Source organism: Mugil cephalus, chromosome 20, assembly GCF_022458985.1.
Source record: "Mugil cephalus isolate CIBA_MC_2020 chromosome 20, CIBA_Mcephalus_1.1, whole genome shotgun sequence".
NCBI lineage: Eukaryota > Metazoa > Chordata > Actinopteri > Mugiliformes > Mugilidae > Mugil > Mugil cephalus.
The window spans coordinates 10,802,661-10,924,792 of record NC_061789.1 but is presented as its reverse complement, the minus strand read 5'-3'; the positions used below and the strand labels follow the sequence as shown (position 1 = coordinate 10,924,792).

The following is a 122,132-nucleotide window of genomic DNA, read 5'->3' as shown; positions in this document are numbered from 1 at the left end:
CAGAGAGACCACACTTGGGGCCAATTTTTATGTTTTTGGAAAGTAGGAGGAAGCTTGAAAAAAAAACAAGCACATGTTGAACATGCCTGTTATTATAGTATAAAAATACTATAAGGGCTACTGATGGCCTTCCACTGGATTAGCTGAGGGCTACACCGTTAGCATGAGCTTGGTGTCCTGAGGAGGCTGAGACCTCCACCTGCAGCCACAGTGGGCTGATCATGTGGCTGTTGGGTTGAACAGACCAGAGTCAGCGGAGGAGGTTGGACCTTTCAGCCCGACCTCTAAACTGTTGGTGACAATGACAAACGGGTCCTATATAAAAGCTCTCACTGGTAACCTGATGATGTCACGATGACATCATCAACAACAACAAAGGCCACGCCTCGTATGGAGAACAGAGTAGTAAATTAGGCCACACCTCCATTTGGGTGAAAACGAACCACTGGCGGTAAATACAAATCCACACATAATCTATGGCAAGCCGATTTAACATTTAAATAGCAAAGTTTGACTATCCGGAATTAACATTGTAGATGTCAACAACGTCTTTCTGACGACTCGTCACTTCCCCTCCACGCCGTAATCAAGGACGAAGAAGTCAGTTCAGAAAGAAGTAGGACGGCGTTGGCTGTAATTGCGAAAACCACAAGGAAATGAGGAGGCCAGTAATGCGTTCTTTGCATTCCTCCCTGCAGCTCCTGCCTTGCACGGACTGCGACTTTGAATACTCGAGTAGCTCTGGCTGCTCCGCCATCTTGCTCACCACAAGTGCAATGTTTATCAACAACCCGCTCCCGCTTGAAGTGGTTGGCGGGGTCTTCTGCAACACCATTTCGCCAAGTCAAAACTCTAATTCAAGATATCTGTAATTCTGACTAGGCGAAATGAAAGTTACAATACACATTGCGGATATCTGCAACTCAATTGTAGATATCTGTCGAACCTCATACACATGAATGGCAAAATTGACGTCATTTGTCCTAGGAAGAATGTAGTTGCGGATATTTGAAATGTTCTTTTCGACTGGGCAAAATAGGACAAACAATAATGTTGCCAAGTGTAAAAAACTTGACATTTGAAATAATACGGGCCGTTTTGAACATTAAAAACATTAACATTATAAACAACTCTGACGACTGATATTAGCTAATGTTAGCATCCTGATTGAGTGTCTGCCGCACACGTACACATAGACAGGGTCCCACGGCTTTCCATCTTTGTCCACCAATTTTATGGCCTGAAGTCATACATTTATTCTATTTTTGTCCCTCTCGCTTGAGGGGAGCAGAGAAAATCTCTAAGTTTTATCTTTTAAGTTGTTAGAGGAACAATACACAGCACAACAAAGTCTACTTTGTTTTCACCCGTGAGGGGGCGTGGCCTTACTAGCGACGTAAGGTTACGCTCTTCCGTGGCCAGGTGTTTGGATTTTATGAATCTGTATATGAGCATAGCATGGCCTCTTGAAAATGAGTTCCTAGTATTAGAGTACTAAAAAATAAACAGTTATGCCATTCTTAGTGGAAACGAAGGCTTTAAAACATCCCAATGAAAAGCCTCTTGTCCTCTTCCTGACGTGGCATGTGTTTGCAGAAAGTGGATATGAGTGTAAAGAAAACATAGACCAGCACTTATAGTATTTACCACATGTAACATTTAAAATTTGATTTATATTCAGTACACTGATAAGAACATATAAACAAATTCTCAAAACACAGATATATTTTTTCTAAATGTTTTTATCCTTCATCACACAGAATGACTTTTACAGAATAACGTTCAGTGCTCGAATTAACCCACTTAACTGTTGCTATAGGAGATATGTGACATTGGTTAGACAGAAGCTGTAAATATGAATATGCTTCTTTGCCCAGGTTTCTTTCACTTGGGAAAATGTGGGATTTTCTGAGTGTTTTTTTTCTCTCTCTTTAATTAAATAAATAAAAAGTGATAATTATCTTTCCTTGACTTCAAATTTTAACTCAAATCAGTAAGAAGCTTTCTCATTATTATGACACTTCACTTTTATCATGACAGAAAAGTGCTTCCACAGACAGATTTAGTACTATTTTTAGCAGTTGTTCAGAATTGATTAAATACGTTTTAACAGATAGCTGCATTAAAAAATGTCATTAGACATGTGCCCCTCTCCCTTCTAAGTCTTGAAGCTGTTGTGTATTTGAATAAACTGCATTGTTTGGCCCTTCATTCCAGACTGGGGATTCCACTAGCGCGTGCGACACCTGCGATAAAGGACTCAGGATTAAGGCGTCTTGTGTGTGTTCCTGTAGAGTTGCTGGAACTCCCGTTAAGTCTTCCTCTTACCCTAATCCCTCAGTGCCTGCAAATAACATTTTACTTGAAGTGTGTGGAGATAACCCGCTGGTGTGTTTACAGCTTGAAAGCAGCTTTGTTGATGTCAGGATTACGTACCGAGAGCACCTCTCTTTCTCAGAACACGAGTTAAGAGTGACAAAAGCAAAATAACTTGTCGCACACGCATCATGCTAGGAAACAAATAAATAAGATGACCTCACAGCTAATCTCTCACAGGTGGATTATAATAGTGCAACAGATGGACAATCTTTCAGTCTCATACTGTAGCTCCTCTATTATACTGCATTACATTTAAAAAATTACATTTTGTACTCTACTAAACATCATCTCATGTTGAACTTTGAAGGACAGGCACATGGAGATAATATCCACTGACATTCTCTTCTAAACCTGTGTCTTTGAATACCTCTTCTCAGATTGTCGGCTTTGACTTTTCTCTATGTGGTTTGTAATTGAAACCACAGTCTTAAGTCCTCTCACATTATAAAGACAAATCCCTTAACATGTCAAGAGACACAGCATAGTCAATGGAGATGTTTTCCAGTATCTGCTGGCAGTAAAGGAGAACAGGAGAGGAGGATTCAATTGATCTCCTTGTAGCCACATCTCCCAAGCATTTGAGCTCACAGACGGTCTATGTTGCTAGCTACCAAAGCTGTTCATGATCACAGTAAAAAAAAAAACAACAGAAACAAATCAGAAATCCCGGGGGATATCGAGCTCTCTGCTTGAATCTGGGTTGCTGGAGAAAGGCATGGAGCTGTGGCTCGTTGGGCTGTGTGAGTGTGGGAAGAAGGAGGGGATGTAGGGGATGGCGGCCAGTAGCATTGGGCTGGTCTGGGGGCTTTCGTCGTGAGTTAGAGGAATGACCACATCATCCTGGTCCCACACGTGGAAGGCATTGTGGGCGAACGGATGCGCTGAAGGAGGATGGCTAGAAGCCACGTTTTGCTTGTTCTTTTCCTTTTCCTTTTCTTCGTCGCCAGGTGGACCCAACATACAATCTAAACAAGGATAACAAGGGTCAGCAGTTAGCTTACAGTTATAGATAATTGTTGAGAAAGTATTGGATAAATGGTAGAATAAAGCCTGTCATTGATGTTAGAAGTTTAAAGTAGGTTGGTGTAGCTAGGCCAAATGTAGCAACTGGTGCAATAAGTTTACCTAAAATAATTAAATATAATAGCTAAAAGTAATAAACAAATGACAAGCTGGATTAGTCACGAAGATTCCTAAATGTTGGTGTTAAAAGTATGCTAATGGGTAGCTGAAATTGGTAAGTTAAATGGGAAAATAACATTAGCTTAAATCATGAATAAATAATGAGTTTGTTTGGCTAATGGTGCAGCTAAATGTATCTGAAGCAGTTGAAATAGTTAATTTTACTAGGGTGAGTGGTGGACATTAGCTAAAACAACATTAATATTTTTTTTAAATAGCTAAAACTTAATACTAAACAATTCAGTTGGTTAGCCGTTGCTAACTCATAAAATTTAAAGCAGGTTAACAGACAAACGGTGCAACTAGGCTAAATGTAGCTAACACATAAACAGCTAAAGCCAAATGCGTGAAATAGTTGGATAAAAGTGACAAATAAGCAACTGAGACAGCTTGTGTGCACAGAGAAAATGGTGAAATAACATTAGGTTAAAAAAAATAGCAGAGCTAAAGTAATGTGTGAATTAATTGCTATGTTGCTAATGGCTATGCTTAGCTGTCTATATGTAAAGGCAGCCAAATATGGCCAATGGATAAATTGTTAAAGTAGATAGCTGGAAGTTATTGTAAAATACTGGATAAACAGCAGGGAAAAAAATTACTACATGAACAAATTAAAAAATTCTGTGAAGAACTATATGGATGAGCCACTAGTGAAGTTGAATGTAGCAGCTAACAGCTAAAATGGGTGAAATAGCTTGTACGTAAATGGTGAAATAACATGAGATTAAATTATTAAAAGAAGAACTTGAAAAACGTTAAAGTACACCAAAGGATAAATAGTGTAACAGGATTATTATATGTAGTTAATAGATGAACAGCTAACATAGTTAACCAAATGCGTGATTTAGTCGTCTAAACGTAAAGGATACACAGTTGTTACAGTAAAATTTGGTGGTTAAATAACCAAATAACATCTGGTGGAAAATAAAAACAAAACAAAACAAAAACAAATGGAAAGATTAGTTAAAACTAATCAGTAAATAGTATGAGCCATTGGTAATTCACGGAGGTTAGATCCAGCTAGTGGATAAAGTGTGCAGCTAAATGAGATAAACTGCTCAGATAAAAGTAATCAGAGAAAAGTGGTGGATAAACAGTTAAATGTACTAGCTAATGGTGCACAATTTTAAAGCTTGGCTAAAAGTAAAGAAAATGGTTTGTTTAAAAAGTGGACGGTCAAATTAGCCAAAGATAGTTCCCAAATGGGTGAAACTAACAACTAACTGTTGACAAATCTATTTATTTATTTATTTTTTTTTAAAAAAAAAAAACACCGTTTTAAACACCTTCAACAAAATTGTAATCCACAGGCTTCATATCACTTTTAATAAGACGTGTTTGTTAAATAGTGACTGATTGACATTTAATTACACATTAAATGTACCTGCTATGTCAATGGCCAGGTCCTTGATGAGATGTCCAATGATGGCGTAGGCAACTCCAACTACTACCAGTGCGGCCATGAGCAGGTAGATCACTGCCTTTGGTAAAGGGATGAGCTCCTTCACTGCAGGTTTGTACTGTTTGTACAGAGGGTCGTCTGTTGTTATTGCCAACGGGTGAGCGTGTCCATCACCAGTGGAGTTCCACCCGGGGATGTTATACCCATTCATGTTTCAAAGCCGATGATGATAGTGATGATGATGATGCTGATGATCACTTATAACTGCACCATTCTCCAGAAAAATGTCTGCAAAGAAAGCAAAACAAATGTGTGAAAATAAATGACTTGGGAACCTCCTAGACTACTTTCTACGGAGACCATGATTTCTTTACCTTGTTTCCAACCTTTAAATCCATCAGCGTGATTCTCGGCGCAGCGGTGTTGATCTGTTGGGTCCTTAACGAGCTGGAAGGAGTTTGTAGGTCGCTGCCTCCCCCTGCTCACACCTTTATGCTCGAGTGAAGCGTGCGTCCTGCCAGCAGTTGTAAAATACCATCAGGTCCGCCCACTGAGACCGTCCTGCCCCAGCTATGTCCACTCGGCTCAGCGCAGATTGACTTTACGCACGTCTTCGCAGCCCCTTAAGTCCTCCAGTTTACAGAGAAGTCGCCTCGTTGGAGATCAGTCAAGTCGCGGCTATTTTTACTGATCCAAACAGTTCCCCAGACCTTTTGTCGGGCAGTGAGGGACGGCGCCAAACTGAATGACTCGGATTTTTGATCCGCAAGAGTCCTGGTAAATAAACACTAAGCAGCTGAAAGTCTTAGTTTTGCTGATCCCGCTTTGGTGCAGGAGGACTGGTGGTTAAGTATCTGGGTGTGTGCCAAAATTTCATTTGAAGTGAACAAACTGAAGTGAACTGTGTGAGAGGGCCTGATCCCCAGCAGGACACAGCGAACGCTTCTTAACCTTTCTTGGCAGCTGACCTATTATTAGGCCTTCTGTACACATAAATGCTTTTGTGACCAAAACCTTGTGCAGGTCAACATTTACGATGCTAAAAAATCTGAATCAGTCAAACAGCCCTCTGGTCAATTTAAGTTTCTGTGAATAGGAAAGTAAAGAACTGATTGACTGGGTGACTGTAGGTCAGATTGGTGTCTGACCTACATTGTGATTGTGTTTGGACTTGAAGGAGGAACACGGCAGCAGGACTGAGACAACTTGGACAAACCAAAGCCTTTTAAGGCCTCATTCGAAACCGAAGCTGCCCCACCAGTGAAAATCCTGAATCCTTATCCTTTTTTGTATTTTTGGTTTACAGTCGTATAATTACCATGTTTGTCAAAGGCATTTTGGAGTCTGATCATGACTCATTTGTAACCTGCTGGTGTTACAATCCAGGCGATGACTTGAGATGAAAAGCCTCCTAATAATCCAAGTATTAAACCAACAAAGCTGCTGCTGCTACGTCTGCATCTGCCATCTTTCTCTCAGTTAATTTCACATAAGAAGTGAGCCATCATTTCAGCTTCTGTCCAAATGTTGATGACAGAACGGACCGTTAGTACCCAGAACACGAAAAGCGCATTGGTTTAACACACACACGCACTGAAAGAAGAGGAAAAGCAGCTTCCTTATGTAACAGCATGTAGAACGCGATGTGAGGATTTAACAGTTCTTTAATTCCTTCCTCTTCAAAGAAATGAAGCTGGAGGTCTTTTATCTGTTCACCCTCACATCAGACGAGGGATTATAAACACAGCGGTGAAATCATTTTGTAGGGTTCCTCAGCTGTCCCGGAAAAGAAGATTCAAGGGAAATCATGCACCTTGGTTATTTGATGTATTGAAATACATTTCATAAACAGGAAGAACTTGGTTTCAGTGACTAAGACTACAAATCTAAATTAATTCTGGCAGGGGTCTTCAGCATTTAGAGACATATATGTTCTATGTTAAACTCAGTCTATTTATACATATACATTACTATTATCATTTTGCATTTAATATTGAGCTATCTCTTATCCGTTCACTAAAATATGTTATATGTAATTAAAGAAATTTAAATTTGTGAGGGGGAATTTAAAAAAATATATATATAAAAAATGTCTAATCAACCAAAGATTTTGAAGACCCATGAATTCTGGTGTTTTCTTTGTAACTGAGCACGTATCAGTGTTTCTTACTTTGTGTCACTGGTTGAACTGATAATAATCAGCTTCTTCAGCAATCAGTGTTTTTCCTGTTTCCTGTTATAACAATATAAATGAACTAGTCAGTAAACTCAACGTCATTCTCCTGCAGACATTTCAAAACACTTTTATTTATTTATTTGTTTGTTTGAGGCTCCGATTGGCATCTTTCATAAAACCATGCAACATTATTACGGATTAATGCTGGAGCTTTTAAAGTGCACCTACACCTCACAGTAGTAAGATTACATCTTACACAGAACACACAGTTAAAACTAGTGTTACAGGAAATTACAAGCACACAGTGGACGTTGATGCGTAGCTTTATAACTGTTCTGCATTCACTTTGACCTCCAAACTGTTACTACAGTGAAAGGGGTAACGGCTTACTGCTGTGACCGGGAATAGAAAAATAGCCCTCTTGAAAAATGTTTCTTTTCAACCGTCCACAAGTTTGTTTGTCCTCTCTAGATGAAGCACTCAAATATATTTTCTATAAACCTGAGAGGAAACATTCATTACACAGATGAGTTTGTAGATATTATCCGTGAACCTTGCGTGGATTTTAAACAAGCGTCTCTGTCCGTCTATTTGTCCACAGTGAAGGACTGCAACCCTGTGATGGCTCTGCCCAGGATGAGAGCGTGGATGTCATGAGTACCTGCAAGAGGAGGACACAAACGTTCATGAATTCATCCTTCCTGTCCTGGAACAACAGTGCAGGGCGGCTTTCCTTTGTCCTCTCCTCACCTTCATACGTGTTGACGGCCTCCAGGTTCATGACGTGGCGGATGATGTGGTACTCATCCGCGATGCCATTTCCTCCCAGCATGTCTCTGGCCTGCCTGGCGATGTCCAGGGCTTTACCGCAGCTGTTCCTCTTCAGCATGGAGATCATCTCTGGGGCGGCTCTGTTGAGAAGTAACGGCTCAGTGAGGCGTCATGAGAAGTATTCCTATACGCAAAGACTTTTTCTGTCAATTGTCACATTTATCGTCTAATACCCGTCGCTTACTTCTTCGAATCGATGAGTCGGCCCAGCTGCAGACAGGACTGTAAACCGATAGTGATCTCCGTCAACATGTCGGCCATTTTCTTCTGCATCAGCTGATTCCTCGCCAGCGGCACCCCAAACTGAATTCTGATTTTAAAAGACAACATTATGTTCATCAAGAAGTAATCAAATGCAGCTTAAGGTAATCGAGACAACTGTCATTTGCCCCATCTGACCTGTCCAGAGTGTACTGACGGGCTGCGTGGAAGCAGAACTCTGCGGCGCCCAGAGCGCCCCACGCAATACCGTAACGAGCGTTGTTCAAGCAGCCGAACGGACCCTGGAAGCAACAAGACAGGACTGATGAGCTTTAGTGTGTAGTGTAGGAGTGGGTTCATGCAATCGTCGCTTCTCACGCACCCCCAGACCGGACACTTTAGGCAGCAGGTTCTCCTCAGGAACCTCCACCTCGTCCATGAGGATCATCCCGGTGGCCGACGCCCTCAGGGAGAACTTCCCTTCGATCTTAGGCGTGGAGAGGCCTTTCATGCCACGCTCCAAGATGAAGCCGCGGACCTTCCCGTCGTCACATTTGGCCCAGACCACAGCGATGTCCGCCACTGGGGAGTTGGTGATCCTGAAGGGGCAAGCGGAGGAGACGTCAGCGAGATGCGTGAGCCAGATTTGTGCAAGGCAGGGCAGGGAGTGGTTGATCTGAAGTGCGATTTTCCTCGTTCTCGTCTTTCAGTGGCCGGAAAAGATCAGACAACTCTCCGTCCTTCTGCCTCCTACAAACCACCCACTCACACGCATTCTCTCTTTGCTGTGTCGCAGTGATACCAGTAGTTTCAACTCCGACCGAAACAACTTTACAAAGTGCAGAGAGAAACTCAACACGGCTGGGTAGCATTTTTACAAAAAAAAAAAAGTGTGGGTCCCTTGCAGGAGTATAAACTAAGCGTCAGTGAATCAGAACAAAATGTTCTGAAACATCTTTAAAAATTTAGTTTAGATGTCATTTTATGACAGTTTTTGTCTGAGATCAACAGCATACTTGGTTATTTTTTGAAGTAAGTTCATCCTAGGCTCCTGTTTATTTATAGGCAAGTTTCAAAAACTGCTTTAGCTGTGAATAGCTCCCCCAAGTGGACAATTAATGACACTGAATCCTTTCCTGAGAAAAAAACTAATACAAAACAAAATTAAGTTTATTCAAAAAAGATGTCGTGTGTTTCATTTCTACTATTGCACTGAAAAAGAAAAAAATAAAGGAATGAGTGTTAATGTGTTCATACTCTATATTTATGTGGGGGCTGAAAGGGGCTTACAAGGCACATGAAATCGATCCTCCCGATACATATTAGATATTAAAGCCTTTTTCAGAATATTTTTCACTACTCACCAAGTCTTTGAGCCAGTGAGGGAGTAGGTGCGACTGGATGGATTGTACTTGGCTCTGGTTTCCATGCTGCCGGGGTCACTGCCGTGGTTCGGTTCTGTTAAGCCAAAGCAACCCAGGATCTCTCCACGAGCTGCGAGTGACAGGGAAGATAACGTCGGTGTTATTTCATGGTTTAAGTATTAAAATATAAAAACAGATTCCAGCCAATCTCTTGGTGAATGTTGTCGTTTACTCTTCTCACCCAGCTTGGGGAGGAACTTCTGCTTCTGCTCCTCTGTGCCGTAGGCGTTGATGGGGTGCATGACCAGTGACGACTGCACGCTCATAACTGAGCGATAGCCGCTGTCCACTCTCTCCACTTCTCTGGCAATCAAACCATAAGCCACGTAGCTCGTCCCGGCGCAGCCATAACCTTCACGCCCAACACAGGATTATTAAAGTACAGAATAAAGGGGGGGGAAAGACACAGATCAAGATTTTAGTGGACTTGAACTTTTGCAATCATGTCACAGACAAACATACACATTTCTCAAAAGCAAACAACACACACACAGGTCCAGTGACCATGAGGACAAAGTCTGGTTTGTGTCGCTTATGTGAAAGAATTTCAGCTGTTCCACAAGTGCTGTTAAACCCTGTGGCTTTGAATCAAAATCGAACATGTTGTAGCCTTGTCGTGTGCGTGCTGACCTTTAATAGTTGGGCCCAGGACTCCCATCTCACCCATCTCTGACACAATTTCTCTGTGGAACACTGAAAATAAAAAAATAACACTGTCATATAAGTTTAAGTTACAGGAGCTTCTTCATTTTATACGTACGTCTGAAAACGAAAACAGCGCGCTTACCTTCATTTCTGTTTGCCAGCAGGATACGAGGCATGAGTTTCTCCTGGCAGTACGTCCGGAAAGAATCCCTGATCATGATCTCATCCTCGGTCAGCTGGCCCTCCAGGTCCAAGGCGTCGTGCCAGTTGAACTGGACCTTAGCTGTAAGAATAATTAGGTTAAGAACTAATTTAATATTTACCACTGGAAATAAACTTATGTTCTGGCAAAAAGACCAATTTCAAAATGTTATATAGGACGTCAAAAGTGCATAATTGTCTCCACCTACATGCTTTAACTTTCTGATCGGTATTCTCTGCATCTGCGGATAGAATAGGATAGATTATCATCATTGTACATGAAATGCAAGGAAATCAAACTTAATATAGTTAATGGGAACACATTTTGAGGCACTAATACATATCTGGAGGTATAATCCATGTTGAAACGCTAATAAATAGTTCAAGTGAAATCATTTAACGTCACAAGTCCTTTTCACGTACAGTGATTTGACCCTCAGTCCAATTAGTAGTTTTAGAAATCAGCAGAAACTACCTTGAGCATAAATTGATCTATGTATGGAGAATCAAATGATAAACTGTAAAAATTAAGCTAATATTACAGTCTAACATTTCTCCCCCGTGGATGCCAGACGATTCACAAACACCTGCTGTGCTTCCTCCACTAAATAGTTTGGTGTGCAGTTCGTTTTTGGTGCTCGAAACACTTAAACTAACACTGTTTACGTGTACGTTCTGAACAACATACACCTGTTCTGTAATGTTGTGGCCACCGACAGCTAATCCTAACCACCTGGGTTGCAAGATGCCCATGTGGGTTGTGCGACTTCCCCCTTTATAACCATAATATCACTCTGGCTGCTGGTTACAGTACTCACCACGTCTGGCAGGTGCTGCGGTTCCCTGCGCCCTGGAGGCTGAGACGATGGCACATCTGTGAGGGTTGACCAAGAGACGGCACACTGCGCTTCTCAATGCCATGATGGAAGTTAAAGTCTACAAATATAAAGACACCGTCATGATCTAAGCTCATTTACATTATGACTTCCAATTTACAGTCAAGTAAAAAGTTTACAGTGGAGGGCAGTAACTATGTCCTTATAAATTATAGAAGTATGTTGAGTATAACCTTTAGTATATTGTGTTATTTGATGTTACTGAGGCGGGTTCCTTCTCTCAAAACGGAGCCAAACTGCCTAAAATTGTGAAATCATGCGTCCCAGTGTCAACAGACCTTTGTCCAGGCGGTGTCGCATGTAGCCAAGCTAGGCTAACTCAGGTAACTAGAGTTAGGTGACTTGTAGCAACAGGCTAACAACGCTAGCTCGAATGTACATACTGTCGCTATACAGTGCGTTAAGAATATAATTTAAAACCACTGTTACTGCTTTGTGAGGGGTTTTACCTGAGTAATGTAGGACAGCTAACCCAGCTCTTGGCTCGTCTTTCTGCTTCTCAGGTTCACGGCGTCGCCACCCCCAACGTCACAACAAACAACCTACGTCATCACGTAAAGTAACCCGGAGGAGCCACGTTCAGTGTGAAAAATTAAAAGCGCTGTTAAAATTTAAACAAACTATCCCAACGATAAGTACCTACAAGGCTTTAAAAAATCAATTTTAATTTTAAACATATATCTACCCCATATATATATATATATATATATATATATTTATATATATTTTTTGTGGTATAACAATTGCCTTATGTGCCTTACAATATAATCTATTATTCCTGTGTAAAAATCCATTTGTTTTGACCTTGTAAAGGTTTCACACATATAATCAGAGACCTGAAATAGATTATTTATCTCTTTGTTTGTGCCCAGTCATCACCACTAAAGTCGGCGACGTTTGGAGGACACTTCAGCCACGACTCTGATTGGCTGATAAGGGGGAGTGAACCTCGTCTTTTTTTGTTTCTGCTTTTAAAACAAACTTTATTGTACATAACAGAAACATAACAATAACAGAAAAAACATGCAGTTACTAAATATCCTAGAAAGATTTTTTTAAAGAAACATGTATGTTCACTCCTAATAATAGTTTGTTTTCAAAAAAATATATTCCAATTAAACGCAATAGAGAAAAACGATTAAAAAAGTAATTCAATAAACCAAATGGATAATTAAATACATTTTAAGGAATACCGTTAATTGCAGCTGAGGGGACTACAGCAAGTCATGATGTATTTATCAACATTTGTGTGTAAAATGATGATGATAACCTTGTATATTAAAAATTTAAGGTTACATGTTTTATGTTTTTAATTATTATTATTTCAGGTAGTTATATTGAACCTTTAAACTACATATATATGTGTGTGTGTGTGTGTGTATATGTATAGTATCTTAAACTATTATGTTACATAAATGGTAATTCTCTAAATCAAATTCAGATTTTTTTTTTTTTTAATAAATGAATTTGAAGGATAAACACCAATATTAAAGTGTCTGAAATGTAGTTCCTGCTATTAAAGGACGATGTAGGTATTTAAGGAATTATTTTACAACTGCTTATATTTAATTACGTCTGCTTTTGTTTCAGGTTTCTGTGCCAACTTTACTTTCCCACGGTTGATAGTATTTATCAGGTGTTGCTTGAGGAATTTATCTAAGAAGTCAGTGTCACTGACGATGGTGTTTTGCATCGACCTCGGAGTATTTTGTTACTTTGAAGGTTGAAGTCCTAACACTGGTGTAAAACTACAGCGGCAGCGTCCCGTCTCTTCCTGGAGATGGCAGCAGATTCACATTTAATAACTTGATCCTGCTCTGGTTGACAGCCAGTTAATATTGATGTTGCTTTTCATAAAGACATGCAAATATTAGCTTTTATTAAAGAATCTGACCAATAACATCTTGTTAGACTAACTCAGTTACTTGCACATTTCTGTTGTTATTTAAACATTTTATTTAGTTTTTTAATCTCCTAATATGATTTTTTAACATATTCTGTTGGTTCTGCATGAATCATTCCACAATATGTAATCGTTTTTTAAGTGTGACGCATGATTCTCTTAGATTTTGTGGATATGAATTTTGTGTAACATTTTGTGGTGGCGAGGTAGGACCAAAACACACAAAACACACAAGGAGACGAGGCAGGATGAAACAAGAATATTGACTTTAATGTAACTTACTTTGATTAAAAAATAAATAAATAAATAATAAATAAAAAAGGAAGGGCTGCAGTCAAGGCAGGTAAACCTAACAGAGATCATCAAGAAGTAATTTAAAAATTCAAAACGATGACAAAACACAAGGAAATAACTAGAAACTGGAGGAAGCACAAGCGTTCAACCATGAGAGAAATACCATCAAATCACATGATCACATATATGAACAACGTGTCAATATGCCAAGCACAGTCTCAGAGTGGAGACAACAATTACTTTCTGATCTTAGCTGCTCTTGGACCTTATGACCCAAATGTTGAGTCCAATTGACTTTGTGCCCTCTTACAAAACAAGAACAAGAAAACTGTCTTTTAGTCCCCTTGCCTTGAAGGAAATATCTGTTTTAACTGAAATACTCAACACATAACACAACAATGTCATTTTTGTTCTTCTTAAGGAACTATAGGAGATGGAGAAGAGAAACGTTGTGAGTCTCATATTCAGAACTCTTTGACTGGTTAAACTGGAGCCGTCATCTGTTTGCCCCTGTAACCTGCCTTCTTACCCTCTTTTCTTGCCTGCCCAGCATTTGCCCATATGGTCTGCCTGGATCACCAATCCTCCCGCGTCAGGTCTTCGGCAAAGTGTATTCCTTCTTCGTTACAGGTCGATGAATCTTTTGTACACTTCCATATGGCATCTCTCATCGTGTATTTGCTAAAGTTTTTTTCTGTCTTCCTTCCAACTCTGTGAACAGAGTTCCCTCCTCCTCTCCTTGTTTTCTATCTGTTATGGTAAAGACACCATCTTTTTCTGTATCCTGCATGGTTTCCAGTTATTTTTGTAAGTTTGAGATTCCCATCTGACATTCACTCAGCTACTCAGTTCACCTGCACTGTTTTATCTACTGAAGTTAGCATAGTACTATGCTAACTCCATCCATGTAGTGTACGTTTGCAGCTTTTATTATACTCTCCACGGATGCATCCGTTGGTTCTGCAGACATATTCTTTCTTCATGTGGACTTTTTCAGGAATATTTGTTGGTGCCTCAGTTTCTTTGTCCAGTTGGTGCTAGCTACCTCCACTGGAGCAGCTGTCTTCTTCCTCTTTCTTCAGAGTCTTTGAATGAAAGAGATCTCACTCTTGGTGATTTTCGTCTCATCTCTTTCATCTTTCATCAAAGTTTTGTCGGGACTTCCAACCAACACCTCTTAGAGAGATTGTGCACATCTAGACAAGATAATACTCTTACTTTGCAAAAGCAAACATTCAAGTAGAAATAAAAGTATGGAGATAAGTCAAAGTCAGTCAAAAGTTCTCATTCAATGGTTTACCTTAATTTTCTACACTGTAGATTAATACTGTAGACATCAAAGCTACGAAGGAACACATATGGAATTGTCAAATGGTGATTGTCCAATTTTACATCCGTTACTATGTAAACAAGGTACGACAAGCACAATGGGGAAGTGGTGTAGGTACCCCAAGAGTTTGGCTCAGTGAGTTGTGTTATTCCCAAAGCTGAAAACACAACAGGAAGTGATGCCTTAAGTGGATCAAACTGTGTGGATTGCCCCACTCCCAACTAAATCTCAAGAAAACAAACAAGCATACGTACATCTGCTCCGTGGTAAGGCTAAAATGAGCTGAAGTCATAGTGATAGCTAGCTAGTTAACTTTAAGCTAGCAAGACTGTATGAGAGAGGCGTTAAGGTTACTATTTGCGAATATTAGTAATATTACTGCCTAACTAATGTCAGTTAACTTATTGTTAGCTAACTTAATGTTAGCTAACTTTAGCTGTTGCGCTGGGTCTCCATGCTGGGAGTGCTTTCTAACATTATGTTCAGTCAGTTTACATGAAAGTTGAACATAGCGCCCCAACAGGCAATTTAAACTTATGTTGTTTCCATCTTTCTTGTGGCATTTTGTGAATGGACAGACTACTCTTGAGGTTGTGTTTGAGATAGAGGACACAGCTTTCTCAGATTTTGCTTGATAACCTTGATAATCATGTTTTCCCCTTAGTTGCATATTTTAATATTTTGGATTTATCCCTAAACTGCATACCCCTTTTGCCTCGATTTGGAGGACATCGCATAGCTATTGCTCCAAAAAGAATAACTGACACACACCGGTGCACTTCTCCCCACTATGACACTGTGTTGAGACTCCGTCGGCATGAAGAAGCTTGACTGGCTAGCAACAGTAACTAAGGGGGACGGGGCTTTTGCAAAAAGCGTTAAACCAGAACATGTTTTAGATTAGATTTGACAACATCTTTTTGAGCATTTGGTGGAGGCTTTATGATCCAACTCATCCCAGACCATCTCAGTTGCGTTTCTGACAGGTAATTCTGGAGGTCAGGTCGTCTGACGCAGCACTCCAGGTAGGATGTCATGTCGCTGCACAGTGCTGTGGTAGCCATGCTGGTTTAAATGTGCCTTGAATACTGAATAAATCATCAACAGTGTCGCCGGCAAAGCGCCCCCACATCATCACACCTCTTCCTTCACGATGAAAACACATGTCCAGTCACCTTTTCTGCATCTCATAAAGACACGGATGGTGGAACCAAAAAATGAGAGAGACTTCATGAGAGCCAGTTTCACTCAGATGACTCAGTCCGGCTCGTGGGGAGATAATCAAAGATATCTGCAGCACATGTGGATACTCACACCAGTTTGAAAAATTTATCTCTGCTTGGAAAACAGTCTTTGAAGAGGAATCCGGCTAGCATTTGTTCTTAGTCTAGCCCAGACCCCAGCCTTCTCTGCTGCACCTCCACCTCATTGCACACTGCTTACAACATCCCCTCCCCTGACCACCAGCATTGGGCCTGCTGCGGAGATCACACATAGCTTATCCGGCTGATCAAGTTATTGGGTGATTTTTATGCTGGAGCAGAGACTAGGATGGAAGACATAGACCAGTTGCTCTGATGTCGATACGGGAAATCAAGACAGTCGGTATTTGCTAGTTTTCCTTATAATTGTTCCTCTTCCCGAGTCAGTACTTCAACGCAGATAGGTGTGCATCATGGCACATCGCCTTGTGAAATTGCCGTCAGTACCTCAGGACTATTTGACAAAAACAACAGGAGCTCTGTCTGAGGAAAACCATTTTACAAATTGCTTCTTTAAGCTGCAAATATACCAGGCTGCTGGGATGGTGGTTGCATGTATTCATCACTCTGCTGCGCAAGTTTGCTCTGCTGGGAGCGATGAGGTCAGAGCCTATGCCGACTGCTGGTGTGTGTATTTACATGTGATAAACTCTTCAGCTTATTCTAGTCTCTAAATGAGACTGAAATTAGTTATTTTTAATTGTACTGCCACTATGACCCTGAAGAGGACTTTTGTTAATGTCCAGATATGCACATTTAAACCGAATCTACATTTAAAAATACCATCTGTTTTGTCATCTGATCATTAATGCCCGAAAGCGACTGTGTCTGAGTCAGGACTGCTCAACATAAATATATATATAACTCCAGGGAGGCCTACCTTGACATTTTATGTCTTAGTCTGTTCTGTGTCTTCACCAGAGACCTGTCGTACAGCATACCAATTAGAAAAACTATACTTGTAGCAGAAGGAGTCCAATCCACGTTTAAACAGAAAGTAAAATAAAAAAAACATTGAGGCATCCTTTCAGTTTGAGTCATATTGCTCAAGTCTGATTTTTGTGATGATAACTTGTTTTGGCTGAATGTTTTTTTTTTTTTTTTTGTAATTGTCATCTTCCTGTAAATTGCCTCATCCATGCCTGAATCTTGTCTGCAACCCTGTTATTTGTGCTGCCGCCTGCCTCGGCCTGGACGCTTTTGTAATAAAGACAGAATAAAAATAATATTAGTAATAGTTTGTGTCGGTCTGCATATTAGCTAGCTCCGGGCAATGAGGTTCCCGCGGCCTCGGAGCAGTCACAGTTTCCTGTAAGTTGATAATACAATAACAATAGTGAGTCAGGGCTTTTGTTGATGCGGTTTTGTTTCGTGGTTCTCTGGCCTCTAGTTGCCTGAAATCAATTAGTGTAGCTTTGAAGAAGTAGTTTGACATTTTCAGATGTTTATTTGCCTCCTTGCTTGGCAAAATGTAATACTCCAACTGAAACCTGTTAGCGTAGCAGTGTGGCCGTTCGGTTCAGATTTTCTTCTCCTCGGATCATTCTTTCTATCATTGACCTTCGTGTGCACCCATTTCCCAGGCTCAATGGAGAATTCATTACCCGCATGAACTCTGCTGTCCTCTGCCCCCTCCTTGAACCTGTGCAACGAATCATCTTGTGTACAACTTGTAAACCTTTAGCTGTGGAGAAGGTAAATGGTCGACCAGTGAGCATTTCATTCAGAGCTGCCATCTCGAGAATGGAGCCGATTCTCATGTGGTGATAAAGATATTTATGTAACTGGACACACAGACGAGATGAAGCAACAACAGTAAGGAAGTTCAGCTCAGATGCAATCTTAAAATTCGCTCCAGGGCTGCAGCTAGTCGGGAGGTTTCTGAGGGCCCCAGAGACGTGGGAGGACCACCAGCCCCTGGAGTTTCCACCGAAACCACCGAGAAGTCAAAGTGTATGGAAAACTTTATGTGACTGTTTTCTTGTTGTTTTTTTACGACAGGTGCCTGTCAAGGAGTCTGGGGAACACTTTCTAAATTTAGAGAAATTTACCCTATGTATGGTGGAACTTCCCAGCGTTTCCAGAAACACCCAGTCTTGCAACTTTCCCTTACTTCTGATGAGATCTCCAGTTTATTTTTAAGAGTACCAGACTATATTAACTATCTCAGATCACTTGCTACATCACCTTGTCTTATTTCCAGGAGGAAAAAAAAAAAAAAAAAAAAAAAGCTTCAGCTGCTGGTTACATTTCTTCCAATTAGCAGAGCAGTGGTCACAACGTGATAAACAACCCATGTGCTGTACAATTCCCACCTGGACATGGAAAAAAAAAACTTTGGCCAGCAGACATTCAGGCGTGGGTGTATTTTCCATAAGATGGGAATGTGTGTATGTAACTGAATTACGCATGCAAATCACACACACATTTTTTCTTCACATTCTTCCCAGATCATTTTCTGTCCTTGCGGTGAACCTCATCTAGTTCCTGTTTTTTTTTAGTCTCTGGATCTTTTGTTTTACTCAAAAGATATTGGACATATTGCCATGACATTTCAACAGGATATTCAAGACCCACAAAATAACCTGGCAGTAAATTTGAGGGTTTGAGGAAAAATGTGCTGATATCCTAGATGAGAGATCTTTGCTGAACTCCCAACTTTTCATTTAATGCTGCAGCGAAGTTAAACTTTAAATTGAACACGGTGAAGATTACGGATAGCGATGCAATCTTAGCATTTAGCTCAAAGTACAACTGTTCTTAAATGCGTTTTTAAATATGGTAAGTAAGTCAACTATGACGTTAAATAAGTAGTTTTCTAACTTCTTTCTGGCACTACATATTGCCCTCAGCTTTACTAACACGTATTTAAACAGTACATAATTTTAGCATTTCACAAATTAAAAATGTAATTCCTGGAATAAATCCTCCTTGTGCATATTCTCACTGATTTGCTACGTCAGGAACAGGTGTTCGGCCATCATACTGCTTTACTAAGTTTAAGAAAATACATTTTCTAATTTTTAATTAACAATTTAAAGCTGAAAAAAACTTTCCGTCGACAAAAACTGTGAAAGATAAAAATGACTAAAAATGCGACTAAGACTATGAAGCTTTTTCGTCCGATAATGAAGATCAAGATTAAATCAAAACTGTGTCAAAATGAACAGAATCACTCATTGACTACCTTTGATTAACCAACTTAAATCACTGGCTCTGAGATTTGCCACTTAAAATAATTGATATAAAATTACACGAGCCTCTCCCCTGGAAACATCCCAGGAAATTATCAGTATCAGTTTTATGGACTCATAAAAAGCTCCCTGAATTATGAATCTATTTGGCCCAGAAGTAGTGAAAGTGGTCTAAAAAGTACTAAAATCAGGCTAAACAACATGAAGCATGTTGGGTAATTTTAATAAACTGAGCATATATAATTAAAGAGGACATGAACCTTTTTTAAAGGTATCTATAGCCGTGAACAAAAGTTCTGTAACAGGGTCTTAAGGGTGAGACACGACAGTTTGCAATGGTGTGTTAAGATCATGTCCAGGCATAAATGTACTTATATATTTATATATACTATATATGTGTAGGGCTGGCCCTGAGGTTCTTTTTTGAAAGTGTCCTTGTGTTGTGAACACTACGCAGATGAAATGCTGCAGGACGTTATTCAATTATTCACATCCAAAGTCCTTCCTCTGCACGGTGTCTTTTCTGCTCTCATTAAAGCTGGTGGGGACATGGGTTGTCTTGCTGCATTTGCTGTTCGTCTGACGGGCGCTCAGCGGGGTTGACAGTGCGCAACATGTTTATACGACCTCCGGCCTGTGACCTTTGTCAAAATACTCAACTTTTCTCCCCTTGGCTATGTACTCTTTCGTCAAAAGAAGAAGAGATTTTTGCCTTTTACATTCTGCTTCTTCATTTTTGAGTTACTTTAATCTCAACTCTATTGGGAGGATCGTCAAGATGTTGGGTTGTTTACTTATTTAATTAAATATCTCACAGTGTACTTCATGGATTGACATAGTGGTTTATATGGATATTCATGGCACAATGAGGATGAATGGTGATCCCTTAATTTTATCTGGTGCCATCAAAATAATCTCATCTTATCTCAACTTCTACTACCACTCATCCTCACCAGGGTCGCGGGGGTTGATGGCGCCTATCCCAGCTGGCGCCATCAAGAAAATGCCATTTTTAACTTGATTTAATGTTGAAATTGAATGATATAACCTGGGCGATCTTCTTTCCTGTACTTCAATGTCAATGTACAGGGATGCTAACTAAATTTCTACTAGCCTACTTCCACAATGAGCTCACCGTGAATGTTGATTTTACTCGTCTCAGTTGTGTTGGATGCATTTTCAATATGTTTGGTTCACACATTCATGGTTTCCAGAGAACAAACCCCAAATACTTTGGTGATCTGCTGACTCAATTTTCTTTCTTTCTTTTTCAAGACAACTTAGCATAAATGATATAACCTGTGCAGCTGACAATCAGACAAAATTGACATTCCTCTTAATTTTCTCCTTTCACCACCATGATGTCGACATTATTAACAGAGACTAGAAGAGATAGAACACTTATTTAAGCCACCATTAGCATAAATGGTATAACGTGGGCATTTCCCCCTTTTCCTTAACTCTACAAGTAGTCAGAATTTGACTTTGCACAGTAGTTTTATCTCTGACCAAAATATCTGCAGAGCTAATCACTCAATCAATCTCACCTTTTGACTTTGTCTTCAATACTAGGTACACATAACATTTAGCTTAAATAGCCACTGTGCCAAGGTACAATCCTATGTATCATCTAGCATGGTGGGTTCAAATCCTTCAGCCGACTGAGGCCATTCTGTGTGGAGTTTGCATGTTCTTCCTTAAATTCACTGGTGATTCTAAATTGGCCGAAATGAAAATGGAAAATGAATGAATGAATGAATGAATGAAACAGCATGGCACATGGACTTTCAGTCTCATTTTAATTCTCCCAAATCTAAATGCGGCTCCAGTCTAGCACTCGTGTTGTGAGGATTAAAAGCAGTCAGGTAGAAGAAATTCAGGGACGCAGAAATGCAGTGACCAACATCAAACCCTGAACCTTGTTAAGAGAAAGAGACGCTACAGTCTCAAGGCTGAAAGCCCAATTCATCTTCATCTTAATGAACTCAATTGATATTGATTGTCTGCGGTTAAAAAGAGTTTGTTCTGTTGCTTCTTCATGGCTGTATTTTCTCAGGTATCCATCTGTCTATCCTTCTACATTTAAATACCCAAATCTGGTTCAAAAGAAGCCCCCCTCCCCGCCCTCAAAAAAAAAAAATAAAAACCTTGGATATTCTTGGCCTGATGCTCATTATTTACCTGTCATCACAGCAACGGTGCATTCCCATCATAGACATGTCCAGCTGACAGAGTGGGATGTTGTAATGAGAGCGGTGTTCGGCCTGCAGACAGTTCCTGGTAGTAACAGGTGAGTGCTCTAATTTCTACGGGAAAAACCAGCAGATGGTGCATATGTGGCATGTATCATCTATCTCCCCTTCCTGTCTCTTCTTCCACTGTAGAAGCAGGTAAAAAAAAAAAGAAAAGAAAAAGCTGATTTTATTTTCTCCATCGTTAAGAGTTTCTGGGGGAAAAGATATCATTAGTAACGGAGGTCTCTAGTTCCTTTTTTTCATGGCTTTGGTCGAAATATGCAGTGAAGAAAGTGTTCCACCAAAGACATGTTGACAGACATTGTAGATGACTTGTGAAGTGCTGGTATTTCTTTCAGCTAGTAGTGAAGACATTAATCCATAGGGCCACCCCATGTCCATTCACTGACTCAACTGTTTTGGAGGCACAAGGGAGACCTACGCAATATTACAGAGGTGGTCATAATGTTTTGTCTGATTGGTCTATATACAATGATGTTTTAGGATGTTTTGCACAGGATTCCTGTATAAGCACATTTAATATTTTCTGTAAGATTCAGATCAGATGAGTTTCTTGAAGTGGTTCATGGTTAATTTGAAAGTCTCCTTTCGGGGGTTAGAGGTTAAGGCTCATTTATATCAGGATTGTGCTGTTGTTTAATGAAACCCTTCCTGTTAATATCCCAGAGCACAAGTATGAATTCTACTCAATTTGTTAAGGTGTCTGTTTCAGCAAATCCCACTTTAATTTTTTCCTCCAAACACAGGTTTGGGGTTTGTGGGCAAAGGCTTCAATTCGAACTTCATCTTTCCACAGCACTCCTGAAGCCACTTAAAGTGCCAGGTAAGGTTTCTTTCTGATGACCCATTTGTGAGCGGTGGATCGGAGCTCCACCACTCCTGTCACAGTTAAACCCGTCTTCGGCTCAGCTGTCTTGACTTCAACGTCGTCGTTTCTCAATGATACCTCAGACAATGGAAACCTGGATTCACTCTGATATAATTTCATACCCTTCCACTGCTTTGTTTTAATGCATTAATCTGTCAGATTTCTGGGTGGCTATGGTTAGTGAACATTCCCACAATGTTTGAAGAGTTAAAGCATCAGGCGTCAGTTTAGGCTTAATAGACCCCTTCATGGCCTACATCACGGTGACGTCACGACTTTAGCTGGAGGCAAAACAGAAGGAGGCTTGAGGCGAACACTGTCACTGTCAATCCTGAAAATGTCGCCTTGCTGTATTTTTGGCTTCCAAAATCAAGAAAATCAAAAACACTAACTTCGAGTTTTATCACATACCAGCCACTGCCAGTCGAAGACAACTTTGGTTTGGCTTTAAAAAATTGTGACTGAAATTGCGTTAGGCCAATCATTATTTGGGGGATTCTTGTTACATGTTAATGCTAATGCTAACAGCTAGCTAACGCAATGTGTTTCAGGGGTGTCCAAGCTAAAATTGCTTTACTAAGTTACCCTTTCACAGTGGTTCCACTTACTTCTAACATCTTTGTTGGAGAGGCTTTACTTGATAAAGACAGACCAGTCTTCGTCCCCTCTGTGTCCTCCTTTGGTTAAATCGTCTGTCCAGTGAATGAGAGTGTAGGGGTCAGTGAATATAGTCCCATCAGTCAGAGTCATCTTTTTAAACGGTCTCAGGGAGTGAGTGTATTAGTATATTCTCTGTTTTCCTAACAAAACAGTTCACTGAAATATGCAAACCGCTGTTTACAAGCTATAGTGTTTGAGATGTTTTGCCTCCAGCTAAGCCCCGCCCCTCAAAAAAACATCCCACTGTTTACAAACTGTGAAGGTTTCTATAAGTTGGAGACAGAGCATCTTAACAAAACTTAAATGTTTTTCTCTCAGTTAAATGAGATTAATTTGCAAATGAATGTGACATTTTCATACACAATAACATGAGTTTATTTGGTTTCTGAGGCACAAAAACAACAAATCTTACTCCAAAAACCACCTCAAACGATCCTAAACACACTGAGAGCGCGATGATGCAGCGGTGATGCATCTTCACACACCCACCGCGCGCTCACTGAATTACTGTTCTTCTCAGTCGGAAGCCATTTACGGTAATTAGACCTCAACATTTCTTTTTGCACACACAGAATCCACAGATATTATTTTGTGGCATGCTGGAGGCGGGATTAGGTGTTCTAAATCTGTTAGCACCGTTTGGCCTAGTTGAGGCGCCGTAATTCAAGGGAACATACCGCTGTGTGGATCATTCATAGTCGATGTGTTTGCACGTAAATAATTAATAGATGCTATGATTTAAAAAATAAATAAATAAAAAATACTTACAAGCAAAGCAGATAATCTTGAGAGCGGAACAGATATTTATTGACTCACAAAGAAATCCAGGGTGCAGATTATTCATGTGTGCTCAGAAGGAGATGCCGGGGATTTTTACTACTGCTAGTAAAGTTAGGTTGCTAGGATACAATGGCAGGCTGGAGTGAGATGGAGATGGAGGGGGAGGTGGGTGACGGGCGCATGTGTGTGTGTGTTGGAAGGGGTGAGGCTGTAGAATCAGATAGTACTGCCACTGAATTCTTATTAGAGAGGAGAGAGAGTGTGTGAAAGGAGGAGGCAGGGGAAAGAAAAAAAAGATTAACGAGATGAAAGAGGGAAAGATAGAAGGCTGGAACGAAGAGGGAGAAGGGGGTTGTGACGATCAGGTGTGTGTGTTGGGGGTCGGGTGGGGGGGGACTCTAGGGAGCGAGTGAGGAAGAGGAATGTAGGTGGAGGAGAGATGAGGAAGCAACTCAGAGAGAGGAAGATGTGTGGATGCCACGATGTCAGTGGGACCGCTGAACATCATGTCCCACGAGAGAATTGAAGACATCAGTCTCTGATGTTGCTGCCCCATCATCAGGCAAGAGATTAGATGAGTCCCACGTTACTCAGCTAAGTTTTTCCCATCCGAGGAATTTTAGTTTAGTTTCGAGCTCTCCGTGCCCCCTGACCCCCTGGCTGTACCACTATAGCGCCATACCTTGAGATACCTTGAGGGCCGGAGGTCCACTGGCTGTTGCAGGGGCCTGACTCAAAACAAATCAGGGCCCCACGGGTGTGGATCGATCTGCTCGAGGACTTTTGAAAATCCCTCCGAACTACTGCCACAAAAGTTGGAAACAAGCGGTGTTGGAAACCGCAGCAGCACGCGGTCTTTAATTAGAACAAAGGGAGCGAGAACTTGAAGAAGATCGGAGCAAAGGCACGAGGAAGCAGACATGACCGCGCAAGTTTAGCTTCACTGTGAAAAGATGAGAGCGGCATTTACACTGTTGCTCGTCGCATTGTGTCGAGAGGATGAAAGATGCAGGCGGAGGGAACGGGTGCCAGAAAGCGAGTGTGACAGAGAGACAGAGGCAGAGAGCGGGGTGAACTAAATGGAGGAGCAGCATGCTCCTAACCTGAGGGCAGAGCAGGGTATGATATTCCCATGGCTACTGCCGTGACAGACACTGAAACCAAACCAGACAGCAGGCTGCTTAACACTCAGCATCAGACCCTCTTTAATCTGACAAAACACAGCCCAGTCGAGAGCTGGATGGATGGATGTGTACGCACGCACACACACGCACGCACACTCACACACACACACACACACGCGTAGGAAAACAGGATGGCGCACAGACTCTGCTTCGCTCTTACAGCTCTGAATCCAAAATGAGGATAAATATTTGATAAGGAACGCCTTGTGAGTTGAATTTGCAGACAAATCACGTTGCTCCGTGTCTGTGAAAAAAAAGAAAAAAAGAAACAACAGCACGCTCTTCACGAGAGGATCTGGGTCAAATACAGTGTCGCTTCTCCAGGACAATCGCGCAGAACAACAGAACTCAATTATTAATAACTACATGTAGATCAGTGTTCATCCGGCGTATCGCTCAGTGGTCAGTTTGCTTATGTGCAGTGATTTGAATACATTGTCATCTATGTGGGAACCTTTGAAGGATGTTTCCGGTTTCCCTGGTGGTTAATTTCTGCGTTTAAACTGAGGCAGAGTGAAAAACAAACTCTCCGAATGATTCATTTAGAAATGATTTAATTGTAAAGCTGTAGGGACGCCATTTTGTTGGACTTCTCATTCACCCAAATGTCTACAGAATTACTGGTATGGATTGTAGCCTGGCCTTAAAATAAATAAATAAACCTCAGGTAACATTCAGCGCCATATTTTACCACCCATTAAATAGAGGCGTTGAAGTGATGGATATATCTAGAAAGTTCTGAAGCTTATCTGTACTATCGTGGTTGGTTTTCTTGTTAAAGGGGGTTAAACAGATCCTGCGTTAAAACAGAACGTCTGAGCACTATATGTGAATGTAAGGCCGGCAGTCGGACAAGAAGAGAACAAAGACAGGAAGACTGGCTGTGGTGTAAGTGTCAAAATCCACACAATAGAAGTTTGGTACTTAGTGCTTGTGAGTAGTGTTATTCTGCCTTTGTTTTTATTATCCCCATTTAAATCTGTAACAGGAATTCAACATATTAGCTTTTCTGACATCTGGTATGTTTGCAGGACTCTCCATTAACACCTTCAATTCTTTATCTGTGGAAATGTTTAAATTACTCTATAGACAAGCTAATGGTGTTTTAATTTTGCTTTTCCTGCCTAGAAAACAACCTGGCTTTTACCGCATAGAATATGGTAATGATTGCACAGTTTTCACACTCCTGTGACTCAGATTTCTGGATTATTTCAATATATTTTTTAACCATTCAATGATATTTTTTCAGTTGTTATTCCATTCTTCTAATGCAGGGGTCCTTCAATGTTTTTCAGGCCAAGGACCCCCCAAACTCATGAGAGACTAAGTAGGTACCCCCCTAACTACCTACTATATGTGTTCTATATTAAACTCAACCCAGGGCTGTTTATAAATATAAGGTATTATTATCATTTTGCATTCGGTATCGAGTTATTCCAATAATATACAGGTTCAAATATTCACTTTTATATTTCAAACACAAAGCGACAGTAGGGTGGTGCTAACGTACCCCCCAAATATGTTGGATTCATGTTAATGTGTATTTAAAGAAAAAAAAAAAAATATATATATATATATATATATATATGTGAGAAATGCCTAATCAATCACAGATTTTGCGACCCCTAGCAGTACCTCCGCAGTCCCTCTAGGGGTCGCGGACCCCCCTACTTTAAGACCTATGTCTTAAAGCAGATTTAATTAATTTAATTGTGTATATAACTGTCTTTTAATTTGTATCTATTTTATTTACATTTTCTAAATCACCTTGTTTTAATTATTTTTTTATTTTATATACATATATTTTTAACTTGCATCCTGGTGTTCATTCATTTCCAATTCAATTAATTAATTAATAATTACCATCTTAATTAAAAATTGTGGCAGCGTTGACTCAGTCCACAGATGGGGTAACTTAGATATTTTAAACCTCTTCTAAACCTAACCATGTTATTTAGTTATAAATCAAACATAAATTAACACACACACACACACATAAAGAGGAAAGGTTAAGTCAACTATGTGACTATGTGAAAATAAATGAATGGTCTGAGGAAGGACACAAACTCCGGTCTCCTAGCAAAGAGTCTTAGATTAAGTTTAAGGAACAACACCGGATGATGGATTGAACCCTTAGAGTTTGTTCCTCAGCCTTTACGACGCCCATTGATGCGATTCTGTGGTATCAGATATAATATGATTGTCTGGAACAGTCAGCCTGCTCCAGACAGCGGACAAATTACATCTGATCTGATCTTAAGTTGTAAAGATGATTGATTTCACTTATCTTGTCAACTAACTAGCTTTTACAAGAGTTGTGCCGGCACTTTAGTAAGTTAAAGGTGGTTGAAATGTCCCACTAGATAAAAAAAAAAAAAAAAAAAAATTATGTTTCTGTAAATCTCAAAGTGTCCTTTAATTGCTTTCCACCAAATAATACAAGAATCATCACTAGGGAACGCGAATGGTGCCACTCGACATCTTCTGTATCCACGTCAATCAAGAGCGACAGCGAAGACGACGTGCTCCTTTTATATCATCGTAGTCTCCAGCCCTCTGACAGAGAGAAATGTCTCCGACTGAACTTGAAAGCTGAACTTGGATGCATTATTTACTTTGGTGGAAGTTTGAACCAGCACATCCTGACAACCCATCAGCATCTCTCGACAGCGTAATAAGGAACAGCTCGGGCCTGAGAAATGTCCCCGCGTCGAGGTTTTACAGCGACTCACTTCAGCGGTGATGGGATATTATGTTCTTAAGCTGCTGCGTATTTCCTTTTTACATCAGATAGCGCTTTGGTCCATTTTGTCACACGCGTCAAAGTTATTGTGATCATCCACAGATTCTGTGCTGGAACCAAACTGACTGTGACTCAAGATTCAAGAGTCATATATTGTCATTATATGTGTATATATATATAATGAAATTTGGGGTGGTAGCACCTGGCTGACATAACTCAAACATATAAAATGTGTATAATAAGCACTATAAAATTATATAAAATAAATAATAATAGAGCTGTACAGATATACAGTATGTAAGTAATGTGAGTTTTCCGTTGGGTTTATGCATTTTTCACCGGATGCGATGGAACATTGTTATGTAAAATGGACAAAAGTTGCTGCTGCTTTTATATACAAGAGCAGATGTGGCCTTGAGCTACCAACAACAGTGTTTCAGGCATCTTTTCTTTTTTTTTTTTTTAACTTTTTTATTTTACGTGGAATAAGTTTTGTAGCCCCAGCTCTTTCAAAATTACCCATTTTTAGGTCAAAGGGGGTGCGTGATCTCAACCGACCTACACAGGCCCCCCCACACAACCTCCTTTGACCAATTAACACACACTAATCGGGCATTAGTGGGGGGGCTTTTGAGGGGAGGGGCTTCTGTAGATCATCCCATCCCAGAGACTTGATCAGTTTGGGATCTAGTGAATTTAAATTTCTTTTAAATTTAAAAGCCAGGGGACGGCTGCTGCCATTAAGGGTGGGGTTGCCAGGTCTAAGTAACATCCACATGAATGCCAGGTCCGAAAGTTTCCCAGCAGAACATTGAATCGCCACAAGATGCTCAATGTTTTAATGTTGTGGCTGATCGAGGTTACTGTTTAGCTCCACTTTCAGGACTGTAACTCCGGAGAAGCCAGAAAGGCCAAGCTTCACTGCCCTTCGACTGGACGCCCATGACTGTGGTACAAAGAAGTACAAAGAAGTACACCCCACTGATTCACTGTGGGTCTGAGGACTGATGCACTGAGTCAGCATACAGAGAAGAGGGGGTGCTCAGGACACAGCCTGACTCAAAAAAAAAAAAAAAAAAGAAGAAGAAAGAAACAGCTATTGATCCAGTCTTAGAAGAGCCACAGCTGTAAGTTTATATAAACGGTGTTGGAGAAGCCCAACTTTCTGGGCATGTGCCTCTCAGAAGACCAGATATAGACTGAAGACATTCTAACAAAATTGTAAAGGCCAGAGAGTTCTTACATACTCTTACATCGTCTCCATCACTAAATAGGTTAATTTGGTCTGTTTGGTCACTGCCAGTAAAATGTATGAGCAGCTGATACATGAAGTCTTCTTGTTTGTATTTCCGACACAGCTTACATCCATGACACTCTTTAGCTTCCATTTGTGGTAGATTTAAGTTCCGCCATTTTTAAAAATACAATATAATTTTTTTCCCCCAAAAGGGAATGATTTTCACTGGAATCTGTTAAAAAATATATAAATATTTACAGTACCTCTCAACTAGAGATGTCCGATATTGCCTTTTTGCCGATATCTGATATTGTCCAAATTCTTAATTTCCGATTCCGATATCAACCGATATGGTCTACCAATATATGCAGGCGTTTTTTTTTTTTTTTTTTTGGCCAGACTAATTTTATGTAGCAAGCAACCTGTTAGCCACACTAGCTACACTCTGTTGTTGTTTCGGCTCCGGGTGCGGTTTGATAAGATCATCAATCGCACGCCGGTTAATGTGGACCAAGCCATTATGTTATCTGTTTTCATTACCAGTGGTAAAACCGATAACGATATGAACAGATGTTACAAAAATAGGCTAATATCGGCCGATATTATCGGTTCGGCGATATTATTGGACATCCCTACTCTCAACGTATACCTCATATTCAGTTCAGGTGGATTCAAAATAGATATAAGTTTTATAACTGTGAGTTTCTTCTGAGGTGAATGTGGTAACACCAGTCTCCATTGTTGTTGCAGATCCTTCGTTTATTACAGTTACATTTTGAAAATGAAATGGACAGATGGACCCGACTTTGTTTTCCTTCATGAGATACAACATCACAGCAAACAGGAAAAACTATTCAACAAGCTACCGACCACTTGTGTTGGTATTAATTCAGTGTTCCAACCGTAATACAAGCTTCAGTTGTCACTTTTTCCGCACACGCGCTGCAGATCAGCCGCCATTACGGGTCTCGATGAAGAGTCAAAGCTGAGCTGGCTTCAGGTCACATCGCAGGGAAGAATTTGAAATTTCAACTCATTTGCAGATGACTTACGAGGACTCAAAACATTTGAGAACAAGAAAACTCTACAGAGCATCTTTAACATTTCAGACACTAACATTTGTATCTTAATGTAATATTTATTTCCATCTATGGCACAAATTTTCTCTTCAAATGACACCTGGAGGACATTTTACTACTTTGATGCCGCTGACTACCTAGAACACAATCTTGTAACATCTCTCAGTATAACTCTTGTCAAATCTAAACCAACAATTTCTTCCCAAAAACTTCTTGGAAACTTGCTTCGGCATCTGTCGAGATTTAACTTACAAGTAGCATATGTGCAGATTCTTCAGTGGTTTTTCAGACAGTAGACTTTTTAAAATTTAATTTCAGTCCCTTTATTGCGTTTCCATTACAGTTTTTCACAAATTAAACACGAACTACAATTGTGTCTCGTATGTGTTACCATTGACTCTCGTAAAGTCTCGTCCTGCGATATCCCATATCACACAGGACTTCAAATTCCAAACTTTCATATCGATACGTCTGAAAAGCCACCTTGTGAGAGCGTAAAAGTGTTTCAGCGACATTTGATTTTGTTGGTTTTGTTTCCATTACCAGTTTTTTATTACGATTTTTGTGTTTTTCGCACATTTCTACGGGTAATGGAAACTGACAGCAACTTAAGTCTTAACTTAAGATTTCTTAGCCGAAACAACAGTAGCCAGCAATACGCTAAAGCTACCTAGCTGCCACAGCAGTTCACTATTAATGCGGAAACTCAAAAGCGTTTTCTTCATTGATTTTCCAGGAAAAAATAGGATGTTTTTAGCAAACAATTTCCTTCCTAGGTAGCATGATGATCAACAAATAAATTTAACTAATATCTTTCCGTTTTGATTTGCATTTAATGACAGTGATAAAAGAAGCAGCAGCACGATATGACTGCCATCTTGTCTTGTCCAATGACACAAATACTCCTAAAAATGCGAATCTTTAACTCAATTACCTTCACTCCTACAATGTTTTATCAACCCATCCATCCGCCCCGCCGTCTCCCTTGCACAGACTTTGTGGAGCTTCGCAGTATTCAGCCTTTTTCAGCATTACAGAAATCCAAAGGTTGAGAGATGTGCCATGTCTTGTTCCAGTCGGTCTTCAGGGTAACAATTTACCAAGTGGACAGTTTGCCTGTAACCGTTTTTGTAAAATTGGGCTTTTAGTACAGGTACACCAAAAAACTACTACTACGGAGCCATAAATTAGAGCTCCGAGCTCCATGTTGCTGTGAAAAGGGACCCGATCCGAGGTGAACTGTGTCGCCACGTTTTAATTAAATACCACGAAGACGAGTGAAATATTCAAAAATCATGCAAAGTGAGAGACCCCTCTGATTCGGATCTGCAGGGATTCCATCTGTTGAAATCTACAAAATGTCAAAGTTACAGTCTCTCCCTCTGTTTCTCACCCTTGAGCTATGCAGCCTGAAATTCACAAAATAAAATGTCCTTTTTTTAGTTATGATTCCATATCGGGACAAACAGATTTTTATCGCTCGCGCCATCGTACCACCGCTGAGTGTTTCCTTGCTCCGGATCATCAGCGGATGCATAATAAATCCTCCAGCGAGTGGATGACGGCGTGATGACAGTATGTCGACGAGTGATGATCGAAGATAAACATCACGTACTTTAGTCTTTAGATAACATCCATTCTTTTTTTTTTTTTAAAGCCACACATAAAATGAATTAATCGTTACATCTCCAGTCTTTGTGAGTTCAAACAACAAATAGAAACACAAGAAATTGTAGACATCAGAGTCCGTGTGGTCTGTTTCACACTTTGGACCAATCTGTGTGCAGGCTCTGATGAGTTGTGTTACATTGTGGATGGATAGGCCCGCACGTCGGTTAGTTTGGAGTTCGGGTCGGTGGAGCTTAGCTGTTTAGTTAAGCTGTCCGTGGTGAAGTGCAACTCTTGTGCTTTCCATTCAGTTCATTTCCTGCTGGTTCAGGCCTGCATGGTTCGGCAGTGGGAAATAGGCTCGAACGATTCCTGCCTTCCTTCTTCTCGTAGTGCAGCAGCTTCACTCCTTTTTTTTGTTTGTTTCCTGTCTTTTACTTCAGGAGCCACTGATTAACTGAGAGAAGAGAAGAGAAGAGAAGAGAAGAGAAGAGAAGAGAAGAGAAGAGAAGAGAAGAGAAGAGAAGAGAAGAGAAGAGAAGAGAAGAGAAGGGGATAATTAGTACAGAAAGTAGAAATAGTGTGGAATAAAAACAGGACAAAGGGGTGCCTCAGGTTTCGCAAGTTGTGAGGCGAAAGACAAGCAAGAAACCGAATGTTTGCACGGGAAAGGATAATGAGAGACGAGAAAGATAGAGGAGCAATAACTCCACAAGTCTGTCCCAGTTCCGTGCTGTTTACCGACTCTTAGAGGTTATGAGTATGCGATGCATTCACGGCAGAGAGGTGATGAAATTATGTATACGCAGAGCTGTCAGCGCGCAGACTAAACCAGATCAATGTCTGAGTGTGCTGTCGGACATTAAATTCCCACAATGCACTGCACAAAGGAAATGGAAGCACCACACTGAGCTGTAAAAAAAGAAAACAAACAAAACAAAAAACAAAACTTAAATAAAGCGAGATCTTGGGGGCACACACACAAAATGTAAAAGGTTTTTTATCATCAGAGAAGCACGATCCTGTTTTAGTGGTGTTTAATTTGCAGTTAGTCGCCACTAAACTGCTAAAATGATGTACTATCACTATTAGTGTGTGATGCATAATGCAAAATAGGAGCTCGTACACAAAAAGTTTGTCCGTATATTTGAGTCTTGTTAGAATCAGCTGTTAGTACTTTTTATTTCTTGCGTACTTTCTGCAAAAACAATATTATCCATCAAGGCACTAGCAGAGTTAATAGAACGTACTTTATAGTCATATAAATTGATACATCCTCCCAACAGCGTTTTAAGTGGTAAGAAATAAGTTCTGGTACAGACCCTTTGTCACTTGTTGGTTTGTGTAGCAAACAATTGGTTTAGTGTATACACTAATGGGGGACATGAATCAACAGGAGCGGACACAGGACTGATGGTGAGAACCTCTGGTACGACCCAAAAAAAGTCCTGGTACCCCATAACATGAACATCTTCCAAATCTAGCCAATGGGAAATGTGACAGAACAGCACACTTTGTCAAAGTTCGGTCCGAAAACATTTCAGCCAGAGAAATATGATTTGATCAAACTGCATTTACGCTTCAGTCACGACTGGAATCTTGAACAGACTGGAAAACAAAAATACATCGAAGACACATTAAAGGGAGATTAAAGACCTGACTGAGATCCATTCTTGCTGCATTGAACTTGACGAAATGATCCGGAGAGCCATGACAACTCTAAGCTGCTGCAATGCTTCCCTTTCTCAGCTAAAAGGTGTGACACATTTGCATTCAAACCGCTGGCTAAGATTCCCACACAGTGACACGGCAGCTGATTAGCCATGTCCTCATTTCGAATGTTATTGTAGACTTGAAGAACACCACGGATTCATTTGACTAGATAAAAGAGAATAACGTGATAACACTTTAAATGGGCTTGTCTGGCTTAATATAGCATGTTTGAGCACTTTTTGTAAACTGCCAATGGAAAATTGTGGTTTCATCGCAGCCATCCCACGATTAAACGCCACTAGCCTGAATGTATGTCCACACACACACACACACACACACACACACACACACACACACACACACACACATTATAATTATTATTTTGCATTCAATATCAAGCTATCCCTTAGCCCCGTTACTAAAAAATGTTGGATTCATGTTAATATTTGTTTAAAGAAATTTAAATATATACGTATACATAAAAAATGTCTAATCAACCAAAAATTTTGCGACCCCCTGCCATGAAGACCTATGGCGTACAACATTTTTGGACTACTATAGCCTAACTTTAATCCTCTATAGGGGGCACACAATCTGTTTCCGACAGTTGTTTTTGACACTCCGTCTGGCTGTATGTTTGGAGTGGCTGCTCTGCCGTAAAATGACTTTTAGGATCAATCAGAAGCTCCACTGATTTTATTGCACGATTAAAACCTACATAACGTAAGTTCCAGCACTGTATTATGCATAAGTGCATTAAATCAGTCTGGATGTTCTTTGCTCTGCCCTTCAAAGGACCTCTCAATAAAACAAAGCGTGCCCCAATGAGCAATGAGTGTGCCAGGAGAACTAATCCTCCCTCTAGTCTCCACAAAAGCATAGTCAGGTATTAGGTTTTTAGAAATATTACCCACAAAGGGAAGGAGGAGGAGGAGGAAAACATATGTAGAAGGTTACTCTTTGAAAAATGACTGGGTATTATTTGATTTTGAAGAATAATGTGATTTTTTTTCTTTTATTCTAGGCTCATTTATAATATAGGAGTGGTAGGCTATGGAAACGTTTTTTGTATATTCATGCTGCCAATGAACATTATGCGCCGGTCGACTGGTCATTGGCTATAGACTGAGGTCAGCTTGACACATCCAGGTCCAAAGACCCTGATCCTAGCAGCAAAACCAATGAAACAAAACTGAGCGTGGACTGGAAACACATCTTGGGAGTCACAGGGTGTGAGTATGACAAGAATAAACTCCGAGAGCCAAGAAAAAAAGAATCGTGAATAAACTTCAGATGAAGAAAGCGATAACTACAGCCAAAAGATAAATCCATTCTTTTTTCCACTGTGATTTATTATTGCCCCGCAAGTGTGTTTTGAGTCTTTTTGAAGCAGCAGGCTTTAAGAGGAGAGTCTAGCCGGTTATTACACTCTCCCATGTTTTGGCTGTATATCAGTCTATCAGATTTTATTCCAAAACTTATCGTGATAATGCTTTCGCTTGATGCTGGATATTCATCATTTTCATACCACACAATGAAATGGCCTCAATATTGCTTGCAGCCAAGAGAAAAAAAAAATCTGTCCTGAGTCTACAGGTGTACAACCCTGCTCAAGAACCTTCAATAGTCCATCCACGCCTTGATGGAACGGAAGACAGGGGGCGTAACACCTGACCCCGGTGCGACAACATGACGCACAAGGAGAACATGACAAAGGTGAGGAATGATTCCACTGTGAATCTAAGGCTCTAATATAGATGCTCCACAGGGAAAGGGTTTAGATTGTCTCTATAGACACCTGCCTCCGCAAGTTGACCTACACCTCAACACTGTCTCATGGTAGTTCATGAAACGGTCACAATTTAATCAAGTGGTTTACGGCAAAGGACAGAGAGGAAAACATTGTCCCTGCACAATATATTTTAAAAAGCAGCCCAGTGTCAAGGCAGTGGAGGAAATGGTCTCAAATTTGTACATTCCAGGCACTGACCATGACTTATATGCAGACTCAAATGCCCTGGTCAATGATCAGGCAGGCAGCAGGAGTTTGTTTTTTTTTGGGCAAGCCTTAAGCAAGATTTATCTAATATTTACAAGAACCCTCAAGCATGTCCTTTTGCATTTGTTTTATGCTTGTTTTATATTCACCATGAACCTGAACTACAGGGTCTTCGCAGGAAAAGAACCCACGTCTTCTGAACTTAACAACTGTGTGAATATTTAATGCATGGTGGTTTACATTTGCACAAACAGACAACACATGCAAGCACACGCATATCTTTATTTTGTGTGTCACTTTTTATTTTTCCCTCTCTGTTCTCAAGTCAGCGCTGACAAAGGAACACGTGTCGGCATCTCTAATGATCAGGTGCGTCTCTGTACTTAATAAGCAGCTTCCTGCTTACTTCCTGCATTTGCTCAAAACAAACTAACCTAAACATGTTTCAGATTCAACCTTGAAGTGCTGCGCAATAACATCTCTCCTTGGTGCACCCGGAGCTGAAGGAAATCAATGTAGATTTTATGTATACAGCACTGTTTTGTGTGCTGTGAGCTCATCTGAGGCTAAGGTTATGAAATGCAGAATGCAGATTCTCTGTTGTATTATCTATTGCACAAAAGTGCAAAACATTTTGACATTTTGTGATAGGAAAAATACTCCTACACGATGTTTCAGCCTTCAGATGGAGAGAATATCACCTTAATATTTTCAGTTACAATGGTTAACTGTTATGTTTTGAAGACAGGAAAGTCATGACAGACAACTTGAAAACATTTAGGAAATTTAGTCTGATCTTATTTAATAATGTTCCCTTCTGTACAAGCAATAGTTTAGCAAATTAAAGTCAAATCTTGCATTCTTGCATCTTGCAGTGATGAAATGATGACTCCCAATATGTTCACAGATAAGAAGTCCTGCTAGTCATGATCGTTGTCAAATGCTGAGCATCCACTGCAGCCCGTCTGACAGACAAATAGATATATTAAGGACTGTATGTGCTATAATTAAACATACATCTGACAAATATTTCTCAATCATCAGTATTCACTAGTGTGTCACTGACATCCATTTAGTAGGTTCTTTAACAACAAATGACAATCTGAACTAACTTGTAATTTTAACAAAGCTACAACAGTACTGTTTTTTCAAGTGAGTGGCTGTAGCTGAGGAGGAAACATCCTAGCTGGGGAGCATGCTAAAGGTAAGGCCGAGTGGTTTTAGTAGTTGGTAGTAGGGCTAAGCTAATCTCTCAGTTGAAAGTCACATGGTTGTGTGGTGGCAGCATTGAGAAGGGTTGACACCAGGAAGCTAGATCTCACTGTTCAGCATTCTTGAGCTGGCATGGGCCTAACTTAAACATCGGCGAAGGAAGGTGCCCACTTGAAAACCCAAATGATGTGCCACATACTACCTACTGCTGTTGGCTAGGCTAGTTAACTGGTGTACTCTTGTTGGTAGCTGCCTGTTAGCCTGCTGGTCGATTTTTCAGTTGGATTCGGGTTCTACCTGTGTTTTGCCTCAGATCTTGGCACAAGGGACAAGTGTTGGTTGAAATGTAGTCACATATCCCATCACTCCTTACCGAAAACACCCCCTACTGTCAGGGTGGTTGAAATGCTGGCATTTCCCATTCACACTCCACTGGTGGATAGGATTATATGGGCCCACTGCTGTTGGCTAGGCTAGTTAGCTGGTGTCTTGTAGTTAGTAGCTGACTGCCAGCCTGCTAGTCGGTTTTTCACTTAGACTGGACTTTTAAATGTGTTTTACCTCGGATCTTGGCACAAGTTTTTTGGATTATCCGAGTGGGGGCAGAGCAAAGCACAACTCGGAGAACATGGCGACTGGCTTCGTTAACTTCTGACTTTAAACTCTCTCTTCAGAAAGCCAGTGGGTGACATCACAGTCTGTTTGTCCATTTTATATACAGTTAGTGGAGGGTTAGGTGGGTGGGTATAACTCTAACAAACTTCATTCCACCCACCCCAACATGACCTCCTATTTTTGGAGTAAATAGCAACTGCAGACTTCGCCCACTTCAGGCTTCAAATTCTTCAGAAATCCAACAGGTAATTTCACAGCAGTCCATTCAGTGGTGGAATTATGGTGCCTATAATGGGATCCAAACAACTTTTCTCTTGTCAACAATATACCAGTTACCACAACAACAGCTCTGTGCTGCCTTCTGAAGGATTCTACGGTGGTCCTTACAAATGTGTCTGCAATCTGCAAAGGACCGCGATTTGTCAAATGCTGCAAAGTGAATCATTATAACACTGCCACAGCTGTCATCTGTGTCTAAATGATTCACCGTGACCATTGTCCTAGTCACACCTGAAGCAGCACGCTGTACTAACCCGGCTGACACAGCTGCTTGCATTTATTAAAGCAGAAATTTCTGAAGTCTAGAGGTCGTCAGATTGTAATGAAAATGTTAAAGCATCTGTTGAAAAGCGTTATTTAACTGACTGTTACTAACAGTGATGCACTGGACTTGACAGAAAGTTTCCTGGATATTTATAAATGAATAAGTGGGACCCATGAGCCTGACAGTTTTGGCAAAAGGAACATGCAAAAGCTGCCCTAATTAGCTTTAAAAGGATGGAAAGAGTAAAAAGGAAAAGGAGAAATCACACTTGGCATTCATTTCTGCTGCAGCTGAATATTTCATGATTGTCTTAATTTATTAATATAAAAAATAAGAGCACCACTCTCCCTCCGCTGCTACCACTCATCTTACCTCTGTACTGTGGGCGCAGGGCGCGGTTGTTGGGGCAGTCGCGGCCCTGCTTGCTGAAGTTGATGTTGGTTCGGATGCAGCGCTGCAGCAGAGGCTGAGTGGGCCGGGTGTTGTCGCTCATGCTCATGAAGATCTTGTAGGGCTCGTTCTGGCTGAGGAGGCGCAAGGAGTGCATCTGCGGGAACACAGCTGGGTTTAGTTCAATGGGAAGCTACGATTTTATGACTTCATCTGTACTTTCTCAACTGAGTATTACGTTGAAAAAGACAAATTTGCCCCCTCTGTGATACTGAGACCAAGCGAGGCAGTTTTTCCATCGTGGCTAAAATTTAATAATGCAGGATTATGTGATGCACACTAACCCAAAATATTTTTTTGCCCATGCATTCCCCATGAGACAGTGCTTGAGAGTTATAAGTGCATGACTTTCTTTGCAATTCTTAGAAACACTTAATGATGAATCAGCGGTGGGGTTTGTGTCTCTCCAATTAAGAAAATTGTCGCAGCATGCTAAGAACCATGTCAGATCACACACGAGTAACCTCTGGGACGACATGTCTCGCAACCAGGAGCGCACAAACAACAAAAAATTTAAAATGCTAAACACCTGTGTGAATTGACAAAAGGCACAAACAGGTAATTTGACTGAAAAGCAAATGTTTCTTTCTTGCTTCTTTCAAAAATGTTAAAAATGACTACCGACATCTGTTACGAGTAATCTTCTATACAATTATGAAAGAGTGTTGGTTCCAGTGATCAGCGACGATGAAAGCCGTGTGAAGTGCTGAGGGGATATGACTATAGGTATGATTGGAGATAGGAGTGGAAAAGTGGATAAAGAGAAAGGATTGACAGAGAAATTAAAATAAAAGATCCGACAGGCAAGCGAGAAGAGGAGACAGGGGAGTGAGAGTCTGTAATAATGCAGTGAAAGTAAATGGCAGATGGTGTGTGGTGTTCATCACATTAATACAGGTGAGTGCCGCACTTGGATGTTGAGCTTTCTAGTCTGAAGAGGTTAAATCTGATCTTTGTAGCTGCTCTTCAGAGACGCAAAAGACACACTACAACTCGAGTGGATTTATAGCAGTGGCTCTTCGACTACACGGACATGTTACTAAATGTGCTATCACCTACATCAGTGATTCCCAACCTTTTTTAGTTGGAGCCCACCTGCTTCTAAGAACAGTACCGCCTGAAGTTTTTTCCGGAGGGAGATAACTAACTCTAACTTGCAAAATTTACATCCAAACGTTTAATATTAGTCATTGTTATTATCTTTCAGTCCTTTTTACTTTGTGGTTCCCAAGTTGGGAACATTCATAGGTTTGACATTAGTGTGTAACAATGGGAGTGGAACCAAATCATGGTCTTTTTCTAGATCTAATCAAACAGTGAATAAGAGTCAAAATAACGGTTTGGCTAACCAATAACCTTCGCGGGCGAAATATTGCAAAACTGCTATTCCTTCAATGGCCACTTGAGGGTGGCGACACAAGGCAGTCATTCCCCATAGACCCACATGTTAATAAGTTGGTACAAAAAATATCCCCAGTCTTGAAAACCGTTCCATTGGTTGAAATGTTATCGAGGTCACTTGTTTAACATTTTTAAAGGATGACATGTATGAAAAAACAAATAAACGGCTGCTCTGGGTGACGGGTTAACCCTAACCCTAACCCTAACCCCCCCCCCTCCCTCAGCTCCACCTCTTTGTGTTGTCAGGCACTGCAAAGATGACCATAGACAGCCACACTGAGCTTCAAAAGTTAACGGCCATATATCATGTTTGCGCAAAAAAAAGCAATTTTTTTCTGGGAATGTATGGTAGTCGGCGTGTGCTGTTATTTATGTACGAGTACATGCTGAAAAAGAGACATGCGGAGGAAGAAAGTTATTTTTTTTAGACTTTGATACCACTGGGAGGTTAAATGTGGCTTTCATTTAACACTTGGATGGGTTTGGGGAGCTTTACTTACACTAACTCACTTAGGAAAATATAGATGCTTTCAGTTGCACATCATGAAGTAATTTGCAATTCCAAGATGTGCGCCTCAAACCGACAAGGAAATTTAAAATTACATTAAGCGCTCTGTTTTTACTGCAGGCTGCACTCACGTACCTGCATCTGTGTGACATAGATCGGCTTGTTGATGAGTATCCACGTAGATGTTTCGTAGCAGGGAGGGATGGTGATGGAGCCCTCGTAGGTGATGTAGCGCGTGGTGTCAGGGTACAGGTCCGCGATATTCAGGCCCATCAATAAGAACGCGTCATCTGGAAAAAGAGAAGGCGAAGAAGTGAGAGTGCTGTGCCGGCTGACAGCCTGTTATGTTCAGATACATCGAGGGGAGTGAGCTGTCAGGAGATTAAAGAGAAGGGATGAATACATTATTCATGCTGTGGAGACACAGACTTTGGAGTTAACGTACATAAGGTTGGGAAAGTAGTGGCTCAGATGAGTCTTTCAGCATAAACATGAGTAACTACCTGTTCTCGAAAATGATGGAAAGTTTTGTGTTGGCAAAGTCCGCATCACAACCCTCACAGTGAGGACAAGCCTGCATAGTGAGGACCTTCTGAACTGGGATTTCAGATTACTTTTTGAGTGTCCTCGTAAACACAGGAGGACATTGGTGTGTGTGTGTTTGTTGTTGAGCACTGCGTCGGGGTGTAAATCTACCATTTCCGGGACCAATTAAAAAGGAAAGATTTGCTTTAGAAGCAAACGTGAACGTGTTGGCGTGGGGGGGCATTTATGTGTTTTTGCATCAATGAAGGACGAAACCTGCTCACACGGAGACATTATCAGGGCTCAGTTGTAATTTAGGCGCTATCTACTCTTTCCCAGAGGCTACCCTATAAAAATTTTAAGGTTAAACCTGGCATCTGCAGAAAAAATCCATATGTCCAAGTTATGTCTTATGTGGTGGCATAAACAAGGTTGCGACTGCGAGGCAGGACCAGTGGAGCAGGTAAAGGCCTTCGAGCTAGGCACGAGGGTGGAAGACAAATGCTCCTCAGGGTGGAGGTCAGCGGCGAAAGCCAAATATGGATCCGACAGCAGGTCAGCAAGGGGTCTGCCTCTTGGTGCTTAATAGGCGTTGGCTGGTGACATCGACAAATGTGTTGACCAACTCTGTAACATGGGAACTCCTAATTAGGGACCAACTACTGAGTCCCATTGACTAAAACCCTAAATCTAAAGGTCAGACCTTGCATTTTACTTGTGGGTAAGTGTACATCTATGCAGAGAGCATGCATCAGCATAAGTGACTCTCTAAATGACACAAACAAGTTAAAGTGTGTGTGTGCGCGTGGTTGCACAGCTCTGCTATGCTTAGCCCCATTAACAGGGAGGGAACTCTCCAGAGGGCTGTTCATCTTCACAGCAGAGGTAGGAAAACAGATTTTTGGCAATGTAGCACTGATTTGTGTGCAATTAAGAATGCGTTCTCGCTGAAGGAAAAGAACCAGAACCACCTATGAGTCGGAATTATCATGTTACAGTGAACGGCGTGGACAATATCTCCCAGCGTTCATGAATTAGCTGTTGTTCAGCAAGCTTCGAAAGTGAGTGGTTGGCTCATGAGTCATTTAGACCTGTGCATGTTCATGATGTGCCGCAGGTGAAATGCTGATATAATAATGAGTGGAGAAAAGGGAACAAAGATTGGCACAAAAGCAGGATATATGGAGCTGGCTGCAGATATGAAGGGCAAGCTTCGCTTAAAGCTGGTGGAAATACAAAAAGAGGACAAAAGGTTAAAAAGAATTCAAATTAAACACAACACAAGTCAGGAAACCAAAGTACACCGGGGAACAAGAACAAAAGGAAAACGCATCGATTCGAGACACAAGAGAGGTGAGGGGAGCAAGGGCAGGGAAACAAAGAACGGCCGGAGGCAAGATGAGCAGAGACAAAAAAGATGAGGGATTCTTTCAAAATAAAACAGGAAACAACACAAATAAGATTATTCAAATTGATAACCGTTTCAGATTGAAAGATTTCATTAAGACCAAGATTGAGCCCTGTAGATCTGGGGTCTTAGTGTTTTTCAGGCCAAGGACCCCAAAGTAATGGAGAGATTAAGTAGGGAACCCCCTACCTACTATATGTATATTATTATTATTTTGCACTCAATATTAAGCTAATAAAATAATACACAGGTTCAAATTATTTATTTTTTTTATTTCAAACATGTGCAACAGTTGGGTGGCCATCCACCTGCTTTTTCAACAAATTTAAATTTGTGGGGGGAAAACTGTCTAATCAACCAAACGATTTTGTGACCCCCACCACAGTACCTCTGCAGACCCCCTAGGGGTCGCGGACCTCCTGTTGAAGACCTACGCTGCAGATGTTCAGAGCAGGATTAGCTAATCTGGGGAGAGAGATGTGCAAAAAGAAAAAGTGTGCGTCTTACGTTTGTAGTTAATTCTGGTGATGGTGTCTCTGTTGAGCATACGGTTGAGAAAGGCGTTGGAGTTTTCCGAGAGCTGAGAGACAAAGAAAAGGAGGATGAAATATTCTTCACGAACACTGCAATAAAACACACGTCGCAAGTGCAAGTTCTGCCCTTCCATTTAGATAATGACCGTCTATAATCCACAGACGTTTTAAATGCACCATATGCTGTGGAGTAAGTGAGCTAACTGAAACATGAGATCAACTCTTGCTGCGCTGGGTCCGGACGAAACAATGCATTTGTCTGATGAGTCTGTCTGACGGTCGTTCCTGTTTCACTAGGAGATAATAGAGTCATCCGTTCTTGCTGTGGTTTGGCCCGAGACACTCGACAGAATACACCGAAAGGTTTTCCGCTTGAGGTCTTTTCATGACCTGTGAGATCATCACAAGAGAAGCGGTTCTGGAAATAACAACTAGTAGTGATAAAACAATTCGTTTATGGCCCTGATTGCTTCCAGATTGTGTTGTTTTCATTCAGATAGTGGGTAACTCCTTCCCAAATGGACACACGGACCTTTATGAAGATGGAAACCACGGCAATGCCATGAGGGCTCTTAGCTGCCTCGCTGTAGTTGGCGTAGAGATCCTGGTTATAATGGATCAGCTGGACCTGGAAGAAAGAGAAAGAGATTTCATCCAGCACTGCAACTGATGAACACTTATGAGTATAATGTGGTTCTGATGTTTGAGAGACGTACGTCTTTAGGCCTAACTGCAACCATCTCGTGTCATTTTATCGAAAAATACCACATGGTGTGACACCTCCATTAGCTCCTTCCCTTTCACCCATCCTTCCTTCCCCATCAGTTATCTGGTAAATTTATCCAGTGTAATTCTTCCAGGGTGTCCAGGGTCTACCCAACCGTCTTCACAGGTGGTTCTCCTCTGAGGACCTTTCAGATGTCTGAACGACAACGCCTCAATAATAAGAGGAAGATTCTGAACCCCTGCGTTTGCGATGCTGAGTCGGAATTTAAAGCGACATGTTAATCAAGAGCTACTACCACTAGGCTGAGCTCCCCTTCAACATAAAAGGCTACTGCAGCCCCTGAATTACTGTCGCATCTATAACTAATCTCTCTCTCGGCCTCAATAGTGAACAAGACACAGAGATAACTCTTTAAGTCACTTTTATGTGGGACACGACTTCCAACAGTAAGTCGGCAAACCAGTGTAAAGGTCTTTACGTATCCACTGGGATATGAGATTAAAGGATAACACCAACGAGTTGGACCAGGTTCAAAACATACTCAGTCTAATTGGGTCATTATTCTGTCGCGGTATCAGTGTTCTCTTCCTGTTCCATGGTCTGGATTGGCTAAAAGTAAAAGTATTTCTGGGATCATTCATCTTGCGGCTGCTTTGAAAACTAAACAGTGTGTACACACCTTTGTGTTCTAACCCGGCTCATCCACTAGACGCTACATTTGTTTTTCCTGCAAGTTGCGTTTCTCTTACTCTGTCCAATCCGTTTTGACTCAGTCAGTGGGATTACTTCTTTCTCCACAACATCTCTGGTAGAAGTGCAATCACAAACCCAATTTGCATAACAAAACTGAGAAGCATCTCAAAGGTTTACAGTTTCCTTTTAAAACATGTGCACGTCTCTCTGGATAAACTGGATTTACAAAACAAATACAGTATGGCGATTACTGTCTGGTTAAAGCATGGGGGCTCTCCACGGTGCACCAAAACTGCACAGAGACAGATAACATTGGATTTGCCACTTTTTGCAAACAAATGTTGGAGCTCGAGTAGACTTTATAATCCATAGTCAATGGGATACAACTGCAGTGTGTCTCCTTAAGACTGATAACTGAGTGTTTTACATGCGAGAGTCTTTAACCTGATGTAATTTTATCTGTCTCAAACATGCATGGAGACCTGCTTTTGTTTCCATCTAAGATATTGAATAAGGCCTAACATTATGACCACTAACATTATGACACAGACTTTCTGAGGGTGTCCTGTGGTGTCTGGTAATACAATGTTGTTAGGGGTGGGCTTCGGGTCCTATGGTTCCCGGCAATTGACCCAGGATTTCATCGGCTCGGCTTCAGTGTCAACAGGAATGCCGCGTCGACCTACTAATTTACATGATGAGACTGATGTACTTGCCTGTCACATTCTGATTTTATCAATGGGCGGCCTGTCAGACTGTATCATTGTAGAAGCTCCAGGGCTTGGAGCAGCTTAAAGACAGAGCAAAGTTTTGGTCTACTCCCATAAGAGACCAATAGGCCATTTTTCCAATCAAACAAATCAAATGTGTTGTTACACGATTGTTAATCGAAGCGCATAGGTGAGTTAGCCCTACGTCATGTTTAAGGAAATCGCACCGCGGAATCTTGATGTGAACTGTGCATGCGCAGCCGTGTTTATATACAGTTTGTATAGCTATACCCCACACTTTTTTATCGATCATGGCAGTGCACTGGCAAGACTGTAAGATCCGCGAGCTGCTCTGCACCCGTGGAGAAGAGGAGATTCAGTGCACTTAAATGTGTAATGATGATGCTGTCGACGCAATTACAGGCACAGGCATGCAGCCCTCACAGCGGGAGGTCAGACCCCGTATCAACCCGGTATTTTTGATGTGAAAGGGGTATAAGTCTGCTGACAACAATTATCTTACTGACCTGCCAGTTTTCGCTACACTCACCTCTCCAGGAAAGCCCTGGCCGTTGAGGGTGTGCTCTGAACCCTGAGAGTCTTCGCTCCCAAAGTGTAGACGGACTTCTTCCAGACGGTAGCTGTATCCTAATGGGCCTCCCGAAATATTCACCAGGTGCGCTTTATCCGGCCTCAGGGACACATGCTTGCCTGTGTTGTACATGGTGCCTCCCATCTACAGAGAAACAGACACAGAAACATGGCCGTTAATGATATGATTAGCTATATGCGTCATGCTGTGATGTGAGAGGACACCAGGGTAGAAATGAAAATGACAAAGAACGTATGAGGAAATAAAGTTTTTATATCTTAAAATGCATCAGTTACAGTGTTCATTATCTTGGTAAGGTTTCCCTCCTGAGATATAGCGACTTAGACTTGGGCTCGGGATTCTGGTGGTGGATATCCAAAAGGCAAATGGACTTTCTTGAAAGTTTCTTGAAAACGTTTTGCTGCTCATCCAAGTAGCTTCTTCGTATGAACAAATGAAAACAGGATACTGCAAGCAGTTAACCTCAGTAAGTAGATCCACTAAGCTGCACATTAGTTGTGCTCACTGTTGTGACCAGAATTCAATGAATAATGGAAAATGTATCACGTTGTTAACACTAATAATACATAAGCAAGAACTGTGTCTTGCCCAAGGACACTTCTGCATGTTGAGGGGTACTCTTTTACCCTAAGTGTCTTAATGAGACATTTTTTTTCCTTATTTTTAACATGGGTAATCCCATCGCCCCAAGGCCTAGCAGCACCATGGCCCAGTTTCAGGGCTATACCGGCTTTGCCTGCTGATTAAAAGCAGAATGAAGAAGCAACACGTTCTGTGATGTGTGACGGGGTTTGCTGCAACCTATTTTTTCCCCCAAGCTTTTATGGAAGCTCCAGTGAGTTGACTTTCTCGGCTTAATTATGGAACAAGAGGACATTTCTGCTTCACTTGTTCTCTCTGGATATCAATGGTGTGTTATGCTAAGTTATGTAACCGGAACAAGAAGCAACGTATGCTGTGAGAAGGGCAAAATATCTACAGCACCATGTTTGCTGGTAGTAGCAGGTTTGTATCAATCTCTGCAACATTAATTGAAGTAACTGGTACAAGCAGTCAAAGCAAAACTGAAGTGTTTCCCCTTCTCCATTTCTCAACCATGTAATCAGAGTAAGAATCTGAGCTAAATAATGCAATGATACAAACAACACTCAGTTTATTTTATTCTCGTTGTCTTCTGCCCACTTGTTTTGTGCATAAATCCCATACAGGAGAGAAGAGAAACGTTAATTCAAAAAGCCAGGGACGTCACTTTAGATGCAAATCGTACATTCTGTACTGGACTGAGTCTGTCTGCAGACGGATGCCTCTTTAACCGTGTCTTCGTCAGAAATGTTTTGGATTCGGTGCAGGGTGTTTGTCCTTGGTGGCTGGGAGAGAAATAACGTGATTCTGTTTGTGTGGATTAAAACAGCTTTTCCTGTTGCTCCTGTGTCCCCAGAGCTGTATGCTGTCAGTTCCCCTCCTGGCAACACATAAACCATTAATGCTCTTTATGCACTCCTCCCATATTCATCACACATATGATATGACATCACATCGCATTCAGATACTCATTACTGCTGTTTGTATTTAATAAAAGGTGGTGAACGCACTGAGAATCAGTTTAATTGTGACATGCCGCTGCATGTTACCGGGGTGGTATGAAATTAAACAATTACTCACCAGCCTGAAATCTGTTCACAGCATAATCCTTGAGGAAAAACACATTATTTTAAAAGAGGCCAAGGATTTAGATCTAAAAATGGCTGGATGATTCAACAAGTTGAGCACACAGTCAAAGCCTTCATCACATATACGCTGTATAGGCATATCTGGGACTTACGCAAGAACATTTGGATATTCTTATCCTAAAGTGTTGATTTGAAAGTTCATAGAATTCTGTTTTCAGCAAAACAAAACGCTGTCTCCATTTATAAAGAAGTCGGACAATAATTGGACTTCAAGTTGGACTTTTATGCTGGACGCAGCTTGAACATGTGAACAACATTGGAAACGTGTCGCCGGTTGCCTGCAGCTCCTCATGTAACAGCTCACTGTAGCTGCAGCTACTTGTTCCATTATTTCTGCAGTCACCGGATTAGTCACCACTGTGTTAAGCCATTTGCCCACAGATAATCACATTTACTTCACTTTTGAGTCACCCAATTTGAATTTAGCAAACTGAGTTCTCTGGTTATTTCTAATTAAAGAATGGTACCACCGACCTCACGAGGAAAACAGTGTTGATTGTTGGTTACAAAGTATGTAACCTATTGGAGCAGGGTGAACAAGTGCCAAGTTGCCAGAAAGGGGCTGTATTCACCCATTGCAAAGACACATGTCATCACTTAGTGTGGAGGAGGAGGACGTGTTCTCGTCAGTTGCATGTAAACTGGGACGAGGAATACATTCAGAAAATCGAATTTCAAGCATAGCTCGTATAAGCGAGGCAGTGCCTTCGTCTATAATGTAAAGCACTTATTAACATATTGCCTTGTTGTTGGAAGTGGTAAAATGAATAAACCAAGAGGAACCTAGTGAATGGAAAGGATTGTCTTGTTGTTGTACATAAAATTCATTGTACGAACATCCATTGTTTTCCACTTTAAAGTGTAAAAGGCTTTGGAGTTACAGTGAAGGAACGGCTGTTTACACAGAGGAGCATGGAACAGGCGCTAAGAACCTCTCAAGTGCTTTCTCATCTTTTTAACAAAACTCCATACGATGGGGGTGTTGTTGCACAGCAGGTGGGATTAGGCAATTGCACGAGGGAGCCTCCTGCGCCTGGATTCATGAAAACAAATCAAAAGTACTCCAAGTAATTGAGTACAAACAGGTTAACGCTGTTTGATGTGTGGTCTCAGAAAACTAAACCAGCTTGAGGCAAATCTTCAAAGGCCCTCCCCTGTTTTTCGTCAAGCGTGTGATGAAATCCAACGCGCGGGAAGAGAGGTGAGACGGGGGGGTAGGGGTAGAGTGGGGGACTAGAAAGAGACTAGAGAGAAGAGAGAAGAGAATTTTATATAAAAAAAGGACCATAGAAAAGACACAATCAGAATGTGTGAAAAATAAAAAGTAAGATGAGAGACAGGGATAGTAGTACACGTACATGCAGAGATCTGGACCAAAAGAAGCAGAGGTTTTAGATGGAAAATCTAATGGAGAATGGCAGAAAGGATGGGGGAACTGTGGCAAAGATAACACTGACGAAAAGCAGAGTTGTGAAGGGTGAGTGGTTCCGACAGTGAACACGAAATCTAATGAGGACGCCGGAGCAAACGCAGCTGACAACGAAGTGGAATGTAGAACGTTTCCACACCTTTACTTATTGACACGCAGCATCACATCCATGGATCTAATTAAGGTCTAGTGAAGGTGGTATAGTATTGTGTTGAATAAAGTTAGAGAAATTGCATGAAGTAGAGCTGACGAAGAACCCGAGCGGAATATCCCATTTTGCCCAAGTTTAAATGACATCAGTCAGCCTCAAACTGCTGAAATCTCCAGGCAACAGATATTATATTTCCCAATTTAAGATGGGATCAGATCACAAGAGTTTTGAAATGTGATTTTGAAATCTGGTTACATCACAGTAATTTGTGGACTGTGGTTCCTAAAGCATGAACTGAAGTGGGAAAGATGGCTTTTAGGTTTCTGCTCTTGCAGCATGGAACAACCTACAGTCTGATCTCAAACTTCAAAACTTAATATCTCTGGGGTAGCTTAAAAAGATGGTGGAATCTGTTGAGTCATATTTAGATGTTTTACCCTCCATGTTATGCGACTCTGACTTTGTTATGTTTTTATGTTAATTCTTGTTGAAACTGTGTTACTGCAACGCTTGGCCATAGACTGTATATAAATATGGACAACACGCCTCCACTCCCTTCCATAAGCCAAACTGACGCTATTTTCCCAGGGATAGGGGTGGATAATACCAGTTTCAAAGAAATGCTGGATAATACATTGCACTTAATTTTTTTTTTTTATTTTATCCAACTCTGATGGTTCAACGGACTGCTTCACAGAGTGGTTGGCATAGCGACTTGTAGACATGTTTCTGTAGCGTCAAATAATCAACTAAAATGAAATTGATCAGACACTTGAGTTTGCATTATATTCACTACGTAAAATAAAAGAAATCATCCTTTTGTGTTTTAATATAACCAAAGTACCACCCACTAACATGGAGGGGGTGGAGCTTATGACTTACATTGCAGCTAGACACCAGGGGGAGCTCTACTTTAGCGTCACTTTAGAGGAGCTTTATCATGTCTATGGTCTTGGCCAGTAACTCTTGGTAATAGGAAATATAAACAAAAAAGAAAAAATCTCACATTACAGAGAGTAAAAAAAACAAACAAAAAAAGGCAGGGATTCAAAAATCCTGGCACTGGTACTGGAGGTAAGATTTTAGTCAGTCTGTTGCTTGACAACACCATCAGCTGCTCTCTGGCCTTACAGACTCATCTCTGCAATTGGTTATTCTTAATGTACTGACAAATTTTAGACCCTAATTACCAAACATGTTTGATATTAAGTGGGACCAATGAGTCTGCAAGTGTTTTAGGATCTGTACATTGTCACACAGTGGTGCCTTCTCTACTGGCCTAAACTTTATCAAAATCACTGACTTACATTTTAATATTTTCCCATTAATCTTATTTAACTATTCCCAATAGCCTATTCTTTTCATTTTTATGGCCGGCTCTCAGTTGCAGTGCTTCTGGCAGTGTAACTTTGCATTGGAGCTTTTATCAAATAATATTTTAGCCGACATTTAGCCAAAATCTGCCTGGGCTTCCACAATTTAAACTGCAGGCGGCTTAAGCTTGAGACACATCATAATGACACTCTTCACTTAACCAATCACATTTCAAGTTTGTATTCTTAGGCTTTCTGTGTGGTCCATGGTTTTGGCGTCCTCTGAGTGGACGGTCAGAGAGACGCTCTGTTTAAACCAAGCTAGCCTGACCCAGCTGGGGAAAGGGTGTGTGCTATGAGGAGAACTGTAAGTTCTGGTCAGTAAAATGAAATATATATACTGAATATCGGTATATTTTTCCATCATGATATGAATTTTTAATATACTGGGATACCGGTGTATTTGATTACACAGCATATGGAGCACAGCACCGCGAGGCACTGTTTAAGACCGGACCATTTTCAATGTAGCGCTTCTAATGGTGCGACTGCGTCACTGCTGGTGTGGTGAAGGTGGAAAGGCCCAAAAAATGTTTTTTTTTAGCTTTTTACGAATGAGAAAAAAAATGTTGTACGCACATTACAGTTATTACGTTAGCCAGTCATGCTATTTTACAGTTATAAATATCTTTCAATACGAATAAATATGTCAAAATAAATAAAACTGATTTTCCCTGTTTCTTCATTTCATCTTGATAATATATATTTTATTATTATTTTTTAACTCTGAGTTGTAAATGTCATCAGATTTCCACATCAGCAGAAAGTGCTAACACAGGGTCATGCAAACCAGTTTTACTACTAGTGCGGAATTATTCTACAATATTCACTCATCCTCACAATAAAATAATGTATCTTTAGTCAATCTACTGCATTAATTCCTGTCTCTCAGTAGAAAATGCTGTGAACATGTGATTATGGGGGGAAAAAAATACCGTAATATACCGTGATATTGTCAGAATTTTGAAAAATATTGTGACATACATTTTTGGTAATACTGGCCAGCCCTAGTCTGAGCCCAATTTTACATAAAACCCTTAAATACAATTGGTAAATTACATTCTGGCATATAGATATGTAGTATATGACACTAAATGCTCAATCCCTGACGGATCCAACAGAAATGACGGATAATATTGGGGTTATTTTTTAAAAGAAACCATTTAATCACATGAGGCGTGTTGAGAACGTGCTCTGTTCAAAGGCTGTAAGTTCGGCTGCTAGCATTGTTCCAGATGTCCATGAGATTTTAAATGAGCCTTCTTTTCTTTTTAACTGCTCTAACAAAAACTCACTTTGGCTTTCCGCAGAGAGAAGAAAGAGAGAATCAAGGTCGAATCGTGATTCCCAGAAAACCGATTAGTCAAAAACACACACACACAATCTGCCCGCTTCACACTGTGCTGCATCTTTCAGGGACTGGATTTAGCAATTAGTTAACATGTAAAACTTGAGCGTGAGTCAGTGGGAAACGTGCCTGATAGAAAAGCAGGAGGAGCTGGACAGAGAGACATTATCATTAACATATAGTCACACATATTTATACAGTTACTGATCCATAACATGAAGAGGTAGTGGAGAAAACTGATAGGATAGAGTCTATTTTAATTAAAATACTCTAGAAAGCATGAGCATACTTGAAAACCATTAACCAGTCTCACCACAACACCTCACACCAGGAAATAATTGAAAGAGCAACAGACATGGGACAAAGAGAGATTCAGGAATCAGTCAGTCAAACACATCCAGCAGGAAACGGACAAAAGGAAGATAAAATTAGCAGAGCTGACACACAGGAAGGATGAATAATAATGAAGAAAAGTACGATTAACAGAATCGGGCACAAATTAGATAAACTGATGATTGACAGGCCGACATAGGTTGGAGGGAGTTTGAGATATGCATGAAGCACTTTTGGGTGGATAGAGAAATGGATTAGGACAATCTTCAGCTCCTCAGAGCAACACTAAGGGAAATGAAATGCTAATATTTAAAAGAGGGAAAGTGATCAGTCCCACCTGGGCTCGGGCTGTAATAGGCCACTGCATAATGCATATAACCCAATGAGCACACGGCGAGGGCCGAAGGTTTTAATTTGCGTCCTCTGCTCTATCAGTATCCATTAGACGAGCTCCCTGACTGTCCCTCTGTTGACACTACGGGCTTAATTATCGCACTGAAGGACGGCGAGTTGAAAGCTCTTCTTTGCAGCATTATTTTGGAGCCCGGAGGTTTTCCAGCCATTCTCCCCTTCCTTCGGGGACATCTGCAGCGCACACGCGATAAAAGAGACACAGCACCGCAGGGCTGAGCGCCTCTTCCGACGCTAATGCACACTTTCAAACAGCTGTTTACTTCTTCATCTCTGGAGCACCTTCTATGTACCCAAGTTCCAGCGTCGAACGCGTCCGCTTCAAAGTTCATTTTAATCAGAACACGTCTGAAGATTCTGATTTGCTGGCGAGATTGCATCGGGTCTAATAAAGCTGGGAGTCCCAAAACCAGATGTGGAAATGCTACGTTATGCTTTTGGAAGTCCCCCATTTGAAGTTAAACACTGGAGGCACACCGTGGGAATCTGTCAGGTACGCCGGATTGGAGAGATAACCCAGTTATAAAAAGTTAGGATATTTGAAAGTTCAGCTGCAAAATCAACCACTCTTCAAATATACACCGATCAGCCACAAAATTAAAACCACTGACAGGAGAAGTGAACAAAGTGAATTCATTTGCATGTTACTTAGAGATGTACCACCCACCTAGACCAGACCAGACCAGACACCCCCACCATATAGTGACACTCCTTGGTGACAGCCACTGGAGGCACAAGTGAGACCTGCACAATATTAGGGGACTACAAACATACGTGCTTCTTCTGCTATTCTGCTACGTGCTGGGAATTACCTGGAATAGTTTCAAACTGTTTTCTTTTTTTCAAATCTGAAATTGCCTCAAGAGTTTTCATCTTAAAGTTTATATCTTGGTAGAGTTTTAGTCTTAGTCCTATAGTCTCAAAAGGTGTTTTGTCTTATTTCCAGTTCACATTTGTCCAAGAAGACGTTTCAGATTAAAGACAAAGTTAAACATGTTGTTAAACACGTACCACTTCTGAGACTAATTTAGACTGAAAGTTGATCACTGTCCACTGGCTAATTTGACCATGAACATGACATTAAGAAGCAAATATCACGCCCCTTTATCCCATCTATTATTTAATTGTATGCACACTTACCACAGAGCCAAATTTGTGAAAGACATCCACGTGGAAACCTTGCAGCCCAGCCACATTTAAAAATATGATTTTATTTTTAAACTGCTCCAGTGTCTCCCGCACCCTGCCGCAATTATCAGTTTGTCACATCTAGCGGGCTGAACCGTTAATTTGAGAAAGAGCCACAGAGAAAGAGAACATGGCGGGGAGGCTGAAAGAGTTCTCTCACACCTGTAGTCATAGCTTACTTTTTGGTGTCACACTGCAATTATAAGAGCTTTACAGGACACGACAACCATGCCGCCGCCGCCGTCACCTCCGGGGCTACGTCTCTCCCTTTGGGCTGACGCGCATGTTGTCTGAAGGTTCTGACAAGAGTGCACGTCTCTACGGTCTCCACTCGGTGCTAATTTGTGTTCAAAAGCTTGCGCAAAAGTGTAAGTGAGGGATAGTCACTTGATTTATGTAACTGCCGTGGCCTCTCTAGTTCATGGAGCAAAAACTTTAGATTTTTTCGCCTTATCTTTGTACGTAAGTGTGTTAAGATCACAAGACCAAACTATCTCAGACTGCAGGTTTTTTTTTTTTGGCGGTAACTCCTTATGCTAAGAAGTGCTTAAGTGGTTGAAGTGTGCGTGTGTGCGTGTGAACAGGGTGACAGATAAGCTGTCAAAATGATTAATTCCCTCTTTATATGACCCCACGCTCACCTCTGTCTACTTCCATCTACTCCCCTCCTTCATCTCATCTCATTCTCTTTACACCCCCCCACCCCCCGTCTCCTCCGACCTCCTTACTTACTCTTTCTACTCCTGTTCTCCACTTCACTCTGTTCCCCTCCCTTAATCACTACCTCCTTTCAGTCAATTTTTCTCTCTTTTTTCCTCATCTCACTTGTTCCCCTCTTGACATTTCTCTTGTCACTCACTCAGTCTGATCTTTTGCCCGAATCCCCCCCCCCCCCCCCCCCCCCCCCCAATGCGATCTCCCTCCTCTTCCATCTCATTTATAAAGCGAAGAAAGTCTTTCTCCTGCAGATTTCATCAGTGCCGGTCTTTTATTTTATTAAGCAGATTCATTTCTTCCAATGTCAATCTACCTTCTTAAAGGTGGTTTAAAACTTTGCAGTTTTGTCCATAGTGCTGTCATGTGGTGACTATGGCTGCATTGACCCAGTGGAGGGCCATGGGGCGCCTGCCAGCGATCAACCTATGGGATTAAGACCATGCCATAGTTTCAAACTATGTGCAAATTTGAAACTCTGAAAATGTGTTGGAGAAACTCTGTAAAGAGTTTTCTTTTTACTTATTTAAGCAGTGTATGTGCTAACACCTTCTCAAATCTGAACACTTTATTATTTCTTATTTTATGAAAGAAACATTTAAATGTGTTTTTGTTTGACTATAATAAAACTTCAAAGCAAATTTTCAGTATAGACCCCAAAACAGTGATTTTGAGGGGCGGGACTTAACTGGATGCAACACATCTCAAACGCTATAGCTTGGAAATGGCGGTTAGCATGTTTCAATGGACTGTTTTGGCAAGAATGGACGAGGGAAATGCATATTTTAGAGAATATAATAATACACCGAGACTGAGTGTTATTTTAAAAAGTTGACCCTTATACACTCTCACTTACTGGATGGACCAAAAGTGGAACCACTGTGGAGGGTAACATAGTAAATAGAACTTCTACTTGGGCACTCCTGAAACACGCAACTAATGTCGCGTTAGCGCGCGGTTAGCATTAGCATTAATGTGTAACAAGAATCCCTCAAATATCTTAACGTAATTTGTCAAATGATCCATCCAGTGAGTGATGGATGATTTGACAGGACTGCCCACCATGCAATGGGCAGACATTTACACCTATCTAATTGAGAAACGCAGCTTCCACAAAAGAAAAGTTGAAGGCATACAAATCGTTACATGCCTATAACAATGTCTTGAATGGACAAGTGCAAGATTTGCAGTAGAATTTGAACGATGACTTTTGTCCATTTGAACACAGAGGGTCTGTCTTTATCAAGTAAAGCCTCTTTTACAAAGACATTACCAGAAGTAAGAGGAACCACTGTGGAGGGTAACGTAGTACTTGCAACATGCAGCTAACGTTGTGTTACCTAGTGGTTAGCATTAGCATTAACATGTGTAGTATATGGTCCTCTCCATTCGTTCTCAGTATTTGTTTCCTTTTTTGGGGATGTCTATATAAAGTTTAAAGGTTAAAAGGTGATGTACCAGTTGTCAGTCCATAAAACTGCTAGACCTTGTAAGGAGACAAGTTTTGTTTGTGAATGGGGGTTCTTGGGGATAAGAACCATATATAAGGGGTCTGTAGAAGCTGAATGGCAGAGGGGATTCGACAATTGGCCAGAAGCTCTCTCAGATTCGGCAAGAGTTTGACATTGTTCTTTCTTGTAAATAAACCTTTTTAAATGCAAGATAAGACTTGTCAGCGGTGATCACTTCTTTCTTCAGCACATCAATATACAACACATGTAACAAGAATCCCCTAAATAAGCATCAACTTAAGGTAATTTCAGTCACGATTTATTCTAACTCATAACGTTTTCCAGGCTGAAACTGATGATGCATTACATATTAACCTGACCTGATATGAAGTGTGCGTTGTTGATTGTCTCACTACAGTCATTTCTTTTAGTCGCCAAAGCCAAACTAAAGTTGTCCACGACTGTCAGAGGCTGGTTGTGATAAAACTTCAAGTTACTGTTTTTTATTTTTTTGGTTTTGGCACCAAAAAATACAGCAAGACGACATTTTTGTGGTTGCAAGCGACAATGTTAGCCTCGAAGAGTCCCTCTGTTTTGCCTCCAGTTAACACTGTGACATCACAGTGACGTAGGTCATGAAGGGGTCTATTTTATGACATACATGACAGTTAAACACATGGGTGGCTAAATGTTGTAGGCTTACAAACTTCAACATGATCTCCCTACATTAAAAAAAATGTATATGTTTAGCCATCAACCAATATAATATAATAGAATACATTACTGCATGGAGTCAGCTGGGGTAGCACAGTGCAGACAGTAGCTGCTGCTGGTTGCCAGCCTCAAGCAGATTTTCTAACTTGATCCAGCGCTCTCACTCATTTTTATACTCCGTGTTCGGTCGATATAAATCTGATGGCTAACTGCTTAGCTCACTAGGGTTTTGCAGCAGCTCCATGCATGCGTGGGGGACTCTGTCAATCTGCCATTGTATTGTACATCAACCAGGTGTCAGACGCCATAGTGAGGATAAACGACAACTAAGAACTAAAACATTTTATTGGAATCGCACTACATTGGCGATCTATTTGACATCCCTGGGTTAACACAATGTCATATAAACTTTCACTATTAGGATCATCTCACACAAATAAGCTGCTTAAAACTAGTGAACTACATTTCGTCATTTCAGACAGAAAAATCTGCAGTCCTCTGGTTCATGTGAAACCAAGAACTTGTTTCTGAAATAACTACAAACTTTGAACTCTGCCACTGCTGTCGTTCTCCTTAGAGAGGCACTTGGCTGAGCCCCCTTGGCCCTTTTAAAAGGAGTCGAGCATCTTGCTCCCTGAGGTTTGATCTTTGTCACCTCTGCTGCATCCAATTCAACAGAAAACATCCCCTAAAGCACAATTGTGTGCACATAATTTTCAATTTCACATTCATTTTGTGGAACTTGCGCGAGAAAGACTTCACGCTAGCTTTGAGCAACACAACTTCTCAAACTGATGACGGCAGTATATGAAGCAGGTACATGAATCTGGGCTCTTTGAAGTGTAAACTGTGATTTTAGTGCGTATGCTGGCACTCTGGAGCTCTTCAAGGCAGACTACGAATCGGATCAAATGAATGATGCAAATGTCACACAATCACTAATTACAAACGCAGAGAAGATGGCAATTCATCCCTCGGCCTTGAAGCTCAAACTCAGCTTCCACTTTAACAGGAGTCTCTGGATAATATTATTATTATATAAGGCCACATCAAAAATTAAATGGAATTCAACGATTAGTCCAAATTGTCTGTGGTTTAGTTAATGAGGGAGAATTTTTTCTTGTCACTGATCAATTACAGTGTGACTAAGTGGGTGTTTGCATGTGTGTGAGCCTTCGCGTACTCGAGTCAGCCCATGAGACAGGATATGACTAATGAACCGTGACTAATGACTAATGAATCACTTTCACAACAACACAAACACACACACACACAAATGCACGTGCACTATCCAACCGATTAGTAAAAACGTAGGATGTCGTGGAGTAGAGCAGTGTGATGCGTGACGCCTCTGAAGCTACGCCCCAAATGAAGGAATGTTCTCTCATTCCCACAGTGGTATATACGTTATAACATAGGGGTCTGTGGAGGTACTGTAGGGGTAAAATCGTTGGTTGATTAGACACATTTATATAAATTTTTTTTATTTTCTCACCCACAAATTAAAAATTCTTTAAATACACATTAACATGAATCTAACATATTTTATTGAAGGGATAAATGGATGCAGAAGACAGTCAACTCTTCACTCATTCAACGATACAGGAGCTGCCTCAATGGGGCACCACTACCCGAGACCTGTCAATCTAAGCCTCCTGTGCACAGTAGGCCCCGCCCCTATCGGTGCTGATCCAATCACAAGGCCACATATTACACTTTTACTCTGTCAGGTTCCCCTGTAATTGGTTGAGATCCTATTCAAGCCCCAGGTGAAATCCGAGGCGCATGCTGCTCTGTTTGTGTCAGGTAAGTTTATGGCAGTTGGCTACACTACAGCTGCACGTTTTAAATAAAAAAAAATGAATATTTAAAAGTGTATATTATTTAAATAGCTTACTATAGATTGAAACATGATTAAAAAAATGTGTATTTATAAATAGCACTAGATCAAATTTAATATAGAGCACACAGCGGGTAGGGGGTCCCTACTTAATCTCTCATCAGTTTGGGGGTCCTCAGCCTGAAAAATGTTGTCTTATTTAGATTATTCGGATTTAAAAAGCCAAATTAGAAGAAGTCAGACAGAAATAGTGAGACTTGCTCACGGGTAAGGGACGGCAACAGTAACTGGAACAGCCAGTGCTCTGATTTCCTACCATGCGGAGGCTTGAAGTGGACAGGCTACAGTAGCAGAGCCATCCCTCGTGAGCTCTATTTGAGGCGCCAATATGATGCCGGAGCGATGACGATGATGAGGGGGGGGCGGCAAACGGCGAGTGTAGCTGTGGCACGGCATCACGTGTCAGACATATGCATTCTTTAGCCGAGTTTCTGCGGCACCAAGTTGGAGCGCGAGGGATATTTGTGATTCGTGCGGCTATATGACTGTGTGGAAACAGTGGGGGGATTACTGTAAAGATGCATGTAGATGAGGTCCGTGAATATCCAAGCAACAAAGAAATCTGCTGCTGACAGCAGGAGCCAAATCAGCCAATCTGTTGTGTAAGAGCTTCTAGGGGAAACTCGTTTATAAGAAGCTAGAGGCTGCAAGAAAGGTTGGCTCACATGGATAGAGGCACTATAAGACACGCACGTACACTTAAAGTCAATGGGGTACAGTTTAATCTTTTTTTTTTTACTTAAATTGCACATACACCCGCTAGCAACCTACGGCCACAGAGAAGACACACACTTGCCTCCGCTTTTGATCTCCGACGTAATTTTTCTCTGATCTTAAACGCAATCTCACCATACACATGCTTTCCATCTCTCTCTTCCCAGCATACTTCCAAACACACATATACAGTACACACACACACACACTCACCAGGACAGATGGCCATGCGGTGCACTCTCACTGAGCAGATGCACAAGAGCATTAATCACGAAACAAGACTCAAACAGAGGATTTAACTCAGCAGATTCCTGTAAAGAACTCTTTCCTTTTTTTTCCTCCCTTGACCATCACAGATATGTCAGACGTGTAAACATGACACATAGACATAAAAGGTGTCGCAAATTCCTCAGCCGTCACGAGTCGGGAAGGAGAAACTTCTAAATCTTAAATCTTTCAGGCTAAATATAAAACACTGTGGCAGCGCGTCTATGCCGGGCTGACATTTGGCAGTAATAATGACAAACTGCATTCACAAACTGTGGTGCTGTTCATCTCTTAACACACAGAGTTAGCAGCGTTCCTCCCACCAGGTGCAGCCGCAGCCAAATTTACGCGCATGCGGTCGTGTGAGAGTTTTCGTCTAAAAACGGCGTGCAGTTAGGTGCACTCTGGAAAGGAAAGAGAACCCCGGTCTGATGAAGAGCTGCAGAATAGATAAGGGCGAAGTACTTCCATCTGGCCTAATGAAAAATAGCCTCTAGCGCAGTGGTGGGCAAACTTTTTGCCTCGTGGGCCACAGTGGGTTCTAAAAGTTGACAGAGGGACAGGAACAGGAGCACATGGATGTAGTGTTTGTGTGAACTAATATAAATGACATGTAAAAGCCATAACATAAAATTTTTGGCTTTTAATTTTAGGTAGTAAAGCATGGATATGCAAGGCTTGTACAAATTATTCTCCAAATGCATTTTTTTCTAAAATGCAGTAGAGAAACTCGACAATATTTTAGTAAAGGGATCATTGGATTGATTGTTATAAAATTTGGAACAACATTGGCAACTTTTTCCATAGTAGCATCATGTCAGTGTTTTATATAGTGTAATGTGTTGGTGCATTCTCAACTGTATCCTACGTGTTTGTGTGATAGTTTGGAGTGAGAGTTGATATTTGTGAGATTTCTATCTGTAGTATAAAATTTGGAAACATACGTAGTTTCCAGTTGTTCATCCTAGAAAACCATCAACTCTTGGATTAAGTCAAGAAGCAGCCTACTGCACAGTTATAGTTTAGTGGGATTAGGGATGAAAACTAACTATACCAAGAACATTATATGATAATTATCAACGCCACTGTTAAGTAGTTCATGCGATTTTGGTAGCACTAAACACAAGTCAGTTTTAGGAAATCTTTCAGCCACTAAATGTACCATCTTCTGCAAAATCAAGGTTCTCAGACTTTAATGTTGCATTCAGTGTGTGTGACCACTCTGCTGTTTCTCGTTCTACTTTTAGCTCTTCGCTTTTTGCTGCACTTCTCTAGCTAGATACACTATCTGCTCTTGGAGGGTGTTTCTCCCTTTCTCCAGCTAAACTAGTCGAATAGCACCTCAATTGTCATAGCAACCTCCCACGCGCGACGCTCATGTAAGGCAAGATGATCTACTCGCAGTGTGTTTAAAAATATATCCTTTCATCATCACAGAGAAAATGAAATAGCGGAGGCAGGCGTGGAGGCAGACAGACTGCAGTGGCTGCTCAGGTGCTCCTCCTTCTCCTACCTGGCTGTGCTCCTAGACTGGTCAACTGGACGGCAGCCAGATGAAAGACCTTTGTGTCCGGCCGTGAAAAATGTGCAGCTAATTGAGCTAATTGGTTTCATTCAGACACGGTGTGGGAAGAACTCCTGGCTACGACGGAAAATGCTGCCTCCTATCCAGCCGTCCTGTTATTAGTTTCATCTGAACTGTGTGGATTTGAAATAATATCACCGACAGTGACCATACAACACAGCAATTGTCCCACCACTTTTCAAAAGTGCTGACAACAATGGCATCTCATCACAGGATAAGAACCTCATCAGGATACCAGATGTCCAGCAGCGCCATAAGCTCAGAAATGGCAACAACCAGTGAGACCCTGGGACACCCATCTACTGTCTGGAGAAGTCTGGCCAGAATTGGTCTTCACGGAAGAGTAGCAGCCAAAGATCCATCCTCTGACATGGAAACAAGGCCAAGAGACTCAACTATGCATGAAAACATAGGAACTAGGGTGCAGGAAAATGACAGCAGGTGCTCTGAGCTGATGAGTCGAAATTTGAAATATTTTACTACGCAACAGTGAGGCATGGTGGAGGCTCCTTGCAAATTTGGGGTGTCGTTTTTTTTTTGGTCAGGATTAATGGTGTCCTCAACGCTGAGAAATACAGGCAGGTACTTGTCTGTCATAGAATACCATCAGGGAGGAGTATGATTGGCCCCAAATTTATTCTGCAGTCCTGGAAGTGATGGCATGGCCCCCACTGAGCCCTGGAGTGTGTCTGGGACCACATGAAGAGACAGAAGGATTTGAGGAAGCATAAATCTACTGAAGATCTGTAGTTACTTCTCTAAGGTGTTTAGAACAACCTACTGGTGGAGCTCCTTCAAAAACTGTGTGAAAGTACCTAGAAGAATTGATGCTGTCTCGAATGAACTGATGAAAATAAACTATGAAGCATTCTTAGGTTTTCCACACCTGCCTAAAACAGTACTGTATATTGACATATCATGCATGTCAGGATGTATCTAAATCTTGGAACTTGAGAACTGGTTTGGATTCATTACAAAACACTCCTGCACTTAAAGGGTGTTGTTCATAGCCTGGAGGGTGTCTTTTCACAATTAGTGGTTCTCCAAGGACCTATTAATGACATGAAACTCTCCAGAGTCAAGGTGTGAAAGGGAGACATTTTGGAGATAGATGCATTGTAAGTGACTGATAAGTGGCGCCACACTTCCTTTATCACAGAGGTGTTAGAAGATGACACTACCCAGGCTCATGCAGACAACAGCCTCTAATTGCAGGAGTTATAGGTGGGCACCAACCACATACGTTACCAATAAAATCCTAACCTCCCCTCCAGTCATTTAGGGCCTGTTCAGACCTTCCGTTAAGATCTAATCTGGGCCATCGGATCACAAGTGAGCAACTTAAGGTACGCGTGTTTGGCATCAATAATTAACAGGCTCCCACAAACCAGGTTCTCTGGGCTTTAAATGGAGCCTGTTTCACTGTATTTTTCTCAAAATGCAAACAAAAACAGTTCATATTTATCCTGCAATGAAAACTGAAAGTACTGTACGTCGCATCAGAAAAGCTGAGGTGAGTAGATTGACCTAGATCTGTATCAAACTCAGTAAAGCGACCCTTTAACGAGAGCAGTTAAGGCATCCTTCAAGGCACTACATCTTTCACTAATCTTCAAAAACTCTACGAACACATCAAAGTTAGGCCAGCAGCAGCTTCCTGTAATCACCTCTGGCCACAGGAATCGACTCTTGGACGACAACACGATTTGCAAACAATAAACGGGAGAGGACACAGCTGACTGCACTGAAATCATCCCACACCTGGAACCTAGAAATACCGGGAAAGCCGGAGCGCGGGGTGTCACAGCTCATCAAGCATTTCTGAGAAAATCCCACACAAATTTCCCACAAAGCAGCTGACCTGAATGCCACAAAGTACGAGAAAAATCTAACCTACCGTTAAGTAAGGAAACACACATTCTGCAGTAAAACATCTGCGTACGAAAGCCATCCCACAGGACAGGTCCAGTTAAGCCTAGTGCAGTAACAGCAACACGGATTGTGGATTTGATGCACGGTTGGATTAAAGCCCCGGATCCCTACTGTGAACATGCCATTCTGTCTGAAGCCATTTTGGACAAAACGCCCCATGGGATCTAAAGGTGCAAAGAGATTTTAAAGCGTAAAGTAACAGGCTGTTAGCGTCTTAGAGAGCTGAACCTGTTATAATGCTCCATCATCATTTTGAAGAGTGAAACACAAAGTTGCTGCTAAGGCTGACTGCTATTCACAAGCCTGTGTGCTGCAAACAGTTAGAAAAATAACAACTGCCTGACAATCTGTCTTTTTTTGAGTATTTACATTTCAGATACCTTTATATTTCCACTCTTCTACATTTCACAGGCAAATATTATACTTTTTACTTCTAAATGAGAGCAAGGCAGAGCAACACAAGCTGGAAACATCTTGGTTTTCACCTGAGTCCAGTTTAGACAATGAAAGGCTGCAGGCTGAAACCAAAGACGTCCTTATTATTGTGATTGTTAGTACTCTTAGTGTCAGGTCGTGTTCTCTGTGGATTTCATAGCCATTAATTCCATTCCTAAAATCTACACGCCTAATCTACAGCCACGCTAACAAGTCCAGGAGGATGTATTTATTTTGTGTTCATTTCTGAATAAACTGAAAATGAGTTCCCAGTTGGGAAACACAGCCCAAGACCTAATGTGCAAATGTTAAACCTTAGTCAACCTACACATCCATCATTGACAAAAGACAACAAATTCATGGTGGAAAACCAAACAACAAAACCACAGATCATGTCTTTTTTTTCTTGCATCAGGGTTGTTTCAACATCCTGATTTCAGAGCATCCAAGGATCATGTGAATTAGGATAAGATTCATTAATTATTACACCGGATGAGATGTTAAAATCACCTGTGCCATGATCCGAGGCAAAATGCATTTAGAAGCCAAGTCCAACTGGAAAAAACGACCAGCAGGTTAGCAGTCAGCTACCAACTAGCAACCAACAAGAAGACACCAGCTAACTAGCCTAGCCAACCAGAATGAAATACATCAACAACTACTTAGAATTGACTTGGTATTTATATTTCTCTTGCAGTCTGCCTATCATGTTATTTTTTGATAAAATATCACAGTTAAAATAAACCTCAAACACTGCACCCAATAGGTTCTGAGCATTTTCATGTGGTTTATGACCAGATGCTCCAGAAAATAATGACATTCCCATCAACCCCTGCGGTACAGTGTTAAGCGTTGATAAGAAAATGTTGGCATAACCAGGTTTTAACTACCAGCTGGAGTGAACTGGTGGCGCAGTCCTTTAGGCTATGTGTGGATGTACTCATCCGTGCAATTATTAATTTGACATGATGGAAAATGTTATTCATATAATTATTTCACCCATTGGAAAAGTAACAACCTACCAGCCACTATGTAATGCCTGTGTGTTTGCCTAGTCCTGCACAGTATAGGCCCAACTGACACTTTATGCTTTGTTAATTTCGTAATGCAATTAAATAATATTTGACCTATATTTTTTGTGGATTCATTATAAAATAATTCATAAAAATGTACTTTGCAAAAGTTTGAATCACTCACACGCAGAACAAGAGCATGCACATTACAAACACTCTAAAACTGCTCTATTTATGTCCCACATTAGATCACGGACTGAGCCGCACTGTGAATCTGCGAGCATGTAAACACATGCAAATGTATTTCCAATAGCACAGCAACGCAGTAATCCAGATATTTTATTAGCCCAAGCGACCTACATTCCCCGGTGGTTTGGATTAGCAGAGCCTGAGCTTCTGCTGCTGTTCATCTGATCTCATGCCACCCTCCCTCCTCTGAGCCGTGGCGTGCGGCGGCGGCCGTGATTAGTGGCTGACACCGCCCTCTCAGAGAATAACGTTCTTAGGCCTCACAGCGATGTGCAAGTCTCATGTTGGAATTACAGCTAATGTTCCTCTAGGTTTTTCTTTGCACCGGTGGCGCAGGGGTCTTCAACGGTTTTCAGACCGAGGACCCCGAACTGATGGAGACATTAAGTAGGGACCCCCTACCAACTACATGTGTTCTATATTAAACTCGGCCTATTTATAAATATACATTATTATTATTATCATCATTTTGCATTGATACTGCATTATCATACTAAAATATGTTAGATTCATTTTAATGTGTATTCAAAGAAATATAAAAAATAGATAAAAATGTCTAATCAACCAAAGATCTTGTGACATCCTTGCAGTAACTCTGCAGACCCCCCAGGGGTCACAGACCCCCTGTTGAAGACCTATGAAGTAGGACAATGTTGGCCAGTAGAAAACATAATGAAAACGGACTGTGGTTATAGGTATGTAATAAAAACAGCACCTGCTGAAATGCAGTGCTTGCACTTGAGTCAAATTTTTTGTGGGGCCATAATGTCCTGATATTTAAAGAAATAGCTGAAAACACAAGGCTAAATCCAAAAAGAGTGACATGTGCAACGATGTGTACCTTCGGTTTTCAAGCTGACAGGGATTTAAAGATTGATTTTACAACGTGTAGGATTAAGTGTAATTGCTCTCCACACACCAGACCTTAGATAAGAGGCTGGCCTCAGTGTAACAAGTAAATGGATGAGTGGCCGTGCTTTGTCATTTAAGCTATGAAGTGGGCACTTCGCGTCTTACAGTTGTTCTACCAGGAGTGTAATCAGCCCTCTTTCTGTCTGCCGTCGCCTGCAGGCTTTTATCTTTTTGTCTTGGAAGGTGACAAACAATACTTCTAATGCACAAGACACGTGTAAATGTCGTCTTTGGTTTCATTCAGAGGGGCAGAGTACGTGTATCGGGGCATCGCGATGATGCTTTTAGAATGAAATTGGTCGTGTAAATTATTCTGTCAAACTCAGGGTATGCAAAACAGCAAAGGAGAGATTTAGTATTTAAATGCGCCGGCTTTTTTTGATAATGGTGAATTATTGTTAGGATATACACCGATCAGCCACATCATTAAAACCACTGACAGGAGAAGTAAATCAAAAGTATCTGGGGGATGATGCACAACCCATAGCTCAACCCATAGGAACCAAACACCGCCACTAACCACGTCCTGGTGCCTGTGGTCATAATGTTATGCCTAATTACTGTATGTTAATCGATCAAATGACACCACAGGACCCGCCCATGTCCATTCTCTGATAATCCACAACTGGTTACAGTAACCAAAATGATATAAGATGCATTTTCTATTTATAAATGTTGTTGAAATGCTTCAAGAGTGACACATTAAAGCGCCTTGAAGTTTGAAAGAGACGGTGAAGCCCTCCATAAATGAGGTGGACGACATTCGTAGTATCAGAGTTTTTGCGGCAAAGCAGTCTGTTGTCCTGGAAAGCAAAAGCCTCAAAAGGATTTTAAAGATAATGTCTGTCTTAAACGTATGTAAATTACCCAGTTTACAACAGTATTTATCAATTCACTGAGAAATCGGTGTCACTCAAATACATAATTAATGGGAATAAAAGAGAAAGCAGATGGCAATCAATATTCAAAGATTCAACTCTTTCTGAGTGGTCATGAAGCACCTACAGTCATCGTCGTATTCAGCTCAAGCCAACCTTTAACAATACCTCCAGAGTTTGGAAGCCTACCAGAGGAACATTAAAAGATAATAACGAGGCACCGTATTGTACTTTGCCGAGATCAAAGCTGTCTGCCGTGATCAAATTTTCACAAAGACGTGATGTTTCGAGATAATGTCCCAAGATTCAAAACAGATCTTCGTCTAAATCAAAGGCAGAGGTGTTATTGTGGTAAAAAAAATAAAATAAAAAAAATACCTTCAGTTTGAAGTTTGCCTCATTTTCAGGGTGGATTATTTGAAATAATGGACTGCGGCAATTTCACAGGTATGACTAAGAGCGGCTGATCTTAGAGAATCAATGTGTGCGGTGAAGTGATTTCAAAGGAAAAATGAAAACTATCAAGACTTAGTTTGATGTCCAAAGGGAGAGATTAGGCTATGTTTAGATGGCCAATATTTATCCACCTTGATTGAAATCATCCTGATTAGAGTTTCTAATTTAACGGCTTAGGTAAATGCCAAAAAGAATAATCTGACTAGGCATGAGACGGATATATTAGTCAATATGTGACACGCTCCAAAACAAGCTGAGCCTGTTTTTATACAGGCTATACATATATGCAGCACACAGTATGTAGAACATGAGCTGTCTGCTCTAACATATGTATTCAGGTCAATATAGATTTCAACCTCCTTAGACAGATGGATCCTAACATGTTGTTCAAATAGGAAACACTCCTACATGAACCATAACACAACAATAAATACCTAAAATACCTAAATAAAGACTTGTTGTCTTTGTTCCGGTTGTGATTTGATTGTTTAGTGATTCCTGAAATCCTATTTCCCCCCTGCAACAGCAATTGCTTGTGTGTATCAGAATAAAATAGGTGTGAAGTAACCCTTAAATTCTGAGATAAATTCAGATGTCCTATTTGCTTGTTGCAAGGTAATGCCAATTTTGACATGCTGTGCTGTAAGTAATATACTGCTCAGAGCTCTGTGCATAATCATTGCAGCAACGCACGGAAAACACACAACACGTTTTTTCAGCACTGGTGTCTATGGCCCAATAGACTCCTTCACAGCTCGTAAACAGTGTGGCGTTTTTTGATGGGCGGGGCTTAATTGGAGGCAAAAGCATTTTTCAATGGACTGTTTTAGCAAGAATGGACAAGGATAACGTATATTTTAGAGAATATACTAATACACTCACTCCCCGAGACTGTGAGTGTGTTTTTAAAAAGTTGACTGATGGGACTATATTCACCGACTCCTCACCGGATGGACGATTTGACCAAAGGAGGACACAGAGGGGACGAAGTCTGGTCTGTCTTTATCAAGTGAAGTAAGTGGAACCACTGTGGAGGGTAACGTAGTAAATGCAACTTCTGCTTGGACACCCCTAAAACACGCAACTAACGCTGCGTTAGCTCGCGGTTGGCATTAGCATTAGCATGTATCAAGAATCCTCCATATAATGATTAACTTAACATTATTTCAGTCACAGTTTAGGCTTATGTTATCCATGACGTCATCAAGGCTGAAAATAATGATGTATTAGATATCAATCTTACCTGATCATAAATCAGAACTCAAATGTGAGTTGTTGATGATTGATGATCGACTGTCTCTAATCTTTTCTTTTAATCATGTTTAGCCAATGTTGTCCACAACTGGCAGTGGCTGGTAAGCGATAAAACTTCAAGTTAGTGTTTCTGATTTTTCAATTTTGGCCCCCAAAAAATATAACACCACAACATTTTCCTGGTTGACAGTAACAGAGTTCACCTCTGTTTTGCCTCCAGCTAACGGTGTGACGTCACAGCGACATAGGCCATGAAGGGGTCTATAGAACATAAATCTTTTCTGGAGTTTTTCAAATACCTGGTGGAGATGGCAGGAAAAGTGTCTCTTATCCACCGGGCACAGGGTTGTTCATTTCAGGCTTAAGTTTATCAGGTGGAAATTCAGAAAACAGCCGGGGGCTTAAGGGATAAACACTTGGATTTTGTGTATCTCTGTCTGCTGTTTTCCAACAAAACTATTACTTTGTTTCCTTCAGGACAAGACCTTATAGTTTTAAACAGAGAACAGGTCCCCAGAAAACGTAATAAATATTATACCCTAATGATTTAATTTCACATAATAAAAAAGGATTAAGAGTTTTTTTTTTAATTATTATTATTTAACTTTACTGTAGGATAGTTTTGTTGTCTAGTAAGTGTAAACTTTGAAACACGTTTGACAAACTTATCTTTGACTTGATATTCACGCCTTGGGACTTGTGAGCCAAAATGACTTTTTTTTAAAAAAAACAAAAACAAAACAAAAACAAACAAAAAAACACTGAAATACTTTTAGCTTTGGAGAAGCTATATTTTGTTTCTGAAATTGGGTGATTTCGACTGCTCTACCTGATAACATCACGGCGTACAAAGATGTGGCAGCTGCTGCAGAAGCCAGAGCACACGGCTGCTATCATGGACTGAGCCCCAAAAATAAGATTAAGAGGAGCACAGCGGTGTAACGTGATATATATATATAAGATCTGTAGCTTAAAAAAAATAAATAAATAAGCAACACAGCACAACTTGTGTAAGTACATGACCTCAAGGGAACTAACCTTAAACGTTACTAAGATATCTTAACTCTGACAACAGCTTAAAAGATGAAAAATTAAATTTTAATTTAAATGAAAAAAGGTTGAAAATATTGCATTTAAAATAAATGAATGGAGGATTCTTTAATTTAAAAAATGAAAAAAGCTATTTAATTTGCCTCAACCTGTAACTTATGACTATAATCACTCTCGGATACTATCTGAATTGTGATCTTTCATTTGGTAGACGCATTTCTTCAACGGCCACACGATCTATGACTTTATTATGTTGCCTTCCGCAAGGCTTCATCATAAGAGCCCTACATTCGCTTAGGATCCTTACATTTACAGATTGCCACAAAATGTTAAATATGACTATCAGTATTAAATATTGAAAAGAACAAAACTCCACTTAGTTAAAAAGTGGAAACTGGAACATCTGGATTTGGTACGACTTGCACATGTGTGACCTTTTCTCACATCTGCCCGTCAGTCTGGCATTAATCCATCTAAACACGGCCAAAAGAAAAAAACTAGAATACGCTACTAAATCTCAAGATAAATCCAGGGTTCAATGTACAACGTCACGGAAAAGCTGTGTTTAAAAGTGATTTAGAGAGGATTTTTTCTTTTTTTTTTTTTGGCCTGTAAAGATTAACCGTGATTGCTGTGTAAAGGGCTAAAATTGTAATTCCTCCTGAGCCCGCGGTCAAATGTAGCTGGGAATGTCGAAGAAGAAGGGGAGAAAAAAAAAAGTGTCAGAGAATCTTGATTCTTGAGGCAGCGGCGGCGTTGTGTTTTCTTTGTGATGAATTAAAGCCCGGCTGTCAGACAAGGACAGTCCCGCCGGTATCGCGATGTTGGATGAGTTCTGTCTGCTCTTCCCTTCCGCTGACGATCACCGAGGGAGTGTTTTCGCGCGAAGATTAATGTCTTTAAGTGAGTTCGTCTCTTACCTTGCGACCCCCTGTGTTGAGCCTGAGGGGGGTCAGGTACGGGTCGAAGATCATGTGGCTGGTTTCGATGTCGATGGGGGACTGCCTCTTCCCTATGGCGCACAGGTTCCAGGCTGAGTTCACCAGACCCCAGAAGGATGGGACTGGTGTTGGAGGACAAGAGGCAGAAAAAGACAGTAATTAGTGTCTGTGCATGTGTGTCTGTGTGCGCTTTCAACAGATCAAACCGTAAGAAGAGAGGAAAAAGAGAGCAAATGAGCTTCATTATGACGGGATGGGAGAAATGAAGGAGGTTGGGGGGTGATTTGAATTTAGATACGGCTTTCATTAAAGTCTCTAGGTTATTATCTGCAAGTACGACTAAGGTGGAGAAACAGACTTTATTAAAATGTGTCAAAAAAACTCCACAGTGTTTGAAGACTCAAGGGTCACATCTGGCCATTCGACAAAAATATTTAACTCAAACACGAAAGCTGTAATAATCCCGCTGTGTATTGAGTTGCTAACCAAGCTGATATAAGCTGCTAAGCCCACACTTAAAGAAAAAAAAACTGCACTTGACCTCCATTAATAATAAAAAAAAGTCACTTTTATAAATGTGATATTTAACAGGTAAGTATTCCCACGGCTAAACCTAAGTGGTATTCAGTGTACAGTCTTGAACATAAGTAATTCAGCAAGTGTTACAGCTGCAATTTTTTTCTTCCTCGGGCTCTCTCTGGCACATGCAACGTGCAACATTAAATACCACATCGAGGTGTGGGCTTTAATAAGTGTAGATCTGCATCAGTGTAGACAGAACAGTGCGGGAGATGTAGTCCTTTTAAGACGTGGTGTGTTATGATGTAACACGGAGACGTGAATGAGAGCGTAAAGAAGAGTAGAATGAGATTCAGGGGATTCAGAACGAATCTGGGTTCAACTGAAAGTGAAACTTCACCGAGTGAAAAAATTACAAGTTTTAATTCTTCGTCACAATTAAATGTAGTTAGCCACCTTTAGCTTAAAACCAGGTGGTGGAATGAAACACATGCAACATAAATGCCAGTTTTAACCCTATAGTCACCATTTCCACTGGTTTATAAGTCTTGACCTCCATTAGTGATGCACCTGCTGCCATTCTGCCGTTCTTCTTACTAAATGGGAGTATATTTGGATGCTGATGTACATGGAAGTTAAAATAATATGATATAGAGGTGATACAATTTGAGCATGATATCTCACATATCATATTTTATAACACACTTCTTGTCTAAACCCAAGCAGGAGATAATGGATGATGCGTGGTGAGGGCACGCTAACAACATGGCTATTGACTGTTTATGAAAAGCACATTGGTTTGATGTTTGTTGCTGTCAAATGTCTGTTCCATTAAAGTCAAATACCAAAAGAGCCACATCATCGACAAAAAGGGCTCAGAACAACTTTGCCTTTTTGCAAAGATCCCATCCAAACAACACCATGTTATTTTTTGTGTCTGAACTCCTCATTACTTTGAAGCAACCTTCGCCCTCCTCCAGTTGTTACCAGGATTTAATCCTCAGAAATTGGGCAGAGGTTGCCAATTCATGGTTCAACTGAGGCCTTCACATTAATTATTAGCTGCAACCCTTTAGCCAAAACATGATCCAAGTCTTTGATACATTAGACTACACAACATGTTTTGATGCAGCGTGTGTGTCTGCGATGTGGGATCTGTTTAAACTTAAGCCCCATGTAGGATCAGATGCTGCAGGCTCGCTTTCTACCACCAGCTGATCAGTTGCCGTAATGAGATTACCGACTTCCACTACGTTGCAGCGTTGGAGCTGGAATGCGATTTTGCAAGTGCGTTGGACTGATTGCTGTCCCAAGGGCAGCCAGATGCAGACTGGATGAGTTTCCACTGCAGCAAATAGATACGAAGAGGCTGATCACATGCGCAGAGACGAACACAGACCCTCGGATGACCCCACTAAAACCATTGTAAGTTTGACACATGCATACGACGACATCAGGACGAAAGGGCTTACAGCCAGCTAAACTGTAATGATGCTCGTCAGGGTCAGGCTTACCGACGACTCGAGTGTAAAACAGCTGCCATAAAACTGATCAATAGTTGTGAGCGTGCTCCACCTCCACAGCTAAATAAAAAATATGTTGATAAAAAAATAACTTATTTAGCCATTTTGTTCTTCTACAGCACCTCTACTCCTACACTTCATCACTCTGTCTCGCTCCACACATTCTCTCATCCCTCTCTGGTGCTATTCGTGAATGAGTGGAGTGACAGATGTAGCAGTCCTGACCTGGAGAGTGCAATCCTGACCCCATGCTCGGCACACAGCCCCATGTAAACACTGTTATATCACTCAACTGTGTGTGTGTGTGTACGTTCATGAGTAGGATAAGTAGGTGGTTCATGTCCGTGATCCTAACACACACGAAATGTATATAGAGTTCTGTAGGGTTCTGTGCTAGGGACGATACTATTCACATTTTACATGTTTTTTTATATATATATCATGAGGAATTACTGCAGAAATTGATGTTCCCAACGGATGACACTGAACCATTTATTCAACCCTCTGGAGTCCAGAGTATAATTGGCTATTTTTGGTTTTTACCATTTTCATCTCAGAAACTGTTTACATTGCCTTGTTTGGCATCATTCTTTTCAGCACAACCTCAACTGTGTCATTTTACAATATTTTTTTTCATTATGACAAACTGTATTAACACATTGGACCAAAAGCCAAACTAAAACAATAAAAAAGTTAGATATTTCACTGTGAACAAACCTTTTTTTAGTACTTAGAATGTAAATCTACAGTGTAAATCTCAAGGGGTTGTGTACAAATGCAGGAAATGCAATTTTGTACAACTATTTACAACCATTTACAAAACTATCAGGTGTAACGATAAGTAATAATATCTAAAAGTCCCAAATCTCTGGCTTCTCTCTCTTTGGCTGCAGTCACTCCATAGACTGAATATAGCGTCACTCCCACAACTTTGCCCTCTTCCTTAGCAACTATTGACACATCATATCCTGATTGGTTGATGGTATGCCCTTTTCCACCTGTTGTCATGTTATTTTTGTTTTGTTTTTTTGCTTTTGAGCATTGGAAGCTCGTTAGTGATGGCCTGTCAACACAATTTAAAAACTAGTATACAGTTTGAAGGTGGCACTCTGCGTCTTGCCGTTACGTCGTCTTACATTTTTCATGTGATTTGGACGCACAGGCACGTCCATTGACTTCAGAGGGTCAAACCCTCTTAGGTTTCTGTGTTTGTCCTAAACAACAGCTGCCGATAAAGTTGGAATAATTTACTTTAGAGACACTTTTTTTTTTATTCCTATTTATTATATGGACTGGTCTTATCTGGACTTAGTTGATATGTCCTTTAAGACTACCGCCTTCCATTACCTGCCCAGTCTTGCCCCATTTACAAACATTAGGTCACATTAGTGATGCTGATAAACTAATCCTTATTCTCAGGATGTCCAAATAACTCTCCAAAAAGTCAATACAAACAGCTCCAGTGAGTGTACGGAAAAGGAAAAAGTGGCCTACTTCAGCTTGTCTTCACTGGCTCCCCCTTTAAATCCAGCATACAGTGCACTGTCAAAGCCTTCTTCTCACACACAAGACCCTTTAAGGGAAGGCTCCATCACATCTCAGCCACCTCATAGTAGCATATCACCCCTGCAGAATATATCTCTATCAGAGCGCAGGCTCACTTGTGGTTCAAAAAGAACAACTAGAGGCAGTGTGTTTGACGACGAGACTCTCCTCCTAGCGGATCCAGGTCCCAGTCTGGAGATCAAGAGCCAGACGCTCTTCTTGTTTCCGACCTGGCCTCACGAACCCACGCGCGCTCATGATTCATCTTACATTTACGACGGCCCACTCACCTGTAATATAAACAGCCATTATCCTTGACATAGTTTTCTGCCTTTCTACCTCCTGTTAATCTGCATGACATTAACTTCATGAGCACACTTTATACCCGCTAAGCTGTTTCATATTAAATGCTCTGAGTGCCGGCTCTCTTCAGTTTATCCACCATGAATCTAATATGTATCATATGTGTGTCATGAAATCTCGTTCATCTATATTTTATTCGTATATATGAATGCTAATGTGCTTCAACCAGATGCTTGTATGAATGTATCTGCTTGCATCTGATTATCCCTTCCAGCTACCCCCATCCCTGACTCCATGTTGCTTCCTGTTACATATAAGCCACCGTATCCTTAGTGCATGCTTTGGGGGCTCCAGGCTGTGTTCTGTAAAGCATCTAGAGACAATCCTGCTTGTTACTGATGCAATCTAAACACAACTTTTTTTAAACTGATCGGTGTGAGTGACAGACACTGAAGGTATGTCAATTAGCACATGTAGCTGTGCTGAAAGGGGGCAAAAAAGACGTATCAGCTAAATAATGGTTGTGGTGGAGATGACCCTAGCTCTGTGACGTAGCTCTGTGATGTAAATCCCAACACTGGGAGCGAGACAAATATGGACATTTAGACATTGAGCAGGGCAAAGTAAATGCACACGGTAGAAATCACTACCACATTTTGTGACAGTTACCTGAACATTAGTTGGTTTGTTGGTAACAGGAAACGTTAATAAGAATACTTGATGGAAATTTGTAAATTTAAACAAATGCACACACAAATTGGGTCTCAAATTGTAGAATGGTCATTGCTGCCTGTAGCTGACCTTCTACAACTGATGGCTACAAATTCTTCCCATTTGAGAGCTAGGAAAACTGTCTGTATTTGGTACATTAAATTAGAAATGAGGTGTTACGGCTTAAAATAGATCAACTTCTCCGATAAATATGTGTACTCCTTCTGTACACCACAGTGTTTATGTGTAGCTGCCAAGAAAACATTGAACGCAACATATTTGAACACAGCTCTCAAGGAAAGAAAACTGTTAAGTCTCCGTCTTGGAAATATACTAAACTTGGATATACTAAGTTTTTGTTGTTTAAAGTGGGATATCATTCTTTAGCTGTTGTATACTTACATAAAAAATGTATGTTTATTCCAGAGTCCTTGGCTGTGTTGCTATTTTCAATCTGTCAGTTTAGATCATCAATAAATAACGTAAACTGGTGAAAATGTAAGGTAATGCACTAAGGGAATATCGAAACAATTTTACACACCTCTGTGATTTTACCCGTTAGCCTATTTATTTACAATTAATTTCAAATACCTGCTGAGACCAAAAAATACCAGCTAATTTCCAAATAATGTATTCCTATTCATTTTATCCCCTCACATGCCAGTTCACTCATCAATCTCCATACTATTTTGTTCCACCTTCCTGGATTAAGGGTACCTCCCGCACTGGTACTGAACAGTGCCATTAGGATGTTGTGTAGGACTGTTGGATGACTGGGAGCTGAGTCATGGCACCGTTTTTGCATCAAATTTCCTAAAACATCCCTGAATTGATGGAGTTGGACTCTGAACTCCAAAGCTCTGTTCATCACTGGATGTGTTTGACCTGATGACTGTTCAATAGTAGCTAGTTTTCAGCAAAGCAACCAAACTCCATGCTCACTGCTGTCGCACACAGAAAGGAGATGGTACGAGGCCATGTGGCAACTACCATAACTTGACGATGAAGCCTAAATAGAAATGTGAAATGCCAGCATGTATGCCAAAGTGTCTCTGGCTCCAACTGACTCCCATTCAAAAACTACTACCTCTCTCTCTGCTAGTGATTATTCTGGTTATAATTGCTATATAAAAAAGATTTGAAGGCTTGTAAAATGTTACGTTTCCTGGGTTTCTGTTTAAACAATGTTTAAACAATGTTGAGTTTTGGGAAGACATTTCATCTGAGTAGTTTATTCAGTTCTGAGGGACTGGTGGGAGGTTGAGAACTCTGTGGGTGTCACTTGATTTACCAGAAACTGGTGCAATTCATTTCCATTACCGGCTGGATACTCACCTGTCGTCGAGGTAGGTATCTAGTATTGTCAGTGAGTGGCTTCAGTCTCGAGGTGTGAATGGATTGAAACTTCTTGTGGACAAAACTTAAGACTGGATTGTAAATTGATGGCAAATCATATCTTAGGCATACTCCTCTGTTCAGAGAAGGGTTTTCCAATCTGACATCCAGTATGTTTACATGCACATGAAAAAAATGAATTATTGCCTTAATCTGACTTTAACTGGACAACCTTAGGGCATGTAAACACATTACTCCGACTAAAAATCTGAGTTATCCTTATCCGATTAAGACACCCAGATAATGTGATTGGAAATCGATCTCCTCCAGCATGTATACGCTTAACTGGGATTTAACCAGACAACGCAAGTGCGCAGGCTTTGGTGTATGACCCCTGAACAAAAATATCCAAGTAAGTCGGTTGCAGAAGATGAAGGTAAATAGAGCCGGTAGAAGAACCACCTCGGGGATAGCGCACACCTTATCTGCACCGTAAGTAGCGTGCACATTATGTGCGAGATTAAAAAACTGAACCATCATCCATCTGGTTGTTGTTTGAAATGCCGGTCTCTTGTTTATTATATGATGTAATAGGTCAGCAGGAAAAGGGGCCGTATTAACTCACTGACAACACAAATATTGCCACCTAGTGTGTTAACATGTGTATGTAAACTCACTGATAGATGGCTTTCTTTACTCCTTCAGAAGCCTTTCCCCCCAACCCATAGGACCCAAAAGACCCCAGTTACAATACTTTGTTGCCAGACACCACAGGACACCCTCAGAAGACCCATGTCCATACTAATGGGTTTGTGGTTAAATGAACAAGCCTCACATGGTGATTTTGTTTAATGTTCATACCGAAACCTATGGGGACAAAACCTGCAGTTCCTCAAATGGCCACTCGAGGGCAGCTCCAAAAATGCGAAACGATATCAAGGTTTATAGTTGAGCACAATGTCCAGCTTTGGTGGTGCATTGACTGACAGTAGGTGGGCCAACAGGTTGCTAGCTTTCTGCCGTGGCTTCATTCACCGGACTCACCACAATGGCAAGATGCTACTCACACTAAGCCTCAAAACAGCTCATCTGGACACCTGTCGGGGAGGTGATGGAGGGTTCTACCGTGCTCATATGCAGTCAGTAGTTTGTACTCAATCACAAAACCTCCAAGACCAGCTGCTGTTGGCTCAGATTTGGACAGCATCTTATTCTTGAGGCTCAAAACATAAAAAAACAAACAAACAATAAAGCTGATGAGATATCCATCGACATATACGGTTTGCACAGCGGAATTGCCCCTCTACAGATACAATGAAGTTGTGGGGTAAAGGAGAGCGGAGAGGAACAAGGTGACAAAGGGAAGGAATGAGAGAGGAAGGAAGCAGAGGGATGAAAATAGAGGAAGGAAGCCCTGAGGAATCACCCTCCTTTTTAATATTAATGACCGACTGGGTTCAAATGGTGAGACAAGGAACAAGAGAGACGGAGGGAGGAGAGGCCAAGAGAGAATAAGGAAGGAAAGCCTGAGGATTGGTTTTCTGGAGACTCTTATGTTAAGTGACAAGGACATGATTTAATACCGTGGTGAGTGATACAAGCTAAATTATACTGGATTATTATATATTTGCCTTGTCAACAGCCCATCTGACAGTGCCCAGTGCACCAAGGATTAAATCCGACTAACAAGGATATAATGTTTATCCAAAGCCTCCTTGGTGCAGCTCTGTGCAATTGTTGTCCCTACGGTTAAACTAGCTGTTGCCTTCATTACCATTTCAATCCAAAACATACTGCTGGCCCAAATTCTCACAAGAGCACCACATATGAATTAATCCACCACAAAAATAGTCCCTGACAAGCGTCCTATTTTCACCTACAGTGCCCATCTGCTTGCTGAGTCTCAAAATAAAACGCCGCATTACAAGTACAAAAAAATAGTAATATTGGTAAAATCTATTTAAAAGTTCTCAATAACAACAATATGGAATAAAACTGAGTGGTAAAAGTTGGTATAATCAGTGCTGCAGATGATCGTAAGATATTATTGGAAATATATAAGATGGGAGGTCTCGACGGTCTTTCTCTGGGATCCACCCGTCACTCAAAACTGCCAGGCCCTAAATTATGCATTTCCTTAGGTCTTAATAAGATCTAAACATGTAAGTTATGTAAAAATCCACCCCAAGTGATTCAGGTTGTAAACATGTTTATTTCTGCTGTAAAGTTGGAGACTCTAACATGGAGGTCTGTGGGGATTTAGTCACTTCTGAAGGCAGCCTCAAGTGGCCGTTTAAGGAACTGCTTCACGTCGTACGCTAGCATGTACACCGATCAGCCACAACATTAAAACGTTGTGAATAATGTGAATAACAATGGCCGTAGACATGTAGCACCCACCCAGACCAGACCAGATAATCCCCACCCCATAGCAATGATATCCAAATTCACTAGATCTCAAACTGATCAAGTATCTGTGGGATGTAAAACAAACAGCTGGTTAGCTTAGCTTGGACAATTATTTAAAAAAATCTAAATTCTCCATTAATTCAGGGGATGCATGCCAGACTATTTCTTGGCTGCAACAGTGGTTTCCTGGAGTCTGCAAAGAAGCCTTCTAACATTTCATTCCCTATTTGTGACACAGCAGGGAGCTCGTGGAATTAATTTTAGTCAGTTAACAGAATATAGACGGCGTGTCCACTGTAGACATATGACACCCATATGAGGTTCAGACTGTACAGTACAGTACAAAAGTGAGAAATGGTAGAGATTATCTCTCGTGGAGCTAGGACGTAACGGCTGTGTAGACAGGAGCCTGGGAGGTCGAGGCGCTATCAGACAGCCAGGAGTGGAGGCTTGATGAGCGGATAAATGGGATGGTGGAAATTTCAAGCCGGGAAGGTGGAGTGAGGCTAGACTGAGGTCTGTTTAGGGATGGTGCACTCACAAAATCATTGTTTCACCGAGCGTGAATAACTCCAATCAATGCGGAGTGACCCACCTCTATGAGCAAACAACAGCCATTACATGAATTGGTTACTTGTTTTTTTTTTTAAATAAATAAATTTTAAAAAAAAAGTCACTTTCAGAATTGATGTGTAATGACAAGGGACACGCAATGTAGTCCCAAAGTCTGCAAATGCTCACATTAACCTTTCTTGTTCTTTTTAAAAAGCAATTTATCCTCTGAAATGATTTCATTATCAGCTCCTGCTACAGTGGAAGCCATAATAGAAAGTCCCTTATCAGACATCCATTGTGTGTTAGTGGCGCAGCACATACAGCCAGTAACACTGCCCCCCTCTTAAAAATCTGGAGCGCACCTTTTCCTCTTGCTCTTACTTTTATCTACGCCGATGTCCTTTCTGCTTACTAAACCTTGTCGTGACAACTCCCTCTCTAAAAGAGCCTCACAAATAAATGCTTCTGACTTGATTCAGACAAAAACAAAGTTCTTTCTTGCTTGGCTCACTATAAAAAAATTCATGGCCTTCTTAAAAGGCTGGTAACATAGTACATGTTATATATATAGAAAAAAACAAAGGACACACTCAAATCAAATATATTACACCGTATATAGAACCAAGGTTGAAATAGAGTTCAGAAACGGCCTCTTAAGAGCTGGAACACCACAAAAAGGGGCCCTGGGCAACACAAATGAGGACATTTTCTCTTCTCTCTAGACATTGTGTATGTATTGTTAGATCATCAAACTGATGAGAGATTAAGTAGGGACCCCCTACCTACTGTGTGCTCTATATTAAACTAGTGCTATTTATAAATATACATTATTATTATAACTTTGCATTCAACATTAAGATATTCAAATAATGCACAGGTTTAATTATACTATTATATTTTAATTTCAAACATGCAAAAATGAAAAGATAAAGAAAATAAAACAAAGCGATAAGCACCTGGCTCTCGGGCCAATTGTGGGGAACCTGACAGAGTCAACGTGTAATATGCAGCCTTGTGATTGGCCCAGCAGCGATAGGGGCGGGGCCTGCGGTGTATACAAGGCTTAGATTGACAGGTCTAGTGTGGCGCTCTGGGTGAAACAGCTCGTGTATCGCTGAATGAATCAAGTGTTGACTGAAAGATAAAGTCTTCTGCCTCCATTTATCCCTTTACTAAAATATGTTGGATTGAAAAAGATTAAATTTATAAAATTATAAAAATATATATATATATGAAAATGTGTAATCAATCAAACATTTTGCGACCCCCTAGGGTCCAGATAACCAGATTGTAGAAACTTGAGTGCACATGGGTTGATTTTGTAAAATATCCCCTTAAAAGTGAAGTGAAGCATTATTACATTTTTTTTTTTTTTTTTTGCTACAAAGCTATCACAGTGTAAAATGGCTAACACAATTGACAGTGATGGGGGGCACGTGACCTCGGCGTGTCCACAGTCGTAGCTTCAGCCTGGCTGGTGAGTAGTAATTAGTGAGAACCGCTCCTCCTAAAGAGAAGTAAAATGTAACGTGAGCTCTGTATATTTGTGTCACTGAGCCGCCCATTAGGACCAGACATTAACCCAGCTCAAGGCTTAAGAGGTTGTCATCCGTACTGACGCAGATTGTCAGGGTCCAGCAACGTGTAAGTACAATATATTCGCTTACACGCAGATCGCACTGGCTGGATTTTCCTCACGAGCCGTGTATTACTGACACGCTGTTTGCTGGATGTCCACTTTGTGCTTTATACCACAAGCTGTCAGTTCAGATCATGTGTTGATGGGAAGGGATAATAAGATTATGGGATCATGTCGCTCGATTACGAAAGACAGCAGGAAAAGACGTTCGGATTTTAACAAAGCTCCACAAGTATTTGGACTAATTATTAGCACATGCAGTTTTTTTTTTTTGCACATTGGCATCTTTGTTTTTAAATCCAGAAGTTGCTGTTTGCTTTAAATAAACTGAGCAGAGCAATTTTTCCAATTATAACAGGTAAGCCATTCGTTCTTGTAACTGAAAAAAACTTTGTTAAAAGAGTAAAAGTAATTCCAGTTAGTTTAAGGCAAATTAAAACAGCATCAAGAAACTGTGACTCAAAGTTTCTGCATGAAAACTCACTGGTGATGAGCAGCGACTATCTCCTTCTTAAACCGATCCACGCAACGTTTAACGAACTAAACCACAAGCGGCAGTCGGAGTCTTTGTAGCCGTGGCCCGCAGCGACAGTTTTCAGAAAATGTTTGAACCGAATGAGTTTCTGAGCAGCCGAACGGTTCGAGGTAGCTCTGGGCTGCAGCGGTGCGCGGCAGCGGCTGTGTGAGAGTTTCTCATGCGCACTTCAAATATGTTTAAGATCGGAAATTTGACGCGTTGCAGGCAGCACTCGTGAATGGAAATTTTATAATAAGACAAGCCAAATAAAATGCCTCGGCGCATTCAAACTGTGATGCAACACCGCTGTAATGCGCTTTGTGTCGCTTCCGGTTTACTGCCTCTCTGTTCATCTGCTTCCCCCCGTTCTCCTGTGTCCTGATCACTGATTTCCTCACCTCTGCAGTGGATGGAAGGGGCCAAGACACACTGAGGACAAAAAGGAGGACTTGAGCATAATGACAGAGCAGGAATTCACGCCGCTTTCTTGACACATACAGTTTATGGACACCAGTCTAGACGTCTAGGGCGGCATCAGAGAGATGTCTGACTGATCCAACATTGTGACTACAAGTTCTTACATTCAGCCAAAGTCTAACTCTCCTCGGTGACTTTGAGTACATATGCTGTAGCAGCCATAGAGCCCTGATCAGGAAGTTAATTAGAAATTAGAAAACCTATTCTTCACATCTTCACCAGTATCACAGCTTTTATTTTAGTGTGTGACACGTTTATACTCGTCAGTCTAAAAAAAAAAAACGTCAGCGCTGTGGGTCGGGTTAATTTTTGCATTTACTTCCTGCTTCGAAACAAATGTTTGTATCTCCAAACCCCCTCAGTTAACCTTTTCCTGGATGTGCTCCATCTATATTGAACCAAAACAATCAGTTCGCAAATTACTGACATGGAGAAGCAGCCGGCGATGGCAGAAACTTGCTACTACTAGGGTTGGGCAATGTACCGGTTCATAATGAATAGCAATTTTTTTTATATGAATTTTTAATACACCAGCACGCTGGTGTATTTAATTACACAGCGGCTGGAACGCTGCGCCGTGAGACACCGTTTCAGACCCGATCATTTTCAGTGTAGCACTTCTTATCACACGTGGTGCGACTAAGTCACTGTGAGGTGTTGTGAAGATGGAAAGGTCCGAAGATTAAGACACGGATGAAGCCAGATAAAGATGCTGTGTCGGTTGTTTGGGGCCCTATTTTACAACTAGTATGGAATTATTCTAAAAAATTCACTCATCATCACAGCAAAATAGTCCATCCTTAGTCAACCTATTGCAGCCGTTCCTCTCTCAACCAGTAGAAAATGTTGTGAACACCTGATTATGCAGAAAAAAAAAATACAGTGATATACATTTTTGGTCATATTGCCCAGCCTGCTTAAGGTCTGTGCTGTCGCCTTAGCTACGGCATCAAATCGACGCATATAGGAGATCTGCAAAAGTCTTGTTCTTACACTATGATAAGCTGTTTGTGCAAGCAGCTTATTATGACATGTACGTACTGTGTCTGATACAGCGTCAACTGAATCAGCAAATACCCAGAAATGATGCACGTTTACATCAGAGTTGTTGTGGAGTTACATTATGGCAACTCACTCAATGAGTCTGAATGTCTGAATGGATTTACAAAAAGGTCTTGTGAAGATTGTCGGTCACCCAGGTTATGGTAAAAACAAAGCTAAAACAGGTTTCTTTGGATTGTTAACTCGTTAAAACTCAACAAGTCCAGTTGTTTCAAGAGAAGAAATTCTCTTTCCGCCTTTGACCACATGAAATATAGAAAATAGGTTGTTTTCCATGCAAGAGAAAATCCCTACAACATCAATAATGCTTTATGATTTGTTCCTCCCAAAGCTGCTCCCCAGGGGACTGCCTCTGAATAAGCTTGATCCTGGCTTGTGTATCCAACAAAAAAACACAAAAGTAAGATATAATAAATATGGATGCAGCGATCAGTCACAACATTAAATCCACTGTTCTGCTGGGAAAGATTTGGACCTGGCATTCATGCACCAACTAGACCAGATCAGGCACTCCCACACCTTAGCAATGACACTCATTGATGGCAGCAGCCATCCACAACAGGAAGCAGCCTGAAACTGAAAAAAATGGCCTCCAAATTCCCTAGATTCCATAGTATGTTGTGTCTTCTACTCTTTTTTTCGTGGCGTTTTCAAGCAAGAAAAAAAATTTGAGCACAAGAACACGAGGCACTACTGAACGCTGAAAGAAAGGCAACTGGGTTTGTTTGAGTTTTCTTGGAGAACCTCGCCAGCTGTTTTTTTATTTTGTAGTACTGTAACACTATTGCCTCACTGGCTCTATTCCGGGACCATCCAACACCCCCACCAGCCAGAGGATTTGTGACTGAGAGCGTGATGGTGTAAAGAAAAAAAAAACAAAAAAAAACAACAAACAGGTGCAGTTCGTTACGTCGCTGACCCAGGTGTTCTTCGTGAACATGACCCAGAACACGGCAACACTAAACTAGAAGTGTGTTCCCTTGAAATGCATTATGTAACCTCTGGAAAATGCTGTAGCTGAATATAACGGCAGATGACTGTAGGGTAATGTGGGCAGATCCCGGGAGAAATTCTGACAGAGACAACTTAATATGGTATCTTCTCCATACCCTCTAATGATTCCTCCACATCTTTGATATAAATTACCCTTTGAAGTGGATCACCAAGTGGAGAGCCACAAGACGAGGCGTCATGGGGCCGCTTATCAGAAGCAGAAAATTATTTAAGCATGTAGCTGGGGGTACAGCAAACAATGTAACTCCACATCAAGGAACAAATATGAGAATAAGGCAGACTAACATCACAGGGATGATTAGATGAAACCTGGATTAACAAGATCTCATCAACTAATTCTGGTAAGTTGGAGGAAGCTAAAGTACTGACGTACCGAAGATCTTGGATTTCGGCGCAACATAAGCTTTTATATGCCATCATCCTCTAAACTTTTTTTTTTCCCCTCAATGCGGCTAAGGGGCTCTCCTTGCTGTAAATTGTGTAGGATATTTTATGTGCTGGCATGAAAGGTGCATTTTGTTTGTGATAAACTAAAGTAATAATACATTAGATAAATAATTTATCTAATGCTAGAGGTTGAAATAGCTCACGTTGCTGCTTTTGTTAACTCATTAGCTTTTGTTTTATCCCCATTTTGCCATACAACTCCACCAGGACTCGGCTGAAAGGATTAGATTTTCCAATTTCCAAGCAGTTTGAAAAAATAGCAGTCAAAATTGGGGCAGCGGGCTACCTTTTGAACCTTTGAGTCTCACCGTCAACAGCAGAGTCTCTGGGGGACAGGGATTTTTTAGCTGCTAAACCAAAATATAGGTTGTCTATAACGCTTGAATGGAGTTAGCTTTATCCTAGAACACGTTTTTTTCTTTTTATGATTCAGACACTGATGTTTATGTAGCATCTCAATGAGAAAATTTACCTGTCAGGTAATGTTTTACTATCTTAATTTGGTGTGTTAGCATACTTGTGCTAATTAGCACTGAACTGACAGTTTATACATGCTATCTTAAAATAAATGTCTTATTTTGATAATTAGCCATAATATCTTACTAATAACCGAGACAAAGTTACGTGTCAATTAAAATTGTCTATCTACATAGACATAAATTACATGCACATGTGGGTTTCACAGTATATGTCACGGTAGTTGCTAAGCTTTCAGTCTAAATAACTAGCTAGCACAAGGCTAGCATAAGGCTTCGTCAATTTCAAACTTCATTCATTTGTAAAGCGGTGTTGGGCGCTTTTGAGATAAAGGTGCACATTAATGACGGTAGGACTTTTCCTATATGAAATCTTAAACGTCAGAGAGAGACATTTACCTCACATAATAGGGAGAAATCAGCTGAAATCCAGTTCTTTATTTTAATCTTCTGCTCCCATAACTTTCTCCGTTTTTGTTCCCCCGTGTTTGTTCCCGATCCTGTGCTGGAGTCGTAGGCTGAGCACTGTGGCATGTTTTAACTTTCTATCCAATTTTATTCTCTGTTATCACCACTTCACTACGGGTGAATATTGGTTAGATGTATCCAACATGGCGCCCAGGAGACACGTGACCAGCTCAGAACCAATCAGCAGAGCGGGATACCTCAGACGGTCCATTCCCTAATTGGCCAGACTCTCTCTAATATACAGTTCTGGTTTTATACATCTGACCATATTCAGATGAGCAGGAGGAGATGGGGCAGAGCGATGGGTGAATGCAACCGAGGACATCTTGTATTACTCCTGACCAGACACTTCTATTGATAACTAGTGTTAAAAAGAAATTGTATTAACTGCATTGAACTCAAGATTGACTTTAATTCATTATAAAACTGAATAGTTTTAGGTGTATTTCACATCAGACAGCTTCTGCATACCCAGTGGCCGCAGTATTTTAGGTCAATTACCTTCAAAGTTTGAGAACAGGAATTTCATTGGAGTTTGTTTCTAGTGTTGATTTAATCATCTCAACAAATACTGGACAAAGTCAGACTAGGGCAGTAGAAGGGGCAGCAATCACAGGTATCGGTGGCACAGAGAAAATAAGCAAGAACTAGTCCATTCAACACCAATCAAAATGGACCATTAAAACTACATAACACTGGTAAAATACAGGCTTTAAATGCGCCGTAGTTTATAATACAAGCCTAAATATATCATAAGCTGCAATGCTTCAGGCACCAGGAGAAGAGACTGCACGGCCCTAGCAAGGCAGTCACGTACTCACATGCACACATCTGACAGACAAAAACAGCATCATTAATCAAAGCTTTGGATAACAGGTCCTCCGGTTCCTCAATGCTCAGCTATGATAACGAGAACACTTGAATATATAGACTTTTAAGGCGTGTTAAGGCGAACACACCTCAGCACGCACGGAGAGATAAACAGTCGAGACAGCACCTGACACATTAAACTATTATACTAAAATAGGCGAAAGGCTGCGGGTTGGTTTAATGCTTTCAAACGAGGACAAAGAGTTGGCTTATCATCATCATATCGCAAATTGGAAGCGAGGCATGAGAATTCCTCATTTTCGTCACATTATGTATGCAGATCTAGTTTAGTTTATTGTACAGTAATTTATCACTTTAGATTATTAAGTCTGAATCCCGTTACAAAGGAGGACCAATCAGCTCAACTTGCTCAGACCCATAAGTAATATGTTATTCCACACATAATAACTCCTTAAAACAGTAAAATTAACCTTACATTCTTCTTCTAAGAGGGTTTGCCAAAGCTGAGCAGCATTCCTACAGTTTTCATGATCTGACCTTTACAGCAGAAAGAGATCAGTTCAGTTAAACAGCTTTTTTTCCAGTGAAGTTCAGCACATTTATGTCGTCAACTGGTTAGATAGCAGCTATACTACAGATGGATCGAACAAAACTAACCCTTTTAATCACCGACTCATTTTTCTCATCATCTTTCCTCTGATGTGATGCTGATCCAGCCTTCTCTATGTCTTCTATGTCACATCCTACATGACTTAGACGTTTAAAAATAACGGCGTCTTTGGAGAATCAAGCTGTTGAGGGCGCCATGTGTCATGCGGTAATCTCGTGTTCTTAAGGAGATATAACGGGGGTGGGAGAGTGGCGTGGGTGGTGCGGATGCTTGTGCGGATTGTTGAATAATAGCTTAGCTGTGCTCTTCAACAATGAGGGTCAACATGAGACTGCTGTCAGCTGTAGATCGTGCTATAAGGGTGATGCCGCAGACTGAGCAGAGCCAGAAGTGGCCACGTTTGCTCGTGGCCCAAAGGCATTTTAGACGTTAGTCAGGATCGAGGGGTGGATGTGCCTGAGATATCAGCATATAATCATAATTTAGAGAATGAGCACCATGCTGTACTGAAGAAGTATTTGGAAATGATTTACTGAGATAATACATCTAGTAAGAAAGGTTTATTGTTTGTCTGTGGAACTGCTGCTTTTGATCTTTAAGGGACTTTGATTGCCTTCCCTTTTCAGATCTGGGGGTTGTCTCCATGTCTTCTATCCAGGGGTGACACAAGTCTCAAGCAAATCCTGCATTTGCACTTTTTTCTTCTATAGTAGGAACTAGAGATACAAGATACAACTATAACCTAACTTGTAGAACTGCACTGCAGCTTAGGTACATCAGGTTCAGTACGAATTGTAAAGGGAGAATAGAAGTATAACACGTATTGTGTGGGGAGATATTAAGCACAGGAGATGACCAAAGTCATTCTTTATGTTCTGCATACTTTAATAGGGTCACGCTGATTTTGAAATGAAAGGTGGAAAAATTGCAAACTTCTTATCCAATCTCAGCACCTCGAAGACATACGTCCGCATCTGTGCACCATATTTAAAGGTCCCATATTATACATTTTTTCCAACAATTTCATAAAGGTGTCAGAGGTCCAACATCGTCATTTTCAAAGTGTATTAGCCCAAATTTAGCCTCGGTCCTGAATTTCAGCCATTCAAAAGGTTGCTCTAGTGAGCTCCATTGAGAACAGGCTGATTCTGTGTGTGTACCTTTAAATCCGATGTCAAGTATACATTCAGCTCCATTCGGCTCGGACTGTGAGATCGGCTCGTGGTCAGACAATACAAGTTTAATTTATTTTTCACAATATGTTTGGAAGAGATACCTCGATAAACTTTTTTACTTATAATTTAAAATGTTCCACAAAATACAAAAAACACAATGCAAGCACATTATTTATTTTTGAATTAATAATTAATTCATTCATTCATTTGTATACTAGGCGCAAAAAGATTTAAGCAGTTGTATCCTGAAAAAGATTAAATAAAAATATAGCTTTTATCAATTTTATCCAGAATAAAAGGACAAAACAACAGTTGCTCTGCTTCGACAACAACCACTAACCGCTAAAACTGCTAACCTCTCTTCTGCTTCTTCCAGGCTTTTGTCGGGCGCTAATATTTACGACTATGGCTGGTGGAGACGCTGTTGTTCAACATTACCAGTTTGAATCTGACCCAGAAGCAGAGGTTCCTGAAGAAGTTCAGACTCCACGGCTGCAGCAGGATGTGTCTGAGTTTAGTTTGCTTGTATGTGTTAGAGTGACTACCATGTATTTAACGCTAGCTCCCGCTAACTGTTGTGGGTATTTGTCACAGTTTGTTGATGCTGCCATTAACTGAGCAATGCTTTGTTTATACCTTTGCCATGTGTGTTTGCAAGGTGAAAAATGGCACCGGCACAGTAATTTTAGAGGGTGGGCTCATATATCTGGGGAGCAGGTCAAAGGCAGTATCCTCTACTGGAGGGAGTGGTTATTTCCCCACATGATATCAAGAAAAATCTCAGATCTGCCTGTTTGAGCACACATTCGCTAAAAAGTGGAGCACGCAACTGAAGGAAGTGACAGAATTTTTTCACTTCTGGGGCCTCATACACAGGCTATGGGGACACACATCTCTGTTACAAACCCCTTATAAAGTGAATTCTGCATAATGTGGGACCTTTAATGAAAGTTTCAGCTAACTTTATGAAATGTCATCAAATACATTTTTTGACAAAAATACACCATTCCTGCTGAACTGTCTAAATAGCAATACAATTCCTCTCGTTTCATTAACTTTCTATTTCCTTCAACCATCTTATGGAAGGAGTTGGTGTTGTGATAGCTGCATTCGTCCAAAAACCTGTCACGAGCCAAGTCCTTCATAATGTTTCATAGTTATGTGTTATATGTTTCTCTGTGCGACCAGAGGTAAGGACTTTAGTTTGGCACATTCATCATGTGTAGCTATAGTGTGTTGCAAACTGTGCTATGAACCCTAAAGGAGAGGGTTATTCCAAATGCTTTTTAAAAGAAAAAGTTGCTAGCATTCATATTTCAAGCAGTACTGGAATATTCCTAATGCGTTAATTGGAAAACCTTGCAAAATACGCTATTCTTAACGCCAGTGTGACATTTAATCTATTGACATATTCAGAATAATAGTCGAATCTCAGTGTGCATGTGAGGCAGAATTTTTAAAAATATCCCTTCCAGTGTAGTATTCATGCACAGTGTCACCGTCCAACTCCAATTAGGTTACATATCATCTTTTCTTTCTACCAAATCCGAGTTATCCAATTAAAAAGAGGCAACCCCTCTGAACACACAAACAAAAAGATCGAGGAAGGATTATCCTGCGATAACAGAGACTTTCAAGCTTGAAGCAGAGGACGCCAGCTCAGTTGAAATAATATCTCTTGAACTAATTAAACATCCAAAGTGTCTGTCCCGGGCCAGATTAAAGATCAGAGTGCTGGGAAAATGTTCAAGCTGATGCAATGACACCCCCTGCCCCAAAAAAAGTGTTCCTCCTTGTCAATCTCCAGTTTTTGCGTCAGCTTGGCTAAACAGAAGGAAGTTACTTCAAAGCTATGTGGGGAGATGATGTCCATGAAAACTAAAGCAATAATGTAGAGTTCTCCTTGCAATTTCCTGGGCTAGCAGCCAGTTTTACATTGACATATTGCATTAAATTGTCCTGGGCTTAATGTGACATTTCTCACCAATCTGATATTTGCAGCGGACGCAGGAGGTTTCAAAGGTTGCAGGGAAAAAAAGCGCATGGGGGAATTTCAGTGACAAATGACTCAGGAATATTGAGCTTCAGGGTTTATTGTAGGGTTAAAAGTAGGCAAGTTTAGCTTTGAACGTGTTAAACAGGAGTCTGATTAAACAAGTCATACCCCTATAAAACTGTATGGTAAATACAAAGCTGGAGAGACACTGTTTAGTCTGGTCTAAATGTGTAATAAGTAGCATTTGTTGTATGTTGCTGGTAAACACATGAAGAGAGGGAGCGGCGTTAGCGTGAACAAAGCAATGAATGAATTTGAGAGTTTTTGAGTTAGATTAGCAATTCTGTTCTAAAGCACAAATAAATATCCTGCACAAGATCTGCAGCTTTTAATACATACACATATCAGGCATAACATTATGACCACCATCCTAATAATTGTATAATAAGGTAATACTAGGTACCATATAGTTCAACGTACACTGTATACCGTTGTGTTTTTGTGCAGTGGTGATTTCTGTTGATCTGCATGAATCTCTCGTGTTTACAACCCTTTTTCATTTCAACAATGTCCCCATGTAGACCAGCAGGTTAGAAAATTACTTTGTCGGGTGTAACTGTCACACAGCAATAGAAAAAACAATTCACGTTGTAATAAACCCCAGTTTGGAAATGGTTCCGAGAGAGGTCCGCTGTAAAGGAAGCTGAAGCAGTGTGTACCGATGTTGACCTGGGAGAGATCTGATTCTTCCTCTAAGAAACTCAGCCCGTCTAATGAAATGCCAGCGGGCCGTTCAGTTCACTGATGTGTGGAGGGCCATATCACTCCACTCACAGCAGAGAGCGTCTTCTCTCAGCTGTACTAAAGTAGGTTGAGGTGCTTGAGAGAAATTACTTGGCGTACCAGCTGTTCTATCCATCTCTTAATCGCCCTGACCATATGAAAGTCTGCTCCTGACTGCCTTTAAGCTCGCAGTGGTACCACTGTGTTAGGAAACCTCTGAGCGTCTTAAAGATCCTCCAGCAGCTTATACATTTATAACAGGATGCTTGTTTTTTTTTTTCTAAAGAGCTATTTGGACAGCATGGAGGATTGGAGGACGTGATTCTATCCCTTCCTCTGCAAAACCTGGAAGAACATTGATGTGAAAGAAAAAAAAACACAAAACAAAGAATGTAAAACAGGTTGTTGCAGGGAACACACGCGGCGCAGTCTATTTTGTGTTGATTAGTGAAGGTTATTACACTGAATGGAGAAAAGGCAAGGTAAGACATCTGAGCTAGAGGCTGGCTGAATGAGGGGGCTAAAGACCTGGCTGGGAAACAAAGAATTCTCCCGCTCGCTGACGAAGGCTTCTCTGACTCAAGGCTGGCCTCTCTCCACAATTCCTCACCCCGTTTTCCAAGCGCTCCGTCTAACGTCTCTAATTTACTTGTGATCAAGCTCTTGTCGGCCAAGTTTCATCTTTGAAGATAATGAATTGGACCCAGATTTAGAACAGAAGAACTGTTGATTAGGCAGAACGGGACATGCTTTTACCCCCCCTCCAGATTTAGCTGCAGTGTGTTTCAGAAACTAGTGTTTAGCAGTTTCAATAAGTATAATGTGACATTTAGGATATGAATATCCAGATTACTCTACAAAATAGTGAAAAATGGATGTTGCCGTTTTTCAAAAGAAAAGGTGACATCTTAATGTTGCTCGCCTTTCAAGTCTCGCATGAAAAATATTTTCAGTTACTCACACAAGAATCTGCAACCATTAGATGTTGGATGTTTTATTAATAATAATAATAATGAAGAAACTCAACTTATCATCCCTGAATTGACAAATGGATCAAATGGTTAAGCGTTCCAGCCCTATGAAGGCATGCAATCAGCAGCTGCACCTCATTCATCACTGCAGAAGGGCGACTGCAGCAGAACAAGTCCTGTCTGACGGAAAGAGAGAGGAGTGATCGAAATGCTTCAGAGGCAGAAGCGCAGAATATCTTAAAGGATGCATTAAAAGTTAATTCGGCCAGTCTCTCTCCTCCGAAAACCACAATGCAACACAATTGCACCTGTTCGCGTCCCTCCCCGTTCCCCCACTGGAATTGTTCCCCGACTTCTAATGACAGCAGTCCACTGTGATATGATTGAAACAGCCAATTAAAAACTCATTAAGTAGGCATGCTATATTATTTTTTTAATCTTTTTTTTCTTTTTTTACAGCAATAATCTAGTCAAAGGGCTCTAAAGCTTTTAACATAAATCATATTAACTTATTCACTCTGAAGTTTTCAGTCAATTTTCAGGCCATTTCTTCACATGCTGTACAGGTCTTCCTCTTGCGGAACTTGCGCGTAATACCAAAAAAGGAATTGTTTTTGAGGCGCGTGCAACGCAGACGCAGGATTTAACGTAAAGAACTCTATGCCGACGCACATTTGCTTTCTGTAAACACCGAGAAGATTTGCTGCAATGTAAAATGTCGGCAGAAAGTTTTTTGTTTGCGAGGCCGCACCTGGGCGAAGCAGCATTTTGGGCTAAACGCTAACGCAAGCTTGCGCGCTAACAATAGGATTCGCTGATCACAGCCAAGATGACGATGGATCAAATGTAATGGACGCTTCAAGGACGTATGCTCAGTGCCACAGCCTCTGGTGTGGCGTGTCCCATCATGTCAATTCTTCCTTCCACGGTACCATTTCTATGAATTTTCACACAAGATATTTGACATCGTTTCCACTTGACACAACTGTTTCATCCGTGGTCTATAGCGCTATTCAGAGAACTAACTGAAACCCATGAAACTGAAGCACCTTCAGACACCTTAGTTCTTCCAGTTCCTATACGTACTGTATTGAGCTTTTCTTAGCTTATAATAAAAAAGGTGTCATCTTCAAAGTGTAGCACTTATGAACAAACATACGTTACAGCGCCAGTTCTGGGTCAAGTGATGACATTCTGGGGTCACAACCTTGTGTCGGCCATCGTAGGGGGATTTACAGCCATCTGCTGCAGGAGCTCCTGTCTTTCCCTGCATCTTTGTGTGTGTGTGTGTGTGTGAACAAGGGTCATTCCTCCCTGAGCCCCTCACCGCCCGTCCTCTTCGTATTCTTGTCACTCGTCCATCCGACGGCTCGTCCGTCCATCTCTCTCTCTCTGACTCACACTGCGATGATGCTCAACACTAAAATAAAGGTCATATTTAAAGAGGTAGTGAGACAGCGTGACTGTAACACCGCCGAGCGTGATCTCTCATGTGTGCTCCTCTGCTTTGTAGTCTGCCAAGATTTATCATCCATCAGATGTCAAAACAGAAACGAAGGGCAACGAAAACAACACGTGAATTATCTTCTTCGCTGCGCACCAACGTGGCGTGAATACTGCACAGCTGACAGACATGGACCGGCATTAATATATTAATATGGCTAATGTACACGGGATTACGTGTGGATTAGAACCAGAAAGACATAAGTGAATGTGAAATAGGAAGACGAAGAGAACAATGTAGTACAAAGAGTGACAGTCTCAGAGGAAGAGGGATATATTGTGGCTTAAAGTCAAATGAAAGCATTTTAGCCAAGTGTTTGTCCTCCGTATTGGACCATTGTTGGTTGAAGTGCTTAAACTCTTGTGTCGGACCATTAATTTGTCACGTATTCTCTTATTGGATAATTGCCTTCGTTTTCAGACGGTGTTTGGTCAGATTTATAGTCAGATTACAAGACAAAGTCGAGCTAAATGAGACCATCAGACAAGGCAAACCTCGACAGTTTATAACACCATTCTCCAATATTTTCCAGCTCCGTGTAATGAGACGTCCTGGTTCACTTCGAATGCATGCGTTCGCACAACCCTACACAGACTGATGGATAACAGACGTTGCAATCGTCTTAAAAACTCAACCACTTTTCTGTCAAGCTCAAATGCCGCCTGTTACGTTTTGTTACATGCAACAAGCAAAATTTGTCCCAGTGAACCATGCAACAGCAGAACAAATTTTAAACCAGAAATTAAGTCGTCAATGAAAGGAAATGTGAATTAATGCGTATTTCTATCATCTGTTGTTATGCAGATGTAATCAGTGGATGATTTTGTTATTGGCCTTAACATAGTGCATGTAAATCATTAAAAACACAGCAGAGATTGTAGCAGGTTTGAAAACTTTGAAAAACCGGCACTTTTTTGTCTCTGTCTTCTAACGATTATATTTTTTTGTTTTTAGAACAGAAAATTAACCAGTTTTTAAAGTTTTGTTTATCCCTTCTCCACCCTGATCAAGACAAAATGTCAAAATTTCCATTTTAATTTTAAAATTTTAAAATAATGAAAATCAAATAACCACTAATTTATTTATTTTTTTTTTGTATCCACTTCTGAATGGAAAATCCAATGACCAAACCAACACACACGGACCTAAACGCTATGTCAGTGCTGCAGTGGTGTACGGGATATTTTTTCACTCAGGAGGTGACGCATCTATTTTTCACATATGAAAGATGAGATGCTTTACTGGGATTCAAGGTAATGACAATCACCTCTGCTGTTTGTCACAATACTATATGAATGTGTGTAATGTATGCTTGAAGTATAACTTAAGGGTTTGCTCATTTCCTGACACACGCAATGTATCATAAAACAAGATTTTTTTTTTTTTTTACATTATCCTACTAATGAAATGTTAAGTACGTGGTACAAAAAAAAAGCCTTGGAGCAAGGTATGGGAGGTCATCAGTGGGTTAACGGGTGGCTTTTACATAATGATATTCTGAAGTGATTGCATGATGTAATTTAATTTCGAGGGAGACAATTCATTAGAACATGATTATAATTTGAATGATGAATTTAAATGCTCCGAATCTTAAACAGTGACCTTATCATTGCTTCGATTGAAGGAAAAATAATTATAGGGCAGTTTGTATTATAGACCTGTCTAATAATAAACTTTGACGATTCGAACTTTTGTTTGAATTTTCTTAATTCTGCCAAAAACGATTTTCACGTCGCCTCGTTACATTCAGAATAAATTTATATTTCAACAGTGCAACAGCAACGTCACGGTTCACCCATTACTCTACACACACTACACATAAATCTTGACAGCTTCAGGATAGTGGTTATCCAGCATAGCCAACATTAAGCTCTATGAAAGTATTTAAATCCAGGAGATAAAGGCTGTTGGCTGATTGGCACTAGAAGATAAGAAATCAATATTGAATATTTGAGTTCCCGTATTTGTGCAGTCTGTTTGCTGTGATGTTGTATCACACTAATGCTTTTAATTTGGTGTTTATGACGCACATCTCCTCTACATACGGAGGTGGCACAAGATCAGCAGATGTAAGCGAGTGTGTCTTTATCAAACTTAAGAATGTGGAACATGAAATCGGACCCGTTTGTGTTTGGTTTCCATTTGGTGGAAATAAATAACAAGTAGAACAAGGTGTAGTGTTTTGGCTGCTCTTCCTCAGAAAACCTGAACTTGAAAATGGGATCGCGGTCTCTGGCCGAGGAAACACCGAGTATGACTCCTGTGATTCTCTCAGTTGTGTGCAACATGTTGAAAAGGGAATAGTGATAGAAAAAGGAATACTTTATAAACACTAGGGTAATTTGCAATGTTTCCAGTAGAATTAAACCTCCCTTTTTTCTTTAAAAAAAAAAACAAAACAAAACAAAAAAAAAGTAAATAGGCAATCACAGAAGCATGGGAATAAGAAAGACAACTAAAACAAGTCTTGTAAAAAATATAAATGAAACTGATCAGTGTGGAGAGTGCTGGTGAAAATCAGTTGGGGTATTCTCCTCTGTTGAATGAATTCAATGTAGTCAATGAAGTTACTGGGAAAAAAAAAAAACACTGTTATACACTGATAAGCCACATCATTAAAACCACTGACGAGACAAGTAAATAACTTCTTCATCTTGTGACAATACAAAGTTTTGCTGGGAAACTTTTGGACCTGGCATTCATGTGGATGTTACTTATGGCGCATTTCCACTAGCACGGCACGGCTCAGGTCTGTTTCCATTACAACTTAGTATCATATAATACCTCCTCAAAGTCGCCAGGGTGGTCATAACACAGCTGCGCGAAACACCACGCCAAGCCACGCTCAAAACCGGAAGACCAGAACAACAACAGACGAGAGAACACAAGCTGAAAAAATACAACGTTTGAGGGTAAACTAATGGTTGCTAACGCTAGCTTGGTAGCTTTTACATTGTACAACAATGGCAGCAGGCTTGGTTTTAAAAAGTGGTGGGGTCAACTCTTGCGTTTATTTACAGTCTGGTCGTCCAAAATAGTACCTGGTACCAGGCACTACGTGCTAGTGGAAACACGCAAATACCTACTGTACATGTGCCACTTTCAAGAGGCTGTTTTTAACAATGTTTTTTGCATGTCTATGTTAGCATTTGTTGGTTTTGTGTGCCTGTTAGTTGGTTACTAGCCAACGAGTTCATATTACATTTGAGTGTTAGCCGCCACTGCTAACGCTATCATCCTTCTTGACTCACAGGTTTCTCACAGTAGTGTGTGTTTAAGTCTCAGGGAGACAACAATTTTCTTTCTCACGTTGAGCCGATAAAGTCCCCCAGATTTAATGCCATCACTTGTTACTTTCTGCGACTCTGCGCTAATATCTTCACACCGAAATGTCTCTTTATAGCGGAGCGTATTTTTTTTCCGAACAGCTGCCTCCTTTGTGTGTTTCTCACACAGTTCAAGCTGGAAGCGGCTTCAGCAGAGAGCTCTGTGATGTAACAGGCCGGTGGGCTGCAGAGGAGCCAGAGCTGCCGCACAGCCATACATCAAAACGGGGCAGCAGCAGCAGCAGCAGCCTCGCTTCGTGGTAGAGTCGCTGCAGCCACTGTGTTGTTCTTTCAACACTCTGGGTAATAATAGAAACAGAGCCATTTCATTAGCACCTCCTCGCTCGTGTAATGCCACGGAAAGCGCAGCAGAAAACCTTTAGCGAGAAATATGTACCATGATGGCAGACGTGGAGTTGGAAATGTGGCACATATAAAATAAAAATGCTTTCATGTCCTCCCTACAAGAGCCAATGCTGCTGGGATGCATTAAAGAAGAAACATCTTACGGTTTTAATAAGTGATGCTCTCAGCAAGTAAAGGACTTCAAAACAGAATGGATTACCAAGAGATGCAAAGTCTACCCCAACGCCTCCGCTATCTGCTTTATAGATAAAGAGTTTATCTAACAGTGCTTGTCAGATTATATTTGAGGGTTATTTTAATACAAGTTTATCATATTAATTTGAGATTCCTGTTAAGTTGTTAGCTGTTATTTCCAGTGTTGAGTTTCTTCCTTCGTTATCAGCTACACCCGCGTTATTTTATTACACAGCGTATTCCTCAAGTGCCATTTTGGCCTTTTTGCAGAAAAGCGCCTATTTAGGACACGGTAAAGTAAACCGAATGCTGTTCATGAACAGTTTGGAGCTCATGCATGATCGCGGCCTCTTTTGAAAGCTAAGACACTGAAGTTTCCATCGCAAAAGTCGGAATCACTCTAAGTGGGATTGTTCTTGAGGAATCAAACTTCTCACACAGTTAAAAAATAAAAAGTTCTTGAGTTCGCCTGAAATTTCTTTTGCTATCTGATGCCTTCAAAGGAAACTGAGATCTCATCTGGATAACACAAGATTATCAGAGCATAAAGTCTTACTTACTTCCAGTCCAAACTGCATATAAAAATGACCAAAACTGAGTTTCTTTTAACCTTTTGTCTGAGGGCAGAACCAGGCGTTTCCAAGCTGTGCCATTTGGACACAGTTTGAATAAAAAGGCCAATTAGAGTAGCGGATACAGAGATAGTGAAGTAAAATCACATTTTTTTTGCATTGCACAGACGTCCAGCTCTAATACGCACTGGTCTGTCTCAGAGGACACCTAATGTTACCAGGCGTGTCGCAAATCGTTGTTTAGAGCAGTTCATTGGCTGCACGAAACGCCAATCTTTCACCAAGTTGGCCACACTTGGCTCAGTCTGTGGACGACTTCTGAAGGCTGTTGACAGGACAAAGTAGCTCAGAATTGGTTCAATTAGGTGTAAATGGAAGGTCAGAGTTCAGCGGTGATTTAAAAATGAAACGCTGGTAATGTTTAGGTGTATTTTTTTGATCAATTGTGAAAACTGTGACATATCTCCTTCTTCGTCCAAGATGTTGAAACTGCTCTTTGTGGATTTTTATGGAACTAAAAGTAGTTTTTGGACTGAAAATACGAAAATACAGTTCGGACCCTCATCGATACAAACAGGGCGTTTTTTTGACCTGGATAATATCGATTGTTTTTATTGTTCTGAACAAAATGTGTTGGTTCAATCTTATAATGGCTTATATCAATTATGCCAGAACATTACATATTATGATGATTTGGTGCTTGTGGGAGACAATAGTGGTGACTGTGGCTCAATAGGTAGCGTGTGCCACATGTCTAAGTGTCCTTGAGCAAGACACTGAATCTCTGTGACTGCAAAGCACTTTATCTAGACAAGCGCTACATAGAACATTTACCATTACCAGTAGACAATAGCGTAGAAAATAGCGTGAATTACCAAGCTAACAAATGGTAACTAAGATGTATGCTGAAATGGGAGAACCTGACTGCAGATGTCTCAATACTAATGTAACATAACAGAATAACCTCCTGGTCAAACTCTGCTTCCAAAAAGTTACATGCTGCCTCCGCAACCCAGTTAAGGCAAAAAATCGACAAATCTAGTGATGCAGTAAAGTCATGTTTCGTCTTTTCACCTGAACTTCACTGTGGTCACATGAGGAAAGGCAGCTTTTTGATATGTAGTTTGTCTTGTTCTCGCATACAAATCATTTTAAAACCATTTGTATTATTGTGTCTTTCCGAATACCATACTCGTGTTCGGCTCCACCCTAATGCACATACTGGACAGCCAAGGCGAATTATTTTGTTCTGTCTTTTTATTTATTTATTTGAAAGTGTGGGATGCCGCAGAGGAAACGCTTTGGTGCAACTTGAAGACGCCTCAAATCAATTCAACTAGACTTTGAACTGCAGCAGAGACGAGATGCACATCCAGGGAAGATGAAATATTTAAAAACAGCCAGAGGTTTGATGTCAACCTAGACATTCGGTTAAAGTCAGGACACAGCAGTGAACCTGTTGAGCGCAACAGCAAACAGGTGCGAAATTCAGTTACACAAAGCATCATAAGGGAGGAACCTCATTCTTTGGTAATAACAGTGAGTTCCAATCTCCAGGCAGTCACTGACTGCAAGTACCTTCATATTAAATCTGTTTATCTGCATATATTCATTGTAACTGCAACCTGAGCCCTGTTTCAGTCCCTTGTTTCAGTCACCGCCTTGTTACTTGGATAAACAAGATGTTAACCTCTTTTATCTGGAGGAACTCTTCACCAATAATAGCTTTCGAGACATCAGGTAACAAGAATCTATGTAATCTACACTCTCTGAGGTTGGCAAGATGTAATTATGTTTTGTGGAACCTTTGGCTAAATCACCAGGCTTGCAGCTTCCTCCCACAACAAGGATCTGCCACCATCAATTAGTAAATGTTTACAAAGTGGAAGGAGAATGGTATACATCATTTCAAACATCTATTTGCTGAGGACACACTCAAATACTTTGTGCACATAAAACCAAAATATGAAATTCTGAAACAAGACTTTTATAAATACTATGAATTCGTCATTTAATTAGCAACCTGAATGGGGAAGGATGCTTGTTTTTGGGGCTGACAAAACGCGAGGGGATTTTGGTGAAATTCTGCAATTGAGTTCTGGGTCACAGTTGTGTTGTGTCCAAAATTCTTACCAAAACTAATTAGAAATTGTATATTTTATTAAGAAAATTGCAGTTAATGTCTTCAACAAGCTTTGCAAATTCACCCCCTGGGCCAGACCGGAGCCTCTGGCGGACCGGTTCTGGCCCCCAGACCATATGTTTGACACCTCCGTCATGAGAGCGAACACGGCTACGTGGAAAAGATTGTGCTCTGTGAACAGTTGATGCTGCTCTGGTGTAGGAGCTGTAAAAGTGATTACTAATTCAGAAGAGCCCGTCCGCTCAGATTAGATGAGGATACAGAGCAGCGGCTGAGTGTGTGCGTGTTGCTGCCAACAAGATAGGAAGAAATATGCCATGTGAACCACAACACTAACACCGGCCTAAAACTGGCATCGCCAGCATCTGTGGGACTACTCCATTAACCTACACAGCAGAGTTTTGGCAGGAATCACAGCCCAGCACAGTATCAGCTCAGTTCGCTGGCAAACAACAAAAAAAGGGATGAAAAATTGTTATGGATCACACACTAACAAAGCTTGAAGTGGTCCAGAGCCGCTGTAGGCTAGATTGATTAAAGGGCCACAGATTTTAAACATTTATTTTTGTTTACTCGTCTCTATATAAAAAAAAGCAGCCTGTGACATAATGAATTCCCCCAAGTTGCATTATGGAAGAATCCAGTGACCAATTACTGTACATACTTAGAATATCTCAGCTGATGTTACCTTCATCTTGTTTTTTTTGTTTTTTTTTTGTTTTTTTAGTGAATCTGGATGGCCTTTATATCCGTTTTCTCATCTGTAAATAAGAGGAACGATAGAAGGTCTCGGATGCCCTCTGTGTGTCGAGGCGACGGGGGATAAAACTGATTTTCTGTGCCACTCGGACTTTTGGCCTCTTTGAGCCGCGCTTTGAGTTTCAGAGCATGATTCTAATTCTGCTCTCCTACGGGTGCCCCCGGTGGCCGGCTGGGCCGACGTTCCCTTTCAGCATCTGAAAGTAGCAGCGGGACACTTGCTTTGAGCCGGCACCTGAAGGGCTGTCTCGAAGGAGGCTGACGAGACACCGCTCTGGCTCTCCTCCTTCAGCACTCCTCGTGCTCGCCGACTACGGACAGTTTAAGCTGTTTTCTGCCCACAAGGTCTTATGACATCCTCGTGATGATGTCTGAGCTCATATTTTTCTGTTTTATTTGTCCTCCAGAGAGAACAGACAATAATAATGGCAGGGAAGCAAACGTTACAAGACATATTAAAAGTGTTCGTCTCTATGACTGTAGCTCTTTCCACTAGTATCTGCAACCTTCTTCATCCTTTCATGCGTTAAGGTTGTTATAACTTGGACAAAATTTTTGTAAAAAAAGACATTTTCCTCCTGTGCATCATTTGGGTATTAAAGGACATACTAAACATACTAAAAACATCAGAGTTACAGGTATACGCCTTTAGACATATGGGAAATTTAGTCACTTGTCATATTCCCCAGAGCTGGATAAGTTGGTCCAGGCATTGTCCTAAAGCTGTTAGCTTAGCATAGGTGTTGTAATGTAGTGATGCCAAGTAGTTAGTCGTTCACAGAAGTGATAAATAAAGCGCAGGGAAAGCACCAATGCCAAGCACAAAGGTGTAGCACCTGAAAACCAGTCAGAGGTTGACGGAAGTTATGGGTTTTCAGGTGCTACATGGTCTCTTTGTGCCTGGCAGTGGTGCTTTACCTGAATATATCTGCTCTAGGCAATGCCTTCATGTTTATTGCATTGAAATTTATACTTGATTTGAATGTACAGGTCAAAAGAAGTAATTAGGAAAAGTTTATTTATCACTGGCAACACTACATTACAGCGCCTAGGCTAAGCTAAAGCTAACAGGTGCGCTGCTGGGTTAGGACAAGGCCTGGGCTGATTTAAAACCGATTTTTCTCACTTATCCAACTCAAATTTCACATAGGGGTGGTGTATCCTTTTAAAGTCATGTATAAAAAGTGATTCTTGTGATTTTGCTAATGTATGCTAATGTTTGGTTCAGTTTATCTGGGTTTATATGACTACTGTAACGGAGGACTAAGCAACCAGACAACGCTCTAAAAAAGTGCATCCTTGTCTGGTGTGAAGCCCGAGGACAATGCGGATAGAATACATGCGATTTTCGAAGGACTTAAAAAGCTAAACTGCTATTAAATCCATCTGAAGGTCACAAGCAAAAATCTAATATGCAGGCCCCTGTAAAGAGCCGGGGAGACTGAATGTAAAATGCCAGTTTGACAGGTGATAAGGTTTGAGCTAAAGCTTAAGCTACCAGCAGCGAATGTGATGCCAGTTAATCAGTTTTGAAAAGGTAAAAATGAATTTCCTCTCAATTCAAGACAGCTCCGACAGCCTGAAACTCGGCTGTTTCAGTTGCCTCAAACGTGCCGCCGGTCGACTAATGAGCCGCAGAGCAGGGTGGGAGTCTGGACACCCAGAGTGTGTGGACGGCTGCCACCTGGGGAGGATGTGAAGCAGCCAATCAGAGCGCGGCTTGAGGTCACAAAAGTGATCCAAATGCAAAAACGAATAATTTTAGATAAATGTCGACATGCCTACCAGGTGCACTGTGTGTGTGGAAATGTTTTAGTTAACAGCCATGGTCAGATTATGTTTCGTCCATGGGTCCGTCCACCTCATTAACATTTAGAGGGATTATCTTCAGATGTAGCACAAACATTCACTTGAACTCAAGAAAGAACAGGCTACGTGCAAAAATTTGCACATCAAAACAAGTTTTTGGCGTAATTCACTCAAATTTAAAGACGTGGTGACATTTTACATCACTTCTCTAATTATTATCTAATGCACCAACTCATGAGGGGAGATTACGAGCATGTTTCACACTGAACTGGTTACACTAATTTCTTCGGTTGAGAAACAAACTGTCTGTACTGTTGGGTAGAAGGTAGATCATTGTAGACAAAGTTGACTTTACATCCATGTTTAAAGCACCAGCCACACCCGAGGTAAAAACTTGGTGTTCTAGTAGAAGGAACTTAATTAGCAACTTTTTTGTCCTTTAGTTTATCCTCCTATTGCTCTGAGTAGACTAAGACTCACTGCTAATTATTAACGACAATTATTAATTGCGGGTTTAAAACTCAGGGCTATGATGCATCAATTCGTAATTATTTTACAGTTCATTTGTGTTTAACAGGTTTACGTAGCCTCACTTCTCTGGATAGCTAACAGAGGGAGGCACCTCTAATAGTTTCAGGTCATTTAAGATCAGTTTAACCACATCATTTTATGAGGCGATGTCGTCCCTGAAGGTGGAAGGTGTTTTCCTGGACAGGGAGCTCTCAACTATGCAAGATGTTAATCCTTAGAAATGCACAGATGTTCATCCGTCACAGTGAGATCTGAGCTGCACACCTGGTGAGCTCTGATGTAAAGTTGGACATTTTAACATGAAGGAATTTGAGATTGCAACTACTCTTAACTTCTGCAACAACAAAGCCGTTTAATGACCCGGTTAGACCGAATTCAAATACTGGGAAGTCACGGGTTCAGCCTTCGTACCATCCTGCCCATTTACAGTAAGAACCTAAAGATTAAAGCTGCGGCGAAACGAACGAAGGCACGCACGAACCCCACAGTCACACTTTGTACCTGGCGGGCCCCCTCATCTCACCACGGCTCTGCTACATTATCCCGTAATGAATCCACTGCGATGTCTAACGACGGCGCGCGCGTCGCCTCTGAGAGCACGTGGCCCTCCATTACAGCAGCCCGCGGCGGCCCGGCTACATGAGAACAAATAGCGGTGGAGCCATAATCACCTCCAGCATTAGCTCTAACGTCGTTACGGCGGTGAGTAATTGCGAGGAACGTAGCGGGCGGCCATCAGGCATGAAGAATGTGGATGTGTAATGATATCAGGAGATTATTGAGATCGAGTATCATAACTTCCCTGGCCCCTCCCTCCCTCTGATCCCATACTCTTCCTTTTATTTCCCTCCCTTGCCTCCGTTTCGCAGCCTCTCCGTCCTTTAGTCCCATCTAAAATTGCTCACATCTCCTCTACCGTGTGGGAGGAATGAAGTTTCCCCCCCACCCCCCCCCACCCCAGTCGCACTACATCTCTTCATTTCTCCACTCTCTTGTGGCTCCCTGCAACACTGACAAACCGAGACTTTATGAAGAAAGAGTGAGAAAGACATAGGCAGAAATAGGGAAACTGCATGACAATGACGGAGAGAGAAATATATATGGAAAAGAGCAAAGAAGTGTGTGAGTGTGTGTGTGTGTGAGAAAGAGGGAGCGGGAGAGCAAGGCAGAGGCTCCTGTGATCACCGACTCTGTGTCCTACTTACTCACTCTGCAGCACACCCAAATAACAACCCTGAGCTGTGATATTATAAACCCGAAAACACATGTGCGCAGACACAGAAATAGCCATTTCCACGCATGCACGCACGCACAGATGCACGTTCCCACACTTACCAGTAATTATTGCATCCTGAACAGACCCCCCCCCCATCCCCCACCATCCACCTTCGCAATAACACAACTAACACAAGAGGTGTGACTTATATGTAAGTTTCTTTCTCTTCCATGAACACTTTTGAAGGTGATGCAGTCTGTTTTGCCTCCTCATTGTTTTTCGCTCTTCTTTGTCTCAAGTGGGCCCTCTGCCATCTTCCCCAAGCTTCCTCCTCCGTGCAGGGACGGCAGGGACGGCGGGGGGGTGGGGGGGCACATTCAGCTTTAACGAGAACATCGGCGAAACCATTAAAAACCATTAAAAATTAGCTCCCTAAAAAAAAGTAGAGAGCCGCTTAAACGTATTCCCGCCTCTCAAAAAAAATTGTCATTTCACATAAGTTCACATAAAATTGTCTCAAAACAAAGCGGAGAGTCCCGACAGTAGACAAAGAGAATGGAATTAGAAGAATGAAACAGAAATACTACAGAGGGTGTGTATGTGATGTCACTGCAAGCGCAGTCTCCGTGGTTACGGCCACTGAGTGGCATGGAGATAAGTTTGAACCATAGGCTTTAATAGCATCTAAATTGTAAGATTTATTTAAAAAAAAAAAAAAAAAGAAAAAAAAAAGTGAAGAGCTGTTGTTCCATTGACTGTGTCAGCTGATTTGAAAAGCAGTCAGAGATACATTTTTACCAACCATATCTCCTGCTGCCAAAGAAAAGAGAAGTAAATGGATTGATTAATTTATACTGTATTTCTTTGATGAAATCACACCTTCAGTTACTTCTTAAGTTAGGGCAGTCAGATAAGTTTGTTGTTTTGTAACTCAAAAGGTTAGCAGCACTGACTTCTTAATTAGGAATGAAACACCTTAAACTCAAGTGCTGTGAGCACTAATTGTCTAAGAAGATGTGTAAAACGTCTCATGACATCCACTGGATCTTTGAAGGTTTTGAAGCGCAGTGTTTTTGCTCCAGCCATCGCCATCTTGGTAGTGCCTGACGTCCAGACAGGTCGCACTCGGTCGCCGCACAAAGATAACTTATTGTATATAGCTGTAACAATTGCAAAACCCAAACTGTAAAATTCTGAAGAGATACATCTCTCTCTTAGAACCCTCCTGTTAAATTGGACCCTGGCTGCAGCTGCTGGAGAGAGCTGAAAGGTTGACTGGTTCAGTCCCCTGAGATCACCTTCTCCTCCTCATCTTTTCTTTTCCCACCTCTTACTTTAAGGCCAGCGATGGACACACACATATAAAGAGAGACACACTTAGAGCGAGTGTGGAGATATATCAGTAGGAAAGGGCAGCTCCCCCAAGACAACGCTTTTCTTCTGTCTTCATAAGCAGAACCAGTCCTCGCACATCTTCCCTGCTTTCCTTTCTCCGGCCAGGCCGACAAAACACGGCGCCAAAACATTAGAGAAAGCACAAGAACACACCGCATTGCATGCTCCATCTCATTCCTGTAGCATAATTCTTAAGATGTCGTTTCTTGACTCTTGGTGATGCTCTCGTCGAGGGAGAGACACAATTAATTATCCAACAATCGCTTAAGAAAGAAAAATTATTATTTAAATAATTTGCTCTACATATGGAGAGTCTGAGGGAAACAAAAAATCTATTTTTGCTACATCCATCTAAGAGGCTGACACTTCACAAACAGAGCGCACACGTTTCCACCTCTTACAACGCCGGGGCAGACAAGTTGTGTGTTGAAGAATGGCAGTTTGACAGCTTTTTTTTTTTTTCAGTCTGCAGCACTGAGCCAAAAAAGCAGAGGAACTGTAACTTTTAAAGGGAGTGTATAATCCCATCTCACCAGTTTGCCGCCAAAAAATAATTACGAAATAAAATTCACATTTGTAGCAACTTCAGCGAGGACAGAAGAGGATTTGAATTCAAAAGATATCATTGATTGTAACATACAAGCTAATATTAGCATGCTATTGTGTCTGTGTTTTTACTAGTGATGTTCGAAACCACCCATTTCCTTTCCGATCCGATACCGAGTAAAATTTGGCGATACCGGTCCAATACCAATACTTTGCGTAAATACACTCTAATGTGTCTGGTAAACCTGAAAGAAGTAGTGTATTTCAAATTATAGCTTCATAAAGACATCAGAGTAATTTGACAGAGTAAGAGTTTACTATCATTTATTATATAGCCGAGTTAATACAACAAAAGAAAAACCAAACAGAGGACACAATCGTACAAAAGATGTGAAAATGCCGTTTCAAACACTAAAAATAAATAAATATATAAGTAAAGTAATAAGACCATTAAAATAAATTATTCTTTAACTATTAAGAACGACTATAAAATGAAAACTTGCAGCTTAATTCTGACACTTCCGTCCACGTCATCATAAATGCCTCGTATTCTGTGTTGTGGTTTAACCTCGGATGACCGAAGCATCAAAAGTAGCGATATTTCATTTGAATAAAGAAGGTATGGCCAGGGATGGTTGGGGGTCGCAGTTCAGTTACAAATATAAGTGTCTAAGGGAAACGTCAAAATGCATCTTTCTTGATTAAAAGAAAAACCAGACTAACAAATTTGCATCCAACCAAGTGAAGATCAAAAATCCAACCAAAAGCCAAAATATGTCAACCTCATGGTGGCACCGCACCACAGCCGGTGGCCGTCTCTATAAATTAGACACGCTATGACAGTCTGGACCAGCTCAGTCTTAATGCCTTGATTCATCAGCTCGTAGCAATGAAAGGCGAAAATAATGCAAATTGTGCAGGTACCAAGTTCAACTAATTTCAACTTGAGCGACAATTGTGGCAACAACCAGTGGCGAAAATTTATACCACGGACTGACTTCAGAAGCAAACACCCAAACGTTTAAAGCACCACAACCAAATTGGTGCACGGGGTGAACCCAGGAGCAACGGCCGTAGCATCACTGATGATATTGTCTTTTCAAATTGCGGCGATGTCAAGGGCTAGCTCCCTGTTGCCTGGGCAACCAGAGCCCAAAATGTCTACTAGCGACCAATCGTCAGCTACAAAGTGATGGGCGATGAGCGAATCCCTTTATATGTGGACAGGGTTTAATGAATCACGCTCAAATTCCCAAAATGCATTAAAATAGCAGGTTTCGCTCATTGACTGGGACATTTGCATATATATAACATACTTCTGCTTGCAATCTTAAAACCAAAGCCTAGGGAAGGCTGTTTTTTCCCCTCAAACTTCAAGTTTTCCCAAAGCCACAGAAGACATTACGCCATAATTTCCACATGCAGAGCAGTACTAACCATGACAAGTAATAAAAAAAAATGTCATAATAAAGCATGACATTGTCCAACGTACGCATCGAATTGGATAATTAAGAGCTCATATTTCCCAAGAGTTCCTCTAATTCACATTGGCTGAGTCTTTAATTGTGTTGTTTTTTACTCATTCACTCTAAGCTAGTAGGAGATTGTCTTGTCAGACACTTTCTGTATTAAATGTTGTTTTTTTGGGGCGGTGTTTAATTACAGTAAATGTAAATATCCAGCTAAGGATGAACTGCAAGATTAATAGCAGTGTAGTGTTGTGGGTATATTGTTAATGCATTTTTATTCCAGTGTTAGGACAGAAAGTTTGCGTTGCATTGACTAAATTATAATTTCCTTGCATTAATCGATATTTTTTACATGACCTAAGTCATGTCTTTTAGCCTCTGTAAGCTCATTGTTTTGGATTTTTTGTGCCATACTGCATAGAAGAAATAGATAAATAAATTTAAGCTTTAATGCTTTGCAAGCACAAAGCACAACCGAGCAACTGGACTAAATAGATGCTTATGGCACCTTGTTTACTGGAAGTATAAGTAGGCCATTGTTTGCCAGCGCATGAGTAATAATATTTATGTGGTGATAAATAGTGGCCAAATAATAATAATAATAATAATAAATATCCATGAGTGCAGTTTTAATTGTTCCTGTGCTGCCAAACACATTAGCAGCCGCATCACTAACTGTAAAGAAGACTGTGTAATCCGTCTTTCTGTTTTATTTGCTTTAATAATGCATTGTATTGCTGCCACTGTAACAATATACACTGCTCCTTTTTGTAACTTAATTTGTATGGAGTCCTAGGAGTGCCAAAAAAAAATAAAAAAACAAAGCAAAAAAAGAATCAGAATACGAAAATATGGAATCACGAAACACAATAAATGAAACCATAATTAGGTTAATAAATACGAACAAAAGTTATAAATAAAAGAATAAAATGCAGAAAATGCATATAAATTAATAAATATACCTCATATGTTTTTATTTTTAAATTGTATATCAAATTTATACAATAAAAATAAAAATACTATGTTCATTTATTTTATTTGTTGTCATAGATGTAGTTTCACTCTTCCCAAAGAACCAAGCTGTCAGTCAAACAGCCCTGAGCGGGGCCTCTTGAACAGACCGAATCGATTCCTGCGTATATGAATCCTGCTTTTGTAGAAGTTTTGTTGTGTGGACAATGAATCGACTACTCTGTGTAGAAAGGAAGCCTCGCCAAAGGCCAATTGATTGATAGCTTGGCTCTTCAGGAAGAAACAAAGGCAATGGTACAAAGAATAAGGAAAAATAAAGGAATATAAATAAATCCGCAACGTTGCGTAAAAAAAAAAAAAAAATAACCAAAATAAACGATTTACAGAAAAATATGTAGTCTTTTATAGATTTTTCCTTTATTTATAGCACTCCTTAGACTCTATAATTTTACCTTCTACAGTCCTTTTGGAAAAATAATACCTTATGAGCCTCAACATTTCAGTTTTTGCTCAGTACTCTCAGCTCTCCTCTATGAATTCTGTCTTTGAAATATGGCTGTATAAGCTAGGAGCAGAGGCTTGAAGATTTCTGTCACTGTAGCATTTTAGGTTAGCATGACGAGCAAAATCTAACCCCCTTTTTTCCCATGACCAGGTAACTGCTCACAGAGGAAACGGCCTCATCAACCATCTCTAATCACACTGCACTGTCTACTTTTCCTCAGAGGCTCCAAATGGCTCTCAAGTTGCAAGCAAATTCAAATGAATGATAGCAACATCTCTGGGCCAGTCGGGCTGGTAGGAAGACTGAGCTGGAGGGAACAGAGCTGGAGAAAAGAAATGAGAGGGATAACAAAGAGAGAAAGAGAGAGGAGGATGGGTGACTGGGGAACGAGGAGCTGCCAGAGGAATAGAGAGTATAAGAGAGTGGACCAGGCCCAAACAGAGGGAGGAGAGAGAGGGGGGAACTGAGGAGGAAAAGAGCTGAAAGGGGTGAGAGGAGAAGAGAGAATAAAGGGGAGGGGGGGTGAAGATGAAAGGAGACAGGGAGACAACCAGACAGATGTGATCAAATATACATAAGAACTGTACAACTCAGGGATGAACCTGGCATGCTAAGACAGACAGAGACAAGGAGGAAAATGACAAGTTGACACCTTCATGGGACAGAGTGAATGTACATATACCCCAAATGTTATAATATAATAATGAAACACACAACTAGTGCTGTCAAACAATAAAAAAAAAGATTAAACTATTTTTAAAAATGTGATTAATCACGGGGTTGCTGTGGATTAATTTCGATTAAATGCGATTAATCTATATTAATCGCGTTTCATTTTGCATGGGCAAACAGACTCAAAAAGGAAAGTGAATATATATGCAGTTAACATGATTATTAAACACCTTCAACAGTTTCAACAAAACGACTTGAAACAACTTTTTGTCTGTTTTTATTTTTTAAACAAACATCTGTCCACATTTATGTGGCCCTGTTCCTCCTCTTTCAGCACCTACTAAGACAAACTAACTTGTTGACATTGTCCGAGAGGAGAGCTTCTTATCTACAGTGTCTGCAGGAGTGGCCAGATATTTGCAAGCCGTGCTTGGTTTGTTGGAAGCTGGGCAACGCGTTAGCCGAAGTGCTAGCACAATCCACGACGTATGCTTCATGTTAATGTGATATTTTCCTTCCTGCAGAGTGTGCATAACACTTTATATCGGTCAGCTTACTAGGGCTGGGCGAATCGATCTAAATATCGATAGTTAGTGCCAGTATCGGTATCGAAACGATACTAGGGTGATGAGAGCGATACTTTTGTTACAATTTCTCTTCTATATGTTCAGTAAATTATTCATCACAAAGTTCATGCAAGTGCTGCTTCTCTCCAAAAAAAAAAAAAAAAAGAATTAAAACAATTATCTGCAGTAAAAGAGGAATTACTAAATTTTATACTGTTAAATTGTTTTATATTATTATTAGTTAAGAAAAAGTGATTTGCCTAAATATTTGTCCTGTATTTTATCATAATCATAATCAACTAACTAAAGGGAAAATTACGTAGATATTCAATGATCATGACATTTCAAGAAAAAGTATCAGTATTGGCGATACTAGCCCTGTATTTACTTGGTATCGGATCGATACCAAAATTCACAGTATCGCCCAGCCCAAGTCACTACCGGATTGCTTAATTTCGTTAACAATTTCTATGATGATGATGGATTATTGTGCGTTAACATGTTCATTCTCACAGCCCTAATAAATAGTAATAGTAAGTAGTAATAAATAAATATGTGACAAATCACAACATTTAACAAAGCTCAATGAAGCCTCCAGAGTTCATCAGACTTTTACATGCAACTAACTACAGCCCAACTGGATTAGAAAAAAAAGTGGTATAAAGTTTCTCAGGTTGGGTGTTCTTGTCCTAGTAGACTAAAGTAACTGGTTATGCTTGCTGCCATTTGTGCTTGCCAAACACTCCCCATTGTTCCACGGCGTCTGCGGAGCATACTGCAAGTTGCGTTATATTTAGGTTCATATTTTACGGTGCCAAAGTAATAGCTCACAGTAAGGCTCCCTCCTCTCTGCCTTTTCTTATCTGTCATTTTGAGCCGCTCTGTGCTTATGACGAAGTAGAACCGAAGTTGCATCATTTGCGCTCCCCTCAAACTCTAGTGGGCTATCTCACAAGTAATCTTGCTCCGGAGGGATTTTGGTTTCTGGTAGAAGTTTCTTGGCTGACTCTCTTCTTGCACAATTTTCCTTCTGTAAAACACCCACAAGCTTTGCCCCCTCTTATCTCAACAAATCGCCTCTTTGCCGCAAAGACGATCACAGCAAATACAAGCACAAGATGACACTCATCAGTGACCCAAGTTGCAAACACCATTCTATTCTTTTTTTTTTTTTTTTTTTTTTTGCTGACTGTATTCACACTTCATTCTCCAGAAATAGCTTGAAGCAGACATTTCTCCTGTGCTGGCACAGCAGTAACACAAGGTGCAGTCAGAATAGGATGTAAAAGCTGTAGTCAAAGTCAGGCTACGCTCGCTGATGTGATGAGCCTACCGACAGCTCTCACATTTCCCCGAAGGCCCCCCCCCTCCCCGCCCCTCTCTTTTTCTCACACGCTTCATTTGAACACATTTCCGTCCCTTTTCTAAAACGGGAAGCTCCAACATGCAAGTCCAAACTCCGAATGATTTTAATTATAAAGTTATGCGGCGCTCCTCTCTACGTGTGCCGAGCCACGGACGCGGAGATTGGCCGCGAAGCCTCGGCAGCTTCATCACCTTGGCTGAAGTTAATTAATTATGAGTCGGTGGAAGTGTAAAGCTGAGTTGATGTGTCCCTAATTGGAATCATCTCCACACTCGTTTACTAACACAGCCTGTGATTGCTGCCCCTTGATGTCAGTACAGTCAGCACAGTGATATACTTGTCTCTAATACAGCTGCACGCTTTGTCTATACCCAGAAAAGATGCACATGCGCTAACCCTCTTTCCTAGAGTAGATACCAGGGGATCGTGGCATACTGGGCTCCATAAAGAGGTTTATGGTTGGTATGGCAAAATTGGACAGAAGGTTACATTATGTCCAATCAAGTTAAGATAGCAAATTTAATGTACACTTTACAATTAGACTCACTGGAGTGACTGCGTGTCTGCTGATATGCTAGTTTTGCTTTCTTGAAATTGTAATCAATTATTCATTGCTTCAGGTCAATTCTCAAAACTCGTCCGAAAATGGAAAAGTTTGGGACATTTCCATTTGAATGAACACACGTTACGTTCAAATCCAACACCTTCATTCAGTGCTGATTAATATGCACCAAGTAAAATGTTTTATGTCCACCAGCGAGAGTTAGGAACATCACTGAGGCTCCTCGAATCCTTGAGAGAATGAAATAAAGATAAACAACCCGGGAAGCTTCCCAGAAAAGTTCCCGATGCCTCAGATAAAACAGAAATGCAATGCACAGTGAAGATTACCATCTAAAAAAGAAAGCAATGAATGTGAGGATGGACACAGATTACCGTCGGTTGCATTGCAGAGGGAAACACATGAAGCAAAGACACTGAGGTGAGGGAAGCGGTGCATGCTTGTGCATGTCCGCCGTTGATTTGGCCTCGCCTGTCAACATGGTCACAAGTGGCTGCCATGCACTTAAGAATCAGAAAAGACTTGTCACGATGTTGCAAGACCTTATGAACCTCTTAAGTCTATCCGATAAATATCCCAAAACCTGCTTAAGAATCCCAGAGAATCATCAGGTTTTCCAGCATCACACCAATCCACTGAAAACCAGCCGTACTATCAAGTGTTCACTGGTTAGCTAATCTGGTAGAGTGGTGCCAGTTCTGATTTAGACCAAGCTACCTCAGTCACAGACGGCCGTGGATACAAACCTGTGAGCCCGCCGGTCACAAAAACCTGCTTCCCTAAAACTACATGCATTGGTTTTAAACTGTGTACAAGGTGCGTTTGTGACGGTCTGTTACCTGGAACAAAGCTCCCCTGGACGACGTCCTTATATGCCCACCAACCTGCATCAAGCTTGGATATAATCGGCTGAGCTGCAGGGAGAAATAAAAAAAAAATTAAAAAAAAAAACAAGAAAGAGTTTTTAGTTATTTTTTTGTTCATGTGTTCGTGGGTAGTGCACAAGCTCTATTTTCAGCGCAGTAGCAAAAGGAAAGAAATATGGAGGAGGAGAATAAGACAAAGTCATGGATAGAAACATTTTTTGGGGAAAAAAAAAAAAGAGTAAATGAATATGTGGAGTTGAGGTGAGGTGTTGTGCCACACAGACAGCCGAGAAATGTACCCGTCAATCACTGGAGGGGATTTTATTCTGCAAGAATACGAGCTGGGTATCTCACAAGGTACAGTGCTAAGAAGGAAAGACTGTAGTTAAGGTTTCTTGTAAAACTGGTCCCCAAACTTTGACTGTTTAATATCTTACAACATATCATTATTTTCACACAGTTTTCCCCTAAATGCTAGCAAAGCACAATTAGTGTAAACGCTAAATATTGGTGAAATCACTCCAGTGTGCGACTCTATGGAACCAACACACTCTTTCCTAGTAAATGTGTGATTAAAGGCGAAACCGACAGATCTAGTGACTTTCACATTTCGTTTAAAACTAATTTCTAAGATCTATTAGGAAAGCATTCAGGGATAGACAAACCAGACATGTAAATCAATTTAAGTTACCAGCTTTTTCTTTATTTAAAAAAAAAAACAAAAAGGCTGTTCTTGCGCAACAGATGAGGCCCCAATTTGTCAAAACCCAGCTTGAAGGGAAGACATAAGGAACACATGTGGATTTCAATTTATTTGAGCTATGGAGATATGAGAAGTCTGAATCAGTCCTTGGGAATCGTGTGTTTTGGTGGGTGAAATATGAGGTGTAGCAACACAAAATAAATAAAGCAACCACCTGGGAGCACTGAGACAGAGAATGAGTCCACCAGCTCCAACAGGACGACCCACTCAAGACATGGATACAGACTCGTTGAGCAGAGTTTGCCGTATTGCTTCAGGAGGACTTTATAGAAACTTCACGTTTATGTCAATTTGTTGTCTTTTTTCAGCAACCTAACCCTAACCAAGTAGTGATCATGCATCATTATAAATGAAAAACATGTTAACTAAATGTAAACTTAAGCTTCCCATTTGATTAACTTTTCCACCAGGATCAGGTAGAGTTAATAACACCTCTCTTAAAGTAGGTTCTTAGAAAGTGACTTACATTTCTGCAGTCCAAACTGAAGGAAACACAGAGGCACAAGCTTAAACTCAAGCTAAACAGTCTAGCAGAACAGGAAACATGGGGCTAAATGAGGGAACGAGGGGCAGGTGTGCAGAGAGGGGGCGGGTCCGATGACTGGGAAAAGGTGGGAAACTCTGAGGACATCTGGTGGACAGGTGAGGAATGACAAGATCTGGAAGGTTTTAAGAAAGTGTTGATGGAAGTGGCCGAATAAATCACCTTGGCAGACAAACACAGTTTAAATCACAGGTACTTCAGGGGGGTCGCGAATTCTTTGGTTGATTAGACTTTTTTCTTTTCTTTTTTTCCACACAAATTTAAATTTCTTTAAATGCTCATTAACATGAATCCGACATATATTAAATGGAGGCAGAAGACGTTATCTTTCAGTCAAACACTTCAATCATTCGCATCCGATACAGGAGCTGTCTCAGCAGCACATTGTTTCACACAGAGCACCACAATAGACCTGTCAATCTAATTCTCCTGTATATAGTAGGCCCCGCCCCTATCACTGCTGAGCCAATCACAGGGCTGCATGTTCCACTTTGAAATAAAAAAAAATGGTATCTGTGTATCATTTGAATAGCTTAATATTGCATGCAAAATGATAATAAAGTATATTTATAAATAGCACTAGGCTGAGTTTAATATAGAACACATATAGTAGGTAGGGGGTCCCTAATTAATCTCTCCACCAGTTTGGGGTCCTTGACCTGAAAAATGTTGATGAGCCCTGGTTTAAATGATTGGAGGCATAACATATATAACTCATTTTGACTGTTACTTGTTTAGACATGGTGTCCCTGCTACCTGTTGGCAGGAAATCCAAACAACTGAAAAAGTCCCACGTTAACCATAACTCCTGCTAGCATGTATGCTAACATTAAGGTGATGTTTATATTCCTGTAAAACAAACTATTAACACTTCATGAGCATTAATTTTGATGGATAATTTGTGCTAATCAGATGTTAATAATCGCACTGTTACAGTTAAATATTATCAGTCAATTTCTCGTCGGACTGTAAATCGAAGCTCTCAAAGTGGTCAAAGTGGAGTTTTCGCTCATGTGTGATTCATGCAGTGAGTCCCAGTGGAAAGTCAACAGCCTGCCACGGCACACACAACTTTGCACTTGTGAGTCCTGTGTGTTTTCTGGCCTCAGGCTGTCACTGACTTGGCTGTAGCTCTGTCATAATCCACCTTACAGTTTGCAACCAACCTGCCTGGAAGCAATAGCGCAATTAAAACAGAGCCGCCGGGACGTGACAGGTACATCTGAACACTAGGGTTTACTGCCCTTTCCCATGGCCTGTAAACAGACATGTTGCAAACATAGAGTGGGATGTCAAAAAAAAGAAGAAGAGGAACAAGACTTTCAGTTGACCACTGCAAGAATATGTTGATAACTCACAGTTTTAGTTGAAGTGAATGATTAAAAGGGCGCCACATTGTAAAGCCACAACATTAAGACCACTTACAGGAGAAGTAAACATTAATATTAATTAATTAATTAATTAATTAATCCTCCTATGACAATTCAGTGTTTTTCTGGGAAACTTTTGGACCTGACATTCATGTGGATGTTACTTAGACATGTACCACCCACCTATAACAGACTAGGTAGCCACCTCATAACAGTGACACTCCTTGATGACAGCAGTCATCCCCAGCAGGATGCAGACTGACACAGGCACACACACATAAATAGTTCTGGAAACAACTAAAAAAAAACATGAAAAACAGCAAAGGGTTTTAACCTGGCCTGAAAATTCACTAGTTCGAGAGAGTGATCGAATATCTGTGGGATGTAGCTAACGTGACATATTTTACGCCTCCCCCAAAAATGCTTCTACACTTTGCATCAACCAGACCACAGCCATGGTGATTCATCCCAAATGCATTTCCTCAACCACAGTTCTCAGTGACCGGAGACAAACAAAATGTTGTTTTTTTTCTGATTTTGTTTTTTTTTAACACAGTGCAAGTACAACTGCTTACAACACCGTAGGCTGACGTCGCGCAGAGCTCTGACGTAGCCTCTGCGTAGATCAGCTGCAGACTAATAAACCAAGCTTCACTGAATGGCTGTTTCCGGAGTCAGGTCTCAAATACATTAGAGTTGGAGCATTCAGAAACTTAAAGATGTGAACATCTACCGAGAGGGGAGGGTCTGATTATATCTAGATGCATTATGGGAACTGTAGACAGCAGTACCGTTAGAATTTACCTCAACTCGTGACTAAATCTCAGACTATTCCAGCCTGTCTTCAAATTATACCATCGTTTTTTTCTCTCGTCTTAGTTTCCTAACTTTACGCAAACGAATTGCAAAATTCAAGCGCTCCTTCAAGATTGCTTTAATATCAACCAAAGTGACAGCATCTTTTTTTGTTTGTTTGTTTTTTGTTTTTTTTTTTTTTTTTTTTTTTTTTTTTTTGCCAAGAGGCTAAAATGCACATCATATGACTCCAGCGACCCGTATTACTATTTTCTTAAAAGGTTGGCAGCTTCAGCGTTGATGAGTTGATTCATCCCCATTGTGGGAATTCTGACTAAACTGACGATTACCGACGGGTCCACAATGCCTGACCTCTCTGACACACTGACAGTGAGATTCATGAACTATTCACACACACTGCTTTCTGCGTGGGCTGCGTGTGGCTTACTGTATGAACTGCGGTTACTACTACTCTGATATGCATGCGTGTGCTGCATGAGTGTGATCAAAGTGCTGGGTTTTGATGTAGGAGTTCTGAAGAATAAAACGCAGAGCTGCTCTCATCGACGCGCACCTGTGTTTACAGCCTAAGCGCGAAGAGCCTGTTGACACATAAATACTGTAAAACACACGAACGGGCAGGCGACGATCCACCTGAGTGACAGGTGACTTCTATGAGCGTCCAAGAATAAGATTTATAAGCTTCTATGAGCGGAGCACTGGCGCTTATGTCTACTTAATTTAATAGTCTAATCTAATTTCCTGTTTTGTTCCTTATGTGAAGGATGGCAGTTCCCTTACCTGATGAAGTGCAGATGATAAATGTTTGCAGAATCACAGCTATATCCCAAACGACATGCATTCTTCGTTTAATAATTCATGCTCATTCTCTGCAGCTGTTGCGGGGTCGCACTTGTAGACGACGCGGCCAAACTTTGAGCATTTTCCCCTCCCTCCTCCTCCTCGGTTCTCGCCTGTCCCCCGTCTCTCTCCTCCTGTGGAGCGCCGAGATGGTTTCAAGCCTCGCGGGAGGGATCCGTTTTCACAGCGTCGTCGAGCTCCTTCGCTTCCCGGTTTGGTTCCCAGGCGACATTTCGGTCTTTTCTCTGTCTTTACCGGGGCTTGTCAAGCCGACTTAAACACATTTATCTCTCAGCCTGTCCACTGTTAATAAATTCAATCTGTCAAGTCCGTTCGTGATTCATGTTTTTCTTCTCTTTTTTTCCCTCTTAGGAGCGTGTGGCTGTTCGCGGCGCTCGTCTGCAGTGGATCAGGCAACTTCACTGACGACGCAAAGCGCACCCGGAGCGCACAGCCCGACAGAGAGAAACGGCATATTCATGACATGATATGATGTCAGAATTGTTTCTGCACAGCAACGAAAATGGAGGGAAAAAAATAATTTATCTTAAAGGTGAAAAGAGAGAACAGGCCAGACATAAAAAATAACACAAAATCGCGTGCGTAAAAGTGCAATAAAGTCAAAATTTGGATGAAGAAAACTTCGGCAAAACCCCGAAAAAATCGCGGATTGAAAATAATATAGAAGCTCGGGAGTGGTAATCTGATATGTTGCCTCAAAGCATCGCGCTCTGGATGAAATGAGTTGTACGCAGATAGCCTTGGTTAATGCTTGGCTTTACTGACCCACATAAACACCGTTTAGCTTTCTCATGTGGAGGTTGAGCGACATCTGGCGTTAGCTTTGTGTTACTGTAATTCAAATTGGGGACAGAGTGTCATACTGACGGATATTAAAATAAAGTATCAGATAGATACACTGTGTGGATGAAACGTCTACAGAGGTACTGAGAAATACAATAGAGCTTTTGCATAAAGACATGTGCACATCCTGGGACAGGTTAATTTTCCTCAAAAATGCCCTTGCTGGGCCTTCTTCACAAGGGCAGTCGTGTTTGTGTTACAATGCCAGGTGCAGGGAAATGTGTGTTCCCAGAGAGCAAAATGGTTTTAACTCTCATGCAGCGTTATGGACATTTTTGTCCATTTGGGCAACTGTTTCCTCTTGCCAACATTTTGGCTGGGTAAAGTCTCCCTCTACACAAAGTTTGAAATAAAAAAGAATCAAATAGGTCAACAGAACACTGGAAAAAAAACAACCCCTTGATTTTTAAATGCCAGTCTGATTACTTAAAGTCACTGCTGTCCGTTTGTTCCTTTGTCCCAATGTCCCATTGGCTCCCATAATAACCACTTTTCTTTTTTTTAATTTTTATTTTTTATCTCACGGCTATGACATCTCAGGAAAAACAAAAACATGGGTCCTTTCCTATGCATCTGGCTGGATATGACCAAGATTATCTGGTAAATGAAACTGATGTCTAAGGGTTAAATTTCTTCAAAGTAGCCATGTTTTGCTGTAAAAAAAAAAATCTTTCAGTTCTCTCGACATTCTTTCAACCAGCTCAGTTTGTGCAGTATGCGGTCGATAGGATTTTATTTTACTGGTACCAAATATCAGGTCTGTAACATCGGAGATCTCTGAGGTGTTTTCCCAACACGATTCACCAGAGTTCATATTCTGATATTGGCTTTGAAACAGCAGTAGAAGCCTTCATATAAAGAAATAAATTGTTTTCTTAACAAAGCCTCAGTAATACCTAGTCCTGGGTTCCGTGCAACGGCTTACTTGTTTGAAGAGTACATCACTCGGCACATAACGTGTGCTCAGCTTTGAATCTTTATCAAATATGACAGAAAAAGAAGACAAACTTACTGATCATGCATTTTTTTTGAGTGGTGGTGTAGGGGTTAACCTCACAGCCCTGTTCTTTGGATTAATTGGTGATTCTTTATTGGCCACAGTGTGCACGTAAGTGTGAAGGGTCGTTTGTCTTTAGACTAGCGGCCGTCCAGTGCGTACCCCGCCTCTCGCCCAGTGTCAGATGGGACCACCCGCCGTGGCCCCCTAGAGGATAATTCAATTCAATCCAGATAGCATCAATTACAACACAAATTGCTTTACAAAATCTGGTCGGAAACCTCCAGAACAAGCATGAAGGCGACAGTGTCAAGGAAAAGCTGCCTTTTAAAGGGGACCCATGTGCCCAAGGCCGAGTGAGTAGATAAAGAAAGGCAGAGAGAGAAGAGAACAGCAGGATAAGCGATAACCGTGTTTCTGTCCTTCTTTAAACGCGTCTTGTCCCCTGATGTTTAATCCCACAATGGGGCAAATGTGGCATAAACAAGGAGAAACAATCAGATTCACATGATTATAATGTTCTTAAAGTTTATTAATGAATTGATAATGTCTAATAATCTCAATCAGATATAAAGTTCTCTTATGATTACTCGGATTATTAGTGGAATACTTTTGGCTTTGTATGGACAGCAGAATGAAAGAATATCAGACACATATTTTCATTCAGTTATGTGAGGGGACGTCAGTGTCTGACCTATAGTTATCATTAAACTGCAGATTGTAGTTCACACCAAACCAGGTAAACAACAATCCACGAGCAGGGACTCCACAGACTTCCTATAAAGGACAAAGAAAGAGGACATATCTGTTAGGTCAGTTAGTGATATTACACACACTCCTGTTAACAAAATCTTTTGATATCCACTAATCTCCCTTGTAGACAACAGAGACACACAGTGAGTTCACAGATTACACATCCGAGATCAACCTACATTGACCCTGCTTGCTCAGTCTACGTCGGAAAGCCTTTTTAATCTCGTTCAGCAACGTGTCCTGGTTGTTCTTCACGTTAGCTTTTGCCGTCTCCAACAAATATTCAAGCTTCTCCTGAGTGAAGGGAGGCTGGAAAGTGGTGAAGTCGTTCATTTTTGCTTTGATATCTGCCGCATCTGTCGAAAACAGCCACGGACTGTTTAGCCTTCAGCCACCTGTCACTAAAAGTAGTTAGGCATGGCTACACAAATTAAATAACATGGAGGTTTATGTTGAAGACTGCTTCAAAGACTTCAAAGTTCTAAGTCACACTAAACAACAATGCAAACATGCCCAGAATTATCAGGTTAACATTACACATTTACCATGTTCACCGTCTTAGCTTAGCCAGTTAGCATGCTAGCATTTTCTAAAGAGCATTCAGTACAAAGTAGAGCTGCGGCTGATTTAATAGTTTAGCAGCATTTCGCTCATAAACTTAAGTGCTGTGCAAAACTGCAATGTGGTTTCAATTCATCCTGGAGAAAAATCAACTCAAAGAGCCACGCTACTAGCATACTAGCATAAAAATGATGCAAGAATAATTTATAATTACCACACTTTTAGCACGTTTTTAGTAATGATTACACAAAAAGTTGCAATTGCTATGATATAAGTGTTTTATGTTGGTGATCGATGTATCGTCTAAATTTCACAGAGGCTGTATTGGACTGTTAGATTTGATTGATGATGACTTAATTGATGAATTATCACCAACACATGGCTTATTTCTTTTTTTAGTAAGAAGAAGCCATTTCCATGATCCTTAGTGACGTGCAGTTTGAAACTACCACCAACGTCCGTTATTCTCCTTTTACTTGTCTGCACCACAGTGTAAATGAAATATGTCAGTGTGCCCCAAACCTTTGCTGTTATTTCTGTTGAAGAGCGGCATGAAAATAATCGTGGGCTCCCTCTCTTTTCCCTCAAACACGTAGCAGTCCTTTGGCCAATCCCTGTCCTTCAAGATTTCGTCATCTACCTTTGGGAAGGGCTTCTTAAACTCGGCTGCATAGTCTCTGCCCATAGTCAGGGTCTGTTCACAGAGCAGAGGGGTAACAGCGTTTCAGACTTCCAGTTTTATGTGCGCAGCTAGAAGTTGGTCTGGCTTCCAGGCTTCCAGGCTAAGGCACACATCTTACTTTACCTCAAACATCTTTCCTGCGCTATACTCCGGTGCAATGATGAGATCGATGTCTCTCTTGTCGCCCAGAAACGAAGGGTAAGCCACGTTGACCAGCAGCCCGGCGTCTAACAGGTGTAATCTCTCTCCAGAGAGGCATGCTGGAATAGAGGAATCTGCACAAGCGGAAATTCAGAAATTAGTTATTTTTATTTGCAAACAGTATTTAAAGGTTGCATTTCGTTTTGCACCGGTTGGTTTTTGCGACGCTTTAGCCATTTTTGCCTTGACCATTGACGAGTAGTCTGCAAATTTACCAACAGTCTGATCACCGCGAGAACTAATCAAAAGAGAACTGAGAGAGAAAAAGAGAGCTTGTTAGTTATCCCACCTTCGTATTGGTAGAGGAAGTTCTGCGTCGTTCCCCACTCCCACTTCACAATCAGGGGTAAGAGTTGTTCTATAAGGAAAGTCACTGGAGAAAACACATTGAAATGAAATACAGGCAAATGTGTCTATGATCTTGACGGTCACCTACCAAACCACACACTCACTGTGTTTTTTGAAACTCCCTTCCTCCAGACTATGGCACCAGGTCTCTAGTAATGGCAGCATGTCATAGGTCCACTGCTGAACAAGTCTAGCTTTTTCCTCCGTAGTCATTGCCTTCAGATATTCGGCCTTATTTTCACCCACCTTTTCTGGAAAAGATAGAAATCTAATGGGAACTCTGGCACTTTCATCAGACATTTGGTGCATCACTGCCGCATCCCAGGCCAAAGGGAGTGAGAAGATCCTCATCGCCCCTACCTTCGAGGATTTTCTGCAGCTTTTCGATAGCATCGACGGAGTTAGGATTATTGATGGTGCTTCTGGTCAGGGCTATCAGATACTGAAGGGTGTTGTACATATGCACGTACTTGGAAGCAGTGTCCAGATATTCAGTAACTGAAACGCACACAGAGGAAATGTGTGAGATGGGATTTCCAACATGCAGTTGAGAGATAGGAATTTGAATTGTCATTACTGTTCAGCCAGGACGGGGAATGAGATCTGATGGTCTCCCCATGAGCCAACGCACAACCTAAAACACCTGGACATTGACAGAGTGAGAACTGCATTCAAAACCAACGGTCCTACCAGTGCCTCACTTTGAAATACGCACTTCTTGTAGCTTTATAATATTATGCAGTTGGTCATGATATTATCACTGTATACACAGTAGAAGAGTCTTCATACCTTGTAGTCTAACCATGTCCATCTCTGGCATCTTCTCCACCATCTCCCCACCCTGGAATTTACTCCCCAGCAGAGATGTTTCGATAAAACGACCCAACTCCGGGAA

At 40.9% G+C, this 122,132-nt stretch overlaps 3 protein-coding genes across 4 annotated transcripts in view; all 3 read right to left on the bottom strand.

Annotated features, from left to right (window-relative positions):
* Positions 1-7,250: 7,250 nt before the first annotated feature.
* On the bottom strand, positions 7,251-11,920 carry LOC124998351 (glutaryl-CoA dehydrogenase, mitochondrial-like). The gene is made up of 12 exons (XM_047572675.1): positions 11,787-11,920; positions 11,260-11,377; positions 10,651-10,683; positions 10,383-10,523; positions 10,226-10,288; positions 9,777-9,947; positions 9,536-9,665; positions 8,554-8,770; positions 8,370-8,473; positions 8,155-8,280; positions 7,890-8,050; positions 7,251-7,800 (listed from the first exon to the last, which is right to left on the bottom strand). Exons 2-12 carry the CDS (start codon positions 11,360-11,362, stop codon positions 7,727-7,729), a joined length of 1,323 nt encoding a protein of 440 aa, XP_047428631.1. The 5' UTR covers positions 11,363-11,377; positions 11,787-11,920; the 3' UTR covers positions 7,251-7,726.
* A 9,212-nt stretch (positions 11,921-21,132) lies between these two features.
* Positions 21,133-117,556, bottom strand: LOC124997259 (carbonic anhydrase-related protein 10-like). Of its 2 annotated transcripts, none has more exons than XM_047570835.1 (9): positions 116,772-117,556; positions 112,472-112,546; positions 69,793-69,935; positions 45,323-45,508; positions 43,175-43,270; positions 42,617-42,689; positions 40,312-40,466; positions 38,190-38,364; positions 21,133-21,698 (listed from the first exon to the last, which is right to left on the bottom strand). In XM_047570835.1, exons 1-9 carry the CDS (start codon positions 116,830-116,832, stop codon positions 21,667-21,669), a joined length of 996 nt encoding a protein of 331 aa, XP_047426791.1. In that variant the 5' UTR covers positions 116,833-117,556; the 3' UTR covers positions 21,133-21,666. The 2 variants fall into 2 exon arrangements, with proteins under 2 accessions (XP_047426791.1, XP_047426792.1); XM_047570836.1 differs by lacking the exon at positions 21,133-21,698 and adding an exon at positions 29,786-32,191.
* Positions 117,557-119,200: 1,644 nt separating this feature from the next.
* LOC124998015 (cytosolic phospholipase A2 zeta-like) overlaps positions 119,201-122,132 on the bottom strand; it is a 6,091-nt gene continuing 3,159 nt past the window's right edge. Inside the window, exons 6-14 of the mRNA XM_047572130.1 lie at positions 122,027-122,132; positions 121,815-121,880; positions 121,598-121,735; positions 121,342-121,488; positions 121,179-121,262; positions 120,812-120,963; positions 120,529-120,700; positions 119,625-119,801; positions 119,201-119,469 (exon numbers count right to left, since the gene is read on the bottom strand). The exon at positions 122,027-122,132 is cut by the window's right edge and continues 35 nt beyond it. Of these exons, the coding sequence (XP_047428086.1) occupies positions 119,468-119,469; positions 119,625-119,801; positions 120,529-120,700; positions 120,812-120,963; positions 121,179-121,262; positions 121,342-121,488; positions 121,598-121,735; positions 121,815-121,880; positions 122,027-122,132 (1,044 nt within the window). The 3' untranslated portion in view covers positions 119,201-119,467. The remainder of the gene's footprint in view (positions 119,470-119,624; positions 119,802-120,528; positions 120,701-120,811; positions 120,964-121,178; positions 121,263-121,341; positions 121,489-121,597; positions 121,736-121,814; positions 121,881-122,026) is intronic.

Excerpts from the sequence above, each read along its gene's own strand:
- LOC124998351 (XM_047572675.1), bottom strand. The coding sequence starts at position 11,362 with ATGGCATTGAGAAGCGCAGTGTGCCGTCTCTTGGTCAACCCTCACAGA. Across the intron at positions 10,289-10,382 it reads GCTGGCAAACAGAAATGAAG|TGTTCCACAGAGAAATTGTG; the intron begins GTAAGCGCGCTG and ends TTTTATTTTCAG. Across the intron at positions 8,051-8,154 it reads CGACTCATCGATTCGAAGAA|AGCCGCCCCAGAGATGATCT; the intron begins GTAAGCGACGGG and ends ACTTCTCAACAG.
- LOC124997259 (XM_047570835.1), bottom strand. The coding sequence starts at position 116,832 with ATGCATGTCGTTTGGGATATAGCTGTGATTCTGCAAACATTTATCATC. Across the intron at positions 112,547-116,771 it reads TATCATCTGCACTTCATCAG|CTCAGCCGATTATATCCAAG; the intron begins GTAAGGGAACTG and ends TTCTCCCTGCAG. Across the intron at positions 38,365-40,311 it reads TCTATGTCACACAGATGCAG|ATGCACTCCTTGCGCCTCCT; the intron begins GTACGTGAGTGC and ends GTGTTCCCGCAG.